This window comes from Symphodus melops (genome assembly GCF_947650265.1).
Source record: "Symphodus melops genome assembly, chromosome: 18".
Classification (NCBI taxonomy): domain Eukaryota; kingdom Metazoa; phylum Chordata; class Actinopteri; order Labriformes; family Labridae; genus Symphodus; species Symphodus melops.
In genome coordinates this window covers 12,851,945-12,968,050 of record NC_136708.1, presented here as the reverse complement: position 1 = coordinate 12,968,050, position 116,106 = coordinate 12,851,945, and the positions used below count along the sequence as shown (strand labels likewise).

The 116,106-nt window shown below is 39.9% G+C and overlaps 6 protein-coding genes across 11 annotated transcripts in view; 2 read left to right on the top strand and 4 right to left on the bottom strand.

The window, feature by feature from the left end:
• Window positions 1-8,131, bottom strand: part of elp2 (elongator acetyltransferase complex subunit 2) — a 26,890-nt gene extending 18,759 nt beyond the window's left edge. The window contains exons 1-9 of the mRNA XM_079367453.1: window positions 7,953-8,131; window positions 7,777-7,855; window positions 6,744-6,814; window positions 6,505-6,649; window positions 4,862-4,939; window positions 4,415-4,479; window positions 4,239-4,305; window positions 1,228-1,371; window positions 841-936 (exon numbers count right to left, since the gene is read on the bottom strand). Coding sequence (XP_079223579.1) covers window positions 841-936; window positions 1,228-1,371; window positions 4,239-4,305; window positions 4,415-4,479; window positions 4,862-4,939; window positions 6,505-6,649; window positions 6,744-6,814; window positions 7,777-7,855; window positions 7,953-8,084 — 877 coding nt within the window. The 5' untranslated portion in view covers window positions 8,085-8,131. The remainder of the gene's footprint in view (window positions 1-840; window positions 937-1,227; window positions 1,372-4,238; window positions 4,306-4,414; window positions 4,480-4,861; window positions 4,940-6,504; window positions 6,650-6,743; window positions 6,815-7,776; window positions 7,856-7,952) is intronic.
• Window positions 8,132-14,687: 6,556 nt separating this feature from the next.
• ctnnal1 (catenin (cadherin-associated protein), alpha-like 1) lies at window positions 14,688-67,859 on the top strand. 3 transcript variants are annotated; one of them, XM_079367455.1, is made up of 20 exons: window positions 14,689-14,933; window positions 15,029-15,182; window positions 45,420-45,609; window positions 50,709-50,896; window positions 51,723-51,842; window positions 53,269-53,358; window positions 53,569-53,739; window positions 54,508-54,708; window positions 56,132-56,218; window positions 56,495-56,653; window positions 58,680-58,772; window positions 60,764-60,914; window positions 61,743-61,780; window positions 61,868-61,918; window positions 62,634-62,788; window positions 63,093-63,141; window positions 63,682-63,738; window positions 65,033-65,152; window positions 65,725-65,808; window positions 66,267-67,859. In XM_079367455.1, the coding sequence occupies exons 2-20, from the start codon at window positions 15,087-15,089 to the stop codon at window positions 66,435-66,437; spliced, it is 2,271 nt and encodes a 756-aa protein (XP_079223581.1). In that variant the 5' UTR covers window positions 14,689-14,933; window positions 15,029-15,086; the 3' UTR covers window positions 66,438-67,859. The 3 variants fall into 3 exon arrangements, with proteins under 3 accessions (XP_079223582.1, XP_079223581.1, XP_079223580.1); XM_079367456.1 differs by having other exon boundaries at window positions 14,688-15,182; window positions 60,764-60,905; XM_079367454.1 differs by having other exon boundaries at window positions 14,689-15,182.
• abitram (actin binding transcription modulator) lies at window positions 67,850-69,910 on the bottom strand. Of its 2 annotated transcripts, XM_079367465.1 has the most exons (7): window positions 69,769-69,910; window positions 69,561-69,612; window positions 68,839-68,968; window positions 68,671-68,747; window positions 68,521-68,590; window positions 68,174-68,282; window positions 67,850-68,087 (listed from the first exon to the last, which is right to left on the bottom strand). In XM_079367465.1, exons 1-7 carry the CDS (start codon window positions 69,848-69,850, stop codon window positions 68,083-68,085), a joined length of 525 nt encoding a protein of 174 aa, XP_079223591.1. In that variant the 5' UTR covers window positions 69,851-69,910; the 3' UTR covers window positions 67,850-68,082. The 2 variants fall into 2 exon arrangements, with proteins under 2 accessions (XP_079223591.1, XP_079223590.1); XM_079367464.1 differs by having other exon boundaries at window positions 67,850-68,282.
• A 54-nt stretch (window positions 69,911-69,964) lies between these two features.
• Window positions 69,965-101,405, top strand: ccn4a (cellular communication network factor 4a). 2 transcript variants are annotated; one of them, XM_079367460.1, is made up of 8 exons: window positions 69,965-70,040; window positions 70,857-71,077; window positions 73,944-74,060; window positions 95,588-95,990; window positions 98,288-98,576; window positions 99,139-99,393; window positions 100,380-100,573; window positions 100,670-101,405. In XM_079367460.1, the coding sequence occupies exons 4-8, from the start codon at window positions 95,943-95,945 to the stop codon at window positions 100,967-100,969; spliced, it is 1,086 nt and encodes a 361-aa protein (XP_079223586.1). In that variant the 5' UTR covers window positions 69,965-70,040; window positions 70,857-71,077; window positions 73,944-74,060; window positions 95,588-95,942; the 3' UTR covers window positions 100,970-101,405. The 2 variants fall into 2 exon arrangements, with proteins under 2 accessions (XP_079223586.1, XP_079223587.1); XM_079367461.1 differs by lacking the exon at window positions 70,857-71,077 and having other exon boundaries at window positions 69,985-70,040.
• Window positions 79,115-82,624, bottom strand: sla1a (Src like adaptor 1a). Its single transcript, XM_079368190.1, has 8 exons — window positions 82,491-82,624; window positions 82,007-82,103; window positions 81,535-81,634; window positions 81,252-81,338; window positions 80,900-81,003; window positions 80,489-80,620; window positions 79,932-80,061; window positions 79,115-79,703 (listed from the first exon to the last, which is right to left on the bottom strand). The coding sequence occupies exons 2-8, from the start codon at window positions 82,077-82,079 to the stop codon at window positions 79,505-79,507; spliced, it is 825 nt and encodes a 274-aa protein (XP_079224316.1). The 5' UTR covers window positions 82,080-82,103; window positions 82,491-82,624; the 3' UTR covers window positions 79,115-79,504.
• Window positions 101,406-101,407: 2 nt separating the features above from the next.
• On the bottom strand, window positions 101,408-115,197 carry ndrg1a (N-myc downstream regulated 1a). Of its 2 annotated transcripts, XM_079367458.1 has the most exons (16): window positions 115,043-115,197; window positions 111,478-111,551; window positions 110,910-110,945; window positions 108,170-108,275; window positions 107,425-107,545; window positions 107,005-107,067; window positions 106,844-106,904; window positions 105,983-106,069; window positions 105,789-105,845; window positions 105,570-105,673; window positions 105,345-105,401; window positions 105,187-105,238; window positions 104,511-104,558; window positions 104,026-104,061; window positions 103,667-103,718; window positions 101,408-102,850 (listed from the first exon to the last, which is right to left on the bottom strand). In XM_079367458.1, the coding sequence occupies exons 2-16, from the start codon at window positions 111,532-111,534 to the stop codon at window positions 102,621-102,623; spliced, it is 1,167 nt and encodes a 388-aa protein (XP_079223584.1). In that variant the 5' UTR covers window positions 111,535-111,551; window positions 115,043-115,197; the 3' UTR covers window positions 101,408-102,620. The 2 variants fall into 2 exon arrangements, with proteins under 2 accessions (XP_079223584.1, XP_079223585.1); XM_079367459.1 differs by lacking the exons at window positions 110,910-110,945; window positions 111,478-111,551; window positions 115,043-115,197 and adding an exon at window positions 108,782-108,989.
• Window positions 115,198-116,106: the final 909 nt, after the last annotated feature.

The window sequence follows — 116,106 nt, the reverse complement described above, 5'->3', positions numbered from 1 at the left end:
CTCCACCCAGCAGATCCTCATCCCAGCCGCCTCACACTCGGTAGTGAACCGCCCCCAGTGCGCACTGAAGGTCCGGGTTCGATGGAGCCAACAAGACCACATCATCCGCAAAAAGCAGTGACGAGATCCTGTGGTCCCCGAACCGGACCCCCTCCGGCCCCTGGCTGCGCCTAGAAAATGTTTGTCCACATAGCTTATTAGAGTTAGTCAAATAGTCTTGTGTTTACAGGTTTAGAAAGACAAGACGGACCAATCACAAGCCGGTACGCATGGGTTGCCATCTCTCCTAAAAGCAGGAAGCTGCAGATGTATACACGTTAATACAACTGCATCTATTGTGGGATTATATACATGTAAGAGGCTGAATGATAACATGTTATGATAAATAATAACCATTAATAAATCTTGTGGTAATTAAATGTGGTCTGAAAAGTTTTTGGGTTTTTTTAAATACGAAAGGACAAAATGTGAGCCCATCCCATGGATAACAATTGAAACTGCTGTGACTTTAAATTCTGCATATTTAGTGTAGAACTGTTCTTTTTTTGTGTCTAAAGATAACTATGTGTGACGAACAGAGAAGCTGGGCTGGGTTTAGAATGAGCCATTTTATCCATCAGCTTTCTCTCTTGAGTACTCATTAAGCCTCGCACACCCGTTACTTTTTTCAAACAGTGAATCTCAGCTAAGGATGAAACACGACCCGTTAATTTTTACAGGATGTCGAAACTCAAATCTTTAAAAGAAAAAGTACTTCTTCAAACCTACTGCTAATCATCAAAAACAAGGATTCCATTCACCGTCCAGGTTTTTTTTTTTTTTTTTTTTAAATCAGGGTACCTTTGTAGAAAGGAGGCTGCCAGTGGACTCCGTACACCCAGTTCTCGTGACCTGCCAAAACCGTCTCAAGAGACACAGCAAACACTAAGGGCACATCTGTAGCAGGGAGAAAAAGAGACCAGTTGAAGACATCAAAACACCAGTTTGATGCTCGGAACAACATCGGTGCCTGTTCACTTAGCAGCTAGGAAATGTGTTTGCTTTGGCAGGCAACTACAAGTGATTAAAAACTCTATTATGTACATGTTACAACCATAAAAGGTAAACAATTGGACACACTTTATGGAGGTCTGTAACCACCATGTGCGATCAAACCATAACAAAGTGCATCTCTCCAACTGATTAATTAGCAGGCTTTTTAGAATCCAGCCCGTGCGGCCCGCTCACCTCCCTCCTTCACTTCAAAAACGTCCTCTTTCATTTTGATGGTGTGATCGTCCTCTGCGTGGGCGTCTGTCCCAGACTTGGCGCACAGCCTCCACACTCTGATGAGACAGTCCTGTGAACAGCTGGCTAATAACAGCTCCCGACCTGAACGAAACAGAGAGAGAGAGAACCTGACAATCTGGTGACTCAAAGGCATCCTCTAGCCACTACCTGATCACTCACTTTATTAAAGCTTTGTATCATTTATTATAGTGCTGCAATGATGTCTGAAGCAGACATACATCCAAACAGCTTACTGACTGCATTTTCCCGTGATTACACAAACTTACCTGTTATGTGCTGGAGATCTCCCAACTCTAGAGTTGCATAATCACACTACAAATATAGACTTAACTAAGCTCATAGGTAGGTCACATGTGAGCAGAGGCAGCTTGGCCTGTCTTGATCCGGTTATTGTTTCTTGATGAAAGTAAAACATGGTTTTGGTCTCAGTGATGTCACCCATTGGTTTCTGTAGAGGATATACTGTCTCAAACTTACTTTGCGTCACCCTAGCAACAGGCAGATTTGATATCCCCCTAATTATGCACAACTCTTGTCCTTCACAAAATCAAAATGGATCGGGATGTACGATCACATTTGGCTAAATTGTTTCCACCTGGATATCACGTAAACAAACGCTGATGTTTTTTTTTATCTCAAGATAATGAGATCTCAATGAACTGAAATTAAGTCAATTCCAGCAGCGTCGCTCTTTAAAAAAACAACTTCCAATGATTGGTCATCAACAATAAATGTAGTTAATAAAATGTATGCACGCATGTTTGTATGGGGCTTCCGCACTATTCTTTCGAATTGGCTCGTTATAGGTACGCTGATGGTCTAGCGGTTTTGTCCCAGCCCACGTACAGAGGCGATAACACATTCGAGTCCCACTTGCATCTCCTTCTGCCATGTCATCTCATCTCCGTCCTCTAAATTAAAGCAAAAGGCAAAAGATGAATCTAAAAAAAGCTGGCTTGGTTAATGTATTTTACCTATATTTAAACATCATAAGTGTGATCATGTTTGCAGACCTAGAATCTAGACACTTATCTGAATATTGGGCAGACCGTTTTTCCTCCAATTATTGGTTAGAGGAGACATCAAGGCATTGTAGATCAATGCTGCAGATGGTCACACGGCCAGATACACAGCAGGAGTGCAGTCGAAATATATAAACAGACAGGTATAAAACGAAACCCATGCAGCGATCTGAGTGCTCCGGGCTGACAGATTATGTGTTTTTCAGGTTGAGTCCAACGGCTACGAGCCCAGTTTTGCCCGAGCCAAGACAAACAGACACGACCATGAATGCCACCTAAGGCCTCATGGGAGGTGAGGGACGTACGAAACAGTCCTTTATTGGAGTCGATATGCAGAATTTGAATGCTGTAATGACAGTGGAGATGGTACTTGAAAACACTGACAAAAATTGCACCGCCATAATTATCGTTGTTTCATCGTCATGGTCTAGTTAGAGTATGAACATGATGCTTCATCATCCTGTTTTTACTCTGTGGCACTTTGAGACGTGATTCAAAAAGTAACACAAACATGTATTACTTGAATTCTTACAATCATCTGGCTTGTCTTTTCCACATCAGCACCACAGTTGAATATGAATACACATATATAGAGCATGGCTAAATTAAAGCTGGGTTGGCTTTCATGCCCAGTGAGATTCTCTGTTCTTACACCTGGCATTGTGGTGAATGAGGGAAGTAGGACAGATACAACACAATATTTGATGTCCCACTTCAGATCTACAAAGAATAAAGAACAATAAGATGAGATTTTACTATGACATCACATATCTGAATGTCATTAACCTGCTGTCTAAATTGAATAAATCCGCCAATGTTGGAAAATACTGTCAACGAAGAAAATAGATCATTGAAGAAATGAGGCAGTTTTATGAATGCCACTTGTGTCAGATTCTGTTAAACACCCCCCCCCCCCCCAAAAAAAGCAAAACACAAGTAAGATATGTTTTGAAAGAATCCAGGAGATACTTCAAAGCATCCTAAAATATCATTAGATGTTAAAAGCAACAAATATTGTTACCCTAACTATGGAGAAGTCTGGCTGATCAACTAAGGCTGCAGGCACACAAAGACAATATCCCTGTCGTGTGTGTGTGTGTGGAGGGATCAGTCACTGTTATCACCGACGTAGTCATCATGACGCATTGTGGGTTAGACAACAACCACCTGTTAATCAGGATGCTGACAAGAACAAAAGAACAGATGGATTTATCGAACTGCTGGGGGGTTTTTTTTGGTCCTTCCTTTGGACATATTTCATCCTAACAAACTTCTCTCTCCGTCTCTTTGCTGGCTCGCAGCTCGGCAGCACCAAGTGGGTCATAGACTGTGAGTGGGACGGAGACACTGGTGGAGAGGGCTGGTAGAGGAGATGAAACGGCTTTTACACAGTCAGAAGAGTGCATAATGAAGTGCTCTCGAAGAGGGTTACACAATTAGTAGAGCTTGGATTGGATCCACGCTTTTGCCATGTGCGAACACGATCCCGTGAATAGAACACTAGTCGGAGAAGTTGGACTTTGGTTGTGTTTAAAAACATCTGGACACAATGTCTAAAATTCTGATTGTTTTATTTTCTTTTGATTTAATAAGAGATAATTGGCCTGTTGCCTTTTTAAGCTCATAAAGAACTGTCGAAGCACACTGGCTTCCCTTGCTGCTGTAGTGCGTTATAGAAACAAACTTGCCCTGCTGGCCCTTGAATTGGTACTCACAGAGTTCAGCTGATACGTTACCTCCTTTTCTCAAAGATAAATGAACGAAGGCAAGATTAAAATATTTGTATATCGCAGATTTTAAACGACTTTCGTACCATTTTCTGGATTTTTTTATTTGACAGAAGCATCCTGTCTGTATTTTAGAATACACCTATTTTGGGCGAAGTTAGACCTGCAAGCATGATGGTATTGCAATAGCAGCACTCACCTTGGGACGCCCACGCCACGCCCCGCACCCAGTCTTCATGTCCTTGCAGCGACATGGCTTTCTGGAGCTGTTGTTGTGCAAGTCGAAAAAAAAAAAGAATAATGTCCCGTTCAGAAATCAGAATTAACGACTCAAAGAGCGAGTTGCCCCTGACAAAGTATCAATATGAGAACTACCTGTCCACTGGACTCCACATACAGATGCACCCGAGAGTCATCGCCCCCGCAGGCCAGTATGGGAACTGTAAGAAAAGAAAGTCAGGTTCTTGCACAGTAAGGTAAGTGTATGTGTGTGTATACGTACACACACACTTACAGGCACGCGCACACACACATTAAGTTGCTTAACACTCATATCTAGGTTAAGAAGCAAGACGAGAAAGATGAAGAACAGCGTCAAACAGACAAAAGCCATGTCAGCCGAAATGGCAAAATGACACGAGACACTTCAAACGCAGGCTGTGTTTTTAATATGACATCCGATTCCAGGCGCTGAAGGAGAGATGCAAATGGAGATGGATGACATGAGGAGAAAATATCATCTGGGTGTGCAAGTGTGTGTGTGTGTGTGTGTGTGTGGCACAAAACTGAAATTACTTTGATGTAGGAACAGCTTAGGCTTACCTCTGCTGCCAGGCAACAGCGTCAGAGAGACATCCATCATGAAACGGCTGCCAAACGACAAAGTATGGAGGCACTGAACTGAGAAAAAAAACAAACGCACACATGGAATTAAAACCTTAGTGCTCTAATAATATTACTACACATTGATGTTGGCAATGTTACGTTATATATGACTTGTGGTTTTTGTTTGACCTCAGTTGCATTTCAAATCGTTCTATTCACTGATCCTGTACGACTCTCGGCCTCCAGTTATTCATGGAGGGCCGAGAGTCTTTCAAGCTGAAGCAATCTGCATACAAGCTCCAAAATAACGCTGATATTATTTTTATCTTGGAGTAGATCCCCAGGTTATCAAGTTTTCTTGACTGTCAAGCAGCATCATCGTTCATCTGCACTGACGTGGACAGAAACTTTTCGGTGAAGCTGTTATTGGAGAGCTCTCAAAAATAGTTAAGGATGTAACGATTCACTCAACTCACCCTGCGATTCTCTCACGATTTACTTACTAAACGAGACTGTAGAAAAATGATGACAGAAAAAGATTCAGTGTGGTTTGGCCTTTTAATGTTTTTTTTTCCTCACAACAAGGTGAGGTGATTGGAGCTTCTCTATTTGGTGTGGATTAAATGCTGCGTCATGTCGGTTGTGCTATTTCTGTAGTTCCCTGTCTTGTACACAGTTTTTGATTTGTCCGTTATCTTCTCACCTCTTTCTTTTTCTGTCTTGGAGAAGACAAAATGCTTCCACACCTCCGATTTAACAGATGGTGGTGCGTCCTCAGTTTCTAAACCTTACTCTGCAGCTACCAACCTTCCTCTGTCCTACAGCTGCTGACGCTCACCAAATCATTGTGATTTTATTTTCAGGGCGCCGATGTGAATCTTGACACCTTTAAATAAACATATCACGATTTTACAGTTAAACTTTACATCCCGAGTGGATATTCGATGCTTGAAACTTCATACAGCTGGTGTTATTCTGTCAACATTGCAATGAGAGACCATCCAGTATGGACTCTCATTTCTGTCCAAAACATTTCATTTTTTCAGCATATCTGCAAGAACATGTTGTTTGTGTTTTGGTTGATTTTTAAACTGACAGAATGTACTGTCAGCGCAAGGAAGAAACAGACAAAATGTTAATAAAAATGAAACAAACAAAACTGTTTTGAAGCACTACAGAGGTGAGTCAAATGAGCGGACTGTTTGTATATATACAGCAATACCCATTTGCCACCACTAGGGGGCAGGTGATGTTTCTTTAAGAGCTTTAGATTAATCCAGGGTGCATTTGGCACTGATTTAAAAAAAACCCTGAACGTAATTAAACAAATTATGAAAAAAACAATCAAAAGAAATGTATTGGACACAGGTAACTAAAAAGAGAGAGAGAGAGTTAGATTGCAATCATATACAGAAAATATATTTAGGCTGTTGGAAGCATATCCAGGAAGCATTCCCTGTTAAAGTCTCGAAACACTTTCTGATAGATTAAGTGTCGTGGGTCACTTTAAAGCCGTTAATTTGGGAATTTAAATGAATCTGGAAGTGTCACATCCCTGTAAACAATGTTATTACAGAAAGAGCAAAAAAACAGACTCCTATCATAGATTTGATTTCCATTTGAAATTGTGAGTCTCTTACCATCTTTGGTTTCATTGCAGAGCCACAGTCTGACTGTGGAGTCAGACGCTGTGGAGGCCACCAGGATCTTTGAGTCCACAGTGTAGATGCCATCCACAGCACAAACAGGACCAGTATGGCCCTTACAGGCCACAGACTGGATAAACTGGAAACAGCAGATTACTTCTTAGAAGGTGCCGTAAAACAAGATTTAGGAAGTATGGAGTCAGACACACTGTCGGATAAAAAGGGGGTCTCACCTTCCCATTCTGTCCCTCCCAGACGAGGATCTGATTGTCTGAGCCTCCTGAGATGAGATGACGTTCTGGAGCTGCAGCAACAAAAACACAGTGAAATAAAGATCCACTAAAGGGCAATCAGAGCTCGCTTTGCAAGATTTATAGACACATTACAACCATGGTTTGAATGTGTGGCAACCTGAGTGTCTAACGACCCACAAAAAGGGGAAATAAATTCATCCATTCCTTTGTTTGTGGTCTGCTTAAGTCTTACAACACAGAGAAAAGTGTTGTGGCATCACAAGTTGGAATGTGGTAAAAAAAAAAAAAAAAAACCCTTCTCTCCCCTGATATCTCCACCTCCAGCCTAGAGAAAAAACTGTTGTGCAGGTCTGTAATTTTTGTTCTCGTTAGTGGAGGAGTAATGTCTACTGGGAAGACTCAGGAGGGGCTCATTTTATTTTAAGAGACGCACACAAAAAAACTGAGCATTCTGAGAGAGCTGGTTTCTACAGGGTCACAAACCTCCTCTGCTGTTTGATTCATGTTATATTTGGACCATAACACAGCACAGGTTTCATTTAGAGCACAGGGGGGCTGTTTGAAAACGTAGACAAGGGGTAGAATGTGTCCCCTTTAATGTTGTGGTGCCCATATTCCTTTTTAGACCCTAATGTACATATATAGTCACATCAATACAGGATTCAGGAAACTGATGTGGATTCAGTAGGGCCACCCAATAAATAAGAGCTAAGGCTTTAATTACAATGAATATTTTATTTTTTATTGTGCTGAAATGTGTTTCTCCTTACAGCCACAGATATAATCCTTCCTTGTTAGATGTCACGGGAAGAACTGAAAAAAGAGCTACAGAGGACACAAAGTATTATTTAAGAAGACGAGATCAGCTACTTACACATTCGGTTTAATATAAGTTACATGTAGCCTGGCCAAGTTTGTTTGAGTGTTGATGTTACATGTGTTTTTCTTTTCTAACAAACGATGCCACTGAATATTAATAACACTAATAAACACTAATATTCACTTCACTGACCACAGTCCTCTCTGTGGACCCACTGGACCGTATTCACTCTGCCTGTGTGTCCATTCAGCAAATCCACCACTTTTCTTTCCTTGAGGAAAAAAAACAAACACCATGTTTAGTTATGCGACGATCTAAATAGACATCGGCAGCTAACTTTCCTTTCAAATTAAAACACATTTCATTACCTGGGGGTCGTACAGTGCCACGGAGTTACATGTCCCAAAAGCTATGATCCCTCCACGACCCCAAGAAACAACTTTTGGAGTTCTGTTGGCAGAACAAGCTACATGACATGTTTCAATCACGGGCGCCGCCATCTTGGATGCTGTAGTTCTGGTGTTGCTGTAAATATGGTCGTAGTCAAACTGCCCCGTGCTGACAAAAGTTCCACTTTTGACAATGAACTATTTAACAATTTAGTTCTATGTCATGTTTAAGAAAAAATGTGTTCACAAACGAAATTATACCCAGGTATGTTACAGTATGCGTTAAAGCTGTGGAAATGTCGCTAAAAGGCAATTACCAAAGTCTTTTTTCATTTAACCCTAAGAATGCACTACGATGTAAGGTCCACTAGAGGGAGTCAGAAAATCACTTAATCCATTCAGGCTATCTGCTCCATGTGTCTATAAAGCCAATTTCCTTTTAATGAGTCCAGATTAAACTATTAAAGATTGTCCTGTTAGAAACACATATTAAAAGGACATCAATAAGGATTCAATATTGTGGCAGTGGGTGATTGGATGACTGGACTAATGTTTAAAACTTGTGTGTTACAGCAGGACACCTGTAGCTTTCTTTGTATTTGAATGTGATTTCTTTGCATTAGGCAGTTCTTTAAAATGTGATCTGGAACTCAAATTCTCTGTTTGATTCCATATACAAACAAGCTTCGACGATGTAGGCCATATGCTGCATCAGATACTTCATACCTCTTTTAAGTACTTGATACTATATAAGACACAACTCAACCATGGACTGAACAGTACAGAAACACGAAATGGTAATGTTTATATTTGTGGCAGTTTATTTGAGTGCTTTTAAGAGAGAGGTCAACAGAGTGTAACAATATATATATGAAAAACGTACATTTTTATAGAAGTGCTTGGGAGAACCAGATATATCATACAATATCTTATATAAACCCAATTTCTCAAGACATTTTGCAATAATTCAAAACTACTCCATCAACATACCACAGTGTACATGAGCCGCTTTGTCAGGGTGTATTATCTCCTTGACAAGGGTGATTTAGGGTGACTGGTCACAGCTGAGCTAGCTTCCAGCCAGACAGCCCTGCTGGGTTTTTTTTTTTTTTTTTTTTTAAAGCCCCTGGGCCTTTTGGTTTTGAAAGGTTGAGGAGACTTTTGTCACAAAGAGTTTCCAGGCAAACACTTGACATGATCAGGAGGAAGAATGCGATGGCATCTGTGAACCCTTGAGACGATATGATAGATGACAACGTAGCAAATACAGCCAGAGACAAATAATGTGCGGAAGAGAGAAGGGGTGGGGGAAGGTGTCTGGGGCTTTATTGGTCTGCCCCTGACTGTGCTGACTTGTGGTGAATGTGTGTGACCAAGACAAAACAGGCACTCTGTCACAGACACTGAGCAGAAAATAGATTGTGATCATCTTGCTGTTGTTGTCCCTCCTCTGTCAGTCTGAAGGGGTCAGAATTTAGACAGACTTGGCAGGGTGTAACGACTTCTCAGTAAAGGTTTCCCATACATCTTCTGCTCTGATTTCAGGAGTTGCAGCCTGGCATTAGCCTGGATGTAGCATAACAGCTGCGCCTCAAATAACATCTCAATTGTCTTTGTGCTGCTTTGCAAAGGATGATGCATCAGTCATCATTTGTACCTACTTACACAACACAGCATTAGTTTAAATCAATGATGTAACTGAACGAAAGACAAAGCAAAAGGTTTATTCAGTACAGATATTGTCCCATTTTCCTCTCCACCGTGTTTAACATGAAAATGCAAGGCTGATATGAATTTATAGTATCACATTATTCACAAAAAATCCTGAAATGACGCTCATATTGTTAGTTCATAAAGTGTGACATTATAACAACACAATTATATATATATATATATCAAATCTAAAAATCTCCTTGAACTATAAATGGATCTTCATTTAACTACTGAATGTTTCAAACATTTATGAATGCAGAAAGTCTTGTAGGCTTAACAGTAGCAAAAAAAATACCTGTATTCGTATTAATCATTGTATTCATCAACATTAGCCAACAAATACTTATGTCCCAGGATCAGTAGGATTATAACGGACTTTGTATTTCAGAGACTAAGTGACGATGTTCTTCTGTTTATATTTATACTCAAAACTATCTTAAAATGCAGAAAGTTTCTCTCTCACGTAATTCCTTTTATACCCTCTCAAAAGCAGGCCCCATTTAACACTTGAATTGATTGCATGTAAACACTACAAAATTATGTTTTTTAAGATCTCAGGTAAACTGTATTTTTTTGCAAAAGTTTACTGTGTACTGATCATCCAGTCAATGACTAAAAGACTAGAATGATCTTGATTCATCTTACTGAATGTTATTGCATGCAGGTATACAAATGTAAATAAAGAAACTAATTCTCCAACGTAATGTGGTTTGAAGATTCTGTATCCAGATACAAATCACCAAGATGATCTTTTAATTTATTTTCTATTATCTCTGGCTGAGCAATTACATCATATCATATCAATTAACATACATATTGGCTTTTAGTTAATTAAAATCATACCTTCTCCTTAGGTGAGTACAAATTGATGATTTCCACAATAATCTTTTGAACATTTCTTGGTGTAATATCAACGTTTTTTGACCAGGGGGCTGCTGTGTTCGCGGTCGGTCGTCTCTCAACCGGAAGGTCGATGGTTTCCACATGTCTGATGTGTCCTTGGGCAAGACACTTCACCTCAAGTTGCTCCTGCTACTTCCTGTGAATGGGATAGCTACCTCTGATGGTCACTTTACATACAGTAGTTGCCTCTGCTCTCAGTGTATGAATGGGTGGGTGTGAACAGCAGCGCAAAAGCCTTTTTGAGTAGTCATAAGACTAAACAAGTGTTATACAAGCTCAAGTACATTTATGGTTTTAAAACTTCAAGTTTAATGAAATATATAAGGTTTGACTTGACATTTTGTCATATTGTCTGTATGCATCAATTTATTTTGCATGCATAACAATATTTGGGAGTAACCAGCCACAGCATGTACAGCTCATGCATAATGTTTCTATTCACGCTTTAGCTCTCCACATATTGTTTGCTTGCATGTGCTTTTATTTCAAACTGCAGAGCCTGCTTCTCCAACAAATGAGGCAGCGTTCAGACAAAGCATCTCTGGATGGAAACTGAATGATAATGAGCATATGCAAGGTGTCTGTGATTATGCAACAACAGAGATGTGGAAAATGCCAAGATTACTGGGCCTGGTTTTGTTTACAGGCAATTAAATTAGCCTCGTCTCTGAGGGTAGCTGGTTGGCAGGAGGAGAGCAGTAAGTGACAGATGACCTGCTCCTTGTTAGCACCGCTGCTGTGTTTTCCTTTTATTTGAACTTATTTTTTTTTAATTGATTTTTTTTTTTCATTCGGTGTCTATTTTTGTAATTTTTGCTCTGCAGCTGTTTCAGTCCTACTGACGAGAGCCCATATTATCATAAACACCTGTGAACCAGTCAGGATTAAACTGATTTCGCCTTTCAAACAACTTTCTAGGTTTTACTGTAAAACTATTCAGGATCAGCCCGTATAAACAGTCCAGCAAATACTCAACCAGGACATCTTACATGCAGTTGACCTGCTCTTAGAGACAGAGGCCTTTGAGTTTCAGGTCAGTCAAGGACATTGAATTGTTGAGTTAAAAGTAAATAAAGTCATAAAGCTTTCTTTTAACAATCAGAAGAAAAAAAAATATTTCACAATCCACCACAATCCTGAAACTTCAATCTACATAACCAACTGGGGAATATGATTGAACGCATTCATTTTATATTTTGCAGTGTGCAAGATCACTATCTTTTCAGGCTCAGCAGTTCCTGTCCCGGGAGCAGCACGGACAGGAAGAATGATTGTGTGTGTGAGAGTGAGGGAGAGAGAGAGAGAGAGAGAGAGAGAGAGAGAGAGAGAGAGAGAGAGAGAGAGTAAGAGAGAGAAGTCAGCACTTCTAAAGCATGGAAAGAGACAGAAGCAGCTGCTAGCAATGCAATCACACCACACATAAGCATCTTTTAATTTAATGAGTAATACCCTTGGACTTTTCAGATGAGAATACAGAACAGGGACTCACTGCTTGCATTGGTTTTCAGGCAACTTTTTCCAAATGCAATGTGCCTGAAAGAGATTAGAGGCAGAGGAGTAAACATAGCATATTTCAGCACAAATTAGATACTGTTTTGAAAAACAAGCAGCTATAGAGTACTGAAAACTAAGTTAAATAATTCAAGCAATGGGGTTTCTTTGGGATTGTGGATTTGATGCTATTTATCTGGATGATAACTAAACTATTTTGACTGAAATGTTACAAATTGTTACATATGTCATATCTCATTTTGCCTCTTAAACGTATCTTCTATGACCAGAATCCTTGAAGCCAACACAAGTATACAGCACAATGCAAGTAGCCAGAGTGTTATCATCGTTTTCTCACTAAAAGAAAGCCTCAGGGCAGCTCAACAAAAAAACAGGCAGATATTATCTAGTTATGGTATAGAGCTATTCATCAAGGGGGAACACAATCTCATTCGCACATAGCAGTGTGTGTGACTGTGTGTGTATTTGTGTGTGGTGAAACCTATGTAAGCAGGGAGGGTTAAACTAAAGCATAGCTCTAGGGTTTTAAATAAATACTGGCAGGGAATAGGAATGGTAGACAGGTTCACACACACACACACACACACACACACACACACACACACACACACACACACACACACACACACACACACACACACACACACACCATTGTCTTCACTGCTGACAGAGTGCAAGCCAGCCACCATATTTGACGATGAAGGAGCTGTAGATAAAGCCCTTGCTAATAGTGCCACATACAGTTCTTATAGGTCTATCTGCCTATCTGCTCTCAGCCATCTGCTGTGTGTAATATCAAGAGTTGCTCATCACTTGTCATCCAGCCTCTGCACATGAACAGTTAGAAATAGCTACAGGAGCCACTTGAGGATACAGATTATTAGGCAATAGTTTGGTCAGGCTCAGATCCAGAAGGCTATAAAGTATTTTGATACTTAATTCAGCCACTTGATCACGAAACAAGAAGAGGAACGATGTAATTGTTGGAAAACACTTTTTTTCTGTCAAGATAGGGTGCTTAGTGTATATTAATGAGAAATAAAATAAACTTTTTTTGATGTTAGTAAATGGCTGCAATGAAACAAAAAGTGAAAAATTTAAAGGGGTCTGAATACTTTTCATACCCACTGTATAACCTCACTTTTTGAGCAAGGCACTCTCTCCATTAATGCATAGCTGCAGGTCCTACTTCTGCTTGTGTGTGATTCAGGCCTGAGAAGCATGTCTCTAAAATATCAGAGAATAAAGTATCACTGATGATAAATTTACTGACCTCCCATGATAGGGAATGCTGGACTGAAACTCTCACACCAGAATTATTAGATTGAGAATTTATTCAGAACAAGTCATTTTAACAACGTCACACGAGGGAGTGATGTATTGAATTTCAGCATGACTGTGATTTAGTCAAGGTAACAGTCATGCAGATATTCAGGATGGCAAAAGTGTGATATTTACACAAGACAGCATGGATTTTTGTTTTACAACAAAAGGAAGAAACATGATTTTTATTTTTAGTTTATTTAATCATTCATTTTACTAAAACAAAACAAGTATATTTCTGGAGCTGGTTCTGTATTGTTGTCATTCTTTATCAGCACACATGGAATGAGTCTTCCAATCAGAAAAGTCTCTGATCTTGAGATAGAAAGGGAACCTGTTTGAAAATCAAAGATCTTTACTGGATTTTTTAGTTTCAGAATTGGTGTTTTTCTTTTAAATGTGATTCTTATCTTGTTATCCTGTTTGAGAAATTAGCTCTGGGATTTATGGAGGATGCCTTCTGTTAGCCTCAAAGTAGAGAATTGTGTCCATGTGTGATTTATGCATCACATGCTTCTGCATGCATAGAATGACAAAGTAAATACACCATTGTCCACCACTCAGCTTACATGTAGCTTGTTTATGTTTTTTTCTTCATATTTTAACCAAAACCAGCACAATAAATATTTACCTTATACACTATAGGAACCCTATAAGGGTTAAATCTGAAGACCATGGTACCAAAGCTTTCTCCAGACAGACAAAAACTAAAGTTTCCAACAGAGCTGTATTCCTGTCAGAGCAGCTGTCCCATGTGGCTGAGTCAGTGAAGCCACATTCGATTGGCATTTTTGGTGGTGTTGGAGAGGATGATAAGGGATTCTCAGACTCCAGGGGATAATGTGGGATTCTTTGTCTCAGGGATCAAATCAGAGCTGTGCAAGTCTGGATGGATTATAAATGTTTACATCATAAAACTCTGATCCGGACCCTATAAAAACCTCTACAATCTGCAAAAAGTAGAAGGCTATAAGACGTTAAAAATGTTAAACTCTAATAAGATCCTCTGAAATCTGCATGAGTAGATGACAGATTTAAAAAATGTTTGCATGCTATGGCCAAAAGACAATTCAGATGGGACACTTTTAATTGAAATGCTTTGAATAGGCTAGTGTAACTGTTCTGACTGAGAGGAGAAAATGATTCAAATCAAAGTAGGCCTTGTCTAAATAAAAAAGTCTAATCTGTGTCAAAAACAAACAAACAAACAAACGAAGGAGCACTCTGGGACGCCTTGAGCTGCATTAACAGCCAGTGAAAAGGTAGTCTACAAAAGGTGCGTGCGTGCTGTGGTTCGCATGTAAGTGTGTAAATGTGTGTGTGTGTGTGGTTGCCCACAGTGGTGTGCTGCAGTCCGCTCCCAGCCGTTCTTGAGTAAACTACATGGACATTAGCGGGCGCAGCGGCACCACCACCACCACCGAGCCGGAGTGGGTTGAAACAGCGCGCTGTGAGTGGAGAGCCACTCGATAACGACAGTCTAACCAAGTGAAAAAAACAACCCCCCCGGTGTGTAACTGCAAGTCTGCTAACACCAGTTTGCAGCTGAGAGACAGCCAAAGAAAGGGCTCGTGGTGAACTCCGTGTATTGTGTTTTCAGCCAGCCAGGCAGAGAGAGAGAGAGAGAGGGGGAGAGAGGGAGAGAGATTGAGCTCGGCGGGAATGGCTTCATCTCCGTGCGGCAACAGTAACTTTGATTCCGGGCTGGAAATCAAGACTCGCTCGGTGGAACAGACGCTTATTCCTTTAGTGTCGCAGGTGAGTGCACTTTTTCCTGAACGCAAAAACAATGCGTTATGTTTGTGTTTCTGATCACATTTGTACTTTAAAAACGGAGTTTTGCCTCACAACAGGCGTGCTCGGAAGCAGGGGGCTAACTTTCTCCTGTTCACCTGAGACTGCATGTGTGCTGGTTAAACTCTGCCTCCCGTGCGGACACATGATTACAGGTTATTTATTGAAAATGCGGCAATCGCTGTAATGAATCGTGGTATTTGGGCTACAGCATGCAATCCAGGGGACTTTTTTACAAGTTGCACCCAACTTCACACATTATCGAATAAGCTTTTATCTACTAAGACATGGACAAAGCAGATATTTTGTAGTTGTTATGCAGAAGCTGCAGGATACAGAATTATATAACAGGTCTGGCCGCAAATGGGGAAGTTGCCAAGGAAATGGAGCAATCAAACCAATGACCAGCCATCCAAAAACAAATCTGTTAAGCAAGTGTGATTTTTAATCCCTAATTTTTGCTGGAAATCACCAGAAATCCGTCTAAAAGTCCTCGCACACTCCACTGTGAGAAAACGCTGCTAACGAGGGGGCAACACAGTTTTCCAGAAGTTGTGAGTGTGGGACTTCCACTTCTGTAAACGGGCCACTTTGAGGCACGTGTTTTGTTTTTCAATAAACACGAAGATGAAAGACCCACTTAAGGCCACTGCACTCTTTCAACAACTCCTCCCTGGAGCACTAGAAACAGTATAGTCACAGCTTTACAAGCACAAGAGTTTAGTTCATTGAGTTGATTAATCAAAGTATTGTATCCCCAAAAGCTGTTTTTTTCCCTTCAACAATAATGTCGTTTTAGGCTGAAAGGAACAAAAACAGATGATTCAGTTTATGAAGGTTCTGCTTTTTACCTGAGCATGATTTCTGTTCCCCCCTCTGAAGTTCTAAACATGTCAGTATAGGAGGTGGGCATCTCCCTGAATAAGGGAATGGCCACCTCCTGTCTTATAAATGCAAACATCCCTTTTCTTTGCAGGGGATAATAGGACTTGTAAATGCTGTGTTGTTTTCAAAAAGAGACAGTGGAAGTGAAAGGGACAGTTCTTCTCCCTGTGTGCTCTGAAAGCCAGCCTCCTCCCTGTCATTGTCCCAGCTCATTTGAAAGATATAAGGTCACCGTGCTCTGAATGGATTTCGGGTTGCTATTAGAGGAGTACATCTTTCAGGGTTTTTTTTGCTCCTTCGATGAAGGCTGTTTGTTTGTGTGGTTGTCTTGAGAGTGTCAGACATTCGTGAAACCGTTGGAAACAAAGTGTGGTTGAAAACGAAGGGGTAAATCCACTCAAGGTTATACCTGTGATGCAAACAGCCGTGATAGTAAGCGCTGCAGTGATACTGTGAAAAAGCATTGAGTCAATCTGCTGCACTCTGCATTATCTTAATATTTAAGCTGCAGCAAACTTATGGTGCACTCTTGAAAGACTGGCTCCAGTCTTATAGAAAGGTGTGCTGTACACTGAAACAGCTTTCAGCATATTAAAGTCCACCGTTTGAATAGTGGGCCTCAAGGACAATCTCTTTTAACTTTCTTTTTCTCAGTGTGAGGCATGTCCCCATAGCAACAGAGCACTGCATTGCTGAAAGAAACAACATTTGCAAGCCCGGCTATCTCCATTTGCAATGTCTTTTTGTTCGTTGGTGCTGTTGTGATGTCATCGATTTACAAGGACATCAACTCAGTCAGTGCTCGCCGCTTTAGTTCGCTGCTTTACCTCCTTAGTTTGAGGCGACAACTTTTTGCGCGCGATGGTTACACGTGTGAAAAAAAACCATGACTTGATAGTGCGAGTAGGCAGACAACATGTTTCAGGACATCAGCAGTTATAATAGCCGATTCATCGTTTTGTTTCTTCCAAACTGAAACTGAGCAAATGTACAAAATGTTGTGGCGTTAGCTTTTTAAGTCTTCAGTCCCTTTCGCACTGCCTGTTCAAGAAAGGGACCGCTACGCCTCCATTACACCTCGAGTATGTGTATGTTACTGAGGAGTAAGGATAAGTTACAGAGCGGTAATGGAGGCAAAACAGTGTGTGTTTGTGTGTGTGTACAGAAAATAAGGTACATTGTTTTTGTTTTCATTAGAACCTATACAAACACATTGGAGAATGTTGAAGCTGTAGTTGGTCTAGTAGTTGGTCTGGTGGCGGTTTAGTATCATAATGTTCACATAGAATGGGATTAAACTGTCACCTTCACCTGCTGTGTAAGCGTACTTGGGGCATGTGGGCTGCATCAAGTATACATAAGAAATCTGTCTTCATTGTGCGTATGCCAGTGGCCAAGACAGATGTTCTACCGGGCTCTGGCACTTCAATTATCGCCTTTATGTGAGTATGATAACTCACTTAAGGGGCTTATGCCACAGTTCCCGGAATCAGTATTGAGTAACATGGCTTATAATTGAATTCTAATGATTAAAAGCAGAGTGTACGCACAGACTGTGTGGGCTGTGCTGCGCGGCTTTACTTTGAAAGGAGCTTTGTTCTTCAGTGTGTGTTTATGTGAACGCAAGCTCATGTGACGCGGGGGTCATTAGATAAGTATCGAGGAGGAAATGAAAAGGCAGTGTTCGTACGAAAAGCTCGGTTTGATGAGGTAATAACGAATCATGTGGTGCACCAGTATCCTCTCCTCTCCTTGCTATGAGGTTGATTTCCTCAGGCCTCTGTTATCAGCGTCACTCCCACCAGGGTTTAATTATAGGCCATGGGAGTCTCCCACCTTTGCACTATACGTACACACACACACACACACCCATACCACATTATACACATTCCCACCCACCTCTTTTCCTTTCATGATTGTATGTTCACCTGTCTACTTGAGTTCTTGTGTATGCACTAATCAGAGATTTAGCAATTCCGATCACACCTGAATGACTTTCATAATGGGGCCCACCTGGATGTTGTTATGCTGCATCTCTCAGATAATTTCCACAATTCACTAAACACGAGGGAGCTCTCAAGTCAATGTAACTGAATCACTCACCTCTGTTACGAATTCACCTCTCGTGCAGGCCTCCATCTTTTTTTCTTCTGCAGCCATCTCCATACCAATGCACGTGAGCGTGGTGAGGGTAATGAATTGCTCTGGTGGTGGTCAAAAAACGTAATGGGCGTCACACAGAGAGGAGGGAATATAAATGAATGGGTACCCTTGCTGTTTTCCTACCTGTGATGTGTTATGTAGCCAGCTGGAAAGCAATTAGTGGTAAGCCAGCTGCCTTTTTCCTTGAGATCGGATTCTTGTTTTAAAGTGTTGATCAGAGAAATAACAGTTTAGTTCTGTGTGTTTTTGTTGTTGTTGTTTTTTTTTTTCAATATAATTGGGGGGTGTTCCTATAAAAAACGCGCCAGCCAGGACATGGTGGTCCTCTGTCTGACAAAACGTAGGGGTGTTGTTTTGAGGTAAAGAAGTGTGGGAAGGAACAAGGGCGAGGGAGTAGTAACTAAGACTTTGATCAGATACGTGAACATTTAAGCACTTGTGACACGCCTGGCCTTGTGATTACAAAGCTATGTGGGCTTCATCATTTTTCTGCAGGGCTAAGCTTGCACTTTCTTAAAAGATTTTCAACTATAATTGGGCCTGGAAAATCCGTTTTCTGTCCAAGTATGTAAGCGTCAACTTTGTTATGCTTCCGGAGGTTCTGTGGGCCTTGCAGTTTTTGCTCTCTGATGTGTTAAATAAATGTGGGTAACAAATCGCTGCAATCTTTGTTTTGCAGACGAACTGGATTGAAATGGCATATTTATTACTCAAACAAAAGCTCAGTGGCAGTTTTGATGATGTGATTTACTCGGAGTATTAGCATCTGTCACATAAATTCTCCATTAAACCAAATGTGCACTCTAAACATTCCCCTGCTAAACAGCTCTGTAAGCACGACTGCGTCAAACGTTCGTCCTTCTTTCTGGAAATATAGGGAATTGAGTTCTGTGAAGGCACAATATTTCCCTCTCAATGTTCATGGTCCTGCAATGGCTTGACATGACAAACGTTCAGGTTGTGAAGTCGTTTTTTTTAATACCCAGACAGAGAGCCGGCCCTAACAGATCTGCCTCCTTCAGCTGTGTGATGATAATGAAGACAAATGAGCTCCTGGCATGAAGGTGAACCCACATGAGGTGCCACGCAAGCATGTGTCCACGTACACAAAAAAAATACCATTCCCCTGGGTATGATCCAAATGATCCTGTACTGTGTATGAATAGTGGGTGTCTTTGTGTACTTAGTGTTTACTTGTGGATCACGGAGACAAAATGAATCTGTGGTTATGGGGTTTGAGGTTTCACATGTCGTCATGTCTGTTTTTCTGTTCTCTGTGTTTTGCCACAATGAGTTGTCACTTTATCAGCCTTCACCCTTCTGAGGCTTTGACAAAACAACGAGCCTGATAACACATTTCCACTACAGCTCTGATCAAATTATTATCGAGTTTTACGGGAAGCAGTATGAAGGCAGTTGATACTGACTCGACTGAACAGTAGAAAGCTTCAAATATGAGTGACTGTGTATCAGCCTAGAGGACTCTCATATTCCATCCAGAACGTTTATCAGAGATTTCTCTGCCGTGTCATTGGAAGACTGGACATCTAATTAATTCCTGACTACAACTGTTACGTTCTTGTAGTTCCAAGTCTAACCTGGCAGGTTAAATTGTGTCTTAAGTCTGGGCCAACCAAATTGTACATTTGCTTTAGCCCCCCCCCCCCCCGGGAAATGTCAGGACATTTTCACGAGCGCAGCGCATGTGTGTAAACGAGCACTAGAGGTTGAGGCTGTTGGAGCAAGTGGTGTAAGTAAGTGTTTTGTTCAGCAGATCCCTTCAGGTTCACGCATCGCAGAGACGAATCACAGTGAGCCTGACTCACATTATTGTTGTGTAAATTAGGAACTGCAGCTATACTCCTGCCTGGTGGTAGTATACACACAGACAGTCAGCAAACCTGTCATCAAACAGAAATGAGATGTAATTCCTCTAAACGCCCTGTGTTTTCTATAACCGTTTTCTATAACAACAGTTTGTGATGATTATAGTCTCTCACCAATAATTCATTCATAGTCTCTCATTTAATTTAGTTCTGTCTTTCTCAAGCGCACACACACACACACACACACACACACACACACACACACACACACACACACACACACACATAAATATAAACACATATATGCCAGGCTGTATGACCGGTGTGTCCCCCCCCCTTGTCCTCCCTCTTACACTCCCCTCACTATTGCTGTCAAGGGAGTCATTGCAATTGGCTGTTCTCTTTAGGAGCCGATAAAAGGGTCTGTCTCACATGCTGTGGGTCAGTGACATCTTCCTCACTGATATGCGTCCAGATAAGAAAGCAGTGTTGTGTTTATGTGCGGGGCTGTCCCTGAAACCTCTAAATAACCCAGCCCAAAGGAATAAGAAAGAGCAGCACTGTTAACTTAATGGGGGGGGGGGGGCTATCTCACCCTCAGCTCTTTTAAGTTATCTGAAGGCGGTAGCTAATAGCGATAGCCAATTTTAATTACTCGAGGAGAAAGCTTCTGCCTCCGACAGAGATCTGTAGCTTAAGCTGCGAGGTTGATAATTTATTGATTCAACATCCTCCCCATTATCAGGCAGCTGTAAAGTGGCATTATTGTGCGGCGACTGAAAATGGAAAACAATTTCAGACATCTCTCCTCCAGGAAGAACTGTCCTCTTGTGGCTTTTTGGTTGTGCAAGGTTTTAAATTGTTCTGCGTTCGCTGTGATTTCTTCCGAAGAGAAAGTCCCAAAGAAAACACTTATTCTGTTATCTCTCCAAATTAACATCAGGGAATTTAAGCTAGTGTTTAGAATTAAAAAAAGAGCATTAAAACTAAGCTCAGCCTATAAATGCAAAGGGTCCTCTAAGGCCTGGAAATGCTATTAGGGGCTTATCATTCTTGTTTAGTATCAAGTTACTGTCCAGTCAAATCCCAGCCTGTATTTACAGCTTATTCTTAGTTTATGATGGTTATAAGATAGTAATGAGATGTCTCATAAGTGTGAGCACTCAAGAAGAGATCTCTATCAGCGGGGATGTGGTGCCTAATGTAGCGTGGGGTTTTCGGCTGCCCAGCCTAACTGAAAGCACCCTGCAGATCGAAACAGATGCATGAACTCACGCCTAAAAGCACAGACAAGGACATAGTTATTGACATTAATTACTCTGTAGTCACACAGAGGCCATCTGCGAACAGCAACTCCTCACCCGCTGCTTGTGAAGAAGGGTCCGATTTTAATAGACATGCCATCATAAAGGGCATATTGACATGATAACATAACAAAAATACAGCTTGATTTACAAGTGTTCATTAAGAGAGAGTATCACTTTTTCTATCTGGCATCCTTTTAACAGAGAAATAAAGATGGACTGTAACAGAAGGTGTTGCCGCTGTCAGAACGGATAGCCCACTCTCTGTAATCTTACAGACATGTACCCTCCCACACGTCCTGTCATGTATTTCCAGAGTTATCAGACAACGTATCTATATTGTCTGCTGCCCGGACAACCAGAGGTAAACAGATCAGCATTTGGCAGGCGAGTGTTTGTATCTCTGTCTGTTGGCGGTTTCTTGGCACAGAGGACTGATTATTCCAGCCCTTTGAACACGACATTGACGAGGACAGTTGTTGACAATGTGAAGTATAGGCCTTGACTGGGGAAGCTTTGGGAGTACTGGAGAAGGCAGGAAACATTGACGGTGAAGAGATCGTTTAAAGGATACAATGACTGTAGTAACATGTTATCATGACATCATTCTCAATATACTTTTGTATCCTCACTAAAAAAACCCGCCCTGTTTCTTAGCTCTATAACAGATCTGTTTTTAGCCAGCACTGGTTGTATGCAGGGAAAACAAACTATGAAAAGAAAAATAGACTGAAAGCAACTGACTAATGAAATCCTGATACTTGTCTATTGCTTCTATTAATGGGTGTAAGTGTGTGTATATATATATGTGTATATATAAACACATGACAGTGCAGCTATCAATTTACTTTTCCACTAACCTCCAGCCCATTTTTTTGCTTCTCTCGCTGCTAGTCGGACTGTAAAACAATGAGCAGGGCAGGGTACAGGAACTCTTGGCTGGAAATTATTCATCACTATTCTCTATAGCAACAGTGGAAGCCCCCTGCTTTTTAAAATTTCTTTGGGCTTTTATTGGTTTATTGATAGGACAGTGGACAGAGTCAGAAACAGGGATATTAGAATTAGGAATGGCGTGGGCCCACCCGATCCAAAAAGTGGACAGTTGCTCTGCCTATTTAGATGTTTTAAAAGTCTAACACCATAAGCACCCCCCCATTACTCGACTACAAAAAGAATAGCCAAACCTGTCCATATTCTTTTGAGTGTGGGAGATAACTACACGAGGAGGCAGGTATCATGTTGCCAGGAGTGACTCTGGCCTACAAATACAGGTTGAGCCCTGTTGTTGTAGCCTGTAACTGTTCACATTGGGCAAATTGCCATCATTACAAGGATACCAGATAAGCTATGAGCCACATGCTTACATGTTTCCATCAAGATCACTTCAAACAACAGGTTTCTCAGGCAAGGTCTGAATTGGGATGGGTTTTTTTCCGAATGTATTTATAGAACTTTTTTGGTGATATACTTCAGAGATGAAGGTATTTGCAGGGGAAAATGTCACACAGAATCTAAAAATAGTAGAAAACAAGAATAGTATCACATCTCTGTAGTTGTATTTCACAGAAGCAAGAATTATCTTGCAAATTGTGATATTCAGGCTGTAGGGGGTTTTACACCTTTAAAGTCAGCCTGTATCTTCTCCTCGTATTCCTTTCTCTGTTCGTCCCTTTAACTCCCCCCCCCGGGGAGATGCAGTTAACACTTTAACCTCTGCTCTGTGCCATACTTTATAAAACATATCCATGAACTCCAACTGGACTGTCATAGAATCACCGATTCATAAATGAAAATAGTGACATTAGTAAGACAAAGTTTTCTGGGATTAAATGGGCGAGTACCCCCAAAAATGTTGAGGAGCATCAAACCCAATAATTCTTGTTTTTGTGCACCAATTTGGCTAAAATGGGTAATTTACTCTCTATTTTTCTGTCACTCGCAGCAACTTTTGGTTGAATTTAAATTTATCTTTAAAAGCAAAAAGTATTGAAAAGTGTTGAGCATTTTGAAAACCTTGATCGTCAGTCACAGATGTTACGTGCTATATTAACCTAGCTTGACGCTAACACATGCTGGAAATCGCCATTGTGGGGCAAATCATGATCATTAAGTAACTTAAGAAATCATATCAATTTTACTTTTTAGTACCAAGGTATTATCACCAGGGTTAAAAAAATAAAACCAATGCCGAATGCAGATCGAGGGTCCGCTTTAGGCTGGCTGCAGAAGCACCAGAAGTTACATACACACCCGTTCAAAAAGCCTGTTTTTACAGCAGAAATGAACGTGTTTACAGCCTGGTTAATAATAATAATTTGGTCTGATTATCTGATGTCATGGTCAGCACACTGACACACACATTGTCTCTTCGAATATTTGCAAAAATCATGACCGATCCCCAGTTTATAAATACTCTTTTACTGCTTTTAATGGAAGTGTAATGATTTTTCTCCTGATTTTGATCGTTAAAGGTCAAGCTACATAAAAATGACATCGCATGGCTTCCGGATTCATCATTTTTATATTTCTTTCTCTCCAGCAGTAACGTTGCTGACTGTACCTCTGAGGAATCCTGCAGTCTGTAGCTTGTATGTGTTAATTGCTTTCTTCAAGAGTCTTTGAACTTCTCCCCTCTCGATAATGAGTTCCTTTAAAGAGATGAAGTTTGACATGACGGAACAAAGAGAGTGTGAAGGACACCAGGAACATAGAATACCAAACGTTTTCTTATCTATTTCTAATTCTGAATTGTCAGAAATTTGCTATGTCACCCCAACATTCTTCCAATGGAAGTACATTATGTGCATATGAAGGAGGATTAGGGCCACTTAAAGAAAACTAACTAAATTAGGCGATTAATCTCCTAAATTTATGAGACTTGACTCATAGATTTACGAAAATAAAATTGTAGATTCGTAAATTTACAAGTTCGAGACCAGCCTTTGCAAAAAATGATGAATGGATAAAGTTGTTTTTTTAGCAGCCTGTTCTCAAATGACAAACATGGAGCAATAGGTCACAAACTGTCTCTGCACAAACTTTGAAACTTTAACAAAGTTTAGTGCAGATAACTGACAAAAATATACGATCGCTGTGTTGGGGCTTTACTTATGCAGATACAAGACACGTGCTTTGGCACGTCATCATCACATTGTCTTAAAATAGCAGGACCCTGAAAAGATAATCTACTGCAAGAAACTGTGGCTTTTCCTAAGAAAGAACCACACTGACTTGGAGGAAGTTTTGTCTACGGAGGAAAAGGCCTCAAGAGTTCATCACCATATTCGCACAGGTTGGTCTCAGATTTGTTAATTTACATTTTTATTTGTTGAACGTTGCCCTCATCCTCCGTCGTATGTGAATGAATGCTTTTTATCATCTTTAAAATCCTTTCACTGTAAAATGCACTTTATGGTTTACCTATTAAACCTTGTGAATCAGAAACACTATAAGTTTAAGGCCATAAAGTCCATGAGGCAAGGATCAGGGTGTTACTGTGAGAAAATATCCGTATGTGAGATGCTATAGCACCTTGTTTGTATGCCTTCCGACCTTCCTGTGTTGCTCTGCCCAATTTCTTGATTCGGTTTTCCTGTCACACACCTAACTCTCCTGCTCTTTCACACCCTGTCTGGAGCCTTGTGCTTAGACTCTCCCACTCTCTCTCTCCACTTAGCCCCCTATTTTTGCACTTTTATCCCAATCTCCCCTGAGAAAACTGTGTCCCTGTATCACCTCATTAATTTGTCTGCCTGCTGAAAACTTAGCCTAAAGGTAAGTAGTGCAAAGAGCTGAGAAGTCCAGTCTTACCATTGTCTCAAAGGACCTTTTACCTGTTTATTTTTTCTCCCTGTTGTAAACTGAGAAGTAATCCTCGGCCTTGCATCTATTCTAAAGAAGAGTAATGGGAACAGCATGTAACCCGCTGAGCTGTCCTTTCCAACCACACAACTACCTGACAGGGATCAAGATGATGGGAACTAAACTATTCGTTGTTAGATCCCCCCCCCCCCCCCAAAAAAAAATATATATACATGTATATATATATATATGCACTAAATTATATTTAGACATTTATTCATTTTGGCCTTAGAACAATTATAAAACACTGACTTTGAGCCTTTGGGTGACTGGACCCAATGGGTGACAGCTTGGGGGCCAGCGAGCCGGTAAAACACAGCCCAGTGTGGTCTTTCTAACACACACACACAGAAACACACACACACTTCTATAAATACATTCAAGTCACACACCTTCTATAAATACGGTTGCGGTTGTTCTGGACATTCAAGCGTGTCTGTTATTTGAAGGACTCTTTGAGTCTCTAATGAAATAAAAACTTCACTTGTGTTTCAATGTGAGACTTCCTGCTTGAGGTTAGACAAGTTGGATCCCTGCCTGTGTATAAAGGTTCCTGGTATTGGTTCAAGTTAATGGTTTTTAGGGTTCAAACAGAGTTCTAGTTGAATCACAAATATGTAATGTAGTGAAAGTGTGTTCCCTGAACCCCCCGTGAAGGTGTGAGAGAGAGTCAGTATGTCACAACACAGGCCATTATCCGTCTAGAATAAAGGGGGGGTTGCATTCCTTTGCTGGTTTCATATTTCCAGCACATACAAAGTGTATGGTGTGAGGGCAGTCTGAAATTGTGTCCATGCATTCTTTAAGGGAGCATCACGCTAGGGTCTAAGGTCAGTGCCTCTGAGGTTGAGAGCTTCTCGCACTATATACTGACTGGTGTGCATGAGTAAGTTCTTTTCCCCACCAAGGGCTTGAACTTTTTCTTGCTTCCTCATCAATGGATCATCCTGGTCAGCCAGTATCTGTCTGCATTGAAGGTTTGACACACTTTATTGATTTATTAATGTAGTCACTCACTTTTTAAAGTCCTTTTCTTCTCATATGTCAACCTGCAAAACCACATTCTTGGAAATATATAATTTTTTTCTTCTTCTGGGTAAGGATTCATCTCTCTCTCTCTCTCTCTCTCTCTCTCTCTCTCTCTCTCTCTGAGGTTAGTCTGCTGTTGAGTTTCTCTCACATCTGACATCTTATCTTCCCATCTCCTTCCTTTTATCTTTGAGGGGGAAAAAAATCAAAGATTCTGAACCTGGGAGGGCAAGAATCCTATAGAGGAAGATTGCCAGAGTTATTTTTCTTCTCATATTGGACGCTTGTGTTAATTGATTTGTGTCTCAATGGGAAAGTTAGAAAAAAGAAGAAAAAAAACGGTTTTCTTAGTCTCTTGGCTTTTGTTGTCAAGACAACTTTCTTTTTTTTTTTTTTTTTTTTTTTTTTTTAAGACAAGCCTGTCCTTGTGTGTCAGGTGTGTTAGGTCAATGTGCTCCCAGCAGTCACTGCAGTCCTTCTGTTCTTTTCTACAGAACATGCTATCGCTGCTTGTGGGAGGCTGTCACAGAGCCTGGTTAAGCCACTTTCACACACTGTTCACTGCACACTATTATTTGTCCATTTCTTGTAATTACCCATCATGATGACTGATGGAATGTTTTCCAGGCTGACTTGGCGAGCAGTTGGGATTATCCTGTTGAGGACTTTGTGTAATTACCCGGTCATTAAACACGGCTCAGTGTGATGACGACCTGAGGGGGCCGACTTGCCAACGTTTCGGTTGTTGCGTTCGTACCCTCAGGGTTGTGGAAGCAGGCTGTCGTCTTCGTGCTATGTTGCATCCAAGAGAGTGACACTGGGGTAAGAGCTGTTTGAGCAGTGGCTGCTGCATCCTGGCAGTCTGGTTCGAAGTCACTGGGACATTTTTTATATTTTACTCTCAGGATAATTCTTTGTATGGCCTGTTTAACAAACTGAGCTGCTGGTGTTGATCTGAAATGTCAGTTGAAAAGACCCAATTCAACTGTCATGTTCCCAGTCAAACTTTTTATTTTCCACAGAGCTTTGCAGGAGCAACGTTTCCTTCTTTCTTTTGGGGAGAGGTGGCCTTTTTTTTTTACTTTGTGTGGTTAAAAAATACAACACAACATATTTTGTGACTTAAATGTCAGAAGTAGACCTGATTAGTTTGGACAGTAATGGTATACATCTGATGTTCAGCACCAGTCAAACAGTCTGGATTCAACTCTACTTGTTAAACTGACGTGCTTGCAGTTCAAAGGGAAGTATGATTACTGGATGTAAATACAGTAAAATAAGTTAACGATTAACCAGTGAGGATATATACAAACTTAATATTAGAGCATAACCTAATCTCATAAAAGGTATGTTATAAAGACATTATCATCAGGATTGTTTTAAATTGGAACTGTTTCTTCATCTGAATCATGTTTGTTGATGACGGATGCAGTGATATCTCTCTGACAGGTTGCATCGATTTTCAGTTCGGCCTCTTTGGCTTTTACAAAGATTGTCATCCGTTTTGCCTGGCTGCCCAGCAGATCATGATGGAGATAATTGAGGTTTGAAATGAAGAAAACCACAACTAGAGGTTTTTCCCTTTTCAAGTGCTCTCGTATCGAGTTTCAACAACCAGAAGAAATCATGGACGGGGAAATAAAGTTGGTTAGAAAGGAAAAACAAAGGAAGAGTGATCAGGGTTTTTCTAGCCATGATTAAGTGGTTCCAATGATTTGTAAGATGTTCCTTGTGTCATTTCATGATATAAAGTTTCACAAGGTGACACTAACACGATTTTTTAAACTCGTAGGAAACGCTTGTTGTCATGGTTGACTTTTTGGCTCTTTAAGCAGAACAGAAAACCATCCACCATTGTTCCACTTGAAGGGTTACATTATTCATTAACTGCAAATTTGGAGTTGTTTATGTGCATCAAAACCAGACAGATGAAACGTTGCCTGAAATGTTTTTTCTTTTCCTCTTTTCTCCTTGACCGCATGCATAAATACAAATATATGAATATTATATTACGTGGTTCAAAAGAGGAAATGAAATATTGCTTCACAATCCAGGCAAAGACTTTCTGATGAGGCGCCCTGTTTGGAAGTTATTCAACTTCCCTTGAATGTTGCCAGCAGATGAATCTGATGTGAAGATTTGAGACCTCACATTGAGTTGGAATGTGTGCTCTCTCACTGTTTTTCTCCTGCAGTTTGCTTCCTTTTTACTTTACCTTGCCAAATTAAACAATTGCCGTTTCCTTGTTAAAGATTGATGCCTGGGCAAAAGTATGAAGGGATGTCTCTATGAAGTAACCTTGTTTTCTCTAGAACAAAGAGCCCAGTGTTTTCCTGAAGAGATGTCTAATTGCATATGGGTTACATTTCCAAATGGGTGGGATCTCATTTGCATTGCCCTGCTGCCTGGGCCAGAGTTGGCTTTGATATAACATCTTGGATTTTCTTTTATTTAAAAAAAACCAAACATGTTGGTTCAAAGATGTCTTGATGCTGTGAGGCTGGTTGTCTTGGTTTTTGTCTGATGACTAATAGATCAATGTAAAGATGACGAGGTCCAGGTTAAAAAGAAAGTATGTTTTCAGTCTTCTTCTTTGATCGTCCCTACACACTCATGGTTATTTCCCCTCGACTATATTTTTGTTGTCTGCCTGTTTGTAGGGATTTTGGTTTGATGGCTTAACACACTATCAGTCTATTTGAGGTAGGCAAGAAGGTGCCTGTTCAGGTTATTGACTACCACTAATAAATTGGTAACACCTCTTGAAGCCAAAGTTTCCACTCCTATTCAGTCCACCATTCCAGGTGCATCATTAAAATAAGCATTTGACAGCAGAACGTCTGTTACACTGTTATTACGTACACAAGAGCAGAAAAACACAAATGTCAAAATTGAGCTAGAGCTTTTGAGCTGTACCACAATGCTGCACTAAAATCTTAAACATGCCTGGCTAATTTTAAAGATGTGAAAGGTAGCGATTTCAGTTTTTGAACCACATTCAAAATATTACGTTTAGATTAACACAGTTCTAAGTGTCACATTTTAGTGCCGTCTTCCCCACTACCTATCATTTAATCTGTACTCTCCTCATGTCACTATAAACATTCTTAATCAGACCAGACGTTGTTCTTACTTAGCTAAGGTTAGCCTAGCGAAACCTCTGTACTAAGTAGAAACAAAAAGTTTTCTCTGTCCAGAGTTTTAAAAACGGCACATTCCTATTTTGGACAGAGCGAGGCGAGCGATATCCCCTTGTTTGCGGTCCTTGTGCTAAACTGTTGCTCGTGAATTGGCAAAAAAAAGTAGCAGCAGGTATCTACTATAGATGTCTAGCTATCCTTTAAGTAACTGTATCATGGTTGGAGATGTTTCATATATAGATAATTCAACTGTCACATCTGATTTCTGCGGGCACAGCTGCAAGAGATTGTCTGTCCCCCCCCCCCCCCCCCCCATCATGAAGCCTTCTTTCTTGTGGTGTGTAATCTAATATAGAAATAAATTTGTTTTAATCCGATTTGTTTATTTACTTTTCTCCAAGCAGTGACTGTAAAGGCTCTTAGAGGCATACAACATTTGTGAACCACAACGCTAGTTTGCGTCACGGTCTGTTTCTCTGCTAACGCAGAAGATCGATTGCCTCTGCACCCTTTCCCATCTTAGTTAACCTTGAATGGTGGTTAAGAGAGCAAAAAGTGATCCGTAGCCATGTTGTTTTTGTCTACCCACTCAGCAAGGAACACTGAATTAGAGGTCACTTTTACTTGTGCTATTTTGTCACTGTCTCTTCTTTCACAGGTTCAGACCTCGATGAAAGAAAGCAGTTTCTTCAAATAAGGTATATACTGTAGTGAGCTGGTAAAGACTTGTGTCTTGTGTATCTTCGCCAGGTCTCTGCTGTCCAACCTCTCTGCCATCCTCCCTCCTATCTCTCCATCACAGCTGTCCGTCTGTTTTTCTCCCCAGGTTTATCATTTACTCTTATCAGCTGCTTCTGGTTCCTCTGGGCTTCCTGCACCTCATATCAGCCTGACTGATTACATTGTAGATTATGTGGTTCTGGCGGTGCACTAACAAACACAGTCACTGGGGTCCCATAATGTGTTTTTTGTCTCCAGTGAATGATACATCTATTTAAATATACAGAATGGCTTTGATTCACATGGGAATAAATCAGTGGAATAGAAGTGAATCATGAGAATTACTGTAAAATGACAGACTGATTTAATTTAGCTTATTATATGCTAAACTACAAACGCCTCGGGTCAAAATAACTCCTGAGATCTCTCTGCACCCTCCCCAGGCTAACTTCCGAATTGATAGATTTCGCCTCATTTTCAGAGAGCTATGATGGCGTACCAGGCGACACAGAAAACCTGTTCTGCTGTGTATTCAGCTTTGACTTCCTGAGTGGAAACACTAGCACAGCTATGGCACATGAATGGTGATCTGTTCTGCTGCCAAAGTCATGGAGATGAATACTTCTCATTATGTGAAACAATCACAAATATGCTATCTGTAAACCCTGGGCCACATTTCTATCCATCTTGTTTGAGAGGTTTCAGAGAGGCTACATACTTGAACTGTGGCAGAGCACCAAGGATCGATGCCAAGCTGTAAAAGCAGACCAGAAGAGGGTTTATATTGGTCGTTTATTTGACAGCGAATGGTCCCTTGGAAAATATGAGCTGAGTTGATTGTTTTTGTCTGCTCTGTGCCAACCATACCAACTATTCTGTTTAGTCTTTGCAACTCTGCATACTTGGAGGCAGGCTGAGCCAATTGCCCACCAGATAGCAGTAACATTGAACCAGCTAAGTAGAGAAAACAGATTAAAAATATTTGTAAACAACACAAGCAACATCTTTTTTTCTTTAGCATTGTGAAATATAATACCGATTTTTAAAGTTGTGCAGGTTTGATTTGATTTTAATTTAGTTGCCTTTTTTATTGTAAAGGTAAATACATGGGATGCTCCTTGCTCGCTATTTTCCCAGTATGTTAAAGCAAACTTAGATAAAGACTTATATATTTAAAACTGTTATTTGGTTTGCTGAATGTGGCTGACGTTAGCAGTGCAAGCAATACCAACCTCCTTGCATGTTAACGTCCACAAGCATTTTGTAACATGAATTTAGACATTGCTCAAGTTAATATGTTCAACGAGATACAGCCTACATATATTTTTAAATACATTTTCCAGATACAACCAAACGGCTCTGCTCCCAAAAGATGCTGTCCAATCATTGTGCTTGTTTACATCCAGGGAGTAGAGCTGGGAAAACAAGTCCATTAAATAGAGTTCCTGCTCCAGCTAGAAATCTACAGCTGTGTTGCAGCATAACATTTGACCTGCATCATGAGCCAACACAAAACCAAACATAAAACATACCTTCCACCAACATGTAATTCTGGTGCTGACGAGCAAGGGTGATAATTTATTTGAGAAAATTTGAACACATACATCACAGGCTGATCATATCAGACTCTATATGACGTTTAACTGTTTAGTTGACTTAACCCACAGATCCCAAGTAATAATAAACATTGGGAGGTGTATTTGCTCTAAGATGTGACAAATGTTGTATCCAATTCTATTTCAATAAATACGATATAGGTGCCTGCTTGAGACACAACTCACTCATAGTTAAATTTAATGTGATTGTGATACTCATAATTAAATTGGGTTTAATGCTTTGCTCAGTAAAAATACCTGCATTTCTTCTTGTTGTTCAGTGGGGTCCTTGGTGAGTCACCTAATCTGACCAAGCTCGAATCCAATTCCTACAACAAAATAAAGCGATGAAGCATACTGCAGCACGACTGTGGTGCGACAAAAACAGGGAAAGCGGAGAATAAGTATACTTTTTGACAAGTTGCCGTGCTGTGAGTCATACGAAGAGCCTGGAGCGAGCATTTCAGTTGACTTCTCATGGGGTTAGATGTCACCTCTGCTCTAATGGGAGACACCACATTCACCTGCAGAGATTAACTGTAAAAAGAACAGATCTGACACTTAAGATGAAAATTGAGTTTTTTTCCACTGAAGATGAAAATTCAAATAGAAAGCAACTAACATTTCAGTTCTGGGCTAAAATCGCAACTGTTTATGAGAAATGTTTTACGGTTGTTGTTTTTTGTAAGTAAGATTTATTAACAAGGGTAAATAACAGATTCACCTTTTTTTAGTTTATCCAATAACTTCATGCTACCTTGCATAAGGATTCTGGATTCAGCTGTGCTTGTTGATCTAACACACTTTTTAAGCTTTCAAGCATGTCATGTTACTTTATCCAGAAGCAGGAGAACAGAGGGATCTGTTAATGAACAAAAGGGTTGACAAGTGCAGGACAGTGGCTCAACTTTGATCAAGCCAAAGTCTGACAACTTACCAAGGATTAAAATGTTTCCTTCATCGATCTTATCCATAGTGACTGATGCTACTTTTGCTGAGAGTCACGTTTGTTTTCACAACTTTTCATATTGGGACTGATAAATCTTTTAAAAAAACACAGAAAAAGTGGGATTAGGCTGAAAGTTCCAGCCTAATAGAAAAATAAACTCTTTCAATAATGGAAACATTGGTCAACACCACAGTGTTTTTGCACTTTAAAAGCCACTTGCTTTGAGAGTGTTTCAACAAATTATTAAAATTCAGCAGAGGAATTCTATCTGTCTTGGTATTGTATGTTTACGGTAAACTTCTTAAATAGAAATCGATAGAAAGTGATATAAGGAAGGGAAAGAGTTGTAACTAATTCAGGTTTAAATTAAATTAAACAGAATTCATATCTTGGCACTGCATCTGAGTCAAACCTTAACAAAGATGTGCCAGTGGGTCTGCTTGCGTCAAAGAAGAACAGTTAATCTTGGTAGTAACAAGAGTGCAGAGCAGAGGCGTTGATCATGAATGAGAAGGCATGCATAGTAAAGTGGATGTTGATGCAAAGAGTAAAAAAAAAAGCAGCAGTTTGTGAAAATCCCTAAATGTGGGCCCAGGTGTGCCAGCGCCTCAGGAAATACTGTTTCCGAAGCTGACCTGCACAGTATATTCCTAGATGCTTCCCCAGGTACACTGCAGGAGGGGCATGTGAACTGTTCAGACCGCCAGAGGGAGTTTGACCTGACGGTCATGTTGTGTTCAGGGCACATCGCTCCTCTCCTTGGTTGACCCCCTCCCCCTGACTTTCCCTTTGTCTGTCTGAGTCTTTCTCCCCCTCCCTTCAACCTACTATCCAGAGAATTATGTGAGCAAAAAGGAATGAAAAGCTGTATTGTGCTCGGTTGACTGCTGTCAAATTGTGGGTGCGTGTGTGCGTGCGTGCATGCTTCTTTCCGCGGATGTCTTTTCTCTACTCTTGCACTATATAACTGATACATCTCTGGCATGCCTTCGTGGTCAAAGGGAGTGAGGAGCATGTTTGAGTCATCTTAACAACTATTCCATAAATCAAGGTGGACACCTACACAGCACGCTGCTACAAAATATACGTAAAAAGAAAGTCTGGAGTAAGCGGTTCTGTAAACATATAAATAACAGAACTTATTCATTCACTGAATAATGTTGACAGTGGAATGTTGCTCAGAGAGATTGCACTGTTGTATTGCCTCGCAGCACTGGCTTGGCATAATGTTTTGGATTTGAGCCCAGGGCCCCAATACTGTATCTGCTGACATACTCGTTAGACAGCAATGCTTGTGTGGCCATTTTTTTTTTTTTTTTTTTTTGGGCAGCATGCAAGTGGAGACACAATTGTTATTGTAACAGTAAGGGTGGTTGCATATTTCATCATGCCACTAACTTGAGAAAATTCAAAGTAAGAAGTTCTACCTTTTTAGAAAGGGAGAAAATGGAGCAAATGGTGTGAAATATTTCTCTGCCAATATGAACCGTGTCAAATACTTGAGGATTTCTCGTGGTGGCACGTGGAACATGAATGAGGCTAACCTGAGCAGACGTTTGCTTGCTAAATCACGAGGGATTGAAGTGAAGTTGTAGTTTATGCAGCACTTTTCTACCCGATGTTTGCTTTGGTTTCAGTCTGCCTGTCCACATATTCAAATGTCAGCGTAGCCAAAGCTTGAAGGCCAAACTCTGCCCTTTTCTCACACAACTCAGATGGAATACAATCTGATAAAAAAAAAAAAAACAACCTCCATACTCATTCAGCTGCTTGCCTCTGTACAGTTCAGGTCATCCTTTCTGTCAGCCTTTGTCTCTGTGTCTGCAAGCCTGCGTAAACCTCTACTAACTCTCAGTGTCGACCTCCATCAGTGTCCGCCTGCTTGTCTGTCTCACTGGCTGTAAACTTCTGTTGGTTACGCGACCTGCTTTCTTTCTCCCCCACTATGTTTACGGTTTGCTGCGAATTGAGAGTGGTTATGCTTGATTATCAGTCACAAGAATGAAGCAATCAATTCCACGAACCAGTCCTTAGAATAGTCACAGAAAACGTATCCTTTATGCTGCCTTGGGAATTAAGTTTAGGCCATCGATGATATTGTTTTGGTAGAAATGTAATTACTAATGATATGAGGAGAGACAATGGCATTTGTCAGTTAACCACTAACTATCATATCTATCACTAACCTCTCCAAATGGTTTTTAATGCCCTGAAAATGTACTGATTGTAATGAGTATTTTAAATTACAATGCTTCTGTATCCTCCTCTCACTCAGAATGATACTGAACATACTAATTCTCACAATATTAACAAAACCTGACCTCAAGGAAAGGTCTTAAACTCTTAAATTAGCAGGGTTATTTTTTTAAACAAGATTTTCTACTAGTTATGATAACTCTGTATCTATATAGATTGAGTCCATGTAATTGTAATTTGACCATCTTTTTAAATGTCTACATGCAAAGCAACTATGGCACTCATTCAGAGTAATATTTCGACTGGCACCTGGTGAGTTGAAGTCTAACTTGTTTGGGCCATTTTTTCACTTCATTGGATAGGAGAGCTAGTGGAAGACAGTAAATACTTGGAGGGGAGATTAGGGGGATGACATGCAGCAAAGGGGCGGAGCTGTGATTGAAACCCACGGGTGCTGTGACGAGGACTATAGTCTCCCTACATGGCACGTCCAACATAACCACTAGCTGGTGGCAGCGTCCCTGAAGGCCAATATTTACTAAGATCCTAAATGTGCATCTTTTCATTTTTAACTCTTTATCGGCTACATGCTCCACTTTTTTAAGAGTCTTTTTAGAATCCATTGCAACGTATGATTATGAAACTATTGCTGTGTTAAGTAGGAATTTAAAGATATCTGAAATATTAAAGCATCATTCTCTTCAAGCTTCAGATAAAGTGTAATCACGAAATTCTTGCAGGCATATAGACTCATACTCAAGCTTTTCCTTTTACGCACAAGTGAACAAGACAGCTAATCAGTTTGTTGGCTACTTGCCCGTGTCTTTCGTCCTCCATCACCTCCTTTATGCCCTTCTTCTCCACCCTCTGCTTCAGTCTTAGACTATCAGCTGGTATTATCCCTTGTCATCTTGTGCTCGTATAGGCACACCCTGATCTTTTTCCTGGAATTATCTTACATGCTGGATAAAACCATCTATGTTCAATCACCCTAAAGGGACACAGATACCTCTGCCAAATCACTGCACTCTCTATCTTTAACTTGGGGAAGTTTCAGCTAGATAGCTTTGAGACAAAAATAGATAGATGGCGAAGTTGGCTTTACTAAAATGTGAGCTTTAAAGTAGGCCCGTGTGATGTGAAAAAAAGCTTAAATGTGCAATAGCTTTCTTCAGTATCCCCATGTGGATTTAAGTGTTGATATCAAAAGCTACAGTTCCTGTGTCTTTCTTTCTTCTGCTCATCTTTCAAACATTAGATGTGTGTAAATCAAGTCGACTCTCCTGAATCCAAAATAACTTCAAGTAGCAGAGGAGCTGTTTTTTTCAACCACATTTTTTACCTCCTCTCTTCTTGTTTGGCTTTTCTAGCTAACCTCGCATCCAACACTCATTGACAGACATGAATCAGATCTTAATGCTAGCTAGTTCTTCATCTGGCCAGCTAACAGTGTGCATTGCTAAGTGTAAATACTAAGTGTAAGCTGTCTTATTGTACCTGTTCATGTTGCGACAACATAAAAAATAAATAAAATTTTATATATATAATGCAGCCCTGTCTTTAAGGCTGCTATTTCTAGTTGTTCTAGTGGGGAGTCTACATTGATTCCAACTTTTGATTAAGATCTGAGGTCTTAAAAGACAAGATTGAGAGGACAGCATGCTGAAACTTTTTGTATGGCAACAAGCATTGGGATGACATGTTGTCTTTTCCTGGTAGCAGGTGTGTGTGTGGGTGGGATGTCTTTGCAGGTACATTATGTCTAACATACCTAAAGAACGCTTGACCAGTCACGACTACATATACATGTAGTTCAGTTCAGTCTTTATGCTAAATAAAACTGCTGCAAAGTCTACCTGAAACATTCCATTATGCTCCCATCCCCTCCCTCTCTTACTCTTTGGAGTGTGGCTTTTGGTAGCTCGACTATGCTTGATGAGAGCGTCCCTCATCATGGCTGGATATGGATGTAAATTGGCAACAGGCCCAGTAAGTTTTCCTGATGTTTTTTGTTCAGTAATGGCAGACTGGAGTAAAACTTTGTGTCCAGAAAACTATCGATATTCGTTTGGACCAATTTGTCAACAACATGTGCTTTATCAACTTCAAATTTGCCCTGTAAGATAAATGATTTCATGAAAGGTCATATGTTTTTTTGATTTATGAGTGTTAGTGAAAGAGTGAGACAGTGCAGCAGCTCTGTTTTTTTTCTGCTTTTCTTCTATGCACATGCTTTTTACAGTATACCCCAAAGGGGTATAGGCTTAAAAATCACAAGCTGCTAGTGTTATAACACACTTTACTCCACCACTGCAGTGTTGCTCTGGGGACAGACTTGAATCCCGACACAAAGAAGACTGCTAGAGGAGAGATGGATGAAGGTGAAGACGGAGGCTCTAAAAGAAGTGAAAGATGCTACAAGGAGGAAAGAACAAGACAAGTTAAAGTGTGTTATAGATGGGACATATCCTACTCTTTATTCTCTTACTTCCTTCACCTCTCCTTGTCCGTCTGTATCCTCGCTTTTATCTGCCTCTACAGTCTGGCTTTCGAGCAGGGTAGCATTGAAACCCCCGTCTGCTTGTAGCCAATTTGGAAGGAATCTGCTCCCCCATTAAAGTGCATGTTCACTCCGACTTTCATCCCTTTCCTCTTAAGTTTCTTTTTTTTTTCTTCACTTAATGTCCCCAGTGAACATACAGCCACGTCTCTCCCTGCATCAATAAAGAGCACAGAGAACAGAAACTCACAGTTCAGATTCTTCAGCGTACACCTCCAAGAGAAGACAAACATTCAGTGTTCCTTTGGGTGCTATTCTCCCCACAACAGTGATCCCTTTGTGCTGTAATGGGCTGAAATGAGACCTGGAAGTATTGTTTTTCCTGTTTATTTTAAACAAGCGGTCCATATGCTGTAGATGTTTGGGGGGTTTTTTGTAATGAAAGTGCCAATCTGAGGCGTACAGGAATAGGAGGATACCAAAATAAGATTTTCTCTTTCATATTAACAGGCCAAATAAGCTAGTTTATTCTTTTCTTTATATAAAAAAAGAATAAACTTTACATTGTATCATGTAATCATATAGTAGTTAAGGCAGGCAAAAGTTTCTTCCACACTGAAAGCGTTCTCTGACAGGCTATCAGAAAGGTAAATGAGTTTTGCTTTGCTTGTTTTGCTGAATTATTTTTGCCAGCTTCAGGTATACCAAATATAGCAATCACTTTTCACTTTTTGTTAAGTTCAGACCCAGAAAATGTACCAAAGGTCTTTAGAGTTTTTAAACTATGTGGGATGGCTGTCTTGGGATGTAAGAGCAACAGGTCATCTGCATAGAGTGACACAGACTGTAGCTATGGCAAAGAGAAGGGGGGTTAACCTCGGCGTGTCAAAGACAATAATTTGGACCTAATAGTATTAGTACTTATGCATGCTTGTTGGGATGTGCATAACAACCTAACCCAACCTCAAGCCAAATGTTGGGAGGGAAAAGAATAAATAGCTGAGCTAGTTTCTTCTGATAGTTGGTGAATTCTTTGTTTTGTTTCTCTCCTTCTCGGTTACACTTTTCAAAAGCTACCATCCATTTACTTCCTGCTGAGCCGTCACTTAAGATAGACTGACAGTGTTTCTTCTTTGTTTTTTTCACGCAATCCTTTCGACATGTTGAAATCCTCCATCTCATGTCTGAATGTGATAATATCGCTTTGCATGGATTCTGTTTCTTATCTCAACTAAACAGCCAGTCTTTAGTCTTTAGGTGTTAACAAAAGTATTTTTTGACTCAGAAGTCTGAATAAGACAAGAAACGGAAAACTTTATCCACACAACGTTACAACTGCACAATCCAATACTCAGGACAGAGGACAGTAAGCAGGGATAAAGGATGACTCCATGACTCCAAACTCTCTCTGAGCACAGTCACGTCAGCCTTTCAGTGAAACCCAGTGAGTATCCATGGGAAGCAGCCACAAATGTTTCCAGCTTTTGTTACTCCCTGATTTATTCTCAGTCACGATGTCCTTGAGGTCTTAGTGTAGATTTCCTGTTAACCAATGAGTGGGCTCCGTTTTTTGTGTATTGGTTTGCTGCGAGTGAGCTGTTTGTCGTTTTCAATGGCCTTGTAATCATCCTCCTAATTATTACAACAAAAAAGGTGAGAAGAGGATGACTGGTTGTGTAGCAGGGGAGAGATTAACAAGAAGAGGATGGACAGTCTGCTCTGTTAATGTTCGAGTGAGGCAGAGAGATCATGCACACAGCAGTCAGAGTAGTAACGACTAGTCATTCAAGCCCTGAGATAAAATGATTATTATAAAAAACCTAGATTTCTATAGAGACTCTGTAGAGTGTTTTAAAATAAGGCAAGTATAGATGACAAGATTAAAAATGACTGGAAATTTTGTAATAGACTGAAGAAAAAAAAATAGACTGAATAAAGCGCATTGATTTGAAATGTTTATTCAGTACAGTAGGGGAAAGCAAACAAAGAAATCGAAATCATGGAGAGAGAAGGTTTAAAAAACATTTTTTTTGAAGAATAACCGCACACAAAAGCATTCCTTGACTGCAATTAGCTAAGAAGGGTGTTTATCATGGTCTCAGCCCATTTTCATCTTTGCCTGCAAAAGGCCTCTAAATATAACAGGAAACCAGTATACGCATATGAGTTATAGGGGTCACTTTATGTTGTTTCATTTTTTAAAAACTAATAGGAAATGCAGTGAATTTGACATCTTTTGTTTTCTTCCAAGTCAGCGAAGTCAGAGTTTTAAACCTTTCTCTGTTTTTGAAAGAATAAAATGAATCACAAACTCCTTTGTTTACAGGCTGAAACAAAACCAGAGACAAACTAATCAGGAAGGAGTGAAGTTTTTATAGGTCATGGAAGGGTTTCGGCTAACCCTGTCGATACACAAATCACTTGGAGGTCTAACTTTGCTGCTAAAACAACGTTTGTGCTTATTTCACAGTTTGCTTATCGTGTAAATCCTTTGGTGGGGTTTGGAGACTCTGGGCCGGATGCGGCTCTGTTGGCACGGCTCATTGGCATTCAGACACTGATGGAGTGCAGCAGAGCACAGTGACATAGAGCAGGGAGGAGGGTGTGTGAGAAACAGAGATGAAGAATGCAATGAGAAGAGAGATAACCAATGAGTGAAACACGCAGTGCACTCCTAACCTTCAGGACTGATGGCGGCTTTAATGACTAAGCTGCTTTCAGTAGGGAGAGAAGCTGAGTCTTGGACCTCAATACTGTAAATTTATCAGTTGAAATGTCAATGGTGAAAGCTTTCATGTCAGTTCATTTGTAGTCTCAGTCATTTATAAGTGATTTGATTTTTCGGGCCCGGCATTGATATTAGGGTGAGAAAAAATCAGATACATATGTATCGGCCGATATCTTTCTTGGATCTATGTGTATGTACTTGGAACAATCTATAGAGAAAGATAGACACATGTATTGTGTTGATCCGAGTTATATACTATAATACTTCATACTTGCTGTAATCCATACAGCACACTTTGCTGCTAGACTAATACAATGAAATGCTCTTGACTGGTTAATTAATGTAGTGATATCGGCACATATCTGAGATGAAATTATCCATTACAGGTAGTCACTTGATATGCTAATATCGGCTCTGGTGATTGTGCCATGGTTTTGAAAAACTCTGGATCAGTTTAACTCCAGTCCTTAATTGAGATACAGATTCCTTAACAGATTATATATATACAAATGTAAACATCCCTTAATACCTAGAACCAGAACTTCATTTAATAATTAATAAGTCGATCAAAAGAAATGAAACAGGCCTTTGTGAGTTTTGGTGATTTTTCAGGCAAAATGTTAAAATGTGGCTTCGTCCAGCTTCTTTCCTGCTCTTAAGTACTGTATTACGTCTTTTTGTCTTTCGTTTTGAACAGTTTGCAAAATGGGGAAACTGAAGACACTATTTTGGATGCTGTTTTTTAGACACAAAGCTGTTTTTTAACTGTCTTAAACTTTATAGACTAAAATGTATCCACACAATTATCAGTAGATGGAAATGATCACAAGTTTCAGCCCAATAAGTTACACATTCTGTCCATGAAACCATGGAGTTCCTTTTGTACACAAACAACGTGGCCTCTCTTCTACGATGGCACTGTATCAATATTATTCTCTCCTCCTGTTCTGTTCCTGTTTGCACGGCCCAGTAATGTCCCCACCTAGAAATCCCTAGTGGAGGAAATCCCAGGCAGTGTGTACTCTCTCCCCCCCCCCCCCCCCCCCGTCGCTCTTTTGTTGTTCATGTAGAGACTTTTTTTCCACTTTTTGTTTGTCTTTCTCACGCACTGTGTTGAACTTGTTAAACTGACTTCATCTGCGACAGTGTGGAGGAGACTTTTTCACACAAGGAAGATCTGTTGACCTTGTTTGGTTTGGCTCCTCAATCTCTTTCTGCCACTTTCTGTTGCTCTCTGCTCTTCTTCTCTGTGAGCCTCACAGTTCTTCTTGAAAGGTGCTTGTGTTTCTTTACCTGCACACATGCAAACACTCAGCGACCTAGTTCCTATCGTCTGCCCTCACCCACCCCTTTAAACACTGGTTTCTGGATGAGTGCCAGAGTTGACGAGTGTCACAATTTGCCGCAGGCACCCTGTAAAAACAATCAGCTCTTTCACTGCATGCATGCTTTAAAAACATTGCATTGTGTACATAAAAAAAACTGAAAGTCCTTTAGAAAATTTTTGGAACAAATCTTCAGTGGCTAGGGACCTTAACTTTTAGTCCCAGAAGTGTTTATCAGGTCTGTTGTGTAACATGAATGGCATCAGACATTGGACAACAAGTCTGCTTTGTGACGTACTTCTGAATCATGTGTCACGTTGCCCTAATTCCTTCTGTTAGGCTGCGTAATGTCCAGCCAGTTTGTGCTCTCCACGGAGTAGCCTGCTTTGTGTGGATGAGTCATTGAAAAACACAGAGCTCCCAGGAGAGGAAGCTTTAATACTGAGATAAAAGATGATGCATATAGTGCCTGAACAAAAGAAATGCTGTGTGAGCGCTGAGCACTCTGGGGGCTAGGACCCTGCTACAGAATAATGGTGATGAAGAGAGAGAGAGAGAAAAAAAACAATCTAAAGGAAGAAAATAAAAAAGAGAATCTGAGACCATCAAGACGAGGTTTTCTCACTGGAGTTTGCTCATCTTTCTGTCATTTCTTCAAAATGACCAGATCTGCTCAACATAGCGAGCCTGTTTAAATCATTTGGTCAAAACTATGAGACTCAGTGATGTTGAACTGTCAAATGGGTGATGTATGATGTGAAGAGCTGAGTTCACATTTGTTACTGTGGCATTAAGACTAAGGAATGATTTGTTGCAGCATTATAGCCCCCCTTAGGTTAAGTATGAGATTCATGCTGGGAAATTATTCGAAACCGACATTCAGAACCTCAAACTGATGTAATCTTGCCCATGTCTATTATTTTCAGGGCAGAGTCACGCCACGATACGTCCTCTCTGCGACATGGAAGCAGCGTCAGTCGTTTGGACACATTTTTTCTTTAGGGAAGACGACACTGAGCAAAAAAGAAACGAACAAAAAAGTTCATTTCTTCTTTAAAAATTAAAATGTGGTGTTTTCATTCCAAGCAATGCTTTTGATTTCAGTTTGAAATATTTAATAAATAACCACAAAATAGTTCATCAAATATTCATTCTTTCATGAGAAGCAATGTCCCAGCTTTAATAGTTTATATATTTGCAAAAGAGGGCAAAAAACAAAAACAAAATAACAGTTCATTTTTCGTAATGAAGGTAAAATGTTTAATTTATTGTGATGTTGATCAGAGGTATAATCGTTTAGCCCTACTATTTGCACTTTTACAGCACTTCACTATTTTTTGGCATTAATAATTAATAACTACAACTGTGTGTTTGGACTCATAATACCAGCAGACACGCCGGAATAACAGTTTGATTTGCAGATACAAGTGAGATGGAGTGAGTCTCCTTAACTGTGTATAACTCGTGATTTTACCCTGAAAAATCACCACTATTATGAAGGCATTGCTGCATATTTGGAATGTAGCTATTGTACAATAAATACAATTTCCACGAGCACATTCGGCTATCGGGTGAGGGATCTTAAATGACAATATTTGAGAAAGTCATGACGATAATCTGGGACATGTTATGGATGGATCTCAATTTAGAGGGTCCGACTGTTGGTTATATAAAAAAAAGATCTCTTAAATGAATCCCCTTTTACCCCAGCCTTGTGTGAGCACAACTTATCACTGTTTGCTGATGCAGCACACGCAACTTATCAACAAGATATCTGCAGAAGAGGAATCACAGAAAGCTTCCTTTGGTGGTCACATACAGTGTAAGGCTGAATTTAGAAGTAAAGGTAATTATTAAATCAAAGAGGCAGTTGGCAAAAAATGTATCAACCAAGCCAACTTTTATTTTTTGAAATTACAAATCAAGCCAAGGCCTTAGATGACAAAACCCTCCCCATCATGTTTGAGCACAGGTTTTCCGTGTCACCTGAGGGATAATTTAGTAATGTGCTGGCTAATTTGTGCGGTGATACATCCCTCTGTCACGATTCTGCTCGTTCAAACAGTCACCTGAGCTCAGCAGAAGCAGCATGGTCTGTGTAACCCACAAAGACTTCACTCTCAAAGTTTCCCCGCACAGACCACCTGCAGCGGTGGACCAATTAAAATCACCACCCACCACCCTCTGACCCAAATGCTTGACAGACACACGCACACACACACGCGCGATAACAGCTGGAGAAAGCATAAACAATAAATAAATAATTGATGATAATTTGTGGTACCTATTCATAATTGATATCCTCATCTACCATTAAGTGCCCCCACCTGAGATCTGTGTGTGAGTGTTTCAGTGCACCCAGGGGTCCAGTTTATGTCAGAGAAAGACACACGTGCATCTACTGGACCATCTGCTATGCTTGTAGGTGTTCCTTTCTGAAACACTGGGCTGGGGATTTGGGTGATAGGGTACCTCTTCCTGACGCACGCAGCAGGCTCCCACATGCTGTTTTCCAAAATGTTATCTCCAATTGTAGCGACTCTCCTGATAAGCAAAGGGAGTGTGTGCTGCAGACTCAACATGCTCTCTTATCAAAGGTGTTATTTCAGTGTCAGAACAAGCACTGCATGCTTTTCACTGATATACAAGAAGGAATGATTCAAGATAAGCAAATGTCTAACACGTGCTTTTGTGTCCGAAAAATATTGAGGACTTTAAGCCCCTATGAGGAGTTTTAAAATCTTGTTAAAGGGATACTTCACCCATTTGCATGAAGCTGTGTATCATTAGAAACATGGTCGTAGTGTTGAATGGTCGTGAGTCCAACCCTCATTTTGTCCTGAGACGAGAAAAATGTGTTTTTCTTTGCTTGAACGTTTTCTTCATGTGATGCAAAAAGCGTCATATTGCATCACATGAAGAAAACTTCCAGGCAAAGAAAAACATATTTTTCTCGTCTCAGAGCAAAGTAAGGGTTTAATTCACGACCATTCAACACTACTACCATGTTTCTAATGATACAAAGCTTCATGCAAATAGTGAAGTATCCCTTTAAGAAAACAGACTTACACCTTTTATATCACTGTAAAACAAACAGAACCATCAACAGCCTGGTTCACTATTTCTATATAGACATTTTAATGTGATTGACACCATGTTGCTGAAAACAGCCTTTTTTTATTTTTCCCACTGAGTGATCCGTTGACTCAAATGATATTTAGCAACGACTTTCAATTTTACTCTTTCCACAGGGTTTGCTGAGATTGACACAAAATGAAATTTCCTTACAGTAGCTTTTACATTGGCTCATAGGTATGCATGGGTGTATTTGATTGGTTATCTTGTTTGTTTTGCAATCTATTTCAAGATGACCCTGATGAATCGCATCAGTCTAAATGTTGCCAAGTGCTGTGCTCATGTTGGATTAATGTTGGGTCTTTGAAATAACGTAAAGAGTAAGGTCTATTTACCTGCTCTTTTGTAAAATTAATTAACTTTTTGTAACCTTTTTAGAGGTAACTTTTGTTATGAAGTTGCATTATGCAAATAAAGATTGATTGATATGACAAGTGCTAATGGAGCTTTTTGACCTCTTCAAAAAAAAAAAACATTTGCTCATAAAACAAAACATTCTCTGATGACTGCTAATTAAATGTGCATTTTTTTTGCTTTTGTTCATTTTTAATCCTTGTAAACAATAGTAATACGAAATTAAAAGAACCAGATAGATAGATAGACATATCAGCTGTTTTGTTTCAGGATTATTTATAGACTTTTAGCTTGTTTGTAACCATGTTGGGCAGTAAAACCTTTGCAAGTTCAGACATGTTTTGACAGTTTAGAAGAAATCTGTTGCTGCTGTGTTGCCTGAATTTTTATGAACATTCACTTCAATTTTGATTTGAAAGAGTGTTAAGTAGCACACTTCCTACTAATTCTTTTTTTTTTTTTTTTTTTTTCTACATTCCTCCCTGCAGATCACCACACTGATCAACCATAAAGACAAGCCAAAGAAGTCAGAGCGCACACTGGCTGCTATTCACCGAGTGGGCCAGGCAGTGAGTGTGGCTGTCGGACGCTTTGTCACTGTTGGGGAGGCCATCGCCACTGAGAACCAGGAGTTAAAGGATGAGATGGGTCAAGCTTGCTTTGAGGCCCGTCGAGCAGGTTAGTCCTTCTCATGTGTTTGTTATTTCATGGAAGTGCTGCACTTAGATGCAACACTTTGACTGTTACGCTGTCTGATGAGATGAGACTGATGTTGAAAAGTTATTTCAGTGTGTTCCTTCCCAAGGCATTGGGCTGATACATTATCTTTAATTCAATTAAAGAGGTTGTGTTTATTTTACGCCAAGCAGTGACACTTTAATAAAACGTCAAACCTCACCTTCAGGCTTCACAGCGTTATCGAATTTGAACAAATTTCGATTTGTCTGAACACTCAGGCTGTCAGAAGATATTAAAGCAGAGGACCTCTAGAGTTTTCTAGAGACATTGTTGTTATTAGGCTGGAAGTTAAGGCTTTTAAAAAGTGCTTCGTCACCCAGGGGTGCCGTGTAGAAGTAAAGAGAGAATGTGTCCGTGCTGGCTTGAAAAGCCCATCATAATAGATTCTGATAGGAGGCTGCTGGATACTTTCTGCATCGGGCTGCTGGGGAGATTTAAGCCGTAGTTTTGCTGATATTCACTGCCAAATAAATTGCCTCTGTGTTCCATTGAGAAATATTTCTTAGCTTGAGGTCAGGACCTTCACTTTTTTTTTCAACTGTTGAATCTGCTGGCTTTTTTTTTAATATTATTTATTTATCTCCATGACTGAATTTCTGCAGCCTTCCACCATCTTAAAAGCATTGAGTTGTGGAGATAGTCTATGCTGCGGTGTTTGTAGCTCACCCAGTGTGTGCTGAAAGAGGCTTGCGATGTGTGGATAGTGGATACGTCAAGTGTAAAACGCTAGACGACGGTGAGAGACGGCAGCACAGAGGGTTGTAGGAGGGCTAGAAATTGTGACAAGCAATGCGAGTAAACTCCAACGTGTGCATCACTCTTGCAGGGACTGTCAGCTTTTTATTGAGACTGAGAAAAGCAAAGTGACAGTTGTGTCAGACGTTTTTCCCCCTCTGTGTTTTCTTGTAACATTTTGAAGTTTAAATGCTGTCAGAAGTCAACGTATCAACCTCGATCTTCCTGAACATCTGAAGTTTCTTACCGTTCTTTGTTTGGAGATTTGTTGTCACTTTGCTTGGTGGAACACTCCTTTTTATATCCGCAAACGTAGTCATCAAGCAGAACAAGCACCTTATTTAGCCTTCTACGGAGCATACAGGAAGCAATATCTCACTGGATAAGCATTTAGACACAGCGGCGTGATAAAAGGTTTATGTTCAGAGGCAACCGGCGTGTGAAACAAAGTGTTTAATCTGCATGAAGCGTTGATTTGTAAAGATGGCTAAAACTCAGACAAAGAGCTTGTGGGAGGAGGATAACAACTGATGACAAAGTGTGTGTGTGTGTGTGTGTGTGTGTGGCCCACTGACTAATTCATCCTGTTTCTCTTTTTGCTCTCATTGAGGTGTTTTCACAGTTTTCTTTTGCACTTCTTCTGACAGACACTGTCCAACTGTTCCCTGATTTAAAAAAAAAAAAAAAAAAAAAAAAATACAATGTATCCCGTTTTGACCCAGAACATTTATTACAACCTGATGGAGTCTTCTTCCAGGATGAAAAGACATTTTGGAGTTTAACATCTCCAGGAGAAAGAGAGGCTAGTTAGTGGAGAATTGACATTTCTCTGTAACTCCTCGCTGCAGGGTGAGTTTTAATCAGACGTCAGCCTTGTGTGCTTTAATGAATGAAGTAAAGGCAGGCTGAAAGCACTAGTTTAATTAGATGCTACCCATCATCTGAACATTTGAGAGATCCACTGAGGCAGGTCAGTGAAGGCAATTTGTGCTAGATCCGTCTCTGTCTCTTTGACTTAATCTCATTGTCACATCTCTGTGCTGCCATCTCACCTCCTCTTTCTCCCTGAGAAGGATCCAAGATCAGGTAGAAGTTTGGGTGAAAATAACATCAAACTGCAAAGCAAACACTACCCGAGTGTTTTGATTATGAACACGTGAACAACAGGTTCAACTTTACAAAGCTGGGCTGATGGAGGCTCATAGCTTTGTACCAACGCGTCTATATTTTGGTCCAATTAGAAGTTTTATCCAAGAGTGAAAAAAGTCATAATTACTGTTGGCTTCTCTTTTACACAGTGGCTCATGGAGACTAATGTGTTACAAGGGTATTGTTTACAATGTTAGAGTTTAATTTAGCAGACATCTGGGAATGAGCCCAACACAAGAAGGAGCTAGACTGGAGGAAACAACGTTAGTAATGTCAACAAACAGATCCAACTGTAATCTGACACTACGGGTAAAATGATTTGTATAGATTCACGGTCTGGTTTGGCACCTCTGCTTTGGGGTTACGGCTCCGTTTGAAAAGTTGAAATGAAAAGAAAATGTGAGACAAATTTTAAATGGATGCATTTAGAAGCCAATTGTCATATTAATACATTCAGTAGGTTTGCGGTTACAAAGCTTTAAGGGACACAGGAGGTCCATCCAACTGTTGTTGGTGAACAGCAGATGCAGTGATTATTCATGCTCAATCAAGGCTTGTGTACGCCAGTAAAGAAACATCGGACTGGCTCGTGTACGCACAAGATGGGGCACTTGTTTTTGAGGTGTGAGCATTGTGAATACACATTTGCAGCTGGGGTCCTCTACTACTGCATAAATGCATACATAGCCTTAAAAAAATGAAGAACAGCTGGAGAAGTTGTTGGACACTTTTTCTTTGCCCATCTAAACTGTTAAACATATCTGAGTGAGTAAAACTCAACAATAAAACATAGTGGTTTGTATGTGTGATATAGAAACACCTGTGCTTTACTGTTCGCAGCTCAGTGCTTTAAGGCAAATGCTGTCATGCTAATGTGTAGTAAGGATAATGCTTACCAATCCTCGTGGTTTTGCATTGTGAGAATGCTAATTAGCACTTAAAGACAAAGCCGAGGCTGATTGTAGAACAGTTTTAGATATGCGATCACAAAGAAATGTCTGAAAAAAATTCCAAATCTTCAACAAAAGTGGCGCTAGATGAGAAGTGTACTTAATATGATTCACCCTGAAGGGAAAACGGAGTCTATACCAGATTTGGTGCCAATCCTTAAAAGATAAAGACAGACATTACCATCCACTGAGTCTGACAAGATTGACTGACTGCCTGCAAGCTCTGCATCATCACATCAAGAATCTGCCTTTCACTCTTCTTATGAATAATAAATTAATAATACACTGACAAACTGGATCCACTGCATCTGATATATGATTTTCTACGATGGAACAAAACTGCTCTCTGCATTAAATGAACGATACAGCGAGCATTGAGTATATATAATCACTTAGTGGGATTGCTCTATTTGAAATTTCAGATGTATAACGCAGTCCCCACCATCCATTTCCTAAAATTCAGCAGGTAGTGTTGACTTCTCAGTATTTTTACCCTTGTTGCATTGAGGGGTTGGAGCAGTGTTATTTTTGAGCCAGGCCTAGATGTTTGAACTGGTGAGCAGGACTGGCTCTGAAAAGCAGCCTGTCGGATGCAATCAGTTTGTCAGTGCTGCTTCTTTTAAAGGACCAGCCAAACCAAATAGAAAGCCAAGCTGCAGGGCCAGATAGAGAGTGAGCTATCTACCCCTTCCCCCTCCGCTCTGAGCGCTCTTATTTTTTTTTTTTATTGTCTCTGAGATTTCTCTCCCAGATCCTCCTGCTCTCAACACGAGACAGTTTGCTCTCCAATGGTTCCATTTTAATGAAACACTTTCAGCTTTAAACACTGTATTCTCCCCATTTTGGGGCTAGCATCAGCAAGTCTGAAAAGAGGAAATTGAACTCTGTATTCCTTGATGGGGTCGGTTGTCTCCCCCCTAAAATTGCTGAAATCACTGAGGAAGTATGCCAGTAGTATTTAGGTTAGGATGCCACAGCTGACATACAACTGTGCTGAATATACTACTGTTGTGTTGCATCCGTTTTTTTTAAGAGTAGAGGAACACGTTTAGAAAATTATCAATGGATAATCAATTCTGTTTGATTTCATCAGGGTTCTGATCAAAAAGATGATCAAACCTTTAGGTCTTATTTTGTGATCTGGCTCTTTTACAATAAGAATTGATTGCCTGATTGATCTGCTCCACCATATCCTCCAGCTCTACACAGAGCCGTCAGAGTAATCATGCAATACTGAAACTCTCATTCATGGTCTGGGAGGATGAAGCCTGAGTGACGTCACCCATTGGTTACTATTGGGGGGGGGAGTGGGGGGGGGGCTTTTAAATCTTTTTTTTTTAAATTTGTTGCGTGTGCATCTTCCAGTGCTTTTGAACCTGCCTGAAGCAGACACTTGAGCAACTTCTACACAGGCTTCATTTTCCTGTGGGCTGCCGCTTGGAGAAGACTCGTCTTCTGCCTGTCTGGCTGTTATCCAAAACTTTGGATGACTGTCAGACTTTTTTTTTTTTTTAAGATTTATTTTTGGCCTTTTTGCCTTTATTGAGAGGACAGAGGATAGAGTCGGAAAGGGGGAGAGAGTGGGGAGAGACATGCGGGAAAGTGGCCACAGGCCGGACGCGAACCCGGGCCGCCCGCGCGAGGAGCAAAGCCTCACAACATGGTACGCGCGCTGTCGCTGCCGCTGAGCTATCGGCGCCCCCCGACTGTCAGACTTTTAAAGTATCTTTTCTGTCTTGTTAAAGAAACCTCAAATACATTTCTTTAGAAGTGAGGCTAACATTTGCTTTCTGCATTCTTCTATGGGCAGAAATGAATAATACTGTTTCTTATTAATATGTCTGTAAGATTTTACTAAGCATAAAATCAAACCGGGAATCCATCATTATCTGCTTCGAGACACACGTCTAACGTAGCCTCATAAATGGTAAATGGTTACAATTTAACAGAGGTTGATTTATTATAATGACACTATAATTGGCCCGTTTGAAGTTTGTGTTTGATCTTGGTGAGTTTCACACAGCGGGGAAGTTGTTAAGCCGATTTCAACTTTTATGAAATGAGTGCACATGTATGGGGTTCAGTAATCTGATGCGGTAGGGAAAAAAGTGGTTTTGTTCACTTTACATCCCGGACATAAATTATCTTCAGATAACTCATATCTGATCATATGTGTGAGAATGACCCCTCTCTCTCCTCTTGCAGGTGATGCCATAGCCCAGCTGACAGATGTCAGCTCAGCCCTGCCATCACAGTCGGACGGACGTGTCACGGTGTTCAGTGACAGGACCGGCATGGTGAAAGCTGCCCGCCTGCTGCTCTCCTCAGTCACTAAAGTCCTGGTGTTAGCTGACCGCATCGTCATCAAACAGATAATCACATCACGCAACAAGGTGAGACACGCAAATGTAATACGTCAGCCTGTAAGGATACGAATAAGCTTATTTTTACTCATTCTCTGTTTTTCACTCACACACACACAAATCAATCCTGAGTCTTTATTCCCTAAGAGATAAGCCCTGGCTCTCCGAAAAAGTTTTCTTGACGTTATTGAAGGGAAGCACTAAAAAAAGAAAAAAACCCAGAGCAGGATGCTTTCTCTCTGTGTTCTACCTTGCTATGCTTTCAACCAGGAAGCGTGATATGGATGTAAACCAAGCCAAGAATGGAAACAGGGGGACTAATCATGACTGCTTAGCCTCTTTTGGACAGACAGTCGACAGCCCACTGTTCTCTATTACTGGCAAACACAATTACATCTCTTCCCGCTCTTTGTCTGTATGGATAAAAGCTGCTGCGTTCATGCTGCCAGCTAGCATACCCTCTGCTGCTACATTAGAAGATATACATAGACTGCTTTTAAAGTAAAGTGTAGATTAGAAATATACCCAAACTAATGTTTTAATTTGAGCATATCACTGACATAATGACATCACATTGTATCTCTGTAGATTTGGCAGAAAACCAATTTTGGCAGAAATATAAGATGAGATTTTGGAGATTTTGTCAGAAATATAAGATGTATATCACACATCCCAATTCCAATGACTTTTGTCTTGGTTCTGTTGTAATGTAAGGATGTTCTATTTGGATATGAACACGTTTTCTGCAATTATTGCTGATATCCTGCCGGATAAGAAATGCAAGATAGAGAAGAGCTAGAAGAACATCAACCATATGTCGCAGTTCACACACTTCTCTGATCTTTTCTCTCTTTAGGTTCTGGTTACACTCGACCATCTGGAAAGAGTCAGCACCTTCCAGGAATTTGTGCAAATTTTCAGTCAGTTTGGAAACGAGATGGTGGAGTTTGCCCACCTTACCGGTGACAGGCAGAACGTGAGTAGCATGCGGAGAAACTCTGCTTTACTTCAAAAAAAAAAAAAAAAAAAATAGATGTGAATGTGGTCCAACTTTGCATAAATTCTGCAGGTTGTTTTGAGAAAGCAGTAATTTGTCTTACAGTATCACAACTCTAAGCACATTTTGTTTACTCCTGTTGATATAATCACAGAAAAGCTGTGATTTTTTTTTTTTTTTTTTTTAACATGGTGATCTGGAGGAGCAGACAGTTGGTGGAATTAGACTGTGAAACCTACAGTATTTACACTGTGAATGTGAAGGAAAGCTCAGGATAAACCAATAATGCAAGCATCAAATATTTACACACACACAAAAAAAAAAATCAAATCAAACTACAAAGTAAAGCCTCGGGCTTCTCCTGTTTTTGCACTGTTGTCATTGCTTTCTGGATCTGTTTATAACCCCCCACAAAAGAAGTTTTCAAATCTGTGATGACTCATTCTGCTCAAACTCTCAACATTATAGTTCAGTCTTAATATTGACTGACCTATGTGTATAGTTCTGCTCTCTGCAGCATATCAGCTTTACTCTTGCAAATTTGCAAAACAAAACTTTAGCTCAAAGCTTCAGGGGAAAAAAAGTCCAGCTTAGGGATTCTAACTTTGTTCTGTCAACGGCTGCTAATCCCACTCTGATGTGAACACAGTCTCTGCAACTAAAGCGCTTTGCCTGCAGAAGCTGATGTACAGTAAAGTGCGACGACTGCGATATCTTGACAGGGAGAGCAGATCGACCAGCCTTCTTTCTTCCCTTTTTTTTTTTTTTTTTGGTTTCCTCAGGGCTCATGTTTTGACACACATCATGTCTCTCATATTTTTTGTCATTGCTGCTAATTCTCTTCCTCCTCATTTACCACCCTGTTTTTTTTTGTTTTTTTTTTGTAACAGTGTATCAACTCCCACTCATGTATTTCTCTGCACACACATGCACAAGCACACAGCCCTTTCAGGAGATCATCTGCATCTATTGAAGCCAGATGAGCGGAGAGACAAAAATAATGACAGATAATCACGGCAGCTTTGCAGTCTATGGCAAAGTGATGAGAGGGGAGTTGATTCAGCTGCATTTTCTAAATCCTGCAAATACCTTATTCCCGTTTATCTATTTCAGTCGGAAGAACTGAAGGGGGTAGCAGATCTTATATATACTCTGTGCTATTCTATTGGCATCTTTTTTGACCGTTAACCCAGGGAGTGTTGTATGTATGTTACTTTGGAGAGGAATCTGTGTTACATATGTGTGTTCTTTCATAGCAGCATGAAAGAGATTTGTTGCATATTTGTGTTGCCTCGTGTCCCTTGGACAGCTGAAAAGTTCTAAGAAGTTGGAACTGGAGTAAAGCCACCCATTGCCCATCTGCTGTGTGTGTGTGTGTGTATGTGTGTGCGTGTTTGTGCTGCAGGACTTGAAGGATGAGAAGAAGAAAGCGCGGATGGCAGCAGCCAGAGCAGTGCTGGAGAAATGCACCATGATGCTCCTCACAGCCTCTAAGGTAAACTACTGGCACAACAAACACAGGCCCTCTGGGTGAAGAACCTTTTCAAGGCGGATGGAAATACTCCAAAGTCTAAGTAACATGTGATAAGAAAAGACAAACAAAAAGGGCAAATCATTGAGGTCTAAAACATGAAAGATGATATAGGTTGAATGGAGTATCGGAGGCCACAAGTTTTGACATATCACGTTAAATTACTTCCAACAGACTTGCCTGAGGCACCCAGATTGCGAGTCGGCACGGATCAACAAAGACGCCGTGTTCCACCGAATGCGCTGCGCCCTGGAGCAGGTCATCGAGATCGTCACCGAGGCCCGGAGCTGCGGGGAGAACAAAATCCTTCCTGCCAGCATCTACAATGGCATCAAGGACTTCAAGGTAGGGTTACAAATCAGAGAAGGACTCGGTCTCTACATATCAAATGATAGGCTTAAGGATAGAGATGCTTATCTGACACGTGTTGGCCTATAAAGTTAAGCATCTATCATCTTTTTCTTCTCTTAAAGACCAAAGGTTCATGTGTGGCTTTACACAACCTCAAATTAAGATGAGAGAATCAACACGGGAGACGAGACCGCTCTACTTTGTAATTTAGGTCACACAGTTATGTGAGCCACAACAAAACCTACACCACTATGACTGCTCCTCTCTCCTCATGTCTTGTCAATAGAAAGGCATAAAATGGAAAAGGTCTTCACCATTGAGAGAAAAGAAGAGTGTGTTTATGAAAGGGTGCTGAGTTGGTTGTTGCTTTTGAAAAATAGCTTGGTAAGTATAAATGGCTTACCATGGGAAACCTGTAATGTGAGGACACAAAAACCAAGTTTAGTTTTTGTTGATCGAGTAAAGAGAATGATGAAAGAGGAATAAGGCATTAGTTTGTATGTTTTTTTGTTTGTTGTTTGTGTACTCGGAATTAATCGTACACCTTTGATGGCCTGAGGTGATTCTAAGACTAAAACCGTATTTCATAATTCTTGTTATTTAATGATGGAAGTCGAGGGCCCAATGTTAATGAGAACGTAAATGATGTACTTTTCCCCCTCAGAGTGTTGGCCAGTACAACTTGTGTTGAATCTCTCCCCTTCCCTCCTCATCAATCCTTCAAATGCTTCCTTCAACTGACATCTTCTCCTCTCCCTGCAGTCCAGCGTGGAGTGCCTGCGGGAGAACTTGTACTCCTTTCCACCCCAGAGCATGGGCAGCCAGCTGGAGGCGCTGGTGGAGCGGACGGAAGACTTCACTGACTCGGCTTACACCAGCCATGAGCAGCGGCAGGCCATCCTCGGCCTGTGCCAGCTGACGCGCCAGGACACCCAGCAGTTGGTGCACGCCTGGGTTGAGGCGGTATGTTGGCACAACAGGCAGGCGTTCACATGTGAACACACACCTACAGGAATATTCATTAAACCATGTGGTAGCATATAACACTGGTAAGAGGCGTGTAATGGTAAGATGCAAAAGCGCGCCCGTTGAATTTCCCCCGGGATTAATAAAGTATCTATTTATCTATCCATCCATCCATCCTATCTATCCTAACTGATCTATCTATCTAAAACAAAGGAAGAAGAATAAATGTGTGTGACATTGGTGCTGTAACATTAAAGTCCCAGATCAAGTGTTTTTAGGCCTTGTTCACATTGCACCTCCGATTTTTCCAAATCTGATTCAAACCACTCGAGTAGGTGTTTTCAAATCTGATTCCTTCAGATCTGACTCCATCTGAACGTCGCGGTCGCTTCGATGTGTCTTTTACGTCAGTCGCAGCGTGACACCATGGACAATAACAACAATGACGTAAATCCGGCGGGCCGGAAGTTAAGTCATTGAAAGAAAACAGCAGGAATCAAAACAAACGTAGTTAAACAAGTCTGTGGACAGACTGCTCTGTAAAATTGTTTGCATCACAAATTATCACACTTCTCTGTCATCCATTTTGCTGTTTTTTTTGCTGGGCTTTACCTGGGGATTGTTTAACTACGTTGTTTTCTTTCACTGTCCGAAATTAACTTCCGGCCCGCCGAATCTACGTCATTTTTGTTATTGTCGATGTCGCGTTGCGAGTGACGCAGAAGACACATTGAAGCGACCGAGACGTTCAGATTGAGTCTGATCTGTGGGAATCAGATTCAAAACCACCTCCTCAGGTGGTTTGAATCAGAAATTGGATCTCATTTGGCTTTTTGTGTTCAGACTGGCAAAAATCAAACGTACAATCTGGATGAGCTGAAAATCAAATTTCGAGGTGCAAGATGTGAACAAGGCCAGAGAGACACTTTCATTCCCTTTAAGACTCCTCCTCAGCTCCCAGTCGTTCACTCGCCTGCTCTTCCTATTCACACATCCTTAATGGAACAACAAAACTTAATGGTCCACCTGAATTACCATCAGTTTAACCGTCTTGTAGCCTTCCAGCAGTTTCCATAGCCTCTGTAACAAATGGATTTATAAAACACAAGCCTTTATTGGAATACATTTTTCATTGTAAACTTTGCACTTTGTTTGGAACGGCATGCTACATTGTACGGTTGTGCTTTATCTTTCCTCTTTCATCTGTAGTGTGTCAGGTGAAGTGGAATTTGTATTTTTTTCCCTGAATGAACTCACAAGTTTGAACAAGTCTCATTTCACAAATCTCTAGACCTGGACTTTATTTCATTTTCAGATGGATTGCCTGACTCCTCCTACAGTATGTGATGTGTTGGCCTGTTGCACACTGTCTGGTCTCATGTTTTATTCTCCTCCTCCTTCCTCTGTCTCTCTGGAGCAGCAGTCTGTCCACGCCAAAGAGGCCACAGAGGACATGGAGGTGTCCATCTTAAAGACCTGCCAGAGCCTCAATGACCTCAGACGTGAGGTGAGGTGCAGTCTGTCTGAGCTTTGAGTCTGAAAGATTTTTTTCTCAGTTACAGAAAAAGCTTTCTTGGTTTTCTGCCTTCCTTTGACACATCACTCTCAGCTTAACTGCTGTCTCTCTGTCAACTCAGCAATGTCACCTCTGCTCTTCTTCTTCTCTTCTTCAAAACCCTCTCTCTTTCATGCCTCTTACTCACCCTTCTGACGCCTTTGTTTTCCTCCTCCATTCCCTTCTTGACTTTTTATTCTCCGATCTAATCTTTGATTCCTCCTCCAGCTCCATAAAGTGGCAGTAGGTCGTGCAACAGACTTGCTGAAAGTACACGGGGAGCAGTTGCCTCTTCGGGCTCTTAAAGCTGCAGGCGCTGAGGGCAACCTTGAGGCGGTGGCCGAGTATTCACGCAAGCTCACCGAGCAGAAGGAGCAGCTGGTGGAGGTAAGCCAGGACGAAGAGAGCAGGTAGCCTGTGAGAGGTGTGGTGCACAGCCCTGCGCAACTTATGACTGTTATCGCTTGCTCCCACAGTGTTAATGGAACTGATTTGCGTCTGCATTACCTTGTTCCCAAGGCAGACCTCTAGTTCAGTGGTAGGGCCACTATAAAAAAAAAAAAAAAAACACAAATCATTTGTTACGTTTCATAATATGAAACGTGATGGTTAATCTGGCATTGAAGGGATTGTTTGTTATTTACTAGGTTTGATGAGGTTCTTATTTAAAGCAGGTGTCCTACAAAAAAATCAATCCAGTTGAAGAGTACGCTTTTAACAGACTTTAAGTTTGAATATAACATCTGTTTCTTTTGGGATTGTTTTTTTTAGATAACACTAAAAAAAAAAGCTGTTTGAAACGAAGAACACAAAGAAGAAGAAGACCTCGAACCACCGTCTCTGCCAACTGTTTCTCTTTGAACCTAGCTCAACCTCAAATATGAACCCTATAACTTCAATATTTTGTCTATAAGTAAATAAAAACAGTGCCCTAAAAAGGATAATGTAGGTAGTAAAATCTATAATAGTTAGTTTTAAATGAGTTAGAAGTACAAAGTTAAGAGTACAGATACATAAAAAACTAGACTTAAATTCAGTGACTAAGCATGTGTACTTTACTTAACACATCTGCCAATGATTGTGACGTCTGTTTGGTTTAAAGTTAATATACCGTAAATTCCGTACTATTGAGCGCACCTGGATATAAGCCGCACCGGCTAAAAATAAGTAAATAAATGTATTTGTACATATATAAGCCGCACTTGATTATAAGCCGCAGGTGTCCAAGCTATAACAAGAGCTATTTACACAGACGTAGGCTACCGGTAACATCCGCAAATACTGTAGCGTCCGTACGGACGTTAAAGGACGACGAGAGCGTTCAAATAATAACTTTTACTTAACCCGATCACTGTCGGCCGTGACCACGCCGTTTACAGCAGAGAGCAACACACGTAACTTGCCGTAACAATCCAACTCTCTCCCCCAGCGTTCTCTCATACAGCCACTCAACACGTTCTCGCTGGTGCATTCACTGACTCTCCACATAATCGGAATTATGAACACATTATCAACTACTGACTTTACAACATGAACCGTTACAATACGAAGCCTAGCCGACGGTGTCTGTAACACGGCTGATGAAAAAGATGACCGTAATATATTTCACAAGAAAAAGTCCATCCATTCACTGCCTCAGAATGACTTCATTACTCACTTCCCCAGTCTCTGTTGTCGCTGTCAGTGTCATCTTAACGTGCAGCAGCTCTGTTAGCTTCTTTGACAGCCAGGTCGATCGCCTTTAACTTGAAAGCTGCATCATATGTATTTCTCCGTGTGTTTTCCATCATGAGGGTGCGTGCATGAAGCGCAAAATGACTGATATTAAGATCCGACGTGACGAAGTCAAATGTTTTTGCGGCAGAAGCTCATTGTCCCCCATAAAAAATCCATGCATTAGCCGCACCGGAGTAGAAGCCGCAGTGCTCGAAGTGTGAGAAAAAAGTAGCGGCTTATAGTCCGGAATTTACGGTATCTAATAAACAATTTCATTCATTCATTTTCTGACATTATAATCTCAGGAGCAGCCAACGTTATAATAAATAATTATAATTTACACTTTATTAATCCCACGAGGGGAAATTCAGTTTTTACACTCTGTCTAACACATACATAGGCCGAGATACACACTCATGCACAAACAGGGTTCTAGTGACATGCATTAATGGAGAGGTCTCAGAGTGAGGGGGCTGCCCACAGCGAGCGCTCCAGCGCAGTTTTGGGGTTCGGTGCCTTGCTCAGGGGCACCTCGGCAGTGCTCAGGAAATGGACTGGCACCTCTCCAGTTACCAGACCAGTTTCCGGACTTGGTCCGTGCCGGGACTTGAACCGGCGACCCTCCGGTTCCCAACCCAAGTCCCTACAGACTGAGCTACTGCCGCCCCAGTTAATCCTTCTTTCTTCCTGATTCCAGACGTGTCGGCTGCTGTGCCACGTGTCAGGGTCTGAGCCTCTGGAGATCACCTGCATACACGCTGAGGAGACCTTCCATGTTATTGGTCCACAGGTAACTTTAACCCTCTTAGATGTCATACCCCATTGAATGTATGTGTACATAGCAGAAAACAAATCATCCTGAGACACATTTCATTCCGTTTAATATTCGGTGCAGGTAGAAAAGTCGCATAGATCTTAGAGCAGCCTTGGGTTGAAGCAGCTTTGATTGAGGCCTAGTGTACCAATGTACTGTGGCCCCACAATGCTCCCTCCGAGACTTTCTCGCTCTCTGTCATTACTAATTGTTCCAAAAAAAAGTACTCTGAGGATGAGAATTTAGACCCTAAAGTAACTTCTCTAAAAATATTGAACAAATAAGATTATTAACGTTTCTCTTCATCACAAACATAGCTGCTATTTTTTCATTCGTGCACAGAGTCAGAGCGAGCAGCTGGAGCTACGGAACTCTATCATCTGGTAGCTCTTTGAAAATGTATATTGAGTAGGAATATTGCAATAATCTAATGTTTGCAGAAACAACTGCAGCTAATGATAGCTGAGCATCTAATGTGAGGAACACGCCTCAATTTATATCCAATGATGTACTTTTGAATGTCAATAAATTGTCCTGGGTAGGACCCTGGTCCCCTTGGAGTCGACCCTGAAAGAGCTCCAAGATGTCTTCTAAGAAAAACTGCAGAAAAGTAGAACAATATACTTCAAATAAATAGATTAGGGTTTCTTGGAGTACTTCTGGGTTAAATAGCATGCGTACATAAATATGAAGATTTGTTGCAGAAGAACTGCTACCACACATGAAGAGGCAGTGAATATTTGGCTCTGTGCTGTAGTTGCCGTCCATCCAGGAAGGTGGGAGACATGATTTCCGCCTTGTCTCTCACATTAAATTATGTTTGCGCTTGGAAATCACCCATGCCAATAATTACCCAGCAATGTAGAGCGTCTTGATCCTGCGGCGCTAATGTCAATCCCTGCATGACTCTGCAGTAATGACTCCGCTCCTAAGGTCAAAGATCAGCCAATCAATAACGTTGCAGCGTGGGGGTTGGTGCTGGTGATATGTCTCTGAGTCTGCGCAAACAAACAGTAGGGTGGCCCAGAGGGTAATTGGCTATTAAATTGTACACTGGAGAAGAGGAGTAGGTGTGTTTGAGTATGGTTCCACGTATGTTCGTGTGTGAATCTGAAAAGTAAACTAAACTTGACTGTTACAGGTGAATCATGTTCCAGGGATTCTGAACTGTACTTATTACCCTGAATCATTTGCGTCTTTGCAGAAGTGCACTATACAACTCGAGTACATTTAACATTTACCATTATTGTTAATCCTTAGAAATGAGGATCTGGTATTGTTCATCCCACCTGTGAGTCTGCCCATAGAAAATGTATTCTTATGAGGCCATCCTAACAAGTTTTATGAACCAGTCCCCATCCTTCCCCTCTGTAAAGTCCGTCTACCCACAGTTTGTGCTATTGCTTGGGTCGCTATTGACGGGACACTAAGCACATTAAGTCTAGTGAGAGTGAAATTAAAATCCTCTCTCGAAACCTCCATTGTACAACTGTAGATTTGTTCAGAATAGTTTATGTAGGGGACAGTAATTATTACAGCACATGCAGATGTAATGAGTGTTACTGTCGATCGAGGGATTTGGACCCTTGAGACAGTTGGAAGCTGTTTTGCTGTCTGCATGTGTTGGTGTTGATTAAAGTCTGAAGTGTTACTAAAGCTTAGATAGATGTTAGAATGCTTTCCAGCAATAAAATAGGCCTTCCAAGCTTGAACCATGTGAAAGATTTATAGAAGATGAATGAATGGATTAGGGTTTGGTGCTGCTTGTGTTTCTGGCCGTATAAAAGTCAGTTTGAAATAAATAACAGCTTTCAGTCTTGTACTTAAAATGTATGTTAGGATGACCCTTTGAGTTACTTTTAGATGAATAGTTCTGGACTTTTATTCTATTACTTTGTACTTACACAACTTGCCATGAGTTATAGTCTTTCCTTAAGTGCCATTTTTTTCCCCTCACTCTTGCTCAGATCATCTCTGCGGCCCAGACGCTGGCTCTGCACCCGTCCAGTAAGATCGCTAAGGAGAACCTGGAGGTGTTCTGCGAGGCCTGGGAGTCGCAGCTCTGTGACATGGCCCTGCTGCTGAGGGAGATCAATGACGTGTTTGAAGGCAAGCGAGGTGCGTTTTAATCTCAGAGAACGGATACCTGTGTGCTATGTACTGGAGGAAAAGACAGAATTTACTGAAGGTTTGAAACGTTAAAGGCATTTCAGCCTGAAAAGGATTGAATTCTTGAAAAAAGAAAACTTTTTGCCCATTCGACCTTTGTTACAGTTTATAATGAATGTCAAGGAAAAAGAAGCAGCATGGACATGAGTTTTTACAGATAGGCATGCAGAAGGAGGGAGTATTTTGAAAAAGGAAGTATCCGTTAGCACCAAGAACACAGACAGTCATTCTTCCCTCTCTCTAAATATCATGGACAGACAGTCATGATTTCTTTTTTTAATCAGGAAACATTGGCTCTAAATCCTCTCACAGACTGTTTAGTCTGAGAAATCTCAGAGACAGGTGAAAGATGTTTTTGCAGGTTGTTCAATATTATGACTTGCACATAAAATGCAGCAAATATTTTGAGGTGTAGCGCACTTAATATTCCCATGAAGCCAAACTGCTGTGTGAAATGTGGAAGAAAAAAGACCCTTTGGAAGATTAGCTGTTATTATGAACATGCCGGTAGAGTTTATTCCTCGTCGTAGACTGAAGAGAATCAAGCTGTTGCTGTGTTTTTTTGAAAATGATAAAAATGTGTCATGGGTGCACGGTGAAAACAGCAAAACAATGTCATTACCATAATTACTCAATCAACGTGGCTGCCACCCCAATTTTCTTGAAGCATTGTTGATATTGGTGCAGCAGTTAAAACGGAGAAACAAAGAAAGTATCACGTTGTGCTTTTCATCCGTGTGACTTTGTATTCCTATCACAATCACTCTCTGCCTTTAGGAGACAAAAGACCGTATTTGTCGCTTCCCAGACCTGGGGTGAGTATCACAGCATCTTTCCTCATGAATATAACTGTGACTAAATGATCGGATTAATCTGATGAACGCCGCTCTCTTTTCCCACAGAAACTCTCGGCTAACCTGAAGACTGCCAAGGCTGTCAAGTTGGATGCAGAGGTAACGCACGCCACTACGTGCCTTAGTGCGCGCCTTTCAGAACAATGCATCATGTCACATCTGGTGCCAGCTGTTCTGACAGCAGTGTGCTCATCTTTTGGAGACTTCTGTGTCACCTCGTCTGAAGAATTGATCGTGTATGAATGGTAAAAAGGCAGCAAATCTGCTGGAGGGTAGTTTTTCACAGCTTTACCACAACAGGAAGCAGAATAATGCTGATAAGGACCGTCTGTGTGATAAAGGGATAGTTCCATATTTTTGAATTGGGGCTGTATGAGGTACTTGTCTGTAATAAGTATATAAGAACAAAAGAATGCTGGGGTAAATGTAGGCTGTTACACATTTAGATTAAAAACAACTATAAATAAGGACTTCCTTTTTCATTGCACAAAAGACTTTATCCTCTGTCTTTTTCCTGTCTTTCCATTTGATTATTTAAAGCAGCTGTTCCTTCAGTCAGGTTGCTGTTATCTTTTTATCTCCAACAGAACTCTAAATAAGGAACGTACATGTCAGTCACATGACAAGGAGGTTTACTGTAAAGTTAATGCACAAAACCTGCCTGATCCTCTATTTTTTTTATAGGCTCCTCAGGTTAGTCGATGCAACAGGATTTTATTCTACTGTGTACATGTCTGGTAAAGAGTTTGAGTGACAGTAGAGGAATCTTGACACGATTTATATTTAACGACTGTGTGCGTGTGTGTTTGTGCAGGAGCAGACGAGCATCGCCAAGTTGGGCCTGGAGCTCCGTCTTCTGTCCTCTGACGTGGACACAGAAGTGGAGAAATGGGAGGAGCAGGAGCACGAAATAGTGCGGCAGAGCCAGAGCCTGGCCAGTATGGCTTACAACATGCACCTGTTCACCAGGTAATCCAACAACAGCACACTGCAAAAACACACTCAGTGCTTTCAGTACATATCTGCAGCCTGTCACGCGTGTCAGAGCTCAGCACTTGAAAGCCTCTTAAACTTGCACATGCATCTTCTTAGAGGCCCTATTGATACTGGCCAAACATATTTTGAGGCGCTTGAAGTTTACATGACTCATACTGACGGTAACATCATTGCTGTTCATCTAAGTAACACTGATTGTAAATGACTGTGGATGTGTTTTTGTGCTCATCCATCTCTCATTGTCCTCATTTTCTGTGTTCCCATATTGATTCCCCAGAGGGGAGGGGCTGCTGAAAACAACACTGGATCTTTTTCATCAAGCTGAGGTACGTGCATTCATATCCACTTAATCTCTGCTCGGATTTCTTCCTTATTTGTCGAAGATACAAATTAATATATCTGTTATTTCATTCAACTGAAGACACACTGGGCAACATGGATCAATGGGAAAATGGCCAGTGATCCTTTATTGACTTTCTTCTCACAGCTGTGATTGGACAATGCTGCCGCTTTGGACCTGAAGTGCTTACAAACAAGTTTGCATGGCAGAAGTGTATTGAATTGGGTTATCATTGCCAGTAATGCGCAATATTTGTAGAATCAGGGGTCCAAAATGTCAGCCAGGATTTATTGCAGCTGGTTTAGCATCAGCCGAGGAAGATAAGAGAGGAAGAGGAATGATAGGGGAACGAGAGGGGAAGCATAAAGAAAAGGAGAGCCGAGGAAAAAAACACAAGATTTAGAACTTTATTTACTGACCCTGCTTTGACTTTGCTCCTTGCTACGGAACTTGTTGTTGGAAGGTAGAGGAATCAGGATGTTGCTTTTGTTCGGGTAAAAACCTTTTTTTTTGACCCACTCTTAAGGTTCTCTCTGAGGAGGGGCTGCAGCTGTGCTCTTCTCTCCGCACTTTCTCCACTCGGGTAAATACTGAGGCAATAAATCTCTCTCTTGAACACACACACACACACACACACACACACACACATAGTTTACAGATGAATAATAAATCACAAAGTTGTTACTTGATGCCATTTTAAATATTTTTCCTCATGAAGCTCAAAGAGAAACGTCCACCTAAGATAAACGAGCACAGTTGACTATTAAAAATCAAGATATGTCTTGTTTTTTACACAGTATGTTGTTGCTTCTGCAGGGAAATGTTATAGACTTCACTTTAGGTATTATACATTTCAGGAATCGATGTATGTTAGAGCAACGTGAAAAAAAGCGCAGATTGATGATGCACAGGTTTAGCTGCTCCCCTTTTGTATCCAGACACACATACACTCTTACACACAGTGACACCTCTGCCCCAACCTATGATACACCTGTCATGCAAGCGCACACACCCATATCACCCATCCTGACATGCTCCCACGCTGCCAGGTCGGCCTTATAAGTCACGAAGCGAGAGCAGGAAATTAATCCTGTCAAACACTTTCAGCATCTTCCTATTTTCCTCTCTGAGCTGTGATCCAAACAAAACAAAACCTCTATGCCCTGCCCATCTTGCCCTCCACTAACTTCTTCGTCAGGTTTTTTTTTTCCCCCAAAGTTTAATTAGAAGGCTATCTTTAACGACCACCATTTGTCACTGCTGCGTCGGTGCGTCTGTCACCGTGTATGTTGTGCGTGTGCAGGATTAGGGTGGGGGAGTCATTCATAACCCAGCTCCTCAACTGGCCGCACACTTTCTGATTAATTACGTTCAACCAAAAAAGAAGCTGCTAATGTAGTCCCTGTTGTCTCAGCCTCCACTCCTGTAGTTCTTCACAAAAACACTTGTAGCACACCTGTCATTGTTTCTCCGTCGTAAAAAGCACAAGACTATATATGTTTTTAAGTAGGGTTTGAGAGGTTTTATGCCCTTTAGTGAGTTGCTGCCTTGTCTTTGTTTTTCGGTCACTGGTGGCATGTTGCTGAAGTAGATTGACAGCCCCTGTGACTGAGATTTAGGGATTAACTCAGCTTGGTAACAGATTTAAACTGTAGATCATGACCTGGCTGTTGTTTAAGGATTATATCACATAACCCTTCAATTTGATTTAGTTCGTCCTCTTTTTTCCCCTCCTTTTAATGCTTGATCCGTTTTTTAAAAAAAACTGGTGAAACTCCAGGATATCAATCATGTCAATATATTTCTCCCTGTGTAATATCATTTTAAGTATCTCTGCTGTTGTGAAAGCTTATCCACTTCTTGTCTTTCTGTTGCAGCTGGTTGATGAGGAGAAGTCAGCGGTGACGACAGAGATAGACAAGCTGGTGGCTTTGTGCCAACAGCTGCAGATGGGGGCAAAGACCCCAGTGCAGGGCAAGTCTGCCACCTTCCAGAAGGTACCAACACTACGCCGGTGTCTCTTTCTGCGTTGTGTTTATGTTTGTATTCACACTTTTCTTTTCTTGTTTGTTGGAACCACTTCATATTCATCGAACCGCACTGATTGTACTTCAAGGTATACGTAGCTTGAGCCACATCAACACGACATATCCAACACCAGACATCATTTCCCAGCTGCCTAAGATGTGATCTTTGATCTGCGAGCAACACCCTTATCTCACAAGATGGAAGATAAATGAATGTGATACATAAACATTAGCGCAGCGCTCACCTTGAATCGAAAGACAGGGCTGACGGGAAAACATTTCCTCTGTGATATTAGCTTGCTCCCTTTTTGTCTTTAATCTCATGTTGACTTTTATCATTCATCACTAATGGAAGAAAATGTGTCTGTAGAGCGAAGCTACAGCCGATCAAGAAATGTGTTATATGTGAAATGCTGTGTAGATGGGGAGGAGAGTGTGATATTGGGAGGCATGTTTTTTGCATTCTTCCTCACATCTGTACCCATGCTACCCTCTTTAATCTATTTTTTTTGTTTTTGGTAATTTCCTTTCTGTGTGTCAAGGTGGACTCCTCCATTCAGACAACCAGAAGTATCTTGGCGGTCGTCCTCTCCCTCCTTCCGTTTTGTAACAAGCTCAACAGAAAGGTGATTAAACGGCGCTCCTGACTTAGATACTAAATGCTCCAATATGTTCACCAGCTAATCACTGACTTAGTTTGCTCAACATGGCATGCACAGACAGTTTTAACTTCCCTTTTAAACTGAAAGCAGGTGCAACAAAAAACAACCCTCAGATATTGTAACAGTGAAACACAACAGTGTAATTGCTAGCTGTAAAGTTAAAATATTGATTTTAAAGACGCAAAAACACATCTTGGAGTTGAAGGGAGTTGCAGAATTGATCTTTGTATTAATGTGTTCCAGTGTTGATATCAAAATGCTCATCAGTAATGCTACTTAAAAATGTTGTTACCTCTGCCCCCTATAAACTTGTACAGTTTTAAATAAGTGACCGTTGAGTTCAATGATGTCAAAATATGAAGACTTCATTCATTTTTTTAGTTTCTGTCCATTAATCCTTGACTTTCTTTGTCCGTGTACAGTACAAGTCTGAGAGGAGCAGCCTGGGTTCCCCGCAGGACTGGAGAGAGAGGCAGGATGTGTCCACGCCCGTCAAAGAGGATGGAGCTCTCAATAACAAGAACAGCAATGGTTTCGGTGTCAAATCCCTGGAGCAGCACATGGCCGGCCTAAATATCTTGGAGAGCAAATAGTCCACGGCATTGGGGTCTCCTCTTTTGTCTTCTGGTCTCCCTTGGAGCAGCACATAGCCAATCTCACCTTTCTGGGCGTGTAACCCAGAATATACTTTTAATATTCCCTTCATCCTCATGCACCCTCCTGACGTGGGACAGAGTTTCCAGGGTCAGTAAGAGTTAGTATTTACTGTTAAGTATGGATCTTAAACTTTACAGATTTCAAGCTTTCCCTGCCCAGGAGCAGTTTAACCCTGGGGTAGTTATTTAACTGTAGTATCAGTTCCACTCCAATCCACAAGATGGAGACAATCAGCCAACACTATGGCTTTGCCATTTACAGTGAGCCTCTCTGGTGCAAACCTGATTTTAGAGTTACTTTTATTTTCTTTCCCCTGGACTTTGATTCGATAAACTGATCCAAAATCAGGAAAGAACTCGTCTTGATACTCAGCCATACATCTGTCTTCACTATGTGCCTCTATGCTTCGTGGTGTACTGTAAATGTGTGTTGCACATGTAAGCCAAACGGGGAGAAAAAAAACAAAGTGAATATGCTGAGAACCAACCCTGCATGATGCTATCACCAATCCCTCGTGTTTGTGTATCTAAAGATCGATGTGTCATAGTTTTGTAATGTTAACACAAGTGTTACGTATTATAAGTCATAATAGTGCATTCTGTCTGATGATCTCATTGTAGTCAGCATCTTACTTGGAGAAATAAGCATTTTAAAAGTCAACCACATCATGTGAGTAATGCCCATTGTCCATAGTTTATCCTGGCATGTTTCCATGTGCCAAGTTTGTAACAAAGTGCAAAAATTCCAGTTTAATGCCAAATATGATTGTTCTTGTGAAGACGCTGTGATCTTCAGCTTGCTACTACTTGGACATAAAAAGCTCTTAGCTCTCCAACGTAAAGAACTGGAGACTTATTTTTCATCTGGACATGCTTTCTCCTGAAAGTCAGATGATGATTTTCATTTTGGGACGTTAGTATCTTGGTTTATAGAATCCTGGGTATTATTTAATCATGTTCTGTGTAATGTGTTTCTATCCCATGAAAGAAATGAGATACCACACCGAAGTGGCACCAGTGTCAAATAGAGCCTTGAAGTGTACTTGTTATGAAGACTATCATGATGAAGCTGCCTCGTTGTGTTAAACGCTATAATATGGTACTTGAAGCAGAGATAAATATATATACCTATTGTAGGTTATGATTTTGGTACTAGGTGAGGATGTAATAATGACTGAAATGAAAAAGATACATTAAGCTTTGTACAGTGTGAGAGCATCTAAGGATGCTGGGTATTGTGGAATGCTGGGAATAGCTATAGTTGCTGGGAATAGCTATAGTTTTGGACCATCTATTGTTTTGACGATTAAAAGGTTATTAATACTGAGACATACAAAAAATAAACAATATTTTTTATTACGTCATTGTTTGTGTTTATTAACATAAAAAAAAATGAGATGAGGGGATTAACAACACTTTTTCATGCTTTCCTCTTTTCAAATAGGGAAAACCAAACTATAAATTAAGAACTCCCAAAAGTTATAAAAAAAGATGTAATAAGCTTGAGACGCAGTCCAGTGCTTGCATTAAATGCCTGTGAAGTTACTTCATATGACTGTTTCCAGGATACCGTCCTCTTCATTCAACCTGGTCAGAGTGGAAGGATAAGAAATCCTTAAACTGGAAAAGGAAATCCTAAAACTGTCAAGAGGGCTGTGATTGGGCAACAGTACGTTTGGAGACGAGGCTCTTGAACTGCTCGCTGCTCAGAAGGTTTTCTGTGATGCTTTTGCTCTCCTCAAACTTTGGCAGGATGACAGCAATGTATCCATCAGTGGATGGCTGTTCAGATTTCACAGACAAAACAAGATCACATTTCACTTTAAGATCAATAGCATGATTTTGTTACCACAGTCTGCTACATTGTGTCATCTTGCATTCATAAAAAACCTTGACAGACAGTGTCCATGACGTTAAACAATCCAAATATTCTTCCCTGATAACTTACATGAAAGACAATTAAAAAAAATGCAATAAAAAGAACATGGTGTCAATAAAGAGACGAAGAAAAAACATTAACCTTTTCCAGCAGGAGAGACGGTGTTTCTAAAAGGTTCTCATTCACCTCGAGAAGACGGCCCCGGATACAGCTATAAAGTTAACAGATTTAATTGACCGACTGAAACATAACATGTTGAATATCCACCTCGAAAATCAACTCTTTTCTCACCTGTAGATTGTGTATTCACTTTCATCTGTGCATGTAATCCTACACAGAGGTGCATAATCTGTGAGAAACTGCCCCCCCTATAATGGGAGAGAAAGGATTAAAAAAAAGGCCAAGTGCATGATTTAAGAAAGGGGGAAAGAACAGGTAGAGAGATGTAGGTATGTTTACCCGCTTGGATTTACCAGACACTTTATTTTTTAGTCGACTGCAGCCATTACTGATCTGGTAGTTGATACTTTTGATTGTCCGCCCATTTTGTAGGATCGGGTGAGTGTCTGCCAATGTGACAACACATAATCTACAGAAAACAAATATCAAAGTTACCAGTGTATAAAAAAGTTACACACCCCAAATGTGGATTACATTTCAAAGCAGATTCTCACAGGAAGTCTAGTAGGCTAATACACTTAGATTTAGAATGACCAAAAAAGAAAAACACATTTGTTATATGATTACAACGACTCATTTGTGTTGTTTTTTATAAGATGTAAGGTATTCAGCATTTATCTCAGTGTTTATCACCACGTCTTTACTCGTGATCGCTCACAGTTTGCACGTGAATCTGTCGTCATGTCAATAATGATCACCACCTGGTGTTGAAGTCTAACGATGACAATTTTCTGTTTTTGGTATTTTATTTTGAACATGTAAAGAAATATCAACAAAAAAATAATAATAATGAGAGGAAAACATGATAATAATAAAATTAAGAATAATAACAAAGAACTTTATTTTTTGTTGTGAAATAAATAAACAAAATAATCAACAACATAAACAATGTAACATGTCCGAAAAGGAGTAGAAATAAATATAATTCTTACTAATTCAATTTATTACATAGATAAAGTTTAGACAGTTTTCTAGACTTCAATTAATATATTTATAGTTACCTGTTTGAATGCTGTAGGATGCAGTGATCCTCACACAATTTCCCCTTCAAATCTAAATTTAAAAAACACATTTTAATATTAGTGATCTTTAATTTTACCTTATATAATTCACATAAAGCTTTCGCTCATGTTCATCAATGGTTAGCTATATTAGCCTCCAGACCACAGACTGTAAAAAGACAGCGAACATCACACACATGTTATCTACCTGCTCTGTACCATCGTGTGTAATATCTGTCAACGACTGAAGGCGCCTTTGCTTCCGTGTCTTTCTTCTCCGCAATCTCCATCAAAATAACGTAGATAAAAAAACTAGAAAATTGACTTGATCAGGCCTGCATTTGCGCTTGTTCACACTACTTTATTTGACGGGCAGTAAATGATGTTGCACACGGCGGTCCGTCCAACTAACAAATCCGAAAGTTTCAAGAGTGAAATGGTTCCGTGTCCATGTTTCTGTTTCTTTTGAGAAATGAAAAGGTGAGTTTAACACTTCAGATGATTAAAATGCATCAAAGTATTTCTTTATAGGAGAACAACAAAATGTGTGATTTTTTTGTAGATATTGTACCATAGGCAAAGTAGAATAACCAGACTTCAGTCTAACAAAAAAAATGTAAAACGAATTAGGCTAAATATACTTTACTTTCTTCTTCTGACTAGTTCCGTCATTGACATTATGACATTAAATGCTATGTCATATTTTTGGCAAGTTATACATAATATTGTGGCCCATGTTATTATTCTTTCCCAAAGAAATTCACAATCACTGGATAAATAAAGTGCTTTACTAGGACAGTAAACTCACTCAGGAGAAATAGCGACCCAGTTTTCTGATATTTTTCAACCAACCTAATAGACAGAACATAACAAACATCCCCCCCAAAAAAATGCTTCGTGAATTTCTTGACACTTTTTGTTCAGGCATGCATTCACGACCACTAGAAATGACTCCATGACCCACTTTTGGGTCCTGACCCATCAGTTGAGAAACCCTGCTTTAGGCTCCTTTGCAGGATCATGTTGATGTATTTATGCAACTGTAATTAGTAGTGTTACGTCCTGCCTGTATGTAAGAACAATTTTACATATCTACCAATAGATGTCAGGCTACTGCTACCAACAAGTTCACTAGATCGTTGTCGGTCACAGTCATTTGCACTTTATATCACTTTAAAATCCAATCTCTGCCTCCAAGATAGAGCTGGTTGAGTAGTATGTGATCACAAGTTTAAATTTCCACATACTGACCGCTGTATCATTATTTCCCCTTGTTGGCGCTAATGACTCTCACAGATGGCAGATAGATATCAGCATGATGAGTCTTCATCCTGCAGGATTATATAATGAAGATGCTGGAATGAAGGATTTGTCCCCTCCCAAGATCTGGCATGTTGCTCTGCTATGACCCAGACCGACCACATACCGAACATGTCTGGCTCCATGTGCTACTTCAACAATGTGGAAAATGCTGATGGAATATTTAAAGGGATTGGTAGCAACACAATGGAGATGAAGTAATTCTGACTTATTCTTGGTTACATAGCGGAGAACAAAAAGGGAGTAAGAAAGACCAACTCGGCTGATTTTTGCGGCACAAGGAGTCTCGCGTGAATTTATTCACCACCACCAGGACATGGAAAGTTTTGCTGTCAACATCCCTCTCTCTGAGTTTCCATTACTCCTCTGTCTGTGGTAGACCGGTCTGCAATTAATTCAGAGATGAAACATAAAACCATTGTGGGAACAGTAGACACAAAGGATCAGACACTTTGCAACAAACACTACTCTGTCAAAAAAGTTCTGCATGGGTATACAGGCTTTCATCAGGGCAGGTGGACATGATTCCACCTTTTAGGATTTAGCAGCTTTACCTGAGGATGATGCTAGATTCCAAAAGTCAGGACTTGTCTTTTCACTTAAAGAAGGTCACACACATGGCTGTGACTACTAATTATTTTCATTGGGGATTAATCTGCACAATAAACTGATTACTCTTAAGGCCTAACTGTAAAGAGAAATGGTGTTTAAAAAAAAGCTTTTTCGTAATTTTGTAAAGCCTAAAGTGATGTTTTTGAATTGATATTTTTTTTTGTCAGACCTCCCAAAGCTCCTCACATCCAAGAACCTAGAATTAGCACGTTTAAAATTTCTACAGAAAAATGGCTAAACGAATCGTTTTATTTTAATTGAGAATCAATAGATAATACTTGATCTTTCCTTTGATTAATTCATCCTTGCAGCCTTACAGTCACATTGAGAGAAGTTCATTGAGTTGGCGATTTCTCATTCAGAGTGCCTGAGTTTCCTGTTTGACATCACATCATGTTACCTCCCTAGATGTTGATATTTGCACGAGTATTTATAATGTGTGTGCATCTGTGTTTATAAGTCTGCTTATCGCCTTATTTGTATCCGTCAATCTGTGTACATTCTTGACTCTTAAGTGCTTATTGTCGGATTGGAAAAGCTCCGCTTGCAGATCTTCGTCTATCCAGCTCCAAGCTTCACAACCTGGCTGTCAGACAGGCATCTCGAGTGTCTCCAGCTGCACAGATTTTCCTGTTTGTGTATGTGTGTGTGTATGTGCGCGAGTTTGTGCGTGTGAGTAGCAGTAGCTCCACGTCAGCTACTACAACAGCGAGCAGCTCTTCTGCTTCACTTGTCTGCTGTTTGTCTGTTTGGCTCCAAATGTCTTTTCCTCCTCACTGAGGTATGTTCTCGACATCTTTCTGTGACGTGCCAGAAAAGAGCCTGATAAGGGAAGTGAAATGCTCTGTGATGCCTTCGTGGCTTTCTTGAAAACATTTTACTTCTTCCTCAGATGAGGGAAGGGGTGACACGTTAGGGCAGAAAGTAACAGATGATACTTGTCTTTATCTGTCTGCATGTAGAGAGAATTATTTCAAAGGAGCATATCTTTTCCTCAGTGCTTCATGCAGACAAGCTATCAGTAATACTTTCAGCACTGAATTGCATTGTGGTCAGGCTCATCATTCAAAAAAATGTTGAGGAAAATATCAAGAGAATTGGCTGCAGTTAGAAATCCTGCCTGTCTTTTCCTGGAAAGCATAGAGGAAAAACACACCTGCTTTTGCCATTCAACAGATTGAGTCATATGCTGCCAAAATTCACATTTAAACCTTGATTCAATGGTTTATGCAGTGAGATAAAAGAAAGTGGACCTTGGTATTTCAGGGTGAAGGTTAGGGAGGGTGAATGGGGAAGGGGGATTTAATGTGCTCACTGGAAAAAATTTAGGCTTATGTGAAAACATTCAATGCCGCAGTAGACTGATTGAAACTTATGTCATAGGTTGCATAATTTAACTTTCCATTTAAAGAGATTAGATGGAAAATCATGACGTTTCAGCTCCTGACTGTTGCTTTGAATCTGCTGCAAAAGTTTCATGTCTGCAGAGGGGAACTTCACTCAAATAAAATTGGTCCCACATCAATCATGTCAGAGCTGTTCTGTGTTATCTGGCGTCTCCGAAGACAGCGAGGCCTGGCGCTCTGAAAAGTGAGTCTCGATCAATCAAATCTATGATTTGTAACTTTATTTAAAACACATTTCAGCACGAGAATGTTTTCAACAAGTGGTGCACACCCTCTACATTGGTAGCTATACATATAATATAGTAGAGCATAACTTCTTACGTTACGTTCCTGAGAGAAGTTCGAATTTGATCATAGAACAAATGTATGACCTCTAAAAGCAAACAAGAGCCTCAGAGACAATACAGATATATTGTATGGCTTTCATACTATGACGCCGGGTAGGTGTAAGTAAAGATGATCTGCATTCTGCAGATATAGCTTTTTAACACAAGATTGTCAGAGATATAAAACAGTCAGCAACAAATTTGCTATGATGAAGGGTGCTAAAATAGACATAGCCTTTAAGTCCCTCATGGCTGGACCTTTGAAAAACAACTGAAAATATTCTATTTCACATTATACTTTACTTCTGCCAGCTCAAGTGTTAGCATTGTAACAAGTAAGGTGTCTTTGAGCCTTAAGCCTGTCAAAATGTCAAACTATATCTTTAAAGATACAGTTATTGTGTCGTAAAATGTAGTTAAGGGTGAGTTCCCTAAAGTTGGTATGTAAGAGTTGCAAAGTTTGAACTACACATTTTTCTGCTTTTTTTCACTTTGACCTCAAAAGTGTGAATACAAGAGGAAGTGGTCTTAAGACTGTTTTGCAATGGCCGTTTAAGAACTCTGCTTTCACTTTGTAAATGCAACCTGTATCTTTTTAAAAAAAAAAAAAAAATTCAACGTCCTTTCTGGCAAGGAATGTTTCAAATAGTTACAGCAGGTTACATCAATCATATGGCATGGTTCTACATCTATGTGACTAATCCATTTTTTCCCTACAGTATGACCTGCTGCTCATTCATCACCCCACTCGTCATCCTCCCGAAAGAGAGAGAGAGAGAGAAAGAGAGAGACAGGTCCCTTGGGAGCTGAGGGCGATGGAAAGAGTACGCTGCCAGGTACGACACTGAATCCACATGCACACACGAGGAACTATTTACAGGAATTAAAAGGTTCCAGCTCTGCATTCTTACCACATGCTTTCTCCTGCCAAAGCAGTAAAGTTTAACAAGACGTTTTTAATGAGACTCTAAAAGGGCTATATGCATACATGTTAAGTCACCAACTGGGCTTATTTAGGTTTACCAACGTTTTAATTTCTAATGAGAAAGGGCCTGCACGTTCCTCGTGTTAATTATTTTTGAGAAGCCCTGTGGCAAAGAGCTTGGAAATCTCCTGATTGAAAACAAAGTGTTCTCAAAGAGCACGGCGGAGCCAACGTGTTCCTTATCCTTCAAAGACCTTCCGTGCAAGCCTCATTAAGGCCTCTGTCTGACTGACTGTTTCTTTAAAAAACAAAACAGTCTGAGGTTTATGCCGTTCAGACAGGCTTCTCTGCATGTTATTATGGCGTTAAAATCTTTCTGGATGTATTACCATGTAACTTTACTTTCATTGGAATAAACTGGGAACAGCTGAAAAAAGATCACTTAAAACCAGATAATAAAAAAGTGGTTCCAAGCAAAGTAAAAGTTCTTGCATCCACTTTACATGAGTGAAACTACAGAACTTCTGCCGTCTCAGACTACAATTTTGTAGCAATTCAAACCTACATTTGACATTTTTCACACATTTTCACTTGCTCTTTAATTCATCACAGAATAAGAAAAAAATATGGTTTAAAGGGACAATAAAAAGAAGAGTGGCTTAAGGAATGAGAGCACAGATTCCTGGCAGGTCACATCACAAGACTCCATTCCCTGGCAAAGACGCACCCAGTTGGATCTGGAGCCTTTTTTTTCCATAGAGTTTTGGTTTTTGTTTGTTTTCCTGTAGTTCCCTGGACAGCCGTGGACATGGTTGTGTGTTTTGGCTGAGTCTCTTGGTCCAACAACACTAACTGACAAGTTCTCATGTGATTTTTTTTTTCTGAGGCTCTGTTCATCAGAGGAGGTTAGTCTCCCTTTGCGTAAGAGGCTTTGTTGATTTTCCCAGGGTCATTTTACCATCACCATAATGTGGACGGTTTCTTTTTTTCACTGTGAAATGCTTTCACAATGATCTTTCACCCCGCAGCCACCATCCATCTAGGGGCAAGAGCAATGTACTGTAGAAATCCATTCTAGCTTACATTCTGTATGGAAGTGGTTTCAGCTAAAATGACTTTGTGTTTCAAATTAAGCCCAGCACGACAACAACCAGGGTTGTGCAGTGTTGCAGTGGTTAGCGCTGTTGCCTCATGTCTCATGACGAGGTTCCTGGTTGGACTCCCCATTAGACAGCGCCTTTCTGTGTAAAGTTTTCCCCCGTGCATGTGTGTGACCTCTGCGAGTTCTCTGGCTTCCTCCCACAGTCCAAAGACATGCTCGTTAGGTAAACGCGTGATTCTAAAATTGTCCGTAGGTGTAAATGTGAGTGTGGCAGGTTGTCTGTCTCTATATGACGGCCCTGTGATTGTCTGCTCACCACTTCTCGCCCACTTCTCACAGCTGAGATGGACTAAAGCTCCCCACGACCCTGAGTAAAAGCGGTATAAACAAAGGATTGATGACAACAGTAACTACAGTAACTGTGAGAAGTTTTCTACAGGAAATGAACTGAAACTATATATTTCCTGAAAGTGGAACAATTAAAACACATCTTGTCCAAAAACCCTTTTAGTTTCATCTTAAAAAGACATCGACATTGAAAAGAAAATTACTCTCTTTGATTAAAAAGAGATGACAGTACAGAATGTGTTATTTAGCAAAGCAAATGTTTTACTGGTTTTTTTTTTTTTTTTTTGCTGCTCTTGAGTGCAGAAATGGTGAAGTCAGAGGTTTAGACAGCTGGGCCTCAGGGGGAGAGGGGAGGATGTGAGATTAGAAGAACCTGATTAACAGAAAACAGGCTGGAGGAAGAGGAATCTCTCTGCATCTATTCATTTCCGTCACTTATCCCCCTTTTCACTCGTGACTTGATCCCATTTCTACAGATAGAGACTTCCCTCTTTTTGTTTTCATTCATGGGGGGGAAAAAAGCCAACGTGCTTTGTTAAAGTGTTTTGGTTGGTGCGTGCATCGACTGAAACATCAAACGTAATTCAAATGGAGAACAAGGGACTAAATCTAGGATCCCTTCTGTCTTTTCATAAAGTCATCTGAAACCCAGGGGTCTCATAAGACAACATGCTCTTCACAGAAGTGACTGTTTTTTGGGTTTTTTTAGGCTCTAGCTGTAATTCCACTATTCATCCTTCTAAGGGCCTTTGTTTCTGACATGGACACACACAGATGTGTGATGATTGGCAGGGCAACAGAGTATTGTCTTTCCCGTCTGCATTGGTATCACTGTAAAAAGACTTACACAGCTTCAGGGAACTTCAGTTGTTTTACGTTGAAAAGTTCACTGATGTAAAAAAATATGAACTGATCAGAGGGAGAGTTAGGTTTATTTCTTTGAATATATTCCAGATCTTTGATCTTTTAATGTTGCAATTTATCATGATCTCATGGTGGCCATTTTCCCCTCACGGCTCATCAGAGTGGAAAGTACAAAAGCTTTTAAATGTTGTAACGCTGTGATCAAGATTGCAGATTATTTCACCACGGAGCATCTATGGAATCATTAGCATTTGACCACTTCTTGAATGATCAGCGATTGAAGAGACAATAATTAGTAGAGAACAGGGCATGCATAATAACAAATACATATGACATCAACATACTTAAACCATCAGCTACTGAAAACTGCTTTTTTTACCTTAACATAGGGACAAATAGCCCAACTTTTTACTTTTCAGGTGCTAACCAGTTATATCCATTCGTCACATTGTCTTAGTGAAATCATCTTTTTAATATCACAAATAGTTGCACAACATAATAGCTTTTGACATTCCCACTCTCATGATGACGTTGAAAGAAAAGCTGAATTGCTGTAACGTTAATACTGTCAATTCTCATTTCCCAATGAACTTTTAAACTGCACACTTTGCGTCATTAGGTTAAAACGCACATCTGACTAGCACGATCCTGCATTGGTCTGTTCACGAGGCTGTTCCACAAAGTCTGGAGAGGCAGCCTGATGTGGGAATGACTAATGCTGACTGGACAGCAGTCTCAACATGGTGCAGCACGGGGCCACCAGATGCGTGTGAGCCTGCATTGTTCCGACCAACACTGCACACACATACACTTACTGTTTGCCTTTTTCCCTAAAAAAAAAAAAAAGTTACTTTCAGGTGTTTTATGAGGCTTTATAAACAGGACATACAAGCATTTGATCCTGTGTTTCTGCGAAGAAGAAAGTGCTGACCTCGTCTTAACAAGTCGCACATACACACACGCACACACACACACACACACACACACACACACAAACAAACACACACGATTGACTCATAGATTTAATGAATACTAATGAATTAGATCTGCAGAGTTGCAAACTTTGAGGATGCTAATTAACTTTCACGTGTCTGTTCTTTTCCCAAGTAGTGAACAGAGCAACTTTTAGGTTTAACATCACCAATGATGATAGCTTTTGTTTATAAAAATGTCACAAATTCTTTAAATCGTGTTATTTCTATGTTGTGTGAACTCTGTGTGTCTTTCCCTTCTTGGGCTGTTTCAGTTGTATTATTCTTCAGAGCTTGAAATTATAAAACTGCCCATTATATGAAACAAAAAAGCAAAAAATGAGTATTCAGTTTGAAAAAAACAACAACAACATATATTTGGATAGCATGCTCAAAATTGTGTTAAAATGCCTTCCCAGACAACCTTCCTGCAACCTCTTGTTAGAATTAACAACTTGTATGGGGCCACAGCCTGCATGTTGACTACCACGGTTTAAAACTTCAAACCTCAAAAATGAATGCATATTTATTAGGGTCCATCTTTCCTTCACTGACTGACTCAGCGCATCACCTCTGCTCTCTTTCTTGAACATATACTGTGTCTCACGTTACTCTCTGACTCAGATGCAGATGAGAAAGTAGGAAACTATAGATAACAACACATGCTCTTGTCTTTATTTAGCCCTAAGTTTATATTTTCACATACAGTCTGCTCTTTGTGGTTAGTGGTTCAAATTGTTTAAGTCTTGAGCAGAGAGAAAAAAACTGCTCAGACAAAAACATAAAAATGTTACAGGGAAGTTTTGTTTTAAGTTTTTCTGTCACAGACTAAATAACTCTTTGTTTGCATGCCTTTAGTAAAAATGTGTTGGTTTTGTTTCTTCATTGTAGACGGTCTGACTGTTGGTCTGGTAAACGTGAAATTAGAGAGACGGATACACTAGCAGGTCTAGCCAAAGCTCAGCAAAGGAAGTTCAACAAATTTTGCATCGAGGGATTGTCACAACTAAAGGAGCTGTCACGAATGCCTTATATCCTGGATTCCTTTCATTATCACACAAAGTTCCCAAATGCTTAAAATTACTGGCATTAGTGTAGGATGACAAACAACAAAGCCAAAGCATGACTATTAAATCAGAAATATCTAGACAAACACAAGTGTTATTGATTTTATTCTATTCATAATATATATAAATATGTAATGGTATAAAATGGCTCTTTTAGTTGTTGTTGTTTTCTAAGATTTGTTTTTTTTTGTGAATCATCTTTGTTTCAAAGGGTAAAATATCCAAATTGTATCTTCTTTCCTAGTTAAATAAATCACGTCACATTTCAAATGAATAACAGTAACCCTAGCCGCCTAACCCCATCAAACTTATCACATTATACTGCACTAGCTAGTAAAATAGCAAGTATACAAATGGTAGTCACAAGTTGAGAACATTAAAACTTAGCATTCTTCTCTTTGTTGTAAAACTCATGAAGGACTGGAATTGTTTAATTAATGTTTAGTGGGTCTATAGACTCTCGGGATACCCAAATATACTGTATGCTTAAAAACACAGTAAAAGTTGTGTCTCCCTTTTAAACAAATTACTGTTTGCTAACATTGTTAGCATCCAAAGCTAATGTGGTTAAAAGACAATCAAAGAGGCCCCACAAAATACACATGTGAATGAATTTCATTAACAACCTTTTATCAATACATAAAATAGTTTGAAAGCTCTTAATACTCTTATACACAATATTACCAACAATAACCATACAATTGTCTCATTTTACAATCGTAATGTCAGACTATAAAACAATCTATCTCTGGTGCAGAAAACACATCATTGCATAACTGTAACATTGTACAGTTCAGCTCCGTATACTCTTATTTGCTGAGGGATTTTTGTACTGTAAGTGATCATGCAATTTGCATTTTTGCTAAAGTACATCAAAGTGCTCATGTAAGGTATAATATGATTTGGTGGTAAGGATACTGAAAACAAATGTCTGTTTGGTGCAGGGCCTTTCCAACACAAGGGACTCCAGTGGATTCCAGTCTTTAAAACCTCACTATCACCCCTAGAACTCATTGTCATAGTCAATGTCCCCGTGGCCATTTTCAGGGAGAGCATAAAGAGATTTGCTCTTTTTCTTCCTGTCTGCCTTCGTCTGTGCAGGATTCTGACTCCCAGAGAAGGACAGGTACGCTGCAATGCTGTTCCTGACTCCGTAGCTCACTATGTTGTCAGTGCAGCTTTCTGTGCTAACCAGCTGACTCCTGTTGGAGGATGACACCCAGAAAAATAAATCAGTATGAATAGTGAATTAGTATTAGTAAAACAAATTCAATTTTTTCGCATTTCAGTGTATATGTTTAAAAACAAGGAATTAATTGATCATCTAGCCTGGAAACAAAGGGCAAGTTTTTACAATTAGAATACAATTGTTATACATTTTCTTCTCTTATTTTTCAAATGTCTGAATTTAATTATTTCCTTTGACATACTTATCTACTTTCCTCCAGTCAAAGTTGCGTCTCATGACCACAGGTGGTGCTTGATTCGATGCATCCGATGGAGAAATGGTGGCTGACAAGCATGGGGTGGTTAATGCACAACATAGACCATCTGCAAAATCTGCACGCACAAAAACAATTGTTGAGGATGGGAAAATGAATAAGTAATATCAGATTACCAACAAACAGAACAAATGTTTGTTGCAAAATTTGCATCAATCATTTTTAAACTCCATTTTTAACTCCATCAAACAAACAAACCAAACTAGTAGGGGTGGAAGAATTACGGCACAATTTTTTCTGACTGTGCATCATTATCTGGCTTGCATATTGTATCTCATTTCCTGTTTTGTTCTAAAAGTGTTCTGATCAAAGCAGGAAATATAAAAATAGTCATAGAGTGATAAGAAACATATCTATAGTAAGAGGATGACAGTACTTTTTATAGCCTTAGTGCATGTATCTACTTCACTCTTTACGCTGTAAGTTTTTGTTTCAAGTTTGACACAACTGCAGTTTTCACGTAAGTGTTTTATGTAGCCAAATACCAGAGTAGTGGTTGACCATGTCTTCCAGGCACTGGAAAGTGAGGCGTGGGGAGATGTAGTACCAGCTGTTGTCCAGTCTGAAGATACGATAGTGCTTTACGGTCCTGTGTTTTACTGACAGCGAATACAGACCTGAGGATACAGCATACATTGATCAACTCATACTGGAAATGTTGGTTCAAAGGAAAAGAAGACACATGATTACCCTGAAATCTGGAGTCCTTATGCATGACAAATTTTCCTTTTAACTTTTTTTTAAACTCATCTTGAACCCCTGTGAGTGATCCTGATCTAATCTTAGCACATACTTGTACTAAAGAATGTAAAAAAAAACATCCTTTAGAAAATGATTGACTGAAGCCAAGCCTATAAAAAAAAATTGCGGACAATGCTGTAATCAAATGTCCTCACCTCTCTCTTTGGTGCTCTCCCGCACCAGGAACGAGCCAACTCTGTTTCCAGGGAGACAAAGCAGTTCTTCAGCCTTCTGCCTTTCCACACCTTCAAACAGCCACCTGATATGACAAAAACATCCAGTTATATTAGAAAGTAACTGCACCTTAAACTGTACCGTTCATATCCAAATTCTGTTAAATCTAGAAAAAGTCAGAAATCAACATGAATAGCTAACATGTTGTTTTACTGACATCTCACGTTACAGCTTTGAAGATTGAGAGAGAGCATGTTTGGACAATGGAAAAATCAATTGATATAGATAAAGCAGACCGATATTAGATAAGATTATCAGTGACATTTTACATACCCGTGGAAAACCTTTGCCACATGGCTGTTGGGTATGTAGTTCTCTTTTCTTGTTTGCAGAGAGCACACTCTCCACCAGTACGCCTCCCTGATCACCAAACATAGGCAAAGAGGAATCAATAACTGACCTTTCGTGTGACCACTTCTCTAAACTGCACATTGACAGTGTGAAGTTACAATGAGACAGTGACTTTATCTCAGAATTTAACTTCCTCAAAGTCACAGGCAATTTAGATTCTTCCGATGTTTTGAAATCAAGAATGAAAATAAAAAAGTAGACGTACTGAGCAACAACTTTGAGCTTCTCCCCTATCCTGTAGATTGGTTCGCTGATTGCAGGAGACGGGTAGTCCTGAAGCACCACCACTATGTCATCCTCAGAGCCTGCCAAGAGGATTATTTTCAGGATTATCTTAACGTTGCTTTACAGATAAACATACATCAGTCATTAAAAAAGAAAACAACTCAGGTCCCAAACTAATTTGGACCAAACCTCAGACATCTGCTCATAAACTCTGTTAAATTGGAGTTTGGTTAGGTATATTCTGATATCTCTGACACCGTCTGGCTTTTAAGAAAGCTGTATATTTTGACATAATTTCTCTTTCACTTCTTGCCTTATTGCTGCAAATTTTTATCATGGAAAATAGTAAAGTGTTTAATATGCTTGGCTGATGTTACAATGGAGATCAATCTGAATTTTCAATAAATACTTCAAATGTAAACATACTATGTTAAAGTAAAATTGTAGCTTACCTTTTAGACAGCTTACATTGGTTCCTGTATCAACCTTCTCACTGGTTCTCACACCTCGCATCATATTTCCCATCCTCTACATAGACCGGACTCCAGCCTAAAGTCACAGGTGAATGTAATCCTTAAGTCTTCTGATATCCACCCATTCTAAAAAATGTTATATACCTTAACTTCTCTGTTGCTCCTTTGTATCTACGTTTGTCACTTCCGACAAGCTAAGTATCATTGAATGACACCAGCCCTCTGCTACATGGTAAGCTGAGGCAAGATGCTATCAGCCTCAATTTTCCATTTCCCTGTTTACTGGCAGCGAACAATGACTATGAATAATAATTGCAAAATAGTTTTCCGAAATTTCAAAGTCAGGTTAGAACATTAACACATCCTGTGTATCATATGTTTATGTTGCATAACAGTATCCAGTGGATAGAGAAGGAACATAAACTATTAGCATGGTTGCAAAAGATTAAATATAGGCACCAACCTGTAGGACTCGTAGCTCTCCTGCTGTGATGGAATCAGGTGTTGAGAGACAAACGATGATCCCAACAGGGCATGGCAGCGTCAGTGGAGTCTGGTACTAAAGAAGCACCATGTTGATAAGACTCGACAACACAATGACCTGTCACAGAGTGTGGCTTCTTCTGACTGCACACTCACTTCCTGTGATGAAATGAGGAAGAAGGCCAGAGTTAGTGCTGTGAGAGACAAACATACAGCAGGACATGAAAGAAGAGTGTGCTCATTAGGCCTCTTTGTATTTGTTTTGTCTAACTGGTGGCTTATGACTTAAATGTTTAGGTATGGAAGGTTTGGAAAGGTTTTCAAAGAAATTGGTCCAAATTGTCAGTAACTTGAGTCATAGAAAAATATTTCACAACGAAATACATCATCATTGTTGTTCGCATTTAAACTCTCGATTTAAGTAGTTGTGCTAAAACCATTTATAGCACCACCGAATTGGTTAGTTCAACAAAGACAATGGAAACAAGAAGTGATAAATAAAAAAATTATTGGAACTGTTTTGACTTGTGTTTCATATCCTGTAAAGTTGTTTTTAGGTGCACAGGAGGAAGTCTGCACTTAAGCAGCTTTCATGTTAAGTGGGGCACACAGAGACTAACTATTTTAGTTTACATGGACACCATATTCATGCGTTTATCAAAATAATGACAAGATTCTCATGTCATGTACACACCTTATTGCAATTGTCATAACCCATTAAGTTATTGTCAGAATATTAGAAACCTGAATAAGGCCCCTGGCATATACCTGTACCTGTAGTCAGTATGTACGCTCCTGAATATGCTACTCCAAGGATTTGTTTAGGCCCCGAGATGATTAACATGTTCAGAAATATTCCAGTAGCTCAGTTCTCTGCAAGCATGTAAACAAAACCTTTTTCGGAATATATCCTTAACCAGAATATGGAGCTTAATATTTAGTGCATTATAGTTTTATTTGTAACTTTTCTTGACATTAAAACAAACACACATGATTGATCAGATCAGTTCTATGACCAGCCAACTCTCTTTTGCGCATGCTCCAAATTACAACACCAGACTAGTGCAATACGTCTGCAGCCATTTCAGGAAATATAATCTACCTTAGACTAAGTTCCTCAATACTTTATCCATAAGGCAACTGGACTTGGTTCAAGGTTTTGGTGTCTCGTGCCACCACCTCTGTTAAGGGAGGTTTGTTCAACCTTAACATAGATGCCATCTTTCACTTTCATTTTCAAACCAGCAATGATTTCTGAACTTGATGTGAACTTTAATTTGTTTAAAGAAATGCATTTTTCTTTGCATTATGAATGAACTAAATTGCTTTGTTTTTCCCCTGGGGTTTTGTCTTTAGCGTTAACCAAGTTTGAACGATTATCCATGACCTGCAACCAAGAACCTACACAGATATCTTAAATTAGGTACAGCACAGAGCTGTCCATTTTATTAATTGTTTCACATGTAAGGCTAATCCAGCAATGTCAAAACTCAAGGGAATAACGGAGCTCCATCTGTTATCGCAAATGTGTTCCAGTTTAGCATGCATGTCATAGAGCCACCAATTGTAGTAGATTTTTACAAACTGCTGTTGAGTGTTTAGTGGTGGTTCCTCTTGGATTCAAGTGGAGATTTATTCAGACCTGTTTTACCTTTTAAATTGTCACCATCCTACAACCTGTAAATCATCATTTATCCTAAACATAATTTTTTTTAATTTACAAAACTAACACAGATATTTAACACTGATCAAGTGTAATATTTGTATAATAATGGACTGGGTTTAAAGTTTTCCAAAGACTACTTGAGGCTCATTTTATTCCACATTAAGTTCTGAATGAGGCTGCTCCTTTTTGAAGCAAACAGAGCAAAACATCAGCCATTTTTTTTTTACTTACCTTAGATTATTTTGGGAGTTTTAAAACTAGATTAATATGTGTTTCATTTCGGAACACCTCAGAACATCTACTTTTGAAATCTTAGCATTAGTTAGACTCAGAAAATGTAGCTCACATGATGCTCTGTGTGAGAAGAGAAAACATCATTTCATCGAGGTAAAGAGTTCTTCATGGAAGCGCACAGGGATCCTTGTCACATTTCGGCTGAACCAAAGTGTAATCTAGTTGCAGGCTTACACTAAACTGTTTTTCTGCTGCTGTGGTGTTGTGGGTGGAGGCTGGTGTCATATGCCAGGACTCTCAAACAGTTGTGGCCGCAGAGAAGGAAGGAAGTCTTCAACAGCTTTAGATGAAAATAAATATGGTATGGTATGGTCAACACGAAGCTTGTGTGGTGACGGTGAAAAAAGGTCTCGCACAAATAGATTTTGCAATGTTTTTGCTGCCAGTTTTACTCTTACTTTTAATTTTTAGAAAGTTGAAATGTAGAATTACCTTTTATTCTTTGAAAACAGGTCACAGCAAAAACTTTCTTTATATCTCAAAGGTATTCTTTAGTACATCAGGAAAGCCTTTTGTGGTCATCTAAACATACCTTACATGGTATTTTCAGTTAAGGGTCATCTTAGCAGCTGAAAAAAAAAAGTTACACTTACTAGCTGTGGGGAGGCAAAGAATGTGTAAAAATACAAAATGTACACTTCAGGAGTAACCATTATATGACTCAATAGGTTATGAATATCCTGTTTTTAGCTGTTACTTCACTTCTTCCTCGACTGTTCAGCTTTTTTCTTTCCATTTTCTCTCTTTGGGCCCTGGCTCCTGTCACTGACAGTGCCAAGGCCACGTGTGTCTTTGAATGAGTCACTAGCATAACATAAAACAGGTGAAAGGCCTCCCAGCTCAATGCTTTCTTTGTCAGGGTGGCAAACTTCATCCCAAAGTAGTTATAGTCACTGTTTGCCTACATTTGATCAGACAGGTGTTTATGTGCCAAATTGCATGCATAATATCTTAAAGGATATAGTTTTGGGAAGAGAAGGAAGTGGGTGTAAAGCTGCCACATCCTTATCACAAGTTGTACAACTATGAATTCAGCCACCGACTTTAAAGATCTTAGTCCATTTCAAGAAACAGCTCAAAAAAGCTGTGCTGCAGGTGTTTCAAGGCAAAGCTGAAATTTAGCTGTCAGAAACTATCCTCACATGGCTACCTACTAAAGAGAGCTATATGATTGATGTAACATTGAGGTTTGTAACAAGTTTGGGAAGTTAAGCCCCACCTTTGAAGATTTTCAATGATTTGTAAGCACTTTTTCTGGGCAACACACACTTTCTCTGCCTCTGGCAAAGACAGTTGCTCTCTGCCTGTGGTTGCTTACCAGCTGCCAGTGGCTGGTGTGTAGGAGGCTGCATGTGTTTGAACATTTCAAGGAGAAGTGACTTGGTCTAAAATTACAAAATTACGGACTGTTAGGAATTCCCATCATAATTTATTTTGTCTACTTGTCTAAATCAAGACATGCTCGTGTGGCTTTAAGGCTTTCTGGCAGAGAGTAAAAGCAAGAGGCTTTCTTCAGCTACTCCTTTCCAAAAAACAATACACATACTTGGACACTGTAGTTAGTCCTTATGTGGTCTTTATGTTCTCTGTAGTGTTTATCTAAATGTAGAGCCAAGGCTGACCAACTGGACCCGAAAACACATTATTGACAGGAACGGGGCGTGCACATCTATGTATCTGCAGCATATTTAGCCACAGATCTATCCACAGACTCGGAGCCAAAAGAACCTTAAATAAAATGACCCTGAATCCTGCAGCAGCTAGCCTATAATCATTAATGTATTGTGGTTACTTTTCGTGGGACATTCTGGCATCTGGAGCATCTTATCCATGTAACTATCTGCTCAGATCATCAGCTTTCACGGCTTCTCACATCCTTTAATGCAATCCTCTGAGCTTTTGCAAATGTTCCTCTAAATAACATGAATGTGTATAGCAGTGTCTTTATGTGCTTATTTTGTGATTAGAAATATTTTAATGACATCCCATTTTTATCTCACTTCAGCTGCATCATTTTGGCAATTTAGATGGGTGCATAATTAGATAAAATTGGATTAAGAAATGTGAGCATGTGATTGCAAACCACTGCATCAAGATATTTAAGTGTTTGAGGCAAGTAAAGTTCTTAAGTGGATCAACAAAAACAGTGACTTTCCGACCCAAAAACCTTTTCCAGACCTGCAGCATTAATTCCAGGCTTTGCATAGGAAAATATTACTCATAAGAATTACATCACTAACATTACAGTGAACCACAAACTTTATTAAGACAGCCAGCAGAGAGCCATGTGATGGCACTTGGTAATGTGGAGGTATTTAAAAGATCTGTGGCCGCAGCCTCTTGGCAATAAAACTTGCATGAAGAAAATCTAACACAGAGACTGTGACGCCACTCTTCCTTGTTCTTTCATGTTCTGGCCTATAATTTATCTAAATGCACCGAAAAAAAATGGTTTACCCATCTCAACAATTGTCCTTTAATTAATTTACAGTCCTTAATTAACTTACTAAAAGATGCTTTTTTATGCTAATGCTAAACGAGTGTTTCAACTTCTTCTGTTTCACATTAAATGCTCATTCTGGCAATATATTTGTTATATATTTGCCACAATGATCTATGCTGAAGCTAATAACAATAATTCATATTCAAATAATATTTTGTATATTTTATAGTTTGTGCTGCTCACATGCATCATTTACTGTTGTATTTCTGGCCAAGCAGTCTTCAAATCCTTTAAGACTGAAATATCATGGACTTTAACTGAATGTGAGAAGACAACCACTGGTTTGAATGTAAGAGAAATATGCATAAAAAACGTTATTGAGTCTTAAAGGGATACTTCACTCATTTACATGAAGCTGTGTATCATTAGAAACATGGTAGTAGTGTTGAATGGTCGTGAGTCCAGCCCTCATTTTGCCCTGAGACGAGAAAAATGTGTTTTTCTTTGCCTGGAAGTTTTCTTCATGTGATGCAATATGACGCTTTTTGCATCACATGAAGAAAACTTTCAGGAAGGAAAGAAAAACAAATTTTTCTCGTCTCAGGGCAAAATGAGGGCTGGACTCACGACCATTCAACACTACTACCATGTTTCTAATGATACACAGTTTCATGTAAATGGGTGAAGTATCCCTTTAACTCTCATTGAATTATTATACTGACAAGTCTTCCCATACTGTTATGCAGGGTTGTGATCTGAAAAGAAGGAAAGGGGTCCTAATAACATGGCTTCATCGAGATGTGTTATCAGTGATTCCATGAGGCCCACCTTTGTATTCTAGCAGCCCAGCTCTCCACCTCTATATCTGCATGCATGTCTCAACATGCATGCATGGGGGAAAAAGCCAGCCTTCTCTTACAGAGCAGGGTAACTATCAGTTACCCTGCCAGCCAGCCAGCCCTGCCAAGCCCATAATGAGAGTCTGCATAGTGGACGCACTCGCTCTCTTCAGCAATCCAGATGGGAGTTAACCCTTTATTGCTGCATCATCATGTATTACCCCATCATTACAAACCAGTGAGTTATTTTCATGATGTGTGTTTTCACTGTGCACCTGTGAAAGTACATCCACCCCCAGTATGTGAACATGAGGGCAAATGGCTGTTTTAAGACATCTTAATCCTCCAAACAAGTCCCAAAACCAGATCAGATAAGGACTTAAATGCTGGTGTCAGCATCAGTATAAGCACGTGTTAGCTCACTGGAAACATGTAATATGTGATGTATTACTGTGTGGAATGTATTAACTCACACACATGAGCAAATGTCCAGTAGGTTGCATGTAAACCAACTTCTCTTGACAGAAGATAGTATTTTTGGGGGGAAAGAAAAGAATAAGTGCCAGAGGCCACATGTTCTTTTTTTAGTTTGACCATAATGTTTGACATCCACTGATATAATACTCTGTAAAAGTAAGTATAAGACTGAACTATTTCACGGATGTTAAATGGGCCATGACTTGCTTCTGACGTAAATGTAAATGTAAGCGAATGTTACATAATGAATGAAACACTAGCTTGTTGTTTAAATCATTCAGCTCTTTCTTGCACTCCAGGCAGATCATTTGCTTTATGACTTTTCTGAGAAACAATCCACAACGGAACTGTGAAAATAAATTGCCAACAGTTCTTAAATTTACAGTCCATTTGCTGTGAAACTGTGGCTGTCTGAGCTTTCCGGATTAAGATGAAATATAGACCCTGTCATTTCTGCAGGATGTCTGTGGATAAAGCTCAATATTAAGCATGCTGGTGTGTTTGAAGTGAGACAGAACCCTTCGAAATTCAATGAAATGGTTCCAGGCATATAATTGGCAGGACTCAAAAGATCCTTAATTTGTCCAACAAAGTTCTTAGTTTGGGTACATTTAAGCCTTTGTGAGCACAACTCAGGGTCAGAATCATTTTTTATATTTACATATACAAGGAATTTTTCTTGGTGTATTGGTGCAAAAGGAAAAGAAAGGCTGAAATGACAAGTAGTTACATAAAATAAAAAACGAGAAGCAATTACCAATATATAAAATAGAATTTAAAAATGTTGAATATAAAGCATAATAAAATGTACAAAGGGTGCATGGAAGAAAAGAAATGTGAAGTCCAGTTTGCGTTAACGCATAAAGAAACGGTTTCAGCCTTCACATTATTCACAGTAATGTGAACAGTTCAAAGAAGGATCTTTTAAACTTTTGTAAGAAAGAATAACACAATACTCATCTTTCAAACAAATAGTGGGTGTGATAATAAAGAAACCACATTATTCAGTTGAACATAATGAAAGGTTTTGCTGCTACAGGCTTACTTGGTCAAGTTAATGGCTGTTAGCTAAAGTGGGCAGTTAGTCCAGTTAGTTTGTGAACCTTATGTTTCATGTCTAATTTTGCAATTGGTACACTGCATATACTGTATATTGGCACTTTCTTATATTAATTGTGCACATAATAGCTCTGATAAAGTTTTAAGGTGAATCTAAAACATACCATTTAGAGTTTTAAGTAGCAGAGACTTTCTCCCTCACTGGTAGAATCTGGGAAGATCAAACAGGAAGCACTTGAAGGCCTCTTTTACCTGTCAGCAGCCCGGTGCACTGAACAGAAACTGATCCTGGGTCAGAACAATATAGCTGACTTAGTGTCTGGCTATTAACACTATCTGTGCAGGAACACATTTCACGGTTAAGTGCAGATTCTACTGAAGAGACTTCCACTGTGTGCAGGCTGTGTTTCATCCCACTGTGTAATTGGCCCTCATTTACTTCTATTACAGACTTCACAGTGCAGCAAAGGTCAAAGAAAAAAAAACTGCAGCTATGAAGCATGATTGCTGACAGCTTTGCAGTCTTCTGTGGAGATCGTGTAAGGCAAAAAAGGGAGCTCTGTCATGGCCTCTTTTTTTCAACTTGTCCCTGCAGGTTTGGAGCTGTGATTGCGTAGACCATACAGACGTTTTAAGTGCAGTTCGTTAAGCTGTGGTGGGTTCTCCAGGGATGTGCTCATCTTTAAATCCTGTTTACGGCTTCAAATCACTTAAAGGAAATCTGTACAGCCAAATCAGCTCGAAGATTCTCCCAAACCAGATGAAACAGATTAAGCAACCTGGACCCTCAAACTGATCACAATCTTTAACTTCTTCTTTTTACTTGAGCATCTGTTTCTTTTTACCTTTTAAAGCTTGTCAAAATTACACTTATGCTCCTTAAATCCATATTAGATTAGCCATATAAAGTTGGATGTTTGGGAAATGTCCAATCACTGACTTGATGGTATCAGAGGGTAACAATGACAGAGTCCTTGAATGCTAAGGAGATAAGCTGATCTTGCTGCGTTCATACTTAATTGTGCGTCAGAGTAGTTTAGCCTTTACCCTTTCAGTCATTTGGATGCGCACAGGATCCAGAAAGATTTTGATAAACAGATGTTGAAAAGCTTTTGCAGAGTTTTGATCTATGGTTTGTTAGAGAAATCCGATATCACCTTGGGTGAATTCTTTGCTGTAAATGGAGGCTTTTTAAAAAATCTGATATCCTGAGGCCAGGCCTTAAGAGATAGCGGATCAGCCTGGATAAACATGCTAAGACGAGGAATTCCTACGCTGGGCTGGGCTCATGCCGTGAAGAAATGCCAGGACCTCAACAAATCAGCAAGAATATAACCAAGACTTCCAAAAACAGCACAACATTTGTGTTTTTGAAACGTACAATTCATTGTCTGCATGCGCTAAAAGGAACTTGAGCCAGTGTTTGGGCTGAAATACAGCCAAAGCCGTACTGAGCTGTAATATATACGCCTCACAGAGCTGCTTATTGTTGACCCACACTTGGATGCTCCAAAAGACAGCTTTTGTTCAAAGATTTGATCTTAAGAGCAGTGTGGGATCTCACAGCATCTTAAAGCCCTGGTATTGTCTTCCTGTCACCTCTCATCAACCAAAAGCCAAACAAATGAGCAAAGCAGCAGCAGAGCTCAATGCAGGCACAGTGTGTTTGAGGCTCTGTTACAGCTGCCCCTTAATGCTCCACCATTTCCTTCATGTGTGTAGTCGACACATATTCTTTGTGTTGATCTTTTGGCAATGTACTACGAGAATGTAAAAACCCTTCATGAGGCATGCCTGAGCCTGGACTCAAATCCCAGGTCATGACTGATGTGCGCTAAGGATTTCAGCTCTAGTTACCTAAAGCAAAGCAAAATCCAAACAGGTGTTGAAATTTCGATGTGAAATCAAGCACAACAATTAAATATTTCTGAATAATACATCCTGTTGGAAAACCTATACCTTCTGTAAATCCTTTGTCTTCTACTGCCATTGGAAGAATGTACGACTTTTTGATCCAGTAACTTTCGCCCTTGAGCCAAAGCGTAAACCAAAACAACACTGCTGTTTCGTTGCCTCACCTCTGCAGCCAATCCTCCGCTCTCCTCCAGCAACATCCCTCAAATCCCTTCCTGTCGCGTTTGCGCTGAGGAGTTTCGCACCAGGGATCCAGACAAAATTGTCCTTGGCTTGAGCTGCAGTCACTTTTTGCCTACATTGTTATGTTAGCAGGTAAAATGTTAACAAGTACTGTATTCATGTAGTGTACTTTAATTTAAGTGGTTTAATATTGCTAAATTTGCCCCCATGGGGTTGGTTGACAAGATGGTTCAAATATTAAGCATGTCTATGTAATAAAAAAATGTCTCACTAAAGCTAAAAATAGGCCTGCTGGGTCAGACAGTTTAAATAAACAGTTCAGAGAGAATAAGGACTGAACTTGACAGCCCCTGGTTTCAATCTTTTTAATCAAAACTCATTTAGTAAATAGCTTTTAGCTCTGGAATTTGAACATGCGTGTGAAAACGCACAGCACATCTACAAATTGAGGGGGTCATTGTACGATTTTCATACAAAAGCTATTATACAAGGGTAGAGCCAACAGCATTGGACCTGAAACTGAAATTAAAGTTGTATTTGGCAGGTCCTTTGCCTTCTTCATATTTGCATGCTGTCATGGGATTTTTCACTGAGCAAACATGGAGACGTAATTTTAATATAATATAAACATCTATCTAAAAGAGTGGTACTATTTATAAAGTGATACCATCTATCAAAGGAATAATAAATCATCCGTTATAATTACTGTATATCTTTCAAGTTGAGCTTGGCCTTGTGTGCCCTGTTTATATAAACTGTTGGCTTTTTCGGGGTCTTTAGTGTTAGGCAACTGGTTTCTTATCTTTTAGTGATACAGTATTCAGAAGAGTACGGTGTAATGTCTGCAAAACAACAAGCAACAAAATGTATCAATCAGTATTAAAGTGCTTTGGGTTCATGTTGGATTATTCTATCTATAGAGCTCAGCAGATGTTTTCCTCAGTCCATGAGTCTTAAACCACAGCTATATAGGGACGGTATAATTACTGGACTGGTCTGAGAACAGCCTGCCATGCCCATCCTCTGTCGCACACACAGATACACAAAAACAAACAAAGACTCGTATACTTTCAGCACAAACAGTTATGGCTTAAGGTTCAATAAAGTTCACAAGAATAGTAAAACATTTAGGCAAACATGCTAATATACGTCCTCGCTAAAATATAAGATGAGAAGGATTTTTTCAGTATAGCAATGGTAGAGCCAGCGGTTAGCTTAGCACACAGACTCAAATATGGAAAAGCTCTACTGAAAAGCTCACTTGCTCTGTCCAAGGTAACAAAAGACAGTGTTGGCCTGTTGGCACATGTTTACAACTGTCACTTTGTTTTCAGTTAATGCTAAGCTAGGATAAGTTTTCACATTAACCATACAAACATGAGTATGGTAGTATAGTCTGGTAATTTTGCTGTTGGCATGAAAACAGAAATGGAACTTTTCATAAACATCAAGCTATTCCAATCAAATGTCAGTAAATAGAAGCAAAAAAGATCTGCACACCAAAGAGCTCCCGTTAAAAGGATGTATTAACAAGTAATGTATTGACATGCTCTTCCACTGTCTGATGGTTCTTTTTGCTTATTCTTACCTAATCGCTTTTTTTGCATTCAACACCCACTTACAGATGTGCGTGTCTTTTATGGTTTTTAAATCAAATGTGTTTAATTATTATTCTTGCTCTTCAAAGACACATTGTAGTCATTTGAGCTAATTACTGCACCTAACTTTCAAACTGCTCTCTAACTGTGCAGTCAGTATGTTTTTGCTGGAAGACTGATTGTTCTGATGTTGAGTTATTTCAAGCTGCAGAGGAAACCCACTGCTGTTTAGAGGCCTCTATTAAAGGACTGCAAAGCAGTGATGTGTGATGTTCAGAAGATTTTCCCACACTAACAGTTTGCTGTCAAGGAGCTCTCTTTTTGAATGTAGCACCTCAGCAGTTTTTGGTTGCCTCAAGGTGTTGTAAATGTATTCTCCTATTCTAAGGAGGATTACCGACTCCGCTTGATTTTGAAGCTCAAAGATTTCCAAAACACAGCTTGACTTCAAGGCTTCTGTGTGGGTTGAGGGGATTTTAATGAGGGGGATTTTCAGTTTGACCAGCTATGCAAGACTCGAGTCATAAATGGTCGGCTCCAGTAATCAGGCCATCTATCATAATTTTATACCTGAAGTGCATTCAGGGCTCTTTCATCGTCTTTTAGCTTGTCATATATATAAGCTTCAGAAGAAGGAAGGCCTTTGGCGTGAACAGTAAAAAAGGGGTAAATGATTAAGGAGCGAAAGACAGAGACTAAAGAGGGGCCTTCTTTTCTCGTTTCATCAAAATGAAAGGAATAACCTTTAAAACATGTTTAAATCTAATGAGAAGTATCTTTCCATCTCCAACTCATTGAGAACAAATCGTATCTGTTTAAAGTTTTGCATCCAAATTGGTTTGTAGTCAGGTATTACAACTTACTCAAACTTATATCAAAGCCTGAGTCGAGATTATACAAATTGGGTCACAGATATGATTGTATCTATAAGACTTTATTTAAAAAGTCAATGAACAGAGTGGTTAGTCTGAACACCCCATTAAGATGTAGGCTGGACTCCTCCAAGTGGACGGCCCGGGTTTGAATCCAACCTGTGGCTTCTTTCCCACATATTATCCCCCACTCTCTCTCGTCTCAATTTCCTACTCTATCCACTGTCCTATCTGTCCTTTAAGGCACAAAAAGGCCAGAAAGAAGTGCAAAAAATGATTACCGGTTTGCTTAATGTTTCCATACGTGAGAAATTGTAATACTATTACACTTAGAGCAGAATAACTTGACATTCAACACGACAAAGAAACAAGATGATCAGAGATATAGAAAAGTTATACCACTCAAGACAGCACCTACTAAATAACATAGATTGAAAAGGTAATAAATACCATTGATGATGAGACCTGAACAGAATTTAGAGATAGGAAGAGAGCAACAGAAACAGAGAGAGTAGCTACATTGTGCAGCATAGGGGTCGTCCAGGTCACACAGCGAGAGAAGCACTGCTCAGATCTCAGATCAGCTCTGCGGCTGACAGCTCTTTGACAGAGATACAGTCAGCCTGTATATAATAGGGGTTCAGAGCTGGGGCACCTCACTCCTTCACAGAGTACTCATACCTCATCTTTCACTCCCCCCGTCTCTCTCTTTCAGCCGCCTGCAGCGCCTAATCCTCACAGAGTTTGAGTTATTCTCAGGGATATTTTCATCAGTGACAGGAGAAGTCCCACATATCTGCACTTAAAGAGATTTTCCGTATGGTTGAGTAGCGGCAAACAGTGGAATTCTTCTGGCAGTTGTCTGTGTCATCTCAAAGACAAACATTCAGATTTCCAGGAAAATGAAAGAAAAGCAAAGTAGCAGAGCGGGATAGATGACATCATTGATTTAAACTTCACATCTGTGTGCCAGACACGGCTCCAGTGTCAGATAGATACTTTAGGTAGCAGGTAGACAACCTGTATCTGTTCTCAAAGCAAATGTTTGTTTCAAAAAATGTGAGTGCTGTTGAGCTCATTTTTGGAACAGCTGAAGTTTTGGCAGCGTGAGATGAAGGAAGCATGTGGCTTTAAAGTGGGAAAGGACAATAGGATCAGATGTGGTGTGATACGATGAGATGGCAGTAAATGACACATTAGAGACTCTTTGGGGTAGATACATAACAGCAACTGAGGGAATCTGTCAACAACCATGTGCACATTTTCACATATTGTTTCAGTTTTTGCTCAGATTAAAAGAGTAAGAGCTCAGAGTAAAAACACAAACACGTTTTCTTTTACGGAGGCAGGGTCCCTTTCATTACATAAAATGTGTATGTTATGGTAAATTCGTCATTAAGAAATATTAAAGAAAAAAGCCACTTGAGTTTATCTATTCCACTCTGGTTTTGAGTGCATGGGGATTATTTACATGTATGTGATCATCTCCCTGCAATGTTGTCTGGATTTCTCACCATATCTGGGGGGGATGTGGTGATTAAAATAATCCACTCCTTGGAATCACTTATTGTCTGATTTGTTTAAAATTAAAATATGACTGTGCGGACTGTATCACTTTCACTGCATGTGCATATGGGTACATGTGCTTACTGTTGTAGGATTGACTGGAAAAAATATCTGATTGCGTCCTGTAATCTTTACTGAAACCACAATCATGTGTCACGTGTCACAGGGACCTCTTCGTGGCCTTGAATGTCTCCGGGTTTGCAGGCACGCCCCAAACACCGGGGCTCTCCGGGGAGGAAAAGGAGGAGGATCGGGTGAAAGTGGAGGAATAATAGGAAAGAGAAGAAACCATCCCCTCGCACAGTCAGAAGTATGCGGGGCTCGTCCTTGCAGACCTTACGTCAGTCGGGACTCTTTAACAGGCTGTCAGCCGCGGTCCGGAAGCAGACAGAGGTGGTGGAGGAGATGAAGATGACAGAGAAGGCACGAGGAGGATGTAGCACACATACAGGGAGCTGCGTGACGCGCGTTTAAAGCGGGACTCATTCTGGATTCAATGCATTTGCACTTTCACACCAGTGATGAGTTGGCTCCTGCTGTGGATTCTCACTGCTGCTGGGATTCAACAGGTGGGACGGAGGATTGATTTGATTTTGCCTACAACAAAAATCAAACACAAGCTGGAGCTCACTGAGGAAGGGGAGAAACAGTGACTGTTATAGGTGGTAGAAGTATTTATGTGTCCTGTAAAATTACAAGTTGCTAAAGTTCTTTTCAACATCATCTGGGGATTAGAGGAACTGTCTGGAACGCTTTTGGTGTATTTATGATTTTATTTAGCAAGGCTATAGGCCCTATATAATTTTTATTATATAGCAAAGTAGGCCTAGGCTTTTACTTTTCCCCAACTCATGCTTTAATTACTAGATTTTTTTTCTCCTAGATTTGTAATGACCCCCAGATCATGATTCCATGATTCAATAGTCTTTTTCCTTTTGTTGTTTCATAGATAGATAGATACTTTATTGATCCCGAGGGAAATTCAGGTTTCATTGGCCTCCCCTAGGCACATCCTTCCACGTATTAGGCTATACGATTTCCATTGTTACTGATTGAGCCTATGGGTCTTTTTTTTTTAAATCAGTAATCATCCCTAAGTGTGAGATGCTGGCAACGGCATCACTTCAGCATCACATTCAACCCTTTGTTGCATTTTAGTGCCACCTAGCGGTCATGTAAGAAATAGCTTTTATGAATATCTTCAATAATGCTTTCAACAGGCCCTTCCGTTACCTTAACTGTTTATCGGGATTTGGATAAGCTATTGGAAAAATGTGATGCCTGTGTTGCAAATAAAAACCCGTTCACGATCAAAATTATTTTATCGTTTATTACAAAATAGCCATTTTAAAATTTATTTATTTATTTTTTATTTTTTTTAAGTTATTTAGCAAGTGGTAAGGTATTTACTGTAATAAACGTTAAACCATGCCTCTGGATGGTGTTAATATGTGTCACATTAATTATTTATTTTTATGGAATACAATTTAATTACACTCATTTTCAAACACAATGTAATACCATGCACCATATTACATACATAGCCTTAGTTGTTTTAAAACTTTATGAAACACCAATTGCTTTTGGAGAGACATTTTAGACAAAATATGTTATTTTATTTTTACTTTTATTAACTAACCCTCATCAAAAAATAATGTGTATCTGCAGGTCATGCAGGAAATTAAGATAATGCACAGATGTGTCACACATATCTTAACCTATACCTTACAAAAAGAAAATTGTTAAACACAAATATTTGCAGGTTATCTTCTTGTAATCTTGCTCAAGGTGGTCCCTTCTGTTTCTCTAATGGCTAGTCCCTCACAATGATTTAATCCTTTCAAAATAAAATCATGCTGAATTTGACCAGCATAATGATAATCATTTTTGTAAATTAGTCTGATATATCTGTATGCTGAAGTAACTGGAGAGTAGCATGGTTCAGTGGCATTCATCTACATTATCTTTCAAATCTATGTGCGGTAGCCATTAATACATTAAGTTTTGCATAGCTTTTGCTTTTGTCATAGGCCTTCTAGGCATCTTTATTTAATTTGAGAAGGAAAAAAAAGTGCATTCTGTAAAATTATTTGGGATACATAGCTTTCCGAGATCACATTTTAATGCATCCCACATTGAATAACAATCTTCTATGGCAATTTCTCCGGAACATTCTTAAAACATGCACAATTCTTTTCAAATATAAAAATTGGTATTTGTTGTTGGAATCATTTTCACTATTTGGACTTATGCGTCCTCTTTTCAAAAAGTAACTTCCGAGCTTCAGGCTGTTAATGTGGCTCATGTGGTGCGTTTCAGTAAAAACATCTGCTTTGACAAAGTGTAGAGTTTTTTACTGTGCGATCTGCTTCTTTACAGAGCAGAGGGAAGGATGTGATGATTAACTTTCACTGGCAGGATTTTGTAAGTGTTCAGCACAGTCAGTTGCAGATTATAAACATGAGGATGGAACACTTCCAAAAGTGTTAAACGCATACAAGACTTGACATTATTGATTTAATTGGATTAACTCACCGGGTGTTTCATTTATTTATACTCTCTGTTTAATTGATTGCACAGCATGACTGAATGTTTGCTCCTGCCATGTATTTTACCCAGGCCGGCATAGAGGTTTGTCAGACCAGGTTTGCAAAGAATGCTGGATATGAAATAATTCAGGATTAGGGTAGAAATACAACAACGTTACCTCGCTATAGGAGGTGTGACTTGTGTTGTATTGTCAATGAATTAAAGGTTCCAAATTTTTGTAAAAGAAAAAGAAAAAAAAAAGCTACAAATATGATGCCCTACACAGTTTAGGTGTTTTATTTAGCTTTAAATGATCCACATTTCTTCCTTTCTCCAGGCCTACTCCCTAAATTCCACTACCATGCCTCCCACCACGATAGTCACAACCCAAGTTGCCGACCTCTTCAACCGGACGCAGTACTGCAAGTGGCCCTGCAAGTGTCCTGAGGTCACCCCAGCCTGTCCGCCAGGTGTCAGCCTCCTAATGGATGGCTGTGACTGTTGTAAGGCCTGCGCCCGTCAGGTTGGCGAGGTGTGCAATGAGGCTGACACCTGTGACTACCATAAGGGATTGTACTGTGACTACAGCTCGGACAAGCCTAGGTACGAAAAAGGAGTGTGTGCATGTAAGTGTCACTCTACTGAAACAAACCACAGCTTTCATACATAAAGGACATTTTTATTTTCATGCTGTGTATTTCAGTGTCATGGTCGGCATCATTGCAGTGCATTGTTCAGAAAAAAAAACTACTTCCTGACACATTTTTGACACCAAATCTGGAATTCAACTTTATTTGTGGTTTAACCATGTGGGTAATTATATCACACTTCAAGGAAGTGCACAGATAAAGTATTACATATTTACAAATAAAATGTTAAAAACTTTGAATAATAATTTTATTAGATTTGGTGCTTGTTTATCCAACTTATATATTGAGTTGAGACTGCTCAAATTAAGTGAAAAGCCAAATTAAGTATTACAAATTCTGGTGTTCTTTAAAATTCTTTAAAAAAAAGTACAAGGTAGGGGACAACACATACTGAACAATGCAATGTATATAACATATTTTTGTCACTCACAGCATTCTTAATGCTGTGGGGGTTTTTTTGTTCAGCCATGTTAATACCAAAGAAGTTTTCCTTACAGATCCCAATAACATGTGCCCTCTTGTCATTCCTCACTGTTAGATATGGTGGGAACCGGCTGCGAGCACGATGGGGTGATTTATCGTAATGGGCAGAGCTTCAGTCCCAGCTGTAAATATCAATGCGTGTGTGTGAACGGTGCCATCGGCTGTGTATCCGTGTGCACAGAGTCCCAGCCTCCACGGGTATGGTGCCAAACCCCGCGCAGGGTTAAAGTCCAAGGACAATGTTGTGACCAATGGATCTGTGATGAATCCAAAAGAGGGCGTAAGACGGCACCGCGGCACGCAGTAGAGGGTAGGATGTTTTGGATGTAATGTATATACAGTACATGTAGGGGTACTAATATTCAGTAAGGCAGCACTCCCTCTTGTATTATGTTCATGTGTAAACTCTGATCTCTGAACATTTATAACAGTTGACCACATTGTACATGTACAGAACTGCTTTAAGAGTCCAGTAAATAAAAAATCTTTACATTAATGGCCTCTAAGGTCAAGTATTAATTCATTTATTTCCTATCAGAAATAAGGGCAAGTTTACAATTCCATATTTGGTAGTAGAAAGAAGTCATGTATAGTTTTCAAATGTAGATGAATAGGATTTGATCTAAGTAGACTACTGCTGTTAGAACTGTGTATGAATGTGGCAATCAGAGTAATCAGAGTAGACGTGTGAGGACAGCTTGTACTTCTGGAGGATCATGAGGTTTGGGTGTGTGTGTGTGTGTGTGTGTGTGTGTGTGTGTGTGCGCGTGTGTAGGTGTAGACAGACCAATCACTTTCTTGTGTGAGCCCTCACAGCGTTTCTGGTTTCTGTCCACTTTCCGTTCCTTTAGTGCAGCAGTGCTGAAAAGGGAATAATGTGAAAGGAGATCACTTTGAGTTGTGTAATGGTGCTAATCAGTTCCAGATTACGGCTCAAACACAATTTAAAGATTAAACACGTGGACTTTGCATGTAAACGGTTGTAGGAAATGTCCCCAGCTAGTCCTGAATTAAAATGTTAAAAGGGGTACATTGATCGCATTATTATCAATGATTGGATTACAGGCTCGTCGTAAAACCTAATGTGATAAAACATTGCCTGTTAAAGATACAGTTTCTTCCTTTACTAAAATGAGTTACAGCATAAAAAGGAGTGGTTGTGTAGATAACTAAGCCTTATAAGGCTGTTTTTTTAATCATCAGCTAACTTTATGCATTAGTTTTCTTTTTTGATTAAATCTATATTGTACAAGTTGGATTGACATCATGATTTTACCTCACATCTCTTCTCTCCAGCTTCCCCAGCTGAAACCAGGAGCTGGCATAAGAACTGCATTACCCAGACTACCTCATGGAGCCCCTGCTCAAGGACGTGTGGCCGTGGTCTGTCCATGAGGATCTCTAATGCCAATGACCAATGTGAGCTTATCAAAGAGTCTCGTCTCTGCAACCTACGGCCCTGTGAGGTTGACATCACCAAACACATCAAGGTAAGCCCTTCATTTGACAACCAAAGAAACATACCAACTCTGAAGTTAAAAAGGTTCTACAGGATTTACATTCTTTTTTCTACTTTCCTCCATCAGCCGGGAAAAAAATGTCTAAACATTTACAGGGAAGATCAGCCCACAAACTTCACCATCTCTGGCTGCACCAGCAAGAAGCAGTACCGGCCCAAATATTGCGGCGTCTGTATGGATGAGCGCTGCTGTATCCCATACAAGTCCAAAACCATCGACGTAGACTTCGAGTGTCCTAATGGGTCTGGGTTCACCTGGAAGATGTTGTGGGTCCAGGCCTGCTTCTGCAACCTCAGCTGCAAAAATCCCAACGATATCTTTGCAGAGCTGGAAAGTTACTACGGTTACCCAGAAGTCGTGAACTAACAGGTGTCAGACATGCTCCCTGCCTTCGGGAGCATCCAGAACAAACCTTATCTATTTGTCGTTTGCAATAATATGTATTTGTGATGTGTGTGTTAAAGTAAAAGGGATTTTCTTATTGTCTTTTTTCCTATTGGAAAATGTGTAAATATTCTAAATTGTCAAATATTTTAAAAACTGTTTTGCACAAAGAAAAAAAATTAAAGAGTGTAAAATATTGAAGGCTTAACTTATTTATGGAGCTTTTTGATTTATAATAATATTTCTGCCATACATTAACTTACAGGTAGATGATAATTCTCTGTATATAGTTTACTTTAAATATCATAATCTGTTCTTTTTGATTTGTTTAAAAGGAAAAAATGGACCAAAATGTAAAAGACAAAGCCTTATTTTATGCTCATGTGTTAAAATATGCAATAAATACATGACAAGGCAAGCTCAGTTACACGGTTTTTTTATTATTATTTTTATAATAAATACAAACTGTGATGTCATTATAATGCTTTTCTACAGCATTAGACAGTTTTGAATAGCATCTTAACAAAGCAGCTGTTCTTTAAAGCAAAGCGTTGCTGTCGTGCAACTTAGTACACTACAGGAGCAGAAAGTGTAAGGTAAGTCCTACAGCTAGCCTCATGTTAACATGTGGAGCCATCACGTCGCTCAAAGACCCACTACCACATCTACAATGAACAAATCCATGGCACATCTTTGTTCCTTTGAGCTTGATTGCATAGAAATCCTCATAAAAAAAAGTTTTGTCAGAAGCCATGACCCATTAATAAAGCATAAGATACAAAAGATTTTGGATTTCAGATTCAGGCTGAGTTTTGATTTACAATAAAAGCATACAGTCTTATTGGAATGTAGTAAAAAAAGATTCCTGAAAAGTCAGCTGACAGGGAACTGTTAAAATTACAGGAAATGTTTTGGATAATGGACATAGTAAAATACAAGTTGTATTTGCTGTGTATGAATGACACACCTGAAGTCTGTCCCTTCATTTTCAAAGATACAAAGCAAACTGCCAGTTTTATTTATCCCAGTGCCTCCCCATCCTTTCCACATCTACAAATCTGCTTCTACGCACAAAACAACAAAACCTCAAACATGGAAAAGGAATAGTAAATGATCAAAAAAATTACAGTAAGAACAGAAAACAGTCATTTACAGTCAGTTACATTTTGAGAAAGCTGCGTCAATGTGGTCAAAATGGATAAAAACCAGATGAGGAAACACAGAAATGAAAATTAAAATGTTTTTTATAAGTACGGTATATGAGATTATGAGAGATAAATGTACAAGCTGGTGTATTTGTAGCCACAGCTTTCTCTGACATTCTCTGCTTCTGTGTTTCCAGACGCTGCGTTGCCCCAAACTACACCAAGGTGCTCGGGCAAATTTCCTATCAGAGATGTGTTTTAGTCCCTTAGAAAGACAAATGAGACATTTCAGTTGCACTACAAAATCTGCAGGTGAGTGTCCAAATGCATTTTTACAATCCCAGGTTTGCTATTTTAGTGCCCCCTCTACATCGGTGTGTGTGTGTGTGCATAGGAATGTGTGTGTCAGGTGTCGTTTAGAGGCAGCGCAGCACGAACCGAAGAGACCCGGACAGGTTTTCAGGGCATCTGGAGAGTTGCTGATTCACTTAGCAGGACACTTCGGTGGACTTGGGCACGGCTTGGTCCACATTGCTATTGGCCGTGCCATCCATGGAGCCTTCTGTGTGGGAGCGAGCCCGCTGATTTTCGGCTGTGTGGCTGCGGCTGCGCCTGCCCTCATTGGTGTGTGAGCGTGAGCGGTTGCCGTCAAAGGAGGTGACGCTGGAGCCTGAGGCGGTGCGGGAGCGGACCAGGCGGGTCATGCTGGCCGAGGGCACTGAGGGGAGAGGAGGAAGAGGATTAAGTTAAGACACACTTTGACAAATTAGTAATGAATATTTAATGTTAGAACACCTTCAAGCTCCTGTGCGGAACATTCTGTGTTGATGTTAGCTGCTCTTGTCTTGTAAGTAGTATGTACTGCCAAAATATTTCAGCCAGCTTTCTCTCTTTCACTGACCGGTTATCTTTGTAATGATGATTGTACAAAAATAATATTTCTTCACTGTTATGCAAAAAGCCTTTCCAAAAACCTACCCAGTGGCAGAAGTTTCAGGTAAAAGGTACTACATAGAAATAATCTTGTAGCTAAGAGTCTCGTTTGACGATGTAGGTTATAGAGGCTTCAGTATTAGTCTGAGTCAGTTTCACATACAGCTAACTAAAATTAGTTTATTAATGAATTTAAAGTGTTTTTCATTTCATTTTAAACTACTTTAAATTGAACGGTTTCTTTTTCAGAGTAAGTAAATTCTTAGTAAAATCATCATTTTCTTCTACGCTGTTTCCGCACACTACACTTCTGTAAAAAAAAAACATCAGTCAACCCAATGCCTAGTTCAAGATACACCCTTGTGGAGAGTCATTTACCAAACACCACTAAAGGAGGAATGAGGAGAACATGAGGCCAAACTTCTTTATTTAACCACAAGGTGGCAGAAAACTCTTTTTTTAAAACAATAAACGCCAAACTGGAACTTTTTAAGCACAATTATCTGTTTTTTTAAAAAGCCATATTTTCAATATGATAACACTGCAGTCCTGTTAAAGGCGTGCTTTTTAAAGTCAAACGCTGCATGTAATGAGTACTTACTGTATCCCATGCCCTGGATGAAGTACTTGAAAGCTTCTGTCAGTTTTGCAGGCTGCAGAAAAGACAGACAAAAAGAAGGTGATAATCAGTCCTCCTGTCACTAATTATCACACTTGTTTACATAACACTGACATACTCCATTTGTCATCCTGCAGATTATTGCTCAGGCTCTGAGGTATGACAGCTGCTGTGAGCAGGCACTGCACAAGGCAGAGGATTACAACCTGACAACCATGGTTCATGTCTGCTACTTGCTAATGCTCTTAAGTGCAACCGTCTTATGGCATCCACACGATTATCCAGCCCTGTCTGGTGTCGAGCTTTTTCCGTTTCTGTCACATAAACACAGATGTACACACCTGGTCAACCTGGGGCATGCCTCCACAGTCAGCCATCTGAAGAGAGGAGAAGAAGAAAAAACACAATTAGTGTTTTGCATAGTAGTGCTTATACTTTTGCACACCACTGGACACACGCCATTAAACTTAACATGTCCCATTTGAACACCTTGTCCCTGTAACCTTTAATTAGTGTTCCTCCAGATCCTGAACATTTAACTACAATGAATGACGCCCTTTTTAGCACTAATAGCGACTTGTTTTCAGTTGTGGATCATAAAAGGTTGCCATAGGTAAAATAAGAAAGTAGGTCAGCTGCAGCAGATTGCAGAGACATCATGCATACGCATGGACACATTCAGCTTCTTAAACAGCTGGTTAATGTGTCACCAGGTAATAGCTGACTCACTGGAATCTTATCAGCTGACGCCTTTCCATGGAGGCTAATATAATCAGTATGAGGATATTGGGTAGGGTGTAGGGGGAGGTGGAGAGAAACACTTTACCTTCAGGAGGGTAGTCTTTGTTGGGTCCAGCTTAGTGTTGCACTCAACCTGTGGGTACACACAAGATTGTTCAGCAAAGAAACATTGAAAACCTATATTTTTAGTTTAAAATGGACTCACGTTTATTTCGCAGCCTAATGCACCATCAAAATCCTAATTTAACCAGAGTTTCAGATCTAAAAAACTAGTTGTAAGATAGATAGGGGATGGGAGGTTATTTGTCCTTTTATTTGTCCTTTTTGCTGGACATCCATGTCATTATTATTTCTTAAAATAGTTTATGCATTGTCTGTTTTTAATTAGTTGTTTTTGATGTTAATTTTTGGAGACTGAATTGTAAGTTAGATATAACTAAAATGCATTTAAAATACCTAACATAACTGCATAGCTTATCAACCCTGGCTTTGGCTTATTATGCTAACACACCGTAGCAGATTTGCGTCGGTCACATATTAAAACCTTTCTCCATCACTTGATCTCAACTTTGTTCTTGTATCAGTCATGTTCGACAGCTGTCCTTCAGCGTTTAATCTAGCGTCTCTTTGTGGTTTAAATGGTTGACCATAGTTCAAACACATTAAGTACATGTTAGCCCGGTTAACTAGAGTGGGACGTGTAATGATTAGCATTAAAGGCTTGTTTACAATGTCTGTGTGAATTCTGCGCCTGAACTCACCACAGCCTCCACAGCAGGAGAACTGTCACCAACAACCAGCAGAGATGGGCACCTGGATAAAAGAAACACAAAATTACAAAACAGCCGAACACATAAGTACATTACATTTTATATTAAGTGTTTTGTTGATATTTTCATTGTTGCTACTGACAACTTACTTGAGGGTTCTGACGTTACTGCCAGGGACTGGCCTCTCAATTTCCAGATCCCTTCGACTGCAGAATGAGACATGTTATGAACAATCTTAAACAGATCCAAAATTTCCTTAATTACAAAGTAAAGATTTTAAAACCAATTGCATTTTTGGTTGTACATAGTGTGTTAGTGAATGTTGGCCCTAAAAAGTCTCATATGTAAAAGACAAATATTAACAAAATGTTTACCTTTCGTAGGACTTGACAAAGAGATGCAGGTTAAATTGGTTCATGTCGTTGAGGATGTGATGGCGGTATGTTGCTATCAGGTCTGGATTGTTGTGGATCTCCTCCTGTGGTAACCAAATACAAAATCTTTGTAACTCATTGAGCAATATATACCAATAAAAGCTAGTTAACAACATGCTAACACACACAACCATCATCATGCATCATATTAATGTGTACCTTTCCAAAGAGGTGGCTGATGATCATGTCTGGTATGGCATGAGTCCATCCACTGATCTGAAAAGAGATGTAAAATAATAAATGTTTTAACTCTAGTCTTTTAGAGTTTTCTGTTTGCTTCTGGTCAAGTTTTAGATTATTTTAAAAGGGTCATTCTGTAAAACTGTGTATTTTCAAACCACTGTGTGTGTTACCTTGTGTGCAGCCCAGTCCATCCATCCCTCAGCACACGGGTTGATGTTGATGAGCAAGAGTCCCTCAACCATGTTCGGATAGTCCAGCTAAACACACAAATCATGAACATTTCATGAAACACAATGCCACTTTTAGCAAAAAATTATAAGCAAATAGCTTAGTGGATTTTATCCTGTTATTATTTAATTAATGTAATAGAACCTCCTCCTGCTTTCTTTGAACAGGCAGATGTAATTTAAACAAATGCTGTTTTGGCAGCTTTAAGTTGATCGCTACCTCTGACACTTACCCTGCAGCAACATTTTCATGTGTTAAATATAATAATAATTCTTCTTATGGTCTTGGTTGCTTTTCTGGTTCTTATAGAGGCATTTGTTAATTTTGAGTCCTTCTTATAGTCTATCCTCACTGTAGCTTTTAACATTTATATCCATGAGGTTTTTTTTCCCACTCAAGTCTTGTTGGAAGCTTACTTTCTGCCGTACTCTGTGTGACCTGTATGTAACATGTTATTTATGTGTACAAACCCCTTAAGGAAACATGGTCTTATTTTACACAGTTCTCCCTGTCAAATGATTTATATTCATTTTTTGTTAAACTATAAAGAGAGCTGCAGCAAGGAGTTAAAAGTTGGATCTCTGTTAGCCTTGTGTCATAGTGTGAGGCTTCCGACAGCGCACAGTGTTAGTGTTGAGCTGATCTGGAACATTCCGGAGACTTTTAATGGCTCAGCAGGCTCGAGCAATAAGTTGTGTTTCATCGCCAAAATCAGCAATAAGAAGAAACACTTCTGGTAATCCTTAAATGATTAAAACTCCCATAATTATTAATCCTGAGTGAGGGGAAGAGGGGAGACTTACAGCAAATCTGGTCAGAATGTAGGCCCCGGCTCCAATGCCCATTCCAATAACACTCTTCAGTCTGCAGTAGGACATAAAGGACTACTGTTAGAACAACAGGTTAGAAAATATCTTTAATTTAAGTGTGTAAAAGTCAGATTAAAAACTGCAGTTCAACTTACCCAAAGTGCTTTAACACAGATGGGAGGGTTTCTGAAACCTGGTCCATGGACGGGTACTCATATCTAGGAAACAAAGCCCATATTGTTCCAACTTTTATTTTATAATTTAATGAAAAATGCAAAATTATTAACTAGATTTATTGCTTCTTGTCGCTGCATATAATAGCCTTTTATGTTTTTGTTTTTCTTATCTGTTTCCATATCACGATCAGTTTAAGAGTTCAGCAAATCAAAGCACAGAGATTAGGCTGAACAAGGTAAAGACCTTCATCTAAAGCACACTTGTCAAATTAGGTCGCCTTAAGAACATCCGCACTGATTTAGCTGTCCAATTAAAGGTCACAGACAATTGTGTGTGTGTGTGTGTGTGTGTGTGTGTGTGTGTGTGTGTGTGTGCGTGTGCTTGTGTGTCTGGCTCACCCAGTGGAAAAGGTGTTGGCTCCTTCATGCTGCCCGGGAGCATCAATGTGACACACAGCAAAATGCTGCATGATCTCGGCCATGTCCTCATGGCTGAAGAGCGTGTTCCAGCAGGTTTTGTCTGGCAAAGGAATGTGGAGGTGGATAAGGGATTCTAGTGAGACTTTCAGGATTTACCGAGAGTAACCTGAATGTGACAATCTGACAGGGTTTGTGTTTGTAAGTGCAGTGAGTCGTTGACACATCTAGTGCCATCTTAAAAAAGTGACATAAAGCTCAGAAGACTTTTCTCACCGTAATTATCAACTCTTTTAAAAGGCCAGATTTAAAAAAAAGGATGACTGAAAAGGGTAAAACATTCACATTATTTATATCAGAGTTGTATAACTAGTAATCAATGGATCAGAAATACATCTGTCCCATTCGAGAGGAGATATAAGTAGTTGTTTTAGTAAAACTATTTTAAATGTGAACGCCTATTAATTCTGTTTGGCCCACCTAAATCTTGCTTACTGTGACTTTCAATTCTTCATAGCAGACAAACAATACATTAGCTATGGTAGGTCATCTTCTTTAATGCAAAAGGCTTTGTTTTAAATTAATACAGCAAACTAGTCGGCTTTAGAGACAGTTCTCTAGGGGATATTTGTTTTGTGGCAAGATGCAATAATTCAAAACACTTGAGTCTCTAGCCATATCAGTAGATGTTTCACCAATGTAGAGTTAAACAATGAGCCAGGCTTACGGTTCAGTCCAACATCGTGGTAGGTTAGGATCACTGGTCTGTCACCCTTGGGGATGCCCTTCATTGTACAATGGATTCTTCCATAAGGAGTTTCCACATCATGCTCCTATGACAGAAAAAAAAGACCAAACTAAGTATCAAATGTGGGAATCTTTTTTTTTTAACCGAAATTCTTAGTAAAAATGAATTCTGCTTTTAAACATAAGTGAGTATTTCATTTCCACACTGGAACATAAGACTGTTTCCTCAGACTTTCAAACATCTTCTTAACATTGCAATTCAAATGTCTTCCTAACCTCTGTTCAAATTGAGGAATTAACCAAATGGTTCATTACTCCCTAATCCAATTGTAGAAATCCTCTTAATGCCATTCAAATGCTGACCCTTATTTTTCAACAATTTTTTATCCAAAAAAAAGGATCGTCCATGTGCTCATCATTTCCACCAATACACAACAAACATGATAAATTTGAACCTTTTTGAGTTCTATCCAGTGTCTTCACTTGTTTGACAACTCTAACAGAATCGTTTAGCTAACAAGGAGAATAAGCCAACAAATCCTCCAAAAATTACTGAGACCAAATGTGCAAATAAAGTCGTCAGTGTACTCACGCTGACTTCAATCTCAGTCACAATCATTTCCACATCAGAATCCTCTAGAACCATGTCTGCAGAAGACAAGTTTGATGCTGCTCGGAACCCAAAAAGTGTTTTACCAGTGGCTCCCTGAGCTATAAATCCAAATGTTGGTAAGCCTTAGAAATTGTTGAGCTCCGCTCTGAACGCTCAGTTTTATACCCCCACTGCTTACCAGTTGGCTTAAGCCCCTGGCCTCCCATGGTGCTTTGCAGGCTGGTCAAAACAAGCTAACTCTAGATGAAGCGATCCCCTAAATTGGATCAGTCAATGTCAGACAGAGGGCCATTGGTAAATGAGTAGGCACCAATAGGAAAACAGGCTGAATAAATGCACTGCTATTATTATTCAGTAATACTATGTTGTTAAAGGCTAAAGAGCAAAACAAAGTCAATTAAGCTTAATACAATACATAATCTGAGAAGAGTTTTATGAACTGATTGCTATGGCCTATAACCCACCGACATATACTGTATATAACTGGAAGCAAAACAGAAAGAATATGAATTTCTTTATGGGCTTTTGTGCCTTTATTGGAGAGGCAGGACAGTGGATAGAGTTGGAAATCAGGAAGAGAGGGTGGGAATGACATGCAGGAAGGGAGCCACAGGTCAGATTTGAACCTGGGCCGCCTGCGTTGAGGACTACAGCCTCCATACATGGGACATGCGCACCAACCACTGCGCTACCAGCACCCCGAATATGTAATTCTAATAAAGTCTCAATAACATTAAAAAATGTATATATAGTTTTTGAAATTGTTGTTTACAATTTAATTATAGGCCAGTATTGTATTTTTTTGTGTGGAATATGTCCTGATGAGAGTACATTTCATGTATACTTTTACATATGTTATTTTGGTACCTGTCCAAGGGACTGCAGATGTAAATTAGCCTAATGCTAACTCTGGTGCAATGCATCAAATAGTTACATTTATGTTTTAATTGGGCATGGTCACTGACGAATAAAGTTAAAAAATTGAGAAAAACTTGAAAATAATTATGAATGAACATAAACACTCTTAAAATCAACCTGATGTTTATAAAATATAGCTTTTACACTGAATATGTATTGTTATGATTATGATTGTGTAACTATGCGATCATACAACCATCAATTTCAAAATCTTAAGCAAAAAAATACTTTGGAAATTGTTTGAGTTCTGGTTGAGTCAAGCAAACATCTGCTGACCTCTAGGATTTCACATCTTAGATGGGAAGGTCAAAGAGTGCTTCTAACCTAATGACTTATGTAAACATTAACAACCAAGGATTCCCCTCACTCTGTCCATCCCCTGCCTCCACTTGATACGCAACAAAGTGCGTGGTGTACACGGTGAGGTAATCCTGCAGTTGGGACATGTGTATCTGTGTGTGCGTGCCGAGTTGCACACGTCCTACTCCAAATGCCTGTGTATGCATTTACTCAACTCAAGTGTGGGAGGAGCGACGTATAGGTGTGCCAGTGTTTGTGCAAGATTTCTGAATTTTTGGCTACAACACCCAATTTTATCACCCTCATTGAATCCCACAAGCTCTGCTTGTTGGAAACTCAAGTGTAATGGACACTTGTCCTGGATCCCTCAGGTCGTCTTACTTGGCAGCGTGACACCAAAGTAAGTCAACAGAGCTTTAAAGGCCTTTTTAGTTCTTTGATGAGACTGAGTCAGCTTGGTGAAAGAGCTGAACAGACGTCACACATTGACGTAGTGTCCATGTTTGAGAAAAGGGTCAATGCATTTATTGAAAAATGGCTTAGATTATAAACTAAATGTTGACACTGTACCTTTAAGACAATGCCAAGTAGCTTTAAAACTGGACTGTGATAGACTGAGTGTTGGCCAGGGTGCTCACAGGCCCCCAGACTTAGCAGCATCCTCATACCAACCAGAATGTGTTTGCTTATGAATATGTGTGTGCACATTAACTACGTTATCTTACAAATGCTGTACAAGGTGTGTCCCATTCTGTTGCGGACAGAAATAGGGTAGGTCCAATTAATCCATTAAAACAATAAGAAGCAAACAACTGTGTTCATTTGAGTTCATAACAAAGGTTTGTTCATAATTTTTCTTCGTTTTCAATGTCTTTGTCTGTGAACGTACCTTGACAACAAGCTGCTGCACAGCCTCTCTCAGACCCTGCAAGGAAGAAACAGAGAATATCAAACTAATGTAATTACAGTGCAACATGCTATAATCTAATATCCTGATTATGTCATCCAGTGACTGAACTCTCCTATGTATATGACTTCTGTAGTATGACTATAATGTTAAATAATTTAGCAGCTTTCTTTGCAGAACTCTGTGTTGCAGGGTGAGACCAATGCAACAAAGATTGCCTTTATAAGTTGTGCTGCACATAAATCATCAATTTGTAGAATTAGATCATGTTAAAATGATTGGAAAAACCCCTTTTAATCCTTGACATGTAGTACATGTGTAAGTATATATGTGGTGCACTGCATATTCACTTCATGGTTCTTCTGTGCAAAACTCTCAATAAGCTTCAAATGAACTTAATAACCACACAAGCAGCTTTTCAGAAATAAATCCCGCAACGCTGAGCGATGCAATATTTAAGGACGTCAACGCATTTCTGTTACAACTACTTCCAAACACTATTTGACTTGGATCAGACCAGGAGTCTTAGCAAAGAAAAAAAGAAACATACCGGCAGTTCCCTATCAACCAGCAGGGGTTTGGACTCAACAAATTGGATGTCGTCCATCTCAAGAGCTGCAGATGCTGGAGGTCAGAGAGAACAGCAAAATTATTGTGTGACAGGACTTGAGACTGTTAAAACAAACTATGCTTGAAATGATACAACAGAACATGTGTTATTGTGCTTTTTGAAATGAACAAGGATTTCATTTAAGGTGTGGCAGGGGTACGCAAGCTGTAAGACAGACAATAAAATGACAGATTTGTTTGAGCTTTGAGGTGGGTGTATGTCTTATCTACAGAAAGTCCATTAAAAGAGACCTGAACTACAGACCTGAACACACTCCTGTGCACACACCCAACTGTATAGGCACAGGAACATGCAGGGACTGGACCTGCTCTAACATGAGACCACATAATGGTGCCACACCTGAACCACCGACAACAGAGACATACTTACATAAAGTCTCACAAACTACCCAAGTTTCAAAATAAAAGCAGCCCCTCCCTGGTAACTGTTTAGTCATTGGGAATGTATTTGTTTTTTAAATGGGAGTGAGAAGATAAATAGGAAAGAAGAGAGGGAGAGAAGCAGACAGGTTGAATAGGCAGGCAGGTAGAATAAAAAAAGAATTGAGTGAGAATACAATCCAGGCGATAACGATGCTGTTTTTGAGGCTGCAGCTCTGCATGCAAATTCAATAAGCCAGTTTAGAGGGCTCTTTGTGCACTGGCACCGGTGGCTCCTAGGAGCCAGCCTTTACTGACCCAGACACAGGAAGCAACGGACACTCTGGTTCCCATCGATACAACCCAGCCTCTTTTCATGCCTCTGCTTGTTTTCTCCCTCTGTACTCTGTCTCTTTGCTCTGTTTGTCTTGGTTTCTGCTTGATTGCAAGCACTGTGTTTTCTCCCTCCAGACGTTTTCCATCTGCACTATTTGTCTTTAAGTTTGTCCTTAAAAAACAACTTTGACCTAAACTGTGTTTTTTCGAGAAAGGTGGTCTTTAAGAGTCAGTGATTCATTACATTTTAAAAATCCTACATGACAGCCATCCTGCAAAAAAACAAAGAAATAAACAAACAAAAACAATGCTCTGGAAGCACATGCAAAAACACATGTACACACATGTTGCTCTGTCTTGAAGAACAGAGGCCAGACTGGAGCCATCTGGATCTCACAATAGAACAGAGGAAGAGGAGTATCAAACAACAGGTTCATTTTTCTGCTGAAGCGTCCAAAAACATGGCCGCCATCACACTGCAGGAGCTTTGTCAAGAAGGGCAAGACATCAGCCCCCGCCGAGATTCCAGAGAAATGACAAAGAAGCTCACACATTTTTAAAAATGATGCAACTTTTTAGAAAAGGAAGTGAGAAAAATAAGTTCATGCATCAACATGTTGGGGGAATCCTCTAAGCCTGTTTTCAAGTCTATTTGCAAACACGGCTACAAAAAGCTCCCAGAGAGCTTATTAGCTGATAAACAAGACTGCAGACTTCCTCTGTTCCTGTTGCCACCTCTTAGCCTGTTAGCAAGCAGGCCTGGTTGAGACAACTAGGTCACCTGCTGTTTACACTAGATGTGTGCCTCCAACAGGTCCCTTTGCTGAGCTAATGTTTCACTTGGCCAAAGAGCATAGCATATGGGGGGGTGTTAGTTTAACCCCAGAAGATCCCAATCCCAGGCAAATCCCAAGAGATATGAGACCTGCTTTCTTGACTTTTCTTATGCAACCTTTTGCTAAATCCTTTTCACAGAAGTAGAATCCTGCTTGATCAGCATGGGAACAAATGCTACATGTTACATTCAGAATGTAAACAAAATTTGAACGATTGCTAAATCTGAAAAATAAAAACTCTGCAAAGAAGATTGAATATTAGATAATCAAAGTTGAGGTGATGTTTTTGTGGTACGTCTTTTTCTCACAGGGATTTTCTGTTGCTGCTGCAGCAGGGGGCTTTCTTTAAACTGGCTGTGCTCCAAACTGGTTGGGTGTCATTGGCAACAGTCACATGTTGTCTCTAACCAAGTCAAACCAGTTCCTACATGATTATTCCCTATTGAAACAGTGTGTGTGGGCGCCTGTGCGTGCACATGTGTGTGTTTTTAAGAAAATGTCACATTTTTGGGGAAAAAAAAAAAATCGAACTATTCACTGAAACATCTTTTGGGCTGGCAGAAGTGAGAATGTGTTATGCAATCATGGACAGGAAACAGAGGGAGGATCCAAAATGAGTGTTCTGAAATCAGAATACAAACCCTATACTTTATACTGAAATATGGAATGGAAAGTTTCCCTGTTTCTGAAACATTACATGGAAATAAATGGCTTAATTGTGCTGCCAATACTCTGTTAAGCAAAGACAAAACATGTTTCTGAGGAATAGGTTTTAGTGTTGTTTCCTAAACAGCAGAATCCAATGTTCCAATTCCACGGCTGGATAATTTGGTCTGAGCAATTAATGGAAAACAACAACACAGGTCTACTCTTTTTCTAAAATAAATCCAGATATACAAAATGCTACTTTAAGCCAGAACACCCAAGTTACAAAACAGCCTGAGAGCTCAAACTCTCTCTTCTCGAGAGAAGAGAGAAAACATATGGACTGATTAGATTTGGGCAGCCAGTCTGAATTTTTTAGGGTGAATCGTAGCCAGTATATCCTTCCTGCATTTCCTACATATAGTTTTAAATCCACACGCTCCCATCTGCAAAAACAATGATTGCTTCCCTAATCTTTGGGAACTCACTTAATCTGTCAAATCCCTGGTTCTGAAATATCAGCGCAGCAGCAGGCCTGCTGGACTAAGCTGACACAGACCTACATTTTGAGATTGTAAAAGATATCAAATTGTGGGTGCCTTGGTAAAATACATCAGGGTGGTTTTGAGGGGATCAACACTGATAAACATTAGTAGTTCAAGCAGCTGCTGCTGCTCATTGTATGATGGATCCTCATGTATCACTTAATTGAATTCATAAACATCAGATAACAAAGCTGGAATACATGGCAGATTGTAGTTTAAGCAAGCAATAAAGTGCAATTTTATTTATTTTTAAATTAGGTATTGTTCAAATATGTTTGAAAATATTTTCATTAAAGCTTATTGTCTCTTCTGAGCTTGTGTGTGTGTGTGTGTGTGTGTGTGTGTGTGTGTGTGTGTGTGCTTACAGCCTGTGTCACGTGTGAAAGCATGTTGAACTAAGATCAGGTAACCCCACCTGTTTCATGCTACTACTAGTATGAAATGTAATAAATAGCCTCCTCTAAAACATAAAGAACAGCCAGGCAAAATAGCCTACATGTAATAAGGCAGGTTTATTGCTTATTTTTATGCACAAACTAAATCAAAAACATTTTGAAATCGTCATGTTTTGATTTGTGAGTTGGGTCTTTTCTATTATTTGTTGTTGAAATAAAATAGACATTACATTACAAACGGCAACCTATCTCACCATCCTGTATTGAATCAATGCTGTAAAGCCATAAAGAATACCAACGTGTTCAGACATGCACTCACGCTCCCAGTCCTTTATTAAATAAAGTTAGTATTCGAAGCAGAAACTTACCTTGTGTTTTATTTCTGATTGTCTTGATATGAACAATGCTCAAAAAAGGTCCAAAAAAAACTTTCTCTCTCTATCTTTCCAAACAGCACTATTTGTAGTAGTGTCAAAAGCGTTGCTTTGTTTATAACGTGCGACGCAAGGCGGATGTATGAGGGAATTTTATAAAGGCTGGGGGGTGCGGCCCAGCCCACTTTCCCCGCCGCTCTCTATTGGGCAACAGCAGCTGTGGCGGAGTGATAATACAGCCCGAGTCTTTCTTCCAGAGGTTGCATGATGAGGAAACTGATGACAGTTCCTCGTGGGTTAAAGCAAGCTCGAAAATAAATACCCCTATTGCCCTCGTATTACCAAACTGCTTATTATATGTTCTTGAACATTTTTTTGTGACTTCCATGGCTTTTTAAAGTACTGCAATGCTCTTTTAACATCACCCTTTGCTTTTATTTTCTATAGATTATTTCAGGCTAGTTTTTCAGGTGTGGTTTCTTTTTTGTTTGACTTTGGTGCTGACTAAACAGTAAGCTAGAAATGTGTATCAAATGTCAGTGTTTTGTAACAGCCCTTTGTATGGCTTCTACTAGTGTGACACTGTGTGATAATTATAGGATAGCCTAGAACTCCTTCTCTACATTACGAAATGAGGGTCCTGGATAGGAATCTTTGATAAGCTGTTTAACTTTTATAACTCGTGTCTATTGTAAACTGCTAATTCACCTTACATGAAAGTCCCATGCTGTCCAAACAGCTGACTTTTTAAAGACGTTTGACTGTTTGCAGCTGATGTGCTAGGAATGCAGCCGAGCCCTCAACCTTGATTTGAGTCCAAGAGGAGATAAGTGTGTACAAAGGGAAGCCCTTCCCTCTCTTTGGATCACACTGCTGTTCCTTGATAGCCCACTTCTATTGTTTAATCCCAGTTAGCTTGTCCTATAGAGACGCAATAATCAATAACACAGAATAGGCAGTTTGCTGTACAGATGTTGCCTTGAAGCAAAGCATGTGAGACATGTTATCTGGTAAAATCCTCTGTACAAGTGACTTCAAATAGATATCTAATCTGGACA

What these genes read in the sequence shown, in the direction of transcription:
- abitram (XM_079367464.1), bottom strand. Translation starts at nt 69,850, where the DNA reads ATGGAGATTGCGGAGAAGAAAGACACGGAAGCAAAGGCGCCTTCAGTC. An exon ending in TGTCTGGTAAATCCAAGCGG is followed by an intron (nt 68,748 to 68,838) that starts GTAAACATACCT and finishes CTCCCATTATAG; the next exon opens with GGGGGGCAGTTTCTCACAGA. An exon ending in CGTCTCTCCTGCTGGAAAAG is followed by an intron (nt 68,283 to 68,520) that starts GTTAATGTTTTT and finishes AAATCTGAACAG; the next exon opens with CCATCCACTGATGGATACAT.
- ctnnal1 (XM_079367455.1), top strand. Translation starts at nt 15,087, where the DNA reads ATGGCTTCATCTCCGTGCGGCAACAGTAACTTTGATTCCGGGCTGGAA. An exon ending in TGTCGCTTCCCAGACCTGGG is followed by an intron (nt 61,781 to 61,867) that starts GTGAGTATCACA and finishes CTTTTCCCACAG; the next exon opens with AAACTCTCGGCTAACCTGAA. An exon ending in AGTCTGCCACCTTCCAGAAG is followed by an intron (nt 65,153 to 65,724) that starts GTACCAACACTA and finishes CTGTGTGTCAAG; the next exon opens with GTGGACTCCTCCATTCAGAC.
- ndrg1a (XM_079367458.1), bottom strand. Translation starts at nt 111,534, where the DNA reads ATGGACGACATCCAATTTGTTGAGTCCAAACCCCTGCTGGTTGATAGG. An exon ending in ACATTCTGACCAGATTTGCT is followed by an intron (nt 106,070 to 106,843) that starts GTAAGTCTCCCC and finishes TTGTGTGTTTAG; the next exon opens with CTGGACTATCCGAACATGGT. An exon ending in TTTGTCAAGTCCTACGAAAG is followed by an intron (nt 105,402 to 105,569) that starts GTAAACATTTTG and finishes CTCATTCTGCAG; the next exon opens with TCGAAGGGATCTGGAAATTG.
- ccn4a (XM_079367460.1), top strand. Translation starts at nt 95,943, where the DNA reads ATGAGTTGGCTCCTGCTGTGGATTCTCACTGCTGCTGGGATTCAACAG. An exon ending in CTGCTGCTGGGATTCAACAG is followed by an intron (nt 95,991 to 98,287) that starts GTGGGACGGAGG and finishes TCCTTTCTCCAG; the next exon opens with GCCTACTCCCTAAATTCCAC. An exon ending in ACCGCGGCACGCAGTAGAGG is followed by an intron (nt 99,394 to 100,379) that starts GTAGGATGTTTT and finishes TCTTCTCTCCAG; the next exon opens with CTTCCCCAGCTGAAACCAGG.
- sla1a (XM_079368190.1), bottom strand. Translation starts at nt 82,079, where the DNA reads ATGGGAAATATGATGCGAGGTGTGAGAACCAGTGAGAAGGTTGATACA. An exon ending in CAATGTAAGCTGTCTAAAAG is followed by an intron (nt 81,635 to 82,006) that starts GTAAGCTACAAT and finishes TCCTCTTGGCAG; the next exon opens with GCTCTGAGGATGACATAGTG. An exon ending in GACTGGAGGAAAGTAGATAA is followed by an intron (nt 79,704 to 79,931) that starts GTATGTCAAAGG and finishes ATCCTCCAACAG; the next exon opens with GAGTCAGCTGGTTAGCACAG.